Source organism: Melospiza georgiana, chromosome 5, assembly GCF_028018845.1.
Source record: "Melospiza georgiana isolate bMelGeo1 chromosome 5, bMelGeo1.pri, whole genome shotgun sequence".
Lineage (NCBI taxonomy): Eukaryota > Metazoa > Chordata > Aves > Passeriformes > Passerellidae > Melospiza > Melospiza georgiana.
The window spans coordinates 53,491,295-53,608,759 of NC_080434.1; the positions used below are offsets into that span (position 1 = coordinate 53,491,295).

At 38.2% G+C, this 117,465-nt stretch overlaps 2 protein-coding genes across 5 annotated transcripts in view; both read right to left on the reverse strand.

The window, feature by feature from the left end:
* Window positions 1–995: 995 nt before the first annotated feature.
* Window positions 996–80,705, reverse strand: RGS12 (regulator of G protein signaling 12). Of its 4 annotated transcripts, XM_058023761.1 has the most exons (17): window positions 78,834–80,705; window positions 64,328–64,447; window positions 44,160–44,181; window positions 35,786–35,955; window positions 32,646–32,738; window positions 31,380–31,523; window positions 27,603–27,782; window positions 26,221–26,374; window positions 24,893–24,969; window positions 22,958–23,158; window positions 22,075–22,148; window positions 19,778–19,904; window positions 18,737–18,833; window positions 17,175–17,239; window positions 16,498–16,651; window positions 13,293–13,904; window positions 996–1,633 (listed from the first exon to the last, which is right to left on the reverse strand). In XM_058023761.1, the coding sequence occupies exons 1-17, from the start codon at window positions 80,688–80,690 to the stop codon at window positions 1,272–1,274; spliced, it is 4,509 nt and encodes a 1,502-aa protein (XP_057879744.1). In that variant the 5' UTR covers window positions 80,691–80,705; the 3' UTR covers window positions 996–1,271. The 4 variants fall into 4 exon arrangements, with proteins under 4 accessions (XP_057879744.1, XP_057879743.1, XP_057879742.1 ...); XM_058023760.1 differs by lacking the exons at window positions 996–1,633; window positions 64,328–64,447; window positions 78,834–80,705 and adding an exon at window positions 54,655–54,753 and having other exon boundaries at window positions 11,757–13,904; XM_058023759.1 differs by lacking the exons at window positions 996–1,633; window positions 64,328–64,447; window positions 78,834–80,705 and adding an exon at window positions 50,034–50,791 and having other exon boundaries at window positions 11,757–13,904.
* An 18,213-nt stretch (window positions 80,706–98,918) lies between these two features.
* Window positions 98,919–117,465, reverse strand: part of MSANTD1 (Myb/SANT DNA binding domain containing 1) — a 20,095-nt gene continuing 1,548 nt past the window's right edge. Inside the window, exons 3-4 of the mRNA XM_058024600.1 lie at window positions 108,549–108,833; window positions 98,919–99,928 (exon numbers count right to left, since the gene is read on the reverse strand). Of these exons, the coding sequence (XP_057880583.1) occupies window positions 99,688–99,928; window positions 108,549–108,833 (526 nt within the window). The 3' untranslated portion in view covers window positions 98,919–99,687. The remainder of the gene's footprint in view (window positions 99,929–108,548; window positions 108,834–117,465) is intronic.

Genomic DNA, 117,465 nt, shown 5'->3' on the forward strand with positions numbered 1-117,465 from the left:
TTTATCCATACTGTATCCCCCTACACTCAACTACTCAGAATATTGGTTATTCTTGGTATGCTTTAGGAGCAGAGAAAGAGGAATTAATCGATATTTACCTTGATGCTTTAAACCTGTGTGGATCTGCAGTCCAGGAGAGATGCAGCATGACTTTTTAATTCTCACAATTATTTCAAACCAGTGACCCCCCAGAAGCCTCTCTATATCCCTCAGTATGATGAGCAGATTTTCAACACTCTCAATTCTTTGTGCACTCTTTTGCATGTCCAGGCTTATAACCTCTCCTGAAGAATTGGTAACACAGGAAAAGGAGCAGGTGGCAAAACCAACACGTTCAGCAGTCTTGAATATCTTTTCCTTTTCAGAACTCCACCTAAGGCTAGAAGAGTAACTGAAATGAAAATAGACAAGAGAGAGAGGCACTGAACCCTTATTGAAAGGGCAATAACCAAATTGCCTTTCCCCAAAGTAAAAAGACACTGAGACCAGAGGTGAGGAGGGACCCAATGAGCATCACACCACTGTGTAATTAGATAAATATCTCTGGTATGGAAACATCACCAGTGTTGGCTATGAAAGCAGCTACTATTCCCAGCACAGGAAATTCACAATTTTGGTTTATTTTGGTTTTTTTTGTTGTTGTTGGATGGGGTAGGGTTTTTTGTTGTTGTGGGTTTTGTTGGTTTGTTGTTGTTTGCTTCTTGCTGCTTGTATAACAATGTCTTATTGCATACAACCAGACAATACATTAGACAAGACTGAATTCCACTTGGACCTCTTCCCAAGTGTTATGAGACAGACAGGAATACATTAAGAAAATATCCAAATCTTTTTTACAGCAGTAACTGATTTTACTTACATTTCAAAAATCTGCTAAAACACAGGGAATACCATTAGAAGATTAAACTGAAATTATCTTAAATAAAATGTTTGGATCGGGGAATTTAAAGTAAGTTTGCCTTGAATAAAGACAAGAAGGGTAGGGTTCAAAATAATTATTTTAATTGCACTGTTCAATGGAATCATCCCAGGGAAAATAATACAGAAATGGAAAAAAAGCAAAACCAAATAGCTCAATACTTTCATTGGAATACTATTTTTTCATTCTAGGACTTCCAACTCATATCAGAAGTGATGGTCTCTAGCCAGCTCTTTGAAGGCAAGTAGATATTGAAAACCACTTACATCTTGCAGAAACATGTCTCTAATACATATCTCCATTGTTGCTGATGCCAAGAAAAATACCAGAAAATTTAATTAAAAGCAGAGATTTAAACAAAAGTAGCTTTGTACTGATTCTCAGTGGCCTTATTCTTCTCACTCTTTACAGTTATCAGAGAGGGAAGGTCTGACGTCCGGTAAACTCCAGTCCTCATCCTCCCTTGGCAAGATCTCAGTTCAGAGATGTAACCTTCAAAGCTGAGGTTCCCTTCAGAATCATCACAGGAACGTGTCCCAGAGTCCTCCAGCTTGACCCCATCCACATCAATTATCCTGTTCACAGGGAGCTCCATTCCAGGGTTCCCTCTCACACCAGGAGGATTAAAGCTTCTGCTGGCCTTGGCTTTGTGAGAGGTCTGCTCATAGGAGTTTCCTGAAGTCCCTTGTGAATCATTTTTCTTTCTGTTTGCACCTAACAGAAGAATTAAAAACAAAAAAAAACACAGAACAAGAGAATTATGTATCTTCTGGTTTTAGCAGTTTTCAATATTGCAGCCTTCTCTGAGGCCCCAAAAGTAGTCAGCTGGGATAGTCATCCACCAAACAGACTTACTGATGGAAATTTAACTAAACACTGGATCTCAAAGATAAATGTGAAATACTAATATGTATCTGTCTCAATGTAGCATTTTTCAGAGTTCTTGAAAATACTCCATTAAAAATAACTAATTAGTATAATTTTGTACATCTCTAGAACAAAAAAATTCTTACAGCAGCAAACCCAAGGGTGGAGGAGAAGAAGGACCTTCCACTGGGGCAGAATGGGAGATGTTCCTTCAGTTGAACTGGTCTTCAAGACCCTGCTGAGATAGTATTTTTATTTGGCTAGGGCTTAATTCTCTAGCAGACTAGTAAGGGATTATTTGAAGTTGCAGGTCACTGTCCTGAACTGCAACAGAGCAGTTATGAGCCACAGGACAAGAATAAAAGAAACAACTTCACAGAATCACAGGTTGGTTCAAGTTGGAAGGAATCCAGTGGGGCATCTGGTCCCACCTGCCTGCTAAAGCAGGATCATCCCAGAGCACATGGCCCAGGATTCTATCCAGATGGTTCTGGAATATCTCCAGTGAGGGAGACCCCACACCCTCTCTGTGCAGTCAGTTCCAGTGCTCAGAACAGTGAAGATGTTCTTCCTTATTCAGGTGGAACTTCCTGTGCATCAATTTCTGCCCATTTCCTTGTGTTCTGTGGCTCAGCACCATTGAGCAGAGCCTGACTCCATCCTCTTCCACCCTCCCTGCAGATACTTATAAACATTCCTGAGGTCTCCTCTCAGTTCAGTTTTTTCTTCTCAAAGCTGACCAGGCTCAGCTCCCCAATTCTTTCCTCCTAAAAGAGATCCTCCAGACCCTTGACCAACTTAGTGGTACTTTGCTGGACCTGCTCTAGGAGTTCCTTGTCCTGAGGAGGCCAGAACTGGACACAGCACTCCAGATGTGTCCCACCAGGGCTGAGCAGAGGGGCAGGATCTCCCCAGACCTGCTGGCATTGCTGGCACCATTGCTCCTCCTAACCCACCCCAGGACCCCATTGGCCCTCTCAGGCACAAGGACACACTGCTGGCCCATGGACACCTTGTGTCCACCAGGCCCCCAGGCCCTTCTCTGCAGAGCTGCCCCCCAGCAGGTCAGCCCCAGCCTGGGCTGCTCCATGGGCTTGGTCCTGCCCAGGAGCAGCACCCTGCATTTGCCCTTGCTGAACTTCAGAAGGTTCCTCTCTGCCCACCTCTCCAGCCTATTGAGGTCCTTCTGAAGAGCTGCACAACCCTCTGAGGTCTGAGGGCTTTAAACACTCAAGGAACACCTGAGTTACATCTAAAATCACAATTGCCAAGATGCAGGCCTATTCACACAAAGTCACCACTATCCCAAGACAGCTGTAGTTCAAACCCTCGAGCTCCCAAAAGCCAGTTTTGTGTTAGGTGTGACCCTACAAAGTACAAGGAGCTTCTGAAAGCAAATGTACAGAAGCTGATTTGCCTGTGTCAACAGCAGCAAGAAGGGAAGGATGAAAGAGCTGATTTCAGGATTCACACCACAGTTAGCAACATGGTTTCTGGAACTGAGGCTCCCCCCATAATGATATAAAGAGGGACAACATTTTCAGATACAGAGAACTGCTTTCATTAGATCCAACTGAGAGCCAAGAAAAAAAAAAAAAAAAAAAAAGAGAAACTTTCAAGGCACAAAAGCAGGCCTAAGTAGGGACTTCAATTTCATATTTAATTCCCTTTTTCCATATATCTTCTTATCCATCTTTTAAAATATACCATCTTATCTGACATTCTTTACCCAAAGCATTCTCAAATTTTGTGCCACAGTACATGCAAGTGCCTGACCAGCATGTTTAGCCACACAAATCCCATGAGACTGGTGTGGTTAAATCCCATAGCTGTCTTTCAAATATTTTATTTGTGTTTATTCCATGAAGTGATTGGTACAGTTTTATGCAAGGAAAAGAAATTTCCATGTATAATCAGCGTAATCAAGAACTTTTTGATATGGAGAATGGAGGAAATGCAAATGAAAAAGACCAAAAAAGCACTTTCACACACTTTCAATCAAATCACTCCAGGGTTTTCTTGAGGCTTAAAGCTTTCTATTTAAGAAAAATAAGTTAAAATCCTCAGTAGTGCAATGCTTAGTGTTTTAGCTGCAGTGAAGCCCACATGAGTAATGTGAGTATTTTGCATCAGTAATGCTTGCTGTGTTTTCAGAGGAATTAGAGCAAATTCCAAACAAATCAGCTGAGCAGAGAGGCAGAAAGCTCCCAGCCCTGCTAGCCCAGCATGACTTCAGCCTACTAAATTGCAGCTAACATTTAATGAGACTGTATTAGACTTTGTGTTTAAATCTCCCTACTGAAACTAAATGTTGCCTTAATTTTAACTGCTGCTTGCCTGGCTGGGCTGCAAAATGCTATTATTCTGTTCTGGAACGTTTATCTTAACATGAGTGTACTGAATTGTTCTCTTGATCTCTTTAATCTACTATTCTACACCCTTTGAGGAAGACCTGTGACTCTCCTTTCAAGTTGCTTTAGAAGAGCTACAAATTGCTGAAATGCCTACTAATGACAAATTCCCACAAATACATGGCATTGACAGAGCATGAGTCACCCAGCTGTCCTAGCACTCAGAACACATCCTCCTATGAAATGTCATGCAAAGGAACATCTTTGATTGAGGTGGAAGGTCTCATATCTGTTGACTTGGACTACGTTGAAACACTTTCCACAGTCAAAAGACACAGCCTGCATTAACAGGGCACAAGAGATGAAAGAGCTGGAAACTCTTTTTGAGGAACACTATGGAAGGTGCAAGTATTGCTGAATTTATTTGGGTGCTAAGCCCTTCTACAGTTAAATATAAGAAATGCCATTAAGTCTTGGAATTATGGTGTCACTGAGTCAGCACATGAAGCAACTGGGTGTGCAAGCTGCCCAATAGGAACACAGCAGAAATAAGGTCAATGTTTGTTCCCAGGCTTCACAAGACATAAGCTCATCTGAACAAGAACATATCCACATTATAGACATATTTTTCCATTAATGTCCTTTTTAGGAGCAATCTCTCTGCAGCATCAAATAAATTACTACTAGAGGCAGGGCAGTAATACAGAACATCTTGTTTAAAATACCAGTTCAAAAGAATGTGGAATTACTAAGGGAGGATACTGTGAAGATGATTTCACTTTTCCTGTCAGGGTAGAAAATATCTTAGCTCATCTTCACCAAATAGGAAGATGATTTCAAGAGTAGCACTACACAGAAAAAAATATTTCAATGTAATTTTTTTCCTCACTTTTTTAAGAAAAATCTTTTATGGAGCAAGGCTATTTAACACAAATAGTAGGCGAGATTTGCCAAACCAGCTTGTGCATAAATGTATAGCACAAGTTTTTAAGTAGACTCAAGACTTGCATGTACTTAGTGGAGCTTTATAATGAGGTTTCCATGCAGCTTGTAACACTCTTACACTGGTCTCCTTCTCATGTTTTCTGAGTAACAAATGCCTGAAGACACTCAGCTGTGCAGGGCACCATCTAAGGCACAGAGGGCCTTCACAGGGAAAACTGCACATATTCTTGACTGAAGTGATGAATACCTCCATGGAACACTCTGCAGATGCTTTGCCATGTATGGAGCGTGTCAGGAATTTTATTACATTCCCAAATCTAATCTCTCAGATGTCCTACCTAACTTCAGTAGAGAAACGAAGACACGGCTGAGGGCAGCAGCCACGCAGGTGAATTTCCAGCCTGTTTCATCCCTATTGGTAATCTCCTCCCTTGCTAAGCATTCCACACAGCTCTTGAGAAATTTTCTTGTGCATCTGATCTTGTTGATATGTTCCAGCTGGTTTAAAGATGGGAAGATGCAGGTCATCCTTTGTCTTTAAACCAGAGATCTGCTGTGTTACAGACTCACAGCCAAATGACTGCTTAGAAGGCTTAACTGCACCCACCTGCATTTTTCCAAAGGTGACTACAATCAGGCACTGTTTTGGCTGATCTCCTGGTTTCTGTTACCAATATTTCTCTTTTTGTGATATTTGGATTTTGTGTATTATTCTCAAGCACTCTAAATTTAATATTGTCATTATGGAGAACTATATTTATAAAGACAAAGGGAAATTTTCTTCTGCATTAAACAATCCTCCAACTTTAAGATCTAAGCAAAAGATCACAAGACACTGTCTTCCAGGTAGTTTAGGAATAAGGGAGCATGTGGCCAAATTCCACACAGCGAATTCCACAAAAAACCTGGAAATTTCAGGAGCAGCATTAACAGCCAAATGTTGATGAGAGGATCATATAACTCTAAGTCTAATGCAGATTCTTGATGATTTAAAGGCCTGCTCACACCACCTTGCAATTATATTGTTTCTATACCATAATCAATAAATGCATTTATCTTCAATGTGCTAAATTTTAGTTACAATTTTCAATAAAATCTCTTTCATGTAAATTGAGTGTTTCACTCATCATTCTACCTTTGCTAAAATCCTACTGTTCTTGTGAAAATCATTAACTATTTAGATGGCTCTAAGTTCTACTGAAAGATAACAAGAATATCCTGCTTTTCATACCATTGATCCCAGGCATTTGACTTCTAATGCCAGAGAGGATCTGATCTCAGTTAAAGGAAATGAGCTCCAGATTAATGATTTTGTACTGACTTAGAGCAGATAAAAATCTGTTTGAAGTATTTCATAAAACTTAGAATATAACTTGTGAAAAGAAGCCTGAAGTTTTCAGGGGCAGCTCCTGGGACTGGAGATTTACAGGCTTGTTGCATCCCCAGATGCAATCAGTCTCCCAGGCAGCTCGGGGTGTGCTGTGACACGGGAGCCTGGGCAGACACTGCTCCAGCCTCTGACTCCATGGAGCCTGCCCCAAGGTGGTGCCACACCGCCTGAGAGAGCATTTTCTTACATGGGACTGAGAAAAGGAGCCCTTTGGTGGTCACTTCTATTTCAGGGTCCTGGAAATACATCAATATAAATAACTTCTCCTTAACATGGACATAATCTGTCAGTCTCACTCTCAGACAGACACCTATCCCTTTCTATCCTAAACTGTTAGGAAATGCTACTTCTACATATTAGCCCTCCCACACATGGATTCTTTTAAGTAGTGGATGAATGACTTCCACACTGGCTGACATACTGTTACTACTGCAGGAATCTTTTTTTTTTTAAAGTTTGTACAGTGATTTATGCTTCTGAAGGGAAAAGGATACTTTACATCAAAGTTTTAGAATACCAGAGGGTAAATTTTCTTTGGCAGTTTCCTTCTTTTTATCTCGTAATTGATACAGCACCAAGGAGAAAGCAGACTTAATAAAAGATTCCTACATACAGTTTATGCTAAATATTTTCAAAGGAAATTTGACTTTATATGCTGAATTTCACTTGCATGATGAAACAGCAACTGCAGCATATGCTCAGTGCCTTGAAATCTGACTCAGTAAAATGAAGGCATCGAGCCAGGAAATGGGTTGTGCTACAAAGCAGCAATACTCTACATTACCAGTTTATTTACTTTTTTCCTGGGAATTTTGTGAGTACATTTGCAGCATTAAGTTTAGAAATGGGCAGATGGAAATTCTTTCATTGCACTCATCTCCAAAGCATTCACAAGAAGAACAAAGCACCAAACATTATTCAGAAGGACAAATTTGAAATATCACCTGGAAGAGGGAGCTCACCAGTGGCATACAGATGCAAAAGAGGGAGCACTGCAATCTGTGTTTGCTGAAGGCAGGGACCCTTCATGTGCACAGCTACAACAGCAGCTGAAGGGAACTGCACACAATGTCATTTAAAATCCAGGAGCACTCCACAAATAAATTTAAAAGTTCTGAATTTTGATCCAGGCAGACATGTGTGCCCTCAATAGCACTGTCCAGTTTGCTCAAACTTTCAATTTCTCCACTGCTAAACCTGAAACATTTTTGACTATTTTCCAAGCAGTAGATATGATAAAACAACTCTGCAGCAGCCTGCACATACTCAGCCCTCAGTGTGATCTTCCAGCATTTATTGTTTTGGTTTTCCATCAGTGGTCGGTAACAGCGGGTTTAATTATTGCAGAGTCCTATGTTGGGAGATAGTGGATTGAATTACTTGAATCCATTTTCATTTAATCTGCCATTCATTAGGTTATTTTTCAATTATGAATGTCTAAAATGTGGTTTCACTGGGCTACTGGGTACATTTCACCAATAATTCAGCAAAGTCCATTTCATCATCCAAATGCTGCCATGGGTTGAATAGATCTGGGTTTGGCCCACATGCATTTGGTTCAAAGGGCAGCTGCCATTTTTCTAACATTTCATCCAGTCAGTGATAAAATTTGCAATTCTTTCTAAAATGTTTATCCTGTTGCTTGATCAAAATAAGTTTACATTTCAAATAATCATCCCCCAAGGTCTTCCTTGCTCCCCATTTGTCTACTCTAAACTCCCCTTCTCCTCAGTTTGTTGTGGATCACAGTCATGTACTACATGTAATTCTCTCATTGAATCATGCTCTGATTAAAAGAGGATTAACACATCCCAGCCTTAGTATTTCTGGATTCTCATGGGTACTTCTTTATATTGATCCAGAATCCAATTATCTTCTATAAATTTACACAGAACCAGTAAAGGATATAAGTTACCACATGAAAACAGCCTTTGTTAAAAATAATGATTTAAATTACTCTTACATCTTTTACCTCATAATCACCCCCTCTTCTTGATTTTTTAATTTATGTTTTCATTCATGTGGTTATCCTGATTTACATAGGGAACACCACTGGACTGTCTCTAAAATATGCCACATGAATTAAGAGATTATATAAAATATTAGTTACATAAGTATCGTATCATTTATTACAGAAAAAAAGTTTATTTTCAAATTTTGAAGATAGAAATGTGATTTCTTTTAATGACCTCTTAATCTCAACTACCACAAACTTTTTTCCACTTGGAATTCATTACCATTAGAATTGAAACATTTAGTAGCCAAAAAAAGCAAAAGTCACAGAAATACCACTGATCTCTGCTCTAATTATCTGATCTCTATTCTTCAGCTGTGGGGTACTGCATCCTTTTTGTGAATAATAAAAAAAGATCAGCTGGGGATTTTTTGGGGGGCTTTTGGAATCATAGCCTATACCAGACTATGAGAGACTATTCTGCATTTTATTTCTGCATCATTTATCTTTCACAACAAAAACATCCTAGCACTGGTACTAACTATTCCATTTTTGAAAGGTTTCTTTCCAAAAGGAAAGTAAGCAAGTTTATTTCGAGGATACAAATCTATTTCAGAAAAACAGCAGTTTCTTTTAAAAAAAGCTATATAACTTTAAACTAAATTAATTCTTTAACTTCCATAGACATTCCACTATGCAATATTACAGAGAGTTTGCCATGCTTTTATTTCCCCTAGCTGGCTTTCTATCTTAACCAATGGCACCACAGGCTTGCTAAAAGATGGTTTTGAATAAACTTTTCAGTTGCAGTGCTGGATCCAGTCTATACATCTCCTTAAAAAAAAAAAGACCTTCATACTTGGCAGACAATTCCACTGACTGTAACTCTAGTGTCCTTTTGAGAATGATTCTCATTCTAGCTGAAAAAAAAATGCCCCAAAAAGAACGGGTGTCTTTTTTTAAGAGAAAGAAGAACAATTTGATGGACTCAAACCTCCAGTCTGTGCACTTCAGTCTGGATTGCTGCAAACTGTCCTATCTAGGTTGAAATGGTATTTAGTGAAACAGCCCAGTTGCTATCATGACAAAATGCCCACCTACTTTGTAGTAGAGGCAAAAGCCATCATGAACAACTCAGACCTGTGGAATATTGCAAATAAACAATTCAGTGCAAGGCCTGAGGCTTAACACAGCTCTTGAGGAGTCTACAGGTTTGGGAGGCTGCCTTTCCCCATGGGTAACACAAGTGTCCAGCCTCTTGGGAAAAACTGGGCAATGTTCAAAGTACCCAGACTATACCAGGCAATTAAAAAAAGAAATAAAACAAAATAAAAGCCAAGGGGATTCAATCAGCGTTTTGACACTTTCAAAAATGAATGCATCACTTCAAGCCAATCACACCGCACAGTAATTATTTCTTCCACAGATGGGACCACCATTATATGCAGAAACATGAAAGAATGTCTTCAGATTCCAGCAACCTCTGGTTTTTAAAGTGGGAAATTTGCCAGAACTAGCAGGCTTATTCAAAATAAAGACATTTTCTCTTGATGAGTAACGCAACTAGAAAGAGTAATGATTCTTGTGTTGCTAATTTATTTGCTATTTACTTCATAGCTAAGTATTAATACATTATAAAAACATTTCAATTATTTCAGAAAGTTAAGAACTGAGCTTGAAAATGTGTTCTCAATAGCTCTGAGTGATGCAAACCTTATTTTGCTGACTTCCATTGTTCATATTTTCCTTTCTAGATCATCAAGTGAAAAAACCCCAAGTGTTACCCATTGGAGGGATAGACATTGGCCTGGCTTTGCTACACCAGCAAATTGCCCCCTGCAGAACATGAGGGACCCTTCACTCCTCCCAGTCCTTTTCCCAGCATTTATAAGCCCAAAATGTGCAGGGTAAGCACACACGTCATTTGTCTTTAGGCCTATTTGGAACCAAGACCAGAGACCTCTGCAAATTATGAAGTCATTATTTGTCTTTATATCCCAACATTTTAATTGAATAAACCAATCAGAAATGCAATTTCCATTGATGGGGGTTATGAATGAACAACCATTAAAGCACTTAAAAAAGCAACCATTATTAATGATTTAGTCCTTTGAGATTTCAATTCTTGACTGGAGAGAGTTTCCAGAAGTCTTTATTATAATTATGTACATCATCAAACAGCCTTTCCATGCAAACTCCAGTCATGAAAATAGAAAAGTTTTGATTCACCCCACATTTTTTCCATAAAATCACCGTTCTTTTATAGAATACAGTTCCCATTAAATAGTAGTGCGTGAGGAGTGTAGAATGCAGCTAATATATGCAATAAGATTGTAGCAAAAAAGGAAGGTTTTCTATATATTTTTTAAAAAATTTTGTTATATCTAAAAAAAAATCTGGTTTGTCAGAAAGCGAAAAGAAATTTAGATTTTCAGTTTTGCAAAATTAGTTAGATTACTTACTCATGGGTGACTATGACAAAATAATAAGGTGCAATCACCACTGGAAGTATAGAACACTAGTTGAAATACATGCTAATTAAAATTCATTTTAAAAAAATTAAATATGAATGGTATTACTTATTTGTTGTGAAAAAGTCTGAATCATTTTAGAAGGGGAACTGCACAGGACTTTCAACTGCTTTATTTTTTTTCTTGGAGGCCCACAAATATGTGAGAACACAGTGACTTTTGGAAAAACTGGATTTTCATTCCCCAGAACACAATGAGACCTAGTTAACAGCACGACACGCCTCTCTGCAGAATTATTCTTTTTTAATTAGACTTCACAGTGCTGTTATGTAGGACCCATCTCAAAGAGTGAAAAGAGTAGTGTGGTCTCCAGCACCCAACCAACCCCTCATTTCTTACCCAAGTCTACCAAATAAAGAGGTGGTTACTTTGGTTATTCCACATCAAACAAGCTGAGATCTCCAGCTCACTTCTTAAAGACCAGGGAAGAGTTGCTTTAGTTTAAAATAAGAAGGAAAGTAATGAATATAAAGTTTAGCCCAAGAACCCAAAGACAGAAGAAATTCTCCTTTCAGGAGTTCCTGTTATGACTAATTCCAAAGAAATCTCCTGTCTTATCTGCCTTCTGGAGCACATGCCAATGCTATGGATTTCACATGTGATCCATCAGCATCTCAAGACAGCATTTGCCCTTGGATGTCTAAATTATTAATAAATCTAATGTTTGTCAGCTTTGCCTCAGGGTAATTGCTTGTTCATGTCTATTTATCTGTTTGTCATAAGAAGGTAATTTCAATCAGAATTCTTAATCCGGGACTGAAAGATTTTTTAAAATAATGAATAAAATGAAAGCTTAAAACCAGTTTGCGTAACTAGAGCTAGAATTTATTACTCCTGAGAGAACAAGGATACAAAATACATGTGAAAACTACACAAAGATTTCTACAAAGTAAAAAGTAGAAAGTGGGAAAAGGGAAAGCTACAGCTCAGTGGTTACACAGAAACTTATGGCATGCATTAAAATATTGTAAATTCATGAAGTTTTTTTTAAGTGCAAATGGTTTTTTTTAAACAGTTCTCACTGAAAAATATGCAAATTGATACCTATGTTGTACACTTGACATATTATCAGAAAGACACCAACACAAATCTATGCATATATACATCAACATGTCTGAAGTACATTTTGTGGTTCTGTTATTCATAGGCACTGGTTACAAGTCCGTCTAATACTCAGTTTCAGAAATTAAGTGGTAGCGCTAATAGAACATTTCTCAGATACTACTAATAAAGGAATTGGCTTTTAAAATGCCAAGAGGATGAAATAATTTGCATTGCCATTTATAAGCATCCAACAACCAAAGAAGTATTTACAAATCATCAACCATACAGATAAAGAACAGTATCAAATACTCTGTGTAAAAAGATAAATAATTAAAATGTATATTCCCACATCACAAAGAAATGTGATCATACAAATATGGCACCATATGTTTGTGAAACATCAAAAATAAATGTAGCACATAGATACCTCTTCTTATATTTTACATTAAAATGCACAGTACAATGACTGTAAATGTCAATGTCATGACACCCATTGTCTTCAAAATCCTGTTTCTGGTAACAGCAATTATTAGTAGAGTCCATGTTTATAAAGAAATTCCATACTTCAGCCTTGGGCTAATATTGCTCTGTGATATTGCTAGACCATGAAACTTACTTCCTAAAAAAAGTTACATATTTTCTTTAAAATTGTCTATTAGAAAGCTACTTGATATGTGAATATTCTGGGAGAAAGTGTGATAGATGCAATCTATTTCTCTGTGTAGCAAAGTGTGGGTTAAAAAAAATAACATTTTTATTTTTGTCACAAATATCAAATTTATTAGTGAAATATATCCTAAGTTGAGGCTTATCCATTTAAAATTTTAATCATAAACAATACTGCAATTTTCAATAATTAGGGGTTTTGTTAAAGTACTTAAACTTCCAAATCCTAATCATGTATCTCATTATGAGAAATGGATCAGAAAATCTGGAACACAACAGTGCTATGGAGCTCAAAATGCTGATATCCTGTTTTGTACTCTGAGGGTGAATGAGATAATTACAGCATGTGGATGTATTTCAAAGGTTTGTCTGCATGTGGCCACTTATGGTTACATGCCAAATCCAAACAAAAGTACATTGTTAAAGGCAACCAGAAGTATAACAGTTAGAACAGACTAAGGCAATTAAAATCTTTTTTCCTACTTTTTTTGGTTAAAAAAAAAAATAAAAATTAAGGTGCAGAGAGAATTTTCTTTGCTGCGTTAATGGGTGCCAAATACTGATTAACAGTGCCAAGGAAAAGTAGTTTTACACAAAAGGAAAAACTATTAAAATCTAGAAATACCTGAATTGGATCTTTGAAATCCAGATTTTTCCTGATTACCTGCAAAAGGAGTTGGGGGCGGATAGTTGGCTTCCGTGAGTTTACTGATGTCTGACAGTGGCGTTGGTGGTGGCGGTGGTAGCAAAGTGCTGTTAGGGCTGCTAATATCTCCTTCAGCCACAAGAGTCAAGTCTGCCACATTCTCATCATCTACCATCTGAATGCCTTCAGCCTGCAGCTCTCTGGACTGCCTTTTCCACACTGCGGCATTGCTCTCCTGGGCGTGCGGAATCGGAGACAACGGAGGGCTGAAAGGGACACTGAAAGTCTTCTGGCTGTGGAGCGCTGCCAAAGCAGACTTATGTTTGTTTTCTGAGTAACCCACTTTCTTTACTGAATTTTCATTAGAGTTTTGCAGGGACTCCTGTTTTCCACTGGGTGATGTACATCCATCACTGCCATCGCTTTTCGAAACTCGCTTGCCTTTAGAACCTGCGGGTGTAGATGAGGATGGTTCTGGTCCAGTGGGTGGTAAACGAAGAAAGTCAGGAAGAATAAGGTCTTCTTTCCTTAGCAGTCCACGTTGGTCATCTGCTCTGTTACTTTGTGCTTTGGATATGAGTTCAAAAAATTCTATTGGGGAAAAACCCAAAATTGACAAGTTTTTGTCAGAAAGTGCAATGCTATTAAAACGTACATTTTCAGCACATTTATTTTCCATGAAGATCTTCAATTCTTTCAATGCTGCCTTGAAATAAGATCCCATGTTAATTAGGAACTTTTTCAATTGCAGCAATGTTCACTAGCATCACTATAATTAAGACCATCAGCATTGCTATTGTAAGAGTTTTGCAGTTTAGAACAGCTGCAATTCACTGAGCCTTGAACACGTCTTCAATTTTACGCAGTTAATAAATCTGTACACACATGCAGGATTTTTTAATTCTTTATACAAAACAAGGCTCTAGTCTTACAGACAATGGGTGCACATTTTTATATTCTGGATGGGTTTTACCCATCTTAACTCAAAAATAGCATGCCATTTGAACATTCAAAGATTCAGAATGTTGCAAACTTCCTCGTTATATTGACTTTCTCTCAGAGTAATTATATTTTATCACAGTTTCAATTCAATTCATGGCATAGTTTTAAACCAGGATGTTATCATCACAGGGTATGATCAGATGATGATTTAAGTAACCCCATTTTATTTGGAGCTGCAATGAATCAGTAGCTTACAGATAGTCAGTAACCATCCAAGGAGCCATTACCAAAAGCGATGGGGCAGCTTTTTAAAGAGGCTTTAACACAATTAGAAGTGATTTTCTGATCATGTCCCTAATGATATCCAATGGTTTAATATGTTTCTATAAATAATACTCATAATAGATCAACACTGTTCTAAAAAGTTTCAAAACTTGGCAACAAGAAACTTATCAACTGTAAGCCAAGAATTATACCACTCCTCAAAAAAGAAGCATTGCAACAATAAACAAACTCTTTGGTACAAAACATAGACATATAAAAATATGTAATTCTTAATATAGGGTCTCTGCATGTCCTAATTTTTCAAGAAGAAAGCACTTTAACTACAGAATATTAAAAGATGCTTTAAAAGGCCATCTCCAACAAATTAAATAAAATTAACAGTTCCAACCCAGCTTATAAATACTGTTTGAAGCAAAAGCCATTAAGGAATAAAGCAACAGAACATTAGTATCATTTTAACTTAGCATAATATGAAGTCGTACACTTGCACTTGTATGACCTTATTCCTAAATCCTCTACTCATACTTGGCAGGCTTTGCAATGTATTCATAAAAATGACTTTTTAACATGCTTTTTCAAATGCTGTAAAATCTGAATGTAGCCAAGATGGAAGCTTCAAAATGCTTCTTATTGCCAAAGTTTTGCAAAATGGCGGTAGGCATATTAAAACATGCAACATTTCTAAGATGTGTCATACAAAAATGTTTCTGAAATTTCAAAGTTCATAGAACAGTTGTTTGTTTTTGCATTAAAAAACAGTCTACAACATTTGGTATGCATTTTTCAAACTTTGACAAATATCACAAAACTCAAAATAAAATGTGAAAGCCTCGAATTCTGAAGTTTTCAAATTATGTTAATGTTTTACTCAGTCCTAGGAAAAAAAATGAAAGTATTAAAATGTGGAAAACAAGTTAACAAAAGAGTAAGAAACAGAAAATAATTTAAAATGCACTAATATATTGTAATAACACTTATATGGAAAAACCATGTATTTTGCAGTAGAAGTTTTAGCCATAGCATTTTTTTTTCAGTTCTAGTCAGTGGGTATTTATTCACAGATGAACATTCAAAGGTAAACATTCATTTGCTGCATAAATGTGCATAACCAGGTTTTGGATATGCATACGGGGTAACTTCAGCAGTAAATTTTAATCTGTGGGTCAAATATGGTCCTTTGAGGTTTGTTTTTCTTCATGGGAAAATACGGAGGAGCGTGTAGGGCTGACAGACAGGTCATCACTTCAGTTCACGTCCTAGGGCACAGGGTGTTATGCCAAAATTTCTAGTGCTACATAATTGTTATTTCTCTTTTGCCCATGGACATCTTTCTATAAGAAAGCAAATTCTCTCATGAGTTTTTTTTCCAATGATATCACCAGAATTATTAGGATGTAAAAAAGGTAAAAATAGGACTCAGGAAATGCAAGATTACCAATAACCTCTTTGCTTATTTCTACTTCCAAACAACTTTTGCTGAATGCAAGTTTTTCTGTTGCCCATCACATCTCCTCCACAATCTGACTGCCCTGCTCTGGCTGTTACAGAGTTCAGCAGAAAACTTACAAAAATTCTTACCTGAGTACATTTGGGTCTACACTACTGTGCAGTGCCTGTCAAACACTTATATAGAGGTGAACAGAAAGCCAAGCTTCTACACAGCTTACAGAGAGTATCAAATGGGATGTTCAACTGCAGTGGAGTAACTAATCCCCTTTTATTTTACAGGAATTAGGTACCCCTCACTTTTGAAAATCCCACTGGACACCTACATCAGTGTTCAGGTATTTTTAAATTTTCAACTTATAAAAACTTGACAATTCAAACACACCAAACAAAAATATAATGGTCATGACTATGATTTTCACAACACAGTATTAAACACGTGGTATCTACACAGACACAAATTTTTTCTAAGACTACTTATGTTAATATGTAAGCTATAAAGTTCACATACCCTCTGCTTCATCCAAATTTATTTTGTGACTTTTTTTTTTCCCAATCTTTGCAATAGAGTCTTCTCTCTTTGACAGCCGGACTTCCCTAGCATTTTTTCCATTTTCGCCTTTCATTTTGATAGAATTAGACTTTCCTAGAGTTCTTCCCTCTCCCTGCATTAGAAGGAAAGTTAAGGTACTACTTACATTCAGGCTCTATCATTGTATACATAATATGGCCTAAAGGAATGAGGAAAGTTATTTTGGAAACACATTTCTGTAACATCACAATAAATGCTTTAGTTTAGTCTTGATTATGGCAAAGAACATTTGCCATAGCAGTTCCCAAAAAAATGTAGAAATAAATATAATATTGTTTACTCTGAAGAATTCACGTGACAGAAATGGCCTTTGAACTACAGAGTAGCTCAGTTTTTTTTAAACACAGATAAGCCAATGAGACACAAAACAACAAACACAACACAGTGAAAGAGTTAACTGATTCATCATGAAAACAAAGTTCTTCACAAATAAATGCTGTTGACAGTGGAAAACTATCAGACAGATAACAGCTATATTCAATCTAGTTACAGAATTTGGCCGATTCAAAATCATGTGTGAATGCAGCCTTTGATACAGAATTCTAGAAGGAAACAGAAGATGATCTAATGGAGAAAAATCGTTGCAGAAGACTTACAGTAGATCCTTGACTTCTTGAAGATACAGTTGCAGTCTGTTTTACTAACACGCCTCTTTGTTTCTCTGTAAACATTGAACATAAATAAGGTAGTCACCTTCTGTAACTACCAATTTATAATTCCCTAAAGAAGCAAGATTTAAGGGACAAGGATGGACACAACAGATTTTTGCTTTAAAATCACTCTAATCAGCACACAGAAAATAGTGAGCACAGTTGATAACCCTGATATCTTTCAGTAAAACCCCACCAGAATATGCCTCTCATCTTCAGATTTTCCTCACACTGCCACTATTTTTAAAGTTAAAGGATGCTGAAGTTTCATTTACGCACTAAATTTTCAGTTGATTTAGAACAAATAATCGTAAAATCTGATCATTCCGTTCACAATTCTCAACAATATAATTTAAAAATGAAAAAGAAAATCAGCAGAAAAGACCATTGAAAGGCCATGTTAAATCTTTTCCATCCTGTTTCACACATCAATTATTTTGTATTTCTGCTGTATGCTCCTTACCATTGTCTAAGTAATCAAAAGCTTCCATCAAATTAAATCTGCCTACAGCAAATTTAGTAACACAGAATCATTGCCCCCTTTCACTGGTACATTGCCACAGAATCACTGCCAGAATGATCCTCTATGATTTAGGCTTTTACAGATGCTGGCAGCACACTGGATTTAGGCTTTACTTGTAATCCTTAACCTAATTATGTGTGAAAGTATTTAGATCGAAACTGTTTTTCAAAATAACAATTGGTTCTGTTGGTTAGGAAAATGACAAATCTGATTCTCCTCAATATATACCTCCATCTTTATAATCCCAGCTCTTCCTTGAAGAGGATCTCTGCTCTAAGTATATTTAATTTAACCATATCTAATTTGGTTTTTGAAAATAAGTGTTTGATATCTCTAAAAAGGTCTCCTAATGAAACCAAACCTTTACTCATAAGGGTACTTACATTAATCTAGAGTGTTAGTTGTGCCAAGAGATTGTCAACTGTTTAGCTGATAAATTTTTATTTTTCCGATTATGTTGCCTAGGGTCATGAGTTTTTATCCTTTTTGGTGTTATTTTCAAAAATCATCACTTAAAACTGGAGAAGTAGGCTCTGGTACTTTCTCATTTTAAGAAGGATATTATGACAGCAGCATATGCAGCTGCTGTACAAACTGCATCTGTTTTCCTTACACAGAATGCTCCTTGCTGAATAATTGCCAAATGCACCGAAGATATTTGGCACCTGATTCGCATTATTATTACTGGGTGCTATGTTCCTAAGTTTGTGGGTGCATCTGTGGCTCAGTGCAAACAAACAATTCAAACATTACTACTGCAAAATTTCTTACAGCAACAGTAAAAGTACCTGCTATCACAGATTACATTAATCTTCAATCTTCAGAAACTGCACTGCTTTTTAGTTAAAAAGAATATATGCTATATGTGATAGATACAAATTTATTCACATTTACCTCACCTTCACAGCAACAGGAAAAACTAACCATAGTCAGGGTTTGTAAAACTGATTTGGAACCACAAACAAAAGCTTTTCTACAAACTTACCTCTACCCTTTGATGGTTCTTTTTCATCTAGAACAACCCGCTGGCCATCCAGATTAGATATAGGGACACCAAGATCAAGGGGCTCCTGCTCACCACTCTAAAGTCGGATCACAGTTTGTATGTAATAGAGAAAAAGCTGTTTTCAGAACAAATTTATGCAGTCTGACATTTTTGAAAGAAAACAAGCAAGGCATTTTTATGCTTCAGAGTAGCTTCAATCTATCCTTCTACCGTTATAAAAACGTTTATTCCAGTGGTGTAAAACTACCTTGATTTCAATGAGTGTAACCCTATTCTGTGAGAAGAATGGAATTTGGGAAAATGATACATGGAGAAAAAAAAAATCATCCAATTTGTGAGTGTGCTCAAATACTCTAGCACCATTAGTGTGTGTATGCTCAGCAAGTCATGTTTTTCAGAGAACACTTTAGATTATTTTTTATTCTGAACTGATTGTATTATTTCATTAGTTTTGTAATTTCATTAAATGAAGTTATCTTTATTCCAACATGCTTTTCAGTTATCTTAAAAACTTGGACTGGTTCAGCCAAGACAGCTTACATACTAGAAATACCACAAAAGTAACTTTACATTCCTAGGTATTTCAGCACAAAAGAAAGGAGAACATGCCAGCCAAGAGTTCAGTAGTAGAGAAGTTGAATCAGTCTGCTTTAACAAAATATTTCTGCAAGGGGATTTGTGGCAACTTTCATGATTCCCAGGACAATGGAACAAAAGCTTTAATCCAACCAACTTTCCCTGGCTAATAATGGGAGTTGAGCTCTGGAAGAAGCAAAGTTCAGGCTTGCTTATTTTGGATGTTGGGTTTATTATGAAGAGAATATAAAACAGATGTAGACTAAATATTTGAGGTAACTACTACTAAGCATAATGGTTATAATTACAATGCATTTTATCTCAAAATGTAGCTGTAGATATTTAAATGCCTAATTCTCAGGAGAGGAATCATTCCAGGGACTATCATATGATCTTCTACAGACAGAAAATATTGCTGCTTGAATTACATCAAAGAATACTTACTAGTCTTGCCACAAGTTCATTAAGATTTAAACCATATTTTGCAACAACAGGCCTTAAGACCTCTGTTACTGGTTTGGTGGGTTTTGCCTTCAGACCAACTGACCGGTTGATAGGAACAAGATCCAGCCTGCAACACAGCAATTGCAACATCAAGTGTGAAATACTCCAGTAAATAAAGTGAACAGAAATATGTCAAATCAAATCTACCACATAGTTGTAACAATTTACAGCTAGTAGCTAGCTGGAACTGCAGTAGCATGAATGTATGTTAACTGAAGCAACAACGAATCTATTATTTTATTTTTATTTCTTTATTATTATATTTAATTTATTATTACTTCTATTTAACATAAATAAAAATTCTACTGTTTTGCTTGCCAGAACTGAGTGAAGGCCTGAAGCAGTCTATTTCAGACCAAGAAAAAGCATTCCACAGCACTTCCATATTTACAGGGAGATTTCTCTGACCAGTTTGGTCCAGGAGTCCTTCCCAAGTGACTCCATGCCTCAACTATAGATTTGGATGCAGGAAAAATATTTCTTCTCAGTTCCACAAGACAGACACACAACTTGTTATGCAATTACATGAGATGGATTTGGACAAATATTTTAATTTTTAAGCAGACTAACACTGTGGAATTCCAGTGCTACTTCTTTGGGTTGGTGCCACCATACGATGAAATATCGGCATAAGAGAAACTTATACACCAAAGGTGTAAAAGTAATTATCTTAGAATTTACAGGCTAAAGACAGTTCTTTTCAGAGCATATTTTACAATTTTGCATTATTAAAACAGTAAAAGAATAATTAAATACAATTTTTTTTTTTACAAAATTAAACCCAAACAACTTTCATTAGCATCTATGTCCCTGCACAGAACTGTGCCCAGCTTTGATTTGGTTTTGGCTTATTTTTTTTTTTTAATGCTCTTCATCTATGCCCTGAATCCTCCATAAACCTCATTTAACTGCAATGGTACTATAGTATGAAATCAAGGACAAGCTTATTACTAACAAAACAATCAGAAGAAATGTACATCATCATCAGATATTATTATCTCACAAAAATTAAACACAAGATGTTAAAGTCATGTTGACTTTTCTCTTTCACAAGAAGCCGGAATAACTGAAACTTTGTCTTTTATATTTTCTTTGAATTCAACAGTTACTAAATTGAAATTTTCAATTTTAGTCATTAGCTGGTAATTGATACAAAAGTGGCAAACACTGAGGTAACTAAGTATACCCACATAGTATTTCTCCTTTGTCTGAAAATGTTCCAAATATTTGACTATATTTGCTTACATAGTATCTACCCAGAGAATGGAATAATGCAGAACATTTCTACATTTTAATTAACACACAAATAACATATGGTACTGCCTACTTCAAGTTCCTTTTTAACTTGGAGACTCAACAAGCTCACACCTAATAAAAGACTGCTCAATCTCAATCTAAAAATTGAATATGCCATGCAGTATTTATTAACCTGAAGTACCTTTAAATAGAAACTAGCCTAGCTTCCTAAGGAAAAGTAATATAGAGCCAAAATAAGGAATGCCTCACAAAATAAACTTCATTCACTTCAAAAGTCCACGTCAGTAATGTAGTACATTTTGCTTCAATACTTTTTCCTGAAATAATTATTTCAGGATTTTTCATAGCATTAGTTTGGATTCATTTTGGAAAAAATTACAAATGTTACTTTGAAAAAAACACATGCTACCAAATATATTACATAAAACTAAATGTATAATGTACTGCATTATATTATATCCATACTCATAATTTAACATTGACTTTAAGATTCAGGGTTCATCAGAGGATTTTTATTTATACAATTAGTCTTACTGTAATTTTCCAGGTGGGCAAATATATACAGATAAAACTGAATGGGAACAGGTCATCAATAAATACATCCATTTAGTTTAAGGCTAGGAGACTTACAGTTCAATTTCTGTATCTTTCTTGTGCTACTCCAACCTACTAAACATGTCTTTCTGATGTGGAAGGTCCCTCTGGACCCACAGATATGTCCAATGCTTTCAGAGCTGCCTCAGCTTGAGCATTTTGACAATAAATATCACAATAATATTTAAATGTCCCTAAACTGGAACACTGGCATCAAAATCTCACTTGTATCCTAAGAGCAATCCAGGAAGCCCCCTCCTGCAGCTGCACAGCCTCCTCTTTCACTGCACAGGGAACTGGCAATATCTCCTTTATTGCACTTACAAAAAGCAAACTGGGAAGCAGGGAGGGAAAGGCCAGAGGAAGGCTTTATTTTTGACTCTTACCTAAATAAAGTGCGTTTTTCCAAGCGCAGGTCCCGAGACTCCAGGATGCTGCTGTCCTGGTGCAACACCAGGGGCTGCAGAACATGTCAGGGATAAAAGAACAGAGAGCAAATTAATTCTAAACTATGTAAAAAAGAGCAGCTGTGTTGTTAAATTTTTTTTAAGGTAACTCGGAATATTATTAATATAGGCTGCACTCATTCCAGTGACTGCTCCTTTACAATATGGAACATGATTAAAGCATGTTTTCTTTTGGCTAGGTGTGAAACAATGACCAAAATTCAATTTCCACTGGAGTCAGCAGGTGTTCAGGAACTTGGTTGTTAAAATAAACCTAGATTCTTCAACTTATATAAATAACACAGAATAATGCATTAGAAAATACAGCCAGCTAACAGTCCTTAAAAGCTTTAAAAGCCCATAACTATGAACATTCATTGATTTTTGTCATTGCAATCATCTAGATAGATCAAAAGCATGAATTTAAGAGAATAAATACTTCATGTCCACAACTTCCCTTTGAATTGGAGAACATTTCTGTTGACTAAGAGCCATCTCACACACACTGCATCATCCCCACAGATTGCTGTCTTGGAAATTTTCCTCAATATTAAAACCTGTACCTCATTTCTACCATTAATGCATCTCATTCATCTTTGAGCAACTGAATGTCACTATGTTTTAGGGCTTTAATGCAGTAGCATCTACTACCAGACATTTGCTTTCTTCATGGATAATTCAATTCTCCTTCAATTAACCAGCACTGCCAATGTAACGCTATGGGCAGAACCAGGACATGTGTGTCAGTATGGAGAGAACAGAATTCCTTATCTGTGAAATGGGGAGGAAAACACCTCCAAAAAAGCCCAGGAATATGCAGTACCTTATCACCTCCAACGAGGAACAGGTCCACTGCAGCTATGTTGATGCCATGTTTCTCACAGACCCCAGCGAGCACCTCCTTGATGGAGAACCCTGACTTCACAGCCATTTTGCTGGATGAGCCATCCGGAAGGTTTACACAGCAGTACTTGGGGGATTTGTCTTTATCTGGCACAAATGCAGGCAATCTTGAGGTTTCAGACTTGAAAGGAAAAAAAAAAAGGTCAGTGACCAATGGGAAAATGAGGACTATATTGGAGTATAAACTATTGGAGCCCACCCAGATCAAACCGAGCCAACAACCATAGTTTCTACCTTGCGCTAGAAATCCTTCCAAATACCACAAATATTAGATACATTTAAATCTCGGGGAAAAAAATTTAGATAAAGATCATAAATCTAAAACACAAATCTGAATTTATTTCAAGAACAGGTGAAGTTTTACACAGCAAGTGTGTAAAACAGTTATAAGACTTACTAAAGAACTCCTAAGTAAAAATTATAAAAGTAAATTAAATCTCATTAAGCATCCAAATAGTTAAATGTCTGTGCTCAATAATGTCCTGCTGATGTAAAAATTACCATTGGCACCCTATGAATCAACATTTAAGTGAAGAGGAATGCCTTCAAACATCAGGTTGCTCAATCTTTCTTCACAAAATTTCCTCTTCTTTCAACATAATACAAATTCTATGCACAAATACACCACAGAGAAATTAAAATTTTAAAATTATTTGCTTCATGACCATTAATTGTTTTTATTAAAGGGAATTAGAACTACAATGCTACGGACTAGGCACTAACCTTTATTCTAGAGTAACAGCAGAATAGCAACACTACCACTAAATGTCAAAAGTATCTTTGAAAATTTAACAAAAAGCTCACTTATAACTTAAAAGGACACTAAAAAATACTGGGTTTGACAGCCTTTTAGGGTACTCATCATGCTTTTTCTCTCTTCTTTAACATGGTGCTTCTCATTCAAATCACAGTAACTTTCTGATAGAAATCATGTGGGAGTGGGAAAGAAATGAGGGGTTGTTGCTTTAGGGAGCCTTTGCATTTTCTATTTTTTATGACAAGACTTTTTTGCAACAGAAATAAACATGACTTCACCATGCTTGTTTCCCTGATCAATATTTTTAGCATAGATAAATTTACACAGTTATTAGTTGATGGTTAATTACACATAATCTATTCTATCAGAGAGACACCAACAGCACAAAAAAACTAAAATTTCCTTTTTTTAGAGTCTTCCTCCATATCAACATAGATAAATAAAGTATTACATCTATGTTTTATTAATACTGTTTTAAATTTGCACCTCATTAGTTTTACACTGTGAAGGCAAAACTTGATGGTTAGAAATCACAGTGTCTTCACTTGTTAATTTCTTAGCATGACAAAGTGTGCACAACAAACCTCTCAGGATTTTAGGACCAAATTAAGTCATAATGACAAAAACACACAGCTTTAAAGAAAACAGAGAAGAAGCAAGACGGACACTGGCACAACAAAAATCAACCTAATGCAACTTGCATCCCCCTTACTGCAGAGGCCAAGAAGAGGAAAAGCTTTAACTTGTGGCTGTTTAAAACAGATTCTCATCCTTGCTGGTAGAACAAACTAGTTTTAAAGAGCTACAGTCTTTAAAAGGGAAACTTTATTCTGTAGTTCACTGGTGCCTGATGTTAAGACAGACAAGATGCAAAGCATATCCAAGGACAGCATAAGAAATAATATATGAACACAACCTCTCTTGCATTTCTAACACTCTGAAATTGCCTGATATTACATCTTGTGCTGCAGCTGCATCACTTGAAACCCCTTTCCCAAGGCATTACATCAAACAAGCTACATCACACCACTTAGAAAATCAGTATTTCACTGTTTCATCTGCTCCCCCAGTAGCCCATGAGCAAGAGGCAGCCATTACCAGGTCGAGACTTGCAGTGGATGACATGGAGCCTTGAGATTCCCGTCTGTAGGACAATCCATTGGACTGAAAAGAATCTGTTTGTGCAAAAAACCAGCAATCAGTAAAGAGGCTGATTTCATTATTTATGCTAATACAGACAACTAGTTCAAATATCAGCTTGTTGGGTCACAAATTTTTCCTTTTTTCATTAAAAGGAAAGAAACCATCAAATCTTCATACTGTGCACAGAAGCATGGAAACCAAAGTAACTTTTGATCAAGTGCTTCTTGGTTATGTAACCCCTGAATAAAGTCATTTGTTTTACATCAAAAAAGGGGAAAAATATTTTTAAAATAATATTAGTTTTGTTAACTAGATGTAACATGATTTCAATATTTCATCTTAAAATAATTATTCTTCCTCTTCAGATACTCTCAAGGCAGATAAATACTTTTAAAAGTGCAAGTATGGTATTAGAACACTAAAATCTAAGACAATTACTAGTCACTTTCAGAAGGAAATGTCCATGATCACAGCAAATGCCACTGATGTCTTTTCACATATGAATATACTAAGAACACCCAAATTATCCATATGACCAAAGGTATCTTGTGGGTCTGGGAATTTATCAGAAGCAAAAACTGCATTATCAAATATGGACCAAACTTGGGGCTTTGCTGGAATTTTTTCATCATTTTTAATTCAACAGCATAATTTACTGCAAAACTTTCATCTCCTCTAGAGGCCATGAACAGGTGTTTTCATAAGGGAACTCTTCCTTAAACTCTCAAATACAATTAAGTAACAAAACAGCAGGTTACAAGGGCTTTCACACCTCTGAGTCTCCTTTCTCATTTTAGTCAGGGAGGGTGAAAACAGATGGTGACTGTTCAAAAGTGAACATACCTGTGTGTTACTGATAAAAGAAAGAAAAGTAGGATAACACAGATGGAGGAATTTTTAAATAGCTGTAACTACAGCACTATTTGCTGTACTGATCCTGGACTTTTCTGTAAAGATTTGAAATTATCTTTCTGTAAAAATAGCAGCTCTCTGCTTGAAAAGGCAATTACCAGCACACAGAAAGGCAGAATGTTCCAAAACGTTAAAAAAAAAGTCTTGTGGAAGTCAGTAAAAACAAATTTAAATATTGTCATATTTTTATCTATTTACTTGTACATCTTCTACAAAACTGCAACAATACTAGCCACACTCTGGCCTTCTGACTTGACAGCTCCTTTCCTCTGTCACTCCCATGAATGCACTTAGATAGCAACTAATCATGGTGAGATTAGTCATATCTATTGCTGAAACAACTTTGAAACAAAGCAGAATGTGATACTCACCGTTTGGATAATCACCATTTTCTCTTCTCTTCTGTGATTTTCCCAAACTCTTGCTTCTTGACCATGAGAAGAATGTTCCCCTCTTTTTCTTCTCAGTGTCCTCCTCTCCTGACTCTTCATTTAAAGATCTTCCAGACTTTGACTTACCACTTAGCTATCACCAAAACACAATTAAATCACTGGTTTGATCACAGGCGTGAGTATATTGTCTAAAATAAACCTCCCCACACTTCTTCCCAAAACAAGAGTGTGATGGCCAGGTTAGCTGCCTTCTTTACCCCACGCACAAGTGTCTGTGCCAGCATTCCTCTCAGCAGCAATCAAAAAAAAAAACAAAACCAAAAAAACCTCACCAGTGGCAACAGAAAGAAATACAGAGATGGAAATGTGCTGCTTGGTAGGGAGTACAAAACAGTAGCTGGAAATGAGCCATGGAGAGCTCCAGCAAATATGAAAGAACTGTCCCCAGCTCACCAGTAATGCCTAAGTTAATGTGGAAAGGCCATTTGCCTTGCTTTTAAAACACTGAATTTCACTTTGGTATTTTTCCTGGGCTAGGCTTGAACATGAACAGCTTTCAAAGACAATGACAAAGTACTGTTTAACATTTACAAGTATAATCAAGTATTTATTAGAGTTGAAGAATACAAATGTCAGGAATGTTTGATATTAAACTAAACTTGCTTTTAACAAGCTAGTATTCTTGTTAGATTATTAGAATATTCCTTGAAATGCTACTTTTTAAAGGTTCCTAGTCATAAGAATACATAATGGCAGATGGGGTAATCTGTAGTGATTGACATGAAAAATGAGAAGTTATAATTTACCCATACAGTTATGTAATGCCATGGTGGTATTATCTACAAGAAGAAAAAATAAACCCTAAATAATGTCAAGGGATCAGTCAGTAAGACTACTGGTCTAATTTTTAAGCAACTGTACTTATTTAACACAGAATTATCTTAGTTTAGTAGGAGCTAAGAAATTAAAAACTACCCTTTGCCAAAATGAGCTAGTTTAGGTTAAGCCTTCTCCAAAACTTCTGATAAAATGTCTCTTCTCAGCAAAGGTTAAATTATCACATCTTAATTCCCATATTCAACCAAAATAAGCTTCTGAACTGGTATATTAACAAAATAAAACTTACTTTTTATTTGTACACATACAGTTAAATAATAATGAAGATTTTAAATTATATTCAGCAATTCAATATCTAGAAAACTGATTCAAAGTATATTCCTGAGTACATAAAATTTTGAAATTGTATTTGCCAACACCTCTAACCACACATTTTATTTTATAGGTTATCTTTGATTTTCCAAAGAACGTGAAAAACATTATTTAAAACCACAGTTTTGTGATAACAACAATGCACAAGTCACCTTTTTTGGTGTGGACATGTTGGACTTGTCTGAACTGACGCTGTGTTTGGAGGTGGGGCTGCTGGGAACACGCTGAGGATCAGGAAGAGGACGTCCTTCCACTTCAGCTAAGATGCACTCTTGGTAGAGGGGGGACTTGAGGAAGCGAGTATAGCTATCAAACTTCATCAGGTTAAATATCTGAAATTAAACCACAATGGATAAAGGGTACATACATTCCAGTAGCACATCAAGAAAATGAAGCTGCTTTGCAATAGGAAGCTCCCATAACATTTAGGATATCAGGCTGTAAGCAGCATAGGTATGACACTGTTTAGACCTGGCTAAATCCACTGCACCCATTTTAAAGTGAAATATAACTTGATTTATTCCCTTATTACAGGTTCAGAAAAAAAGTTATGATTTGTGCAAACTGCAAGCTGAGATGATGTAGAGTCTTGACAACACTTTCCTTTTTTACTGTGTTGATGCCATTCTGTGCGGAGCATGTAGCAATCTGGCCATTTAAAACATTTTGAAGGTTATTACACTGGCACTGTATGTGACAGCATTAAATTATGCAGGTATGTTTTAAGGTAGCTGTGAACAAGAAAAGTTTATGTTCTAAAACACAGAAATATGATATAATCACAATATGCAATAATACACAATTATACAAGACACACAATGTTAATTGCTGATGTGAGGAGAAGTTGAGAGTCCTTTGCATCATATAAAATGTTCACAGAGTCATAGAATCATTTAAGCTGGAAAAGACCTCTAAGATCATCACATCATTAACCCAGAACTGACAAGTGTTAGCAGTAAACTACAGTCCTGTATCCATTGATAAGGAAAAAACCCATCAGTATCTGTGGGCAAATCAATAATCAAGGTGCTGTAGATCTCAAAAGAGAACAGTTTACATTAAATGATCAACATTTATCTTTAACCACAGAAGAAGAAAGCAGCTCTATACCAGGCCTGGAGCAAATATTTGAGGCTGATTTAACCAAAGGTAAATTTAAGAAAGTGAAAAAGAGCTTTTTCTTAAATGCTAAATAATGTTTAAAGTTTTTGTTCCATTTTTGCAAATTTAAACAAAGCTAATTTTATGAAAGTGAAAACAAGCTTTTTTTTTAAATGCTAGATAAGGTTTAAAGGTTTTGTTCCATTTTTGCAAATTTGCTGTTTTAAGTGAATCCATACTTTTAGCTCTATATCTTCTCCCATGATTCAGTTCATCTGAAAAAACAGTATGAATGGCTACTTCTTTGGACATGACAAATTCCCCACAAGCCAAGGAAGGTAGGAACCATGAGCAGGTTTCCCAAGAGTGTAAAGGAAAGTCCATCACTGAGACTGAGTGGCCCATTTGCAGATGGAAACCATGCTTCAGACTGTGCAGACACACCCTCCCCAACAGGCTTTAGCCCAAAACCTATCCTGTAAACAGCAAGACAGAGCAGAGAGAACTTGATCCTGCAGAGTCACAGAAACCCAACTCAAACTGAATGCCAACTTCCATGTTTTTTACTTTCCCCTCTGTATATTCCCCTTCCTGCTTAGCTGCTGCCTTTTAATGCACTGTTTTCCACATGGTAAGCTATGGAAAAATACTTCTGTATATGCCAGCTTTGACAGTCTGCAAATTAAACATACTTAAAACAGCAAAAAAATTACAACCTTCTAACTTTGCAGGACAGAGCCATGAGAGGGTAACTAACTTACCTTGAGCTGATTATCATCTGCCCCATGTTTCTAGCCCACACTACATCTATGATTTCCTATATTTAGAATTATTATCATATTTACATATCTTAATGATTTCTGCTTATTGCGAAAAGGCTAGCAGATGCTAGTTCTTGTACTTACAAATGAGAAACATATATTTTAAAAGCATAATTTGAAATTTTCAGATAAACAAGAGCAGAAAAACTTACATCCATTATCAAATCTTCATGAAGTACATGCTATGTTATTCTTATTTTAATATGTTCAAGTGCCCTGCACTGTCCTCCATCCAGAAACACTGAAAATGCTTGTTCTTATTCAATTTACAAAAAGGAAAAACATCCTAACTAGGTACTTTGGCTGCATCCACACTGCCATTACAACCTCTAACAACAAGATCATGGACAAGTTTGTCAGGACATGGACAGAAAGCAACTTCCAGGGGTATTCCCAACAGACAGTGCTTGAAAGAGAATGGCCTGAAAGTGTTTCCAAGGCACTTTCCCACACACTTCTGCCACTCCTCTGCAGCCTTACAGCAACACTCCCCATTCCCCAGCACCACACTCATTCAACAACCACCACAGAGCAGCACCCACTCTGTGGTCAGTGCTCAAATCTAAAAAATCTTGTGAAAGACCACAAATGCAGAGCTTTCACTTTATTAAGGTTGTGTCACCACCATGAGCTCAACTTTGTGGGTGTGTTGCAGTAACTACACAACCCACAGCTGTGTGTTATCACACGGTGCCATCCACCAAGACCACAAGCTGGCCTGCAGAAGCGCTCCCTGAAAGCAAGGAATGAAGGGCCACCAAGCAGCTGATTGCCCAGCCCTGTTCCCAGGCAGGCAGCACACCCCAGCACCTCAGCCAGGCTCCAAGGCCATGTCCTGCAGCAGAAGGAGCTCTCATCCTGCCTCACTTCATTTTCCAGAGAAAGGACTGGGTCTGACTGAGGGGTCTCACTGAGGCACTGACGATTTGAGATAAGAGGTCAGGTACAGAGAGGCCTTGTGGCTGGGACTGGGCGCACAGCAGCACTTCCCATGAGCATTTTCTCCCCCATTATGAGCCCTCCTACCAAGGATACTGCATTTTCAAAGGGACAAAACCTGCATCAACCCTGTCACCTGACTCATCAGGACACTCTTTACTCCACCAAAAAAAAAAAAAAAAAGGGAGAGGATAAGGAGGAATTCAGGCACAGTCTCCACAACACCAGGATGACAAATGCATGAAAAAATGTCTGGGAATGTGGTGACTGGTAATTCCCACAGAAGGCTCAGGCTTGGGAGGTGCAGAAGGAGTATCTGTAGAGCTGGGATCTACCAGAGCAGCAGCCAGACCTACCTTCTATCTGCACTCTGCAGGAGGGTGACACTATGCCCTGCTGCTCAGATTGCCCAAAAGCACATGGTCTGAGATTGTGTCCCAAGACTGTGACCTGGATCATTAATGCCATGGCCTTGATTCCAAAACTATGATATCAAAACTACTTCTACTAATAAACTGGTAGGGTGGAAAAGTTACCAAAGAGATGACATAGGAAAAAAAAACCTAGAAACTTGAATTCTACAGGAAACGTGAAGCGTATCCTGTTGTTGCATAACTGTTCTGATTATCAATAATTTAAAATACATCCACTTCAGAGGTCTTCAGACTCCAACAGTTTTAAAATCTCTTTGCCTGACAGTAGTATTAAAGCCTAAGAGAAGAACTCCCTAAATACAACATTTTAAAAACCAAAACCAGACAATATTTCTGTACTCAACTCTCCACTAAAGAAAAGAAAAGCAGCTATATGCAAACATTCTATGCAATAGTGCTGCAACACATGGAATTATTTACTTGCACTTAACCCTCATTTCAATAATAGTATTTTTCAGATTATTTTTTAGTTAAGTGAAAATCTTCTCTCCACATAACAGAAAAACAGCCAAGCAGCCTTTTTTCTATTCTTCTAACAGAGTCTAAAATATACAGCATGTAAAACTATTTTTATAGATTATAAAGGAAAAGATAACAGACATAAACATAGAGCATTCATGGTTACTATGGTTACCTGAAGTTGCTGTTCCTTGAACATATCTGGATGGGGAGAATTGAGAATATCATCTGCCAGCTGTGCCTGGCTGTCAATATTAACTGGGGTTGTAGCTTTGCTACACAAGAACTTACTGAAGATCTCCCGAGCCCTGTAAGAAAGCTACAGAAAAGAAATGCTAAATGTATGTTGGTTTTAAAACCATAATTTTAGCTAGGCATTTCTTACACTGATACATTCCACCCAAAAATAGATAGCCACTCCTGAATCTTTTATATATGTATTTTTCATATATCAGTTTTTGTGAGTTTTAAGCACATAAATAGGGTTTTTTTCTTTATGATTACAAATATTCATCAAATATGTCTTGAACAGTAGTTGTCCTCCAAATAAAAATAAAAATAATCAAGCAGTGAAGCACAGCAAGTATTTTTGTAAAAGAAGAGTAGATTTTTTTAGATTTTTAGACCTTTTACATAACAGTTACTATTTAAATACATCCTCTAAGATTAAATTTCTAGAAGTAAGAAAAAGGTAAGTATATATATGAATATTTACAGTCAAAACCACTTATTTTTAACTTGTTTATATGAAACACCCACATCATGAAAATAATGAAAAACCCACCAAGCTGAGCCCACAGCCCTTAAGGGTGGTGTTCAGAAAATACTTTGTTTGAAGACAGAAAAAAGTAGAAGAAAAAATCCTCATTAGTAGACAAAAGAACTAAGAGGGACTTGGAAGGCGAAACTGTTTCCACCACATAAACCTGACCAGGTTTGGCTGTGGTGTAGACAGAAGTGTTGCCAACCTGCATAAAGTTCAAAATTCACCCAAACTGCCTGACCAATGTAGGATTCCCTCAAAAGGATGAGATGGAGATTCTCATAATTTGTGAACAAACATGAGAGCCCTGCCCTCGGAGCAGCAGATAATTAAGTTATTTAGAAACACAGTCTTGGCTGGTGGAGGCAGTTTAGCTCAAAGAGTACAAGAGGCCTCTCCCTGACATGGACAATTAACTTGCTCTGCACTTCCATGCACTGGGCTACCACTGCTGGCCATTTGCAACATCCAGGATACTTTAACTCATTCTCACAGAGCTACCTCTGCACTTTGCTGCAGTTTGAACATATCCAACATCTTAAGCTTAGGTCATCCCACCCTATTTTAGTGATGTCACAGTACACAGACCAAGCACAGCTCCATTCATTTCAATAATCTTGAAGGAGTAATAATTTTTGAAGAAGCAACACAAGGTATTGAAATACAACACTAACTTACCTCTTTTTTATCATGTGCAGGTACATGGTTAAAATATTCACAGGCCTGCCAAAATAAAATATTTTCTTCGCTAAATTCTTTCCGTAGAAATTCCTAGGGGAAAAAATAAGCAAATAAATAAATATCTCAAAGAAAAGTTACTTGTCAGCTTAAAAAACATATATATAATGCTTGGAAAGTTTGCATAAATGTAAGTTTTCAATCAGTCTCACAATCCAGTTTTTTCCTAAAGTAAAAATCAATACATGTCCAATACATACCTGGTGCTCCCCTCTTTCTCCTGTCTTTTTTAATGTATACATATAGAAGAATACATCAAATTACAATCAAATCATTTGCAAGTACAAAATTTGAAATGTCATGCTAAGTAGTGCTTAAACTGATGAATACACTTTAAATAAAAATTTAAATAGTTCATATACTAGATTTAAAAGTGGCACTGTAAATGTCTTTAATTGCAGTTCTACCAATATAACAGAGTAGATGTTTATCAAGAAGTGCCCATAACCAATCCTGGATTCATTACAGTGTATTTTTTTATCACATGGCAACTATAAAAAAAAAATCTATCACTGTTCACTGTGTTTGACGTGGCCACATTGTTTCTCTTTGGAAAATACTCACTGAGAGGAAAATAAAATATCTCCCAGTACAACACAGAATACTCAGGACCTTGATATTACAGAATTCTAAAGTCCAAATGAACACTGGCACTGATTCAGCTGGAAAACCCTACAATTACAAACTGTCTCATATTGAAATCTGTATAATTCAATATTCTCTCAGCATCTTTAAAAGAATTTTAACCATCAGGGGAAAAAATATTTAAAAAAACAACTTGATCCACCACAACCTTCACTCAGTCATCACATGGGTGTCAGTGAAGCTTCCTTATCATACAAAGTAGCCTCAGAAAGCTGTGTAAGAAGAATCTACACAGAAGTAAACTTAAGTTTATTTGTGCTTTTCAGATTTACATAACAGTTTAGGGAGTCCAGCTGTAAGAAAGCAATTGAGATAAACTACAATACAGGGAATCTAAATGCCCAAGCAAGCTCTGAATTTAAAGTTCTTCGGATACATAAGCTGAGACACCAAATGCATAAAAGACAATCCTGAGAGCAGCCAGGGGAACCTTTCTGCACATTACATGCAATTACATATCTAAAGAGAACCAAATGAGTGAGCAAGAAGAGCAAGAACCAGAACACAAGTGCCTACTTCCCCCTTGGCACACTCCCTGTGACCCCAGAGTCCATCCCCCCTTGCTTCCTCGTGGCCACAGGGCTTGGGCACAGCTGTCCAACATCTCAGCCTCTCCAGGAGGGCTGAGGGGTGCCCCAGCTGGAACACCAGGCAGCAAGGCAGGTGCCACCCATGGCTGGGAAGCTGCAGAGGCTGCCCTGAACCCCTTGTGGGGGCACTTGCAAACAGCTCTCACCTCCTGGCTGACTGCTCCAAGCAGCAGCTACTATGCAAAGTGTGACTATTTGCAAAACATGCAAAATCTATCCACCTGAGAAAGCAATTCCTGCTCTGTGACAAAGCTGTCCTCGGGAAAGGCAGATGCTGGATCCCACATGCACCAAGACACTTGCTGTGGAACCCTAAATTAAATGCTGGTGCCTCAGTGTTCATGGATACTGGCAGCAATCTGTAACTGCACAGGGTTATGGCAACCAGGTTAACAGATCTAAGCAATGGCTCTGGACATCTCCTGGGCCTCAAGAAAATGGTGGTGCACACAATAAACTTCAACATTCCCTAATTGTTTTTTAAAGTTGGTATTTCTTTAAGACTTGAAATGTTGCAATATTCATTTTTAAAAGTTCTAATTAGAAAAAAATGTGAGCAAAAAGTAAAACTTCCAGAATATCTGAGGTTGGCTTTTGGTGAAATGATGTGTACCTTTAACCTTTTAATCTGAACATTTATTAAAATTATATGAGCTACTTTTTACATTTATAATGTAAGTTTTGAAGTATCATAGCAGCCAAAGAATTTAATGCAGCAATTTCCTAAGTGTACACAAGTTTACCAGAGGTTTACAAGTAATTAGAACCAAGTCAACTGAACTTTCAGTAGGAGCCCCATGAACTGCATCATTTTTTAGATAGACTCCAACATTAGATCAGAACTGTAATTTTTTTTTCCAGTCTGACAAGAAATCTCAGTATGAAAGCAGAAATGCTATTAACTCTCAGACTACTCTGCTAAAATAAGGAACACAATATCCAGGATGTATTATTTTGCTTTCCTCTTCTCTGTTTCCACAAATAGATGTTCACTGTTAATGTGGGTTTTGGGTTCCCCCACCAGTTAACATGGAAGTTCGCTTATTGACCATTGTGATCTCTTAATACTTTTATATCAAGCAAAAGAGTCTTTCTGAGTTACTGCAGATTTCAATAATCTACCTTTCCTGTACCAGATGTTTCTTTATATTCCTAATGTGAAAATTACTTGGGCAGCACAAACTGTCCCTGTGCAACACACTCAGAATCAGAAACACACTACAGTGCAACAAAGCAAAAGTTTGTACCCTCAGCTTCCTTGCAAAATAGAGATGATGGTATTTACTACCTCATAAATGTGCTGTGCAGAACATTTTTTATGTATTGTGAAGTATTTATGCTTTGGAAATACTCAGCATTACTCCTTCAAGTTGCGGTTTTAACTACCATAACTACTTCCAAAAAGTATTTCTAAAAACTTTTCACAGGAAAATAAACCACTCTATCATTGAAAACACCTTCTATGTGGCTTCCAATGTTTCAGGAGATAGATGTAAAAAACAACCCAAAAGTACTTCCTTCTTCTTGTACAAAGGCTACAGAGAGGGGAAAAAAAGCATTTTACAAATGGGGAAGCATTCTAGAAGTTCCCAGACAGCGCCAAATATAGCAGAAGTTTCAGGTGAAAATGGAAGCTATGCAGAGATGCATGGCAATCTGAATATTACTATTACTCAACTGTGAACCTGTGTAAACTCAGAAAGATGCTCAGGTACCAACAGAGCACAAATGAACTCCCGTCTCTTGCCCTGTGCAAGGAGAGTGTCAATAAAAAAAATATACAGGAAAATTACAGCAGCAGTATCAGGTATTTTGGAAAGCCTCTCACTGTCCCTCAAAACTCACCGAAAAATATTTAACACCAACAGAGTCCTGCAGAAGCCTCTCAAAGGACACGGCCCAGCTGGCAACCCTCCGCTCGCGCAGGCGCCGGCAGCTCTGCACGCTGGGGAGGCTGGCATTGCTGCTGAGGCTGTTCTCGCTGATGCAGTCCTTCAACTCAGTGCTGTTCAGCTCTGCAGTAAAGGAAATCACAGCTGTCAATAAAGTACTATTATACATGTACTATTATTAAGTACTATTATATATATATATTATATAAATTATACTGGTACTCTTCAGGATTGTTTATTTGGTTTATCACACCTCCTGCTCAAACTCGCAGTGGTTCAGACTTCTAATTATCCCTCTCTATTTTTATTAAGAGCACCTGCATAGGAAAAAAAACCACCCCAAACACCTCTCAAATTTCTTCTTTTCTACTGCAAAGAAAACTGAATGAGTGTCTTAACAGCAGTCCCTTGACAGAAGCAGAAGGGACAGGTCTAAAACAAAATCTTTTTTCTTGTTCCACAAAAAAAATATGTTTTCTTCGTTATATTTCTTGCACTATAGACTGCACTCCTTCAGAAGGTTATCCAAGGAAAGTTGACCTTCGAGCACCCACTATTCATCGGAATGTGGGCAAAAACCTATGAGGTGAAAGGGGGCAGCAAAATTTCATATACACTTCAATTGGCAGACAAGCAATCTGTGAAATTTTGCATGGAAATACAAGATTCCCATTCATACTGAGAATTTAGGAGAGAAGTCAATTGTGGAAAAGAACATTAGGAAAATTAGATAGTAAGGGATGCCTTCCTTATCCACAGGAAGTAAGAGACACCTAGCAATAGATCCTCCATTTATTACGGTTTCTGATAAAAACAGGGATCCCTTCCAGACTTCAGCCAACATACTGGAATAATCTAGAGACCCCAAGATGAGAATTTAACAGATCCTTTAGATTTCGAAAACACAGAAGTGATTTTTCATTCTGAGAAACAAATTAACAAGACCCCATGGAGAATTCAGAGAAACACAAAAAACTCCTAGTGTAGCAGACTAAAAACCCCAAGTATTAACTCCAGATCATCTTTGTCATGTCAGTAATCAAAATAGGCACACAAAAAAATGTCAAAGTGACCATTTGTTCACAGAAGTAGAAAGGGGAAAGAAATGGCTGCTCTAAGAGAGGGAACTGCTTACAGCAGGGCTCTATTCACAGATTCATCATTTACTTCTTGCATACCCTTTTACAGGATCGTCCCTCCACCCCCCAGTGTACACAAATGTAAAACTGGTAATGCTGAACTCACAGCTGCACACTTTATAGAGGAGATGTGAGGTTTAACTCATTGTGGAGACACAACTAAAGCCTGGTCTGATCTCCCTGCTTCAAAGCAGGACAGGTTGCACACAGAGAGATGTCAAACTGAATGAGATTCTTTGATGAAGGGATGAAAAAATCACAGACATTCAATTTTTTGAAAAACTTGTAGTAACAGATGTAAGAAAATAAAACCCTCAAATTAAATAGATGGTATATTCAGCAGTTTTATGCCAATGGAAAAGCAAGTATGCAGCTCACTAGAAATGCAATCTCTTGGAAAAAACTGAATTCACAACCAGTCAGAAATGGACTGTGCTTCATGGGGATATTTTTATGATTTTCCTCAGGTAATCATTTAGACTAACTAAAGCAATGAGTAATTTCACCAAAAAGACCCCGGGTACTTTATACGCTCTCCCAAGGTCTCCTTTTATGTTAGAAGTATTTGAAGGCACTCTGCATTTCCAAACTTCATGTTACAAAACATTACTGTTCCTCCCTGGATGTAAGAGCTCTGAAAAAATGCACCATTCAAAAACAGTTACAAGCATTGGGAAAAGTGATAAAGATAGTTGTAAAGATATGAAAAAAATTTTAAGAGCAAAAAACTTCATTTTTAAACATATTCTTAGCTCAGAAATATTCACTGAGATGTAACAGTTAACTACTCTGAGTTTCTGTAAGCAAAACTATTTTTTAAGACAAAAATAAAACAAGACAAAGAAACAAAATTAGATGAGGGAAAAACAAAATGTAACTTTGTATTTTCAATAATGATAATCTTTAAGGACACTAGTAACAAATCAGGTATATAAATAATTATGATTGCCCAATCATATTAATCAAGGCTAATTACAAACAGTCAGCAAATAATGACAAATTTTCTTATACAAATATTTATTCACTTTTTCCTTTAAGACATGTGAAAGAGCATAACCAAGTCAACTGTTAACTTCATTAGAGACTATCTGTCACCAGAGTGAAACTATTGTGAAAGAAGTTAATGTGATTCTGAAGAGGATGATATCTAACTTTATTATCTGTAGTATTTTGCTTTAGCTCCACAGGTGCATGTGCTCTATTTTACAGTCCAGGATACAAATAGACACCCGCTTCTTGATAGATCTGGAACAGTTTCAGACACTGCCTCACTCCTGGAGGGTTCAATCCCCAGCGATGAAAATTTCCTTCTTCCTTTCAGGCAAAGTCAGAAAGGCAAACTCATCCCACATACCAAGCCCCTGAAACCTCCTTGGCTGACAGAGAGGAATTAGGGAGCAGCCACACCAAGAGCTCAGCTCTGGATGCTGGAGTCACAGTGCCTCGGGAGTCGGGAGGGATTGGGAAGTGGCAGGCACAGCCATCATCAGGCAGTCAGCATCACCTCCCTCCCATGGCAGGCGTTCAATTTCCCCATGGCAGCCGGGAAACCCAACTGCAATTACAGCCTCCAGTGTTTACACCATGGGGAACTGCTAACTACCTTTAATTGCTACCAGCTGCCTGCTCTCTCCAGCTCCTCAGAGTTACACTCCTCTAAACTGCACCGGGTTCTCCCTCCTCTGATACACTCCCAGCTCTGGAGATCCCATGAAAACAAACGATCCAAAATGAGACTATTTCCAACAACCAAAGAGCTACTAGCACAGGTCCTCCAATATGTTAACATAGCATTAAGGGATTACTCATTCCCAGTAAACTGTCTGTGTTCCGGTAGATTTAATTTAGGTAATTCAGACTTTTTTCAAAAATAACTATTTAATTTATACTTAACCCTGGCACAGCTTTGGTTTCCCTTAATGAAAAAATGCAGTCGGTTTGCTTTTAAAATCTGTAGAGTTTTCTGCTGTGGTACTCATCAAGCTGAAAACAATACAGAAAAGGTTGTTTGCCAAAACAGGCTTGGTTATTCTAGTCAACACCCAGATCATCAGTTGCAATTAAAAGAGTCACAGCCTAGTGCAGATACACCATTGAGAACTGGAGAAAAAGAAAGTCAGATAGAAGGAAAAACACATCCCTGATTCTACCATAAGTACCGAATTTATCCGAATCACACCTAAATGAAGACTGTATAAGGCATAATTCCTGCTCCACTCCCCTTGCAGAGGAATGTTTCCAATGAAAGACTCCAGCATCAGGTTTCCTGACCCTCACAGCTCATGCATTCCTAGGTACATGCAGCCCACCTTGGAAAGCAAGAATGGAGAAACTTTCCAACCCAGCCACATATTTCATCTAATGAGCCCTCTGTGATGGTCATCAGAGGAAACACAGAGCCCTGACTCCCACCCTCACATGCTCTCACCACAGGGCTGTTGTGCAAAGTGGACTCCTCCTCCTCTCCCTTGAAAATATTTTAAAAAATAAAAGGAGCAGTTGGGAAACTCAGGATGCCAGAGGATTTTAATGTGAAAAATCCCAGCTCTGCATGGACAACATGAACTGCAGCAGTGCTGGGAAGTTTCCAAATGCCTGCCTTCCTTTGTCATCACTGCTGGAAGCACCGACTTATCCTGTATTACCTGTAAAAGGAGGCTCCTTGATCAAACATTTCAAATCCCAGGGACCTAACTTCATTTTTGTTCTGCTTGACAGCAACCATACCTACTGAGGAAAAACTACTTTGAATTCAAACTCATTCAGTTTAATTTATTATCTTTTGGAAATACAGAGCTGACACAAAATGCTATCTAAAAAATCTCAAAATACAATGTTTTGCACATTTTGTGGTTACACATTCCATGGAGGGTCTTGGTTTTATTTATTTTACAAAAACAGCATTATGTAAGAAAATACAGGCATTTAATCAACTAAGTCTTGAAAGCATTCAGGATAGGATGGTTTCAGAAGTTTTGATTTAGATAATATAAAGCCATAAGCCTGAATACAATAAATGAAGGTTATTTTGTATGCATTTGTATGTATTTTTCAGCCTACAAATACTTTTTTTTTTTTATTGTGAGATGCTAAGCACATTCCTCACAATCATAGGAACGCACACAAATCATACAATCACTAAATACTTTACCTGGATAAAGCTGGTAAGAACCACTGTGGTGCCACTTAATGAAACACTTCAAGCCCTTCACTGAAAGCCATCCTTCTGAATCCATACCAGGTTCAGCCGCAACGTCCCGGAACCCATTGGGCGCAGGTTAGCCTGACTGCACAGCACATTGTTTGCTCCTCTGCAATTCTGGGATGAGGGAAGCTAGCAAAGTTCCTCACAGCAACTCCTGGGAGCTTCTATTCTGAACAAGTTGATTCCTTACCCTCGCTGCTTCAAGCAGAGGGAAGCAATAGTATACTTAACACAAAGCATTATAAAATGCTACATAAATAATTTAAAGGAAAGACCTTTTGCCACTGCTGCTAAAGGAACTTGAATTATTTATGCTACAGTGGAACACAGCTACAGTGAGCATGCACCACCAGCAGAACTGACAAATAAGTCATATACCTGTTAGAGGAAACAATCCATCTGTAGTTATAGTGCAAAAAGCATAAACAGTGTTTTGCTTTATTTTGCACTTCATTGCTAATTTTTTGCCTTACCTTCTTCAGTTACTTTTTAAAACACAGTTTTACATTATTTATTACTGCAAACATCAGATTCCTTTTGGAAAGGTCTTTAGGAACACTTTTCCTTACGAAAATTCTTTCCAAGTGATGAACACTAAAAGCAAAAAGCAGCAGAAACTACAGCAAAGTACTATCTTAGGAAGAAATGTGTGCATATAGTATCTGTTAGGCTGAAGTATTTCAGCTTTGTGGAACTGATCTCTGCAGGGAACAGCAGGTGAGAACTGACTCAGACATTCTCGCTAGCTCAGATACCTCACCACCTCTGTCTGGGACATGAATGATGATGGTACTTCTGTTATAGATCCTTTGACCTTAAGGTTTTTCCTTTCTAAAGTGCCTTCCAGGTATAAATAGCAAAGTCAGTCATTAGCAGGGGCCTATTGATCATCCCTGTGACAATTCAGATGGCACAGTACTCAGAACATCAGGCACAGCCTGCGTGCTGTGTACACACTCCCACAGTCAGCACACAGGGACAGCTCCTGAGGTGGGAAATAAGAGAAACCTGCTAATTACAGGTCACTGTAGTAACATCAAATGGCTCCTGCTACCCCTAGAGCAGATTAGTTGATCTACAGCAGTAATCTTGCATTTAAGCATTATTGCAGTTTGCATTCCGATTGTCTGCGATTCATTACACAAATCAATTACAGTTAAGAGCTGCCACTGGTCAGCACATCTGGAAACAACACTAATTTACACATCAGCTATCTTGCAATGCCCAAGTGCAGAGTTTTGGCTGATAAGAACATCCCAGCCTTGCACAAGCTGGGATGCAAAATATAAAATAAACACAAAGGGCTAGATGGTTTCCAGGGCCAGGCTCTAACACAATAAAAGCCATATGACATAAAACTTCATTGACTTTGGAAGGAAAATGTACAAAGAACTGTTGTGCCTCCCACCATACTGAAGGGATTTATATAAACACATAATTGCTTTTTACACATTAATTTTCTTCCCAAACTAAAGCTTAACAATAGTATTTATAGTATCTAGGTACATGTACAAATAATAATATTAATTAATAATACCAAGCAGAAGAGGAGAGACCTTAGAGCACCTTTCATCACCTACAGGGGGTACAAGAGAGCTGGAGAGAGACTTCTGACAAGAGCAGACAAAGAGCTTTAAACTGAAAGAAGGTAGATTTAGATTAGATATTAGAAATTTTTCACTCTGACAGTGATGATAACACTGGAACAGGCTGCCCAGGGAAACTGTACATGTACCACCCCTGGAAGTGTCAAGGGCAGGTTGGATGGCAGCAGGGCTGGAACAAGTTGACCTTTACAGTCCCTTCCAACCCAAATCATTCTGTGATTCTGTGATGACAGAGATTTAGTCTAGGAAGGGAAGCATGCAGCACTGTACCAATGGTTATGGCGAAAATTTCTCTAAACTAAACATACCCTAAAATGTCTAAGTCTGTGGATCTATTTCTGTACTAGTGAGATTAAGGAAAACTGAAAAAATGTCTGTGCTGCTCCATCCTCAATGAAAGTAAATGCTAGAAAATATAATTCACAGCTGAATCACAACTTTTTACTCAATGCAGCTAAAGATGAATTAGGAATTCATTTAATTTCACTTTTTCTGGTTACAGTCTCTCTGGTTCCTATTTTTCCAACCCGCTATCTGGGTATTTAAGCATGGATTCAATATTATTCAATGGATTTGATATTATTCCCTATAGTTCAACTACCACTTTTTGCACAAATTATACTCCTTCTTAAATAGTATTTAACAATGAAGAGAGAGTTCATGTTAAATTCTGAACTAGCTAAAAAAACAGGGAATACAACTCAGCAGAAAATAGCACAAAATTTCTTGGCTGTTTTTTCACCTCTGTGACTTTACATGGCCCTTAAATTTCATGAGTTAAAAAAACTGTATAGAATTAATTGTGATAACAGCTACCTAAAGATTTGGAATTAGACACAAATCATATTGGAAGAACTGAAAATAATTGGAATTTTTAAAATAAATTTTCAACTGGCAGGATAATTATTGTATGAGTACTATCACAGAGATTCCCAAGTCTGGATAGGCAACAAAATAACTTTCAACAACACAGAACAAGACTCCTTGTGGAAACAAGACACAAGTACATTGCATTTTACCTAAAAAAAGATCAGTCAAATTTTTGGTCCTCAACAGCTACATACAAAATAAGAAAGTCTGTGGTCTGCTTTGATTTTTATGTCAAGAAGGTAACACGTGGGGAGAAAAAAACCCATATTTTTCCCAGAAAAACACAGGCTATGTTTTAGAAATAGAAAGCAGAATAAGCACTATTATTTTCTGTTTTGCTATTTTATCACTTTGTGGACAAGACAGATACAACACAGAGTCTACTTCTCATCCAGACAGAAGTACAGTAAAGCATCAGACTGTGTCAGCAGTAGAGAAGGAGAATACCTGACCAAGTCAGCCACTGGAAAATGGCTCCAGCAAAAGGACCAAAACAGCAATGTTTTCCTGAAATGCAGTTTTAGTCTTGCAAGGAATCATAAATTAGGATATGAAGAAGTTTTGTAAATAGTATTGCTAATTTTCATTTACATTTGCATGTAATAAAAAAAAAATATCTGTAGCATTCCAAATATCTTTTCCATTTCACTGCACTGATTATACAACACATCTTGTTGCCTTTTGCCCTTTTTATTTAATAAATTTGTCTTGTAATGTTGTCAAAGTACAGCAAACACAAAAATACATGAGTTTTTCTGCAGGATCAAGTGAACCAACTCCTGCCAGAGAAGACAAGGAGAAAAGCCATCTCCTTTATACCCTCCACTATACAAATTCCTTTATTCCATTAAGGAACCTTTTTTAAACTGTTTCAATTAACTTCAAAGCTTCAGAGAAATCATTTTCTAATGTTTAACAAAGAGTGGACATCCTTTAAAACATTAAAGGCATGTTAAAATCAAAACAAACCAGCTTTGTGCAATAAAGATGAGTTTACTTAGAATATTCCAGAAGTGCAAAAGCTCCATGCTGGGATTTTACAAATATCAAATTACTTACCCCCTTCTCAAAAAGGATCACACTTAACAAAGTTCAACCTCAGCAAATGCACCAACAGAGCTTACAACTTAGAAGCTACAGTACCTCTTTAAAAGCAAACAAGGTATGTTAAGGACAATAAAACAGAAAATGAAATTTTATCTACCATCCAATTACACAGAAGTCTATCAGCTCTGCCTCTATTATTACGAATGAAGAAGCCTAGTTATAATAAAAATGTGTACATATAAATGTACCAAAAAAATATTATGCAAATAAACCAGTGAAAGTATGTGAACCCAAGCCTGCAGTATTTTCTCTGGCACAGTTCCTAAAGCAGCCACAGAGTTCTGCACCACCTTGGACTTACATCTTGTAATATATCACATAATTTACCACATATTACGTTGCTTAATGTGGAAAAGTGATTATTTTTCATTATAAACATAAAAACAAGCTTCAGCTTACCTCCATCAGAAACAGTTGCTGACTGCAATAAAAAAGAAAAAAAAGAAAAGTGTTACTGAAGTTTCATGGCAAGTATCAGAAATCTCTGAGATTCATTTAGCATTTGCAGTGTTAGCTACTTTTCTAATCTTATTAATAAGTGATAATATTAGAGAGGTAAATCTAAAGAAGCCAGCTGTTATTTCTGACAGCTTTTTTATCTTCAGCATGAAATTCATCCCTTTAAACCACTATTGTCCAAGGACTTGATCCCACCAATATTCACTGGAAGAAGCATTTCCTACTGTGGTAATTACACTGCTCCCAAAAGTTGCTCTTAGAGGGGCAGAGACAATCAGTTGGTACTTGTGACAAGGAAGATACCTAAAACTGACCTGCAAAGACTGGAAAACAATATGAATTAAATTTTTAATTTGCTGTGGTATTTGGAAATATGTGGCATTAAAATGAAAATTCAGTGTTTTGTCAGTCAGGTGACTGAAAACTTTCCCTGTCAGTCACTTCTGACTGTCACAGAACCAAAAGGATGTTCAGGGTGCTTGCAATAAGCTAGAACTTAACTTGGAATAAGTAAGAACTCCTCACCACCTCTACCTATTGTACATCAGATTTTCCAGTACAATTAGTATTCTAGTGAAATGTTGAAGTTTATGTGCTTATCTACCCTAAACTTCCCAACTTTCATCATAAATGGCCTCAAGGCATCTGATACCTCATTAAATCCAAGTACTGACCATTTCCCAATTAGGTACTCCAATGCTTGGATTCAGCTTCAGCTGAGTGAAGTCTGGAGGACAAATGATTTTTAAGATTTAAGTTTGCATTGATTTTTTAATGACTAATAGAAAGCATTTTTATTTTAGTTTGGCCAATCTTTTCTTGGTCATTGAAAGCGTCCTTGAACCTTTAGAAAACCTTCTAAATATTTAAAAAATACTCTCTTCACTTGTACTGCTCATTAAAAAGCCCTACAGTATCTAAAACTTCTTCAAGGTCAGAAACACACACAAGAAGAAAAGCACAAATATAAACACAACTCAAGCTAACAGCTACCTCTCCATAGTTTGTATTTTTCAGCCTTGGCAATAAACACTCCCACTCTTCTTCAAAATCCACAAAAACCTTTAGTAATATCTTCTCCTTTCTTTCTCTCTTTCACTGCAGGCTCTCACCCTGCTGTTAACACTCTCTGAAGAACTTGTTACCAAGTGGAGTGGCCTCACCATTCCCATCACCAGGAGAGGATCTGAGCTATTCTGGGACTTTCAAAGTCTAAACTAACCTCTATTGGCATCATTCCCCTGGTGCTAGCTCAGATAAACACAAATACGCTTCTCATGAAAATGATTTTTTAAATGAAAAAAAGGAAAAAAAATTAAAAAGAAAAAATTGAAAAAATGGAAATAAATTTAAAAATAACTAAAAATGCTTCTGGATCTGTGAAGAATAATAATACAACAAAAAGTATCTCCAAGCATCTCCCTTTAGTAGCTTTGTTTCAGGTATCAAAAATATGGTTCTGGTTACAATCCTTCAGTGGGGCTTAGGACATCTTTTCTACTTCTATTTTGCACATAAGCCTAGTGATCATGTTATAAATTCAGAAGCCATAATTTAATTAATGTTGGTAATTTAGAAAATTTAATTTGCATTACTGAAATCTGGTTTATAAATGTGATTGCTTTTAATTTCTCAGCACAGCACTGTACAGTACAGTTAATGAATAAACAACTTCAATGTCATTTCTAAAAGCACAAAGAAAATGATGACTCAAAGTAAAGTAATAGTATCAGTTTACACATTAGACAGAAAAAAAACCCAAAATCCTTTCAAAATATCTATATTTTAGGAATGTTCATATACTTTGTTAGCTTTCATTAACCTAATTTCAAACACTAAGTAAAATTCTTCATGGTTTTGAAAGGTACGAAGCAAAATTATTAGGATTTTCATGACAACAGAAAGAATATTCATAATACTTCTGTCAAAAACTGGGAAGTTAACAATTATAAAAAATAATGTTCAAGAGAAAATGGTGCAATTACATAGAAAAGCTCAATCACGAATGGACACTGAGAGTTTTATCTCAATCCATTTAGCATAAGTTAATGCAGTGAACTTTTGACACACCACAGGTTGGTTTTGCTTGTTTATTTTAAATGCCTTGTTACATTACATATACCAGCATCTTAAAATCTCTCCAAGCAGGGCCTTAGTAATTTTTATGTCAGACCATTTTAGAAAAGCACCTATAGGATGAATATATTTTGCATTACAGAGTCAGTAAATATACCTATCGTGTTCCAGGCATCATCCGTTTATTTCTATAGATCACAGAATAAAATATATCTTGAGAACATTTCCTTCAATTCATCTGTCTAACTAAATCCACCTAATTCAATAAAGCCTAGAAACTAAAGCTTGTAATTACTGTGCAAGAATTCACAGTAATATGTTCAAACTACGTTTGTGAGTACTCAGAAATCTCAGTTTAAACCTGTCAGAAACTGCATGCAGTCCACATTCAGACAAAGAAGTTTCTCTTCTAAACTGTTCAGCTGAAACTTGTCTAGATTTGTCTTTGAAAGGTATAAGTTGCAAGACCAGATTTTTTTAAATACTATGATGATCTCATTTTAAAAATACAGTTTATGTTGGGGGCTTTTTTTCATTCTTCAGCACTCACGTTTCCCACCACTGGAGGCTCTTCAGGACAAAATTTGATGTGCTACACAAAAAAGTTTGATTATTTGATGAAATGTAACACTGCACACATATTAAGAACCACCTATTGAAAAACATATGTATGAGAAGGCTATAAAATTTAATTACTCCTGTAGGCAGCCATTTCTGAAAGAGGAGGAAGGGCAGGGCATGACTCTGTGCCAGTCAGGGCTAATGTCAGGATTTTTTTAAAAGTATTTAAGCATTTAATTAAAATGCCAGAACATATATGTTCTGAATGTACCTATGAGCTAGCATCAAGAGATAAAATCTAATTGTATGAAACCATCAAATCTTTCACAACCAGATAAGAACTGAAATTGGTTCTTCCAGTTACCCCAGTTACCAAATTGGTTTAGGAAGAAGCCCATGATATATGCCAGCAATCTGATGGCAAAAAATTACCAAAATTTAACAAAATCTAATTTAGGAAAGCTAAAATGCCTTCCAGTATATCCCTTAATGGGAACTCTGCTTGCTCATCTAGCTGGATTAGCAGCTGAATTTTACAGACACACACCCCACAAAGTTGGGGGATGCAACTCTGCTCCAGGGACTTCAGGGCAGGATCTGAGAGGGAAGCTCAGTGGCAGGGCCAGCAAGCTGAAGAGTGGCTTCCCAGTTACCATTCGGCATAAAAGATGCTCTAGGTCTCTCTAAACTGGCAAATGCTGCAGCATATATTTGATAGCACAAAGTTCTGAATAAGAGAAAACATGTTACATTTTCCTTTGCATCATCTCTCTTGGCTAGGTGGAAAAACCAGAAGGGCCTGAGAGCTTTTGATGTTGTGTTCAGGATCTGCTAGCAACAAATCTAAAATAGTTTAAGCTTACAGTAATTATCAGGGAGAAAACTACTTTGTGTGAGTGCCTAATTTTTCTCCCAGAACAGAAGCAGACAACATAGTACCCTGCACCAACAACACGGTACAAAGGGAGAGAGGGCATAGAAGAGAATAATTCATAAGGCTGAAAGTTCATAAGGTTGGAACAGGCTGTATCTTTTAGCTGTCATGGCCTATAACCTGCTAGATGTGTGCACCCCCACATGAAGCTTGTCTGCTGACATCTTTAGGTGACAGAAACTCTTATCCACTTAGTTCCATCTTAAATGTTCCATTTTACATGGATCAGGTCCCAGAGAAGTGACTTGGTACTGTCCAATTCTGCCATAACAACATCCTGCAGAAACCAAAAAATACCCCACCTATAGCCCAGAGATTATATTGAGCACATGAATCCATGTGCACAACTACTCAGGCAACAGAATACAAAAATTTCCTTCTTCTCCACCTCAAGATTTGTTACTCAAATCGAAGTCATGCTCAAATACTGGAGTAGAACAAAGGGAAAGAGGGGGATACTGAGGGGTGACACATACTGGGAATGCCAGGCCTTAGCAATAAAATGGAGCAACATGAAATCATCTGTGCCATTACAGTGGGGGTGAGTGCCTTCCTGAGCCAAGAAACATCTCTGCTTCCCACTCCTCCTGAGACACACAGGGTGAAATCTGTAAGGAGAGTGAAGATGTTATTTCTCTCTCCTATTCTAACAATGACAGAATCACAGACTAAACAGAAATATCTATTCTTTTCCTCAGCATCCAGAAAGATTTGGAATAAAAGGGATTAAAAATGAGCTCTCTGTTGCCTTTCCAAAGCACACTTTCTTGCAATGCAGGCATCGCTTGCTGCATCCAAAGAATTCTCTGAGTGCTGCCAGGATCTGTTACTTACCCAGCACAACATCACTTCACACACTTTTTTATAAAGTCTCTGTAAATAAGCCTTCCAGGTTAGAACAGCACACCTAGCTCCACCAATCTTCTATACTAATTTTCTCATATGATTTCAGTATAGAGGATAATGCTAGGAAGTCTGCTGGGATCTGAAGATTTTCAGGCTGAATACAAAGAGCCAACTTTGAACCATTCTGTCACTTATCTCAGGGAAAGCCTATCACTCAGCTCACCATCTGCTTGCATCTAGCTTTGTTCAAAGTACTTCTTAAAAAAACTGAATCAACTTCTCCTTTTGCCAATGTATGAATTATAAGCAGATCCCCAGGTGTTCAGTCACATCACTCCAGGATTTACATGAGATATATGTATTTTCAGATATATTACAGCATCAACATAGTTCATGTCATGAACTCCAGTGGACTCTCGATGGGGAGGGAGATCGTGCCTCAAAATATGGTATATACAATTCTAACATTTTAAATAAAAAAATAAAGCCACATTACTCATCAACTATTGCCAGTTTTTCTTTCTAATAAAAAATCTCAAATGCACTTCTCACCTAAAAAGTAGCATAACATTACAGGCTTTTTATCCCCATTTCATAATGTTATTGCAATTAATGTAATGATTTAGAATTCTTTGAGAAGAGTGCCCCTTCAGAATGCCACTTAAAGGAGGACTATTACACAATTTCACTTTACAATTCTCTACCACCAAATTGCATTTATAACAGTTAACACAAAAGCATTCTATATGTAAGAGTTCTGAAGAAAAACATACTGTACAACTACTGTAGAATAACTTTACTGAATACATTCCATATAATTTTGTCAAATATTTGAATCTATAAAAACAATATATGAAGAATAAATGATGTGACATTTGGAATTCCTTTAAGAAATAAATGTTCAACTTTTTACCCCAAACAAAACCAATCTTATCACTTATAAACACAGCACCGTAAGTGCCAAATCCATCCCTAAAGTTATTTTTATAAAGATATATACAAAATATATACAGCCTTACCTAAAGATACAATATTGATATAATGGTACAGAAAGTATATACAAAATATATTGCACATAATTAAATAATAGGCACATATTATACACATACTGGGATTTTAGCTTTATACATACTGTGCATAGTTCATAAATACAAAGGAAAATCTCAGTGTTAGTTGGTATAACAATATTACTTTTCTCTTAGAATAAAGCCCAATGTTTGCATTTACGAAGGAATTTTAACTCAAATACTTTAAAGTAAAAAAGCTTAAAGGATAAGCAAAAAGCATTCTGAAGCTGATCCCATTCTTCTCTAATTTCTTGCCAATAACAATAGCTTATTCTAATTTCTCACTACAACAATGCCTTGCTTTAGCTAAATATAATTCACATCACTTACCCGCTCCTCATAAGAAACAGCAGTTATTTTTCCTAGCAGCACTCTTCCTAAATTCATCTTCACTTAATATGGAAAAAGCATTTCCTTAACACGTTGGCTTCTCAAAGATTAAACTCAAAAATTCAGCGCTGTTCCATGCCTGTACATGCCAGTAAAGTTTAAAGGCATTTCGTATGAAGTTCTATTTTACTCCCTTTATGTTACCAATAGCAACAGGCCAATGCAGGAAGCTGTGGTTCGTCAGGGATTCAGATTAGATCTCAATTATCTCTCACCAGAAAAGCTCGATCATTTTATATAAATCATGCTGATTGTATTTGAGAACGTTTCCTATAACAAATCAGGAAAATAAAACGACGCTGAACCCTATGGTAGTCCTGTATTCAATAAAACAGATTTCCAAGACAGTCTCCAAAAAAACACTAGTTAATCACCCTAACATTAGTTAGAGAAACATTTACATAGTAAATCACTATTTTTAGAGGTTTACATAATGCAAGCCAGAACAAAATAGGACCTCAAATAGTCCATTCTGCTAAACTTTTCAGTGCTTAACACTGCACATAAAAATCTGCTGTACAAGGAGACTTGGCACATTTCATTAAACCTAGGAGTAGCCTCTTGTCACTAAAGACAAAATTCTTCTTGCAGAAACCAACTTCTATTCTGCCCTTCCTCCCTCAGGACCTGAACCTGTGCTCAGCTGATGTCAAGAGAGTTCTGTGCACAGAGCCTGAGGAACAGAGAGCAAAAGAGGCTCCTTGTAATGAAAGAGGGAAGTGCAATTCACTTGCCTGTGACAGCGGTGTCTTCAAGAGACTCTATATGGAAAGTACAGCATTTCAGGAAGTTTGCTGCTGTCCACAACACTGACAGTACCTAAATCATTCACTGCTGTTATTTTTAAAGCAATCAGAACACAATTTTCTGCTAAAAATAAACCCCAGAATGGCAATCCGGGAGAGATTATTGGGCATTTTTACGCCAGTGGGATGTCCTTAAGCCCGAGGTGGACGTGCATTTAGGAAAGAGGAACTTTCTCCCTTGTTCAGTACAGCATGTGGAACCCCCCACAGCCATGCAGCTCCCAGGTTGAGCCCCTAATACAGAAACCACCCTGTGAAAAAGGCAAATGCTACTTGGAACTTACAAAGAGAGAAAATGAGAAAGAGAAGAGCCTTTACTCAATATTTCATGGTGAGACTGACTTGCTACATCCAATATGTAAAAGCTTGCACATCTTTTCATTTTGCACTTAGGATGAAGAGACTTGGTTAACAGAAAAACTTAATCTTCTCCATTTAATTTAGAGTGATCAGGGAAGAAATTTAATTTCCTTGCAGATGAAGCCTATTCTAACTAGAATTTTAGAGACATAAGCCAATTGCTGTGACGGAAAGTTAATTTTTTTGATTGATTACTTGTTTGAATAGGCACACCACTGCACTTTGGAATGCTCCTCCAAGCATTTAATACCATGACAAATGCAATGGAAACAAATGGGTGGGTAGACAGGAAGAAATGTCTTTTAAAAACTACAAATTACACCTCCATTATTCTAGGATTTCAGAAGCAAGTGCCCTATGGTTCTTGCACAGAACAGTTTTACTGTGTGTGGAAAAGTATTAAAAATGTGCAACTTCATAAAGAAAAAATGCCAGAGCTGCTTAAATACTGCATTTTGTTTGACACTAAACCAAGTGGGATGCAAAATATATTTTCATTGTCAATACTTTAATCAAATAGCAACAATATTACAAATAATCGGGTGCATAATAATCACAATCAGAAGTGCTTGAAGAACTTTCCTGTGAACATCCCTTTGGGGTAACACAAAATAGGACTTTTATCAATAGCACTTACACTTAGTACCCAAGCTAAATCCTCTAGGAATCATCTGGAAAGACCAAAAGTACTTGTACAATTTTAACAGGAGAAAACGTTACCCACAAGAAGGAATAAGAGGAAACTGACCCCTCAAGCAACAGTGGGATGCAGCTGCAAGACCAGCAGCTCACTGGAGCCACTGCAGTGAACATTGCTGGGAACACTGTGGGTGGGCAATGTTTTACACATTCTAGGCACTGTAAACCTCATAATCCCTTCCTTTAAACAGACATGACAAATTGTTGATTTTGTTTCACTGAACTAAGCATTACATTACACATCCCCATTTTTTCCATACAGCAGCTCTACCAACACTGAAAAATAAGCTCTAGCAATTAGGCAGCAGCACTTAATGATCATGGCTATGAAGTGTCATGTGGCACTGAAAGCCCTTTAAAAAATTCATATCCCTCTACATTTTCACAGCTTATTTCAGCAGCTACAGATATAAAATCTTCTGATTTTGAGTAGCATATTTGTAAATTGGGCAGGCAACTCAGAGGTCAAAGGTCAAAAGCAGAAGGAGTGCTAATTTGCAAAGCTATTAATGGGAAGTGTTAAAATATGGTACAACAGCTTTAAAAGCCTTATTCAGCTCCACCAAAGACGACATTTGTAAACCCACATCCATCTGCTTAGGAGCTAAACTGTGGGAAGGGGGAGCGACCCCAGATAAGGTTGATCTGTTTTTCTCTCCTACCCTCCCTCCACTTCCTGCTCATATTTGCTTTTGTACATTTGTTTTCAGAGCAGAAAAAGCTGAAGAGAAAGACCGAATGACAGGGAGCCTGGATAAGTTTTAACTTGTCAGAAGATTAATGGGATTTATTATATCCCTGACTCCTAAAAGAAGAAAATAGGCACAAAAACCACCAGGCAACTAGAAAGAGGCAATCCCCTGGACCAGCTTCTCATCACACAGAGTACTAAATTAAATGAGACATTGGCAGAATGAACCACCAAAGATCTTAAATCTCATCAAGTATTGATTTTTTTAATGTCATATTAAAGTAACAACTACTTGCATGACAGCCACATTTTAAGAATATGATTTAGCTCACTGATCCCAGTTACTGAAATAAAAAGCAGAAGCATCAAAAAGCCTACACTTAAATTAAGAAAACTCCGCCATAAAATAAAATGTTTTTTCCCCTAATTCTCCAAATTTTCTGTAACATGTCTAAATATATTTTTGTCAACGATTTGCCAGCTACTCAACAATAAACAGATCCCATATGTGCTACTGATGAGAAGAGGAAAGATTCTCTCATTTACAGCATTGTGGATTCCCTCTATGAATTTTGAAATAAGAGCCCTTCCTATTCCAATGCAATATTAACAAAAATATTTTGAAGCTGAACTAGCTGGAACTTGCTGGTGTATAAATAAGTGAAGTACAAGCTGCCTTGTCAGACACTGAGACTTCCCCCACAGCAAATCCTGCAAAGCAAAGGGAATGATGCAAACCACTGCTCCAGTGCCCTCTGCTGTCTGCCACACTGCTCACACTCCCGTGCACGTTCTCAAGTACTAAGTTCAAGGTTTGCCATCCAGAAATCCACTCTAAAAAAAAAATCTGGTTCTATGATCCATATTTCAAAGTTTGAAAAATAATTCTCCAGGACTGCTAAATGAAAATTTTAAAAATATACTTTTGCAAAAATGTTTGTGAACAATTCCTGGGTTTATTTTCCCCTTCTGTTAATCAACATTTTAAGACAACTGAATTCTGTCCAATAATAAAAACATGCAGAAACAGCCTCACTTGCACATCCAAATGAAAGGTAACTTGCAGTCCAACAGAAAACTAAATTTAAACTGCATATTAAAGAGGATATGATTAAGTGACAGATCACTGAAACACATTTAGTCACTTCTGAATTTCCTACTACTGACGTAGCCCAAAAAAAAATAATAGATTTTGAGGAAATCGATGTAAAAGTTAGAATGAAAATTACTATATTATAAGTAAATAATGCATATAATATTTTGCCCATGCTTTGCAATTATTTATTTCCCTCCTGATTTTAAAATATGAAAATTTTGCTGCCATACTTTTAGCATTTAAGACAATTTTATACTGAGATATATAGACAGAAAAAATAAGACTATAATGTCAAAATTTGATAACACAGTTAGTATATTTACTTGCAAAATAAATGTTTTCTGAGCAACAACAAGCCAAAACTGATCTAAGTCTCTACACCTCAGAAATTTTGTATTCTATAAATACCTTTCATTTATTTTCAGTTATTCTAATAACTCACACCATCTGGATTCTGTTTTATTGGATAAAATTCCAGATGGAAGAAGAAAAATCCCTTTAGCTGCAGAACTTATAAAAAAGCAGTGTAACAATTACAAGGTAACATATCTGTAAAGACATTTTTGCTTTACGGAAACACGTGCAAGAATAATAAAAATTAACTGAAAGATTTATAAAAAAACTTACAGAAATATCAGTTTATCTACTACACTCACTTTAAAAACAATACAATGCAAAAGAATTTTAAACATGGCTAGAAAAATGGTGTATTCTTAATTTTATAACAGCTTATATAGAAAGTCAACTTAAATACTTATACTTACGAACTTTGTCTCTTTAAAACCTCATTGAATCCTGAGAAGCATAATTTATCATATTTCACTGCAAGATTTCTTAGCTCGGAAGGCTACTCATTAAACCATATTCCTGTTTTCTGCTCGCTTTAGACAAACAAAACTTTATACTTACAGACACTTGACTATCAGTAAAAGTTTTCTCCATGTATAAATGGTTTAATATCTCATTGTTAAGAAACAGCCCCTTCAACTTTATTATTACGCTCTTTCTGAACACATATTTACTTCTTCCAGAGTCCAGTAAAAAAATGAGGCTTCTCTGCCTGCTGCCCTATCAACACCTCTCCCATTCTCCTCCCTCCCCAGCACATTCCCCGCCCTCAGTACTGGTTCTGTATCTTCTCATCAAAAGGAACAGGCAGCTTTCAAAATGGTGTTTAGGCAGGTCCTGCGTAACAATAAAGCTTCTGTAAAGACAACAGCCCCGCTGAGGAATCTGCTAATGTAAAATGCATTCAATGAGGGCCAACAGGACTCTGTCCTAAAGGTTTGTCCAAACTTGTTTCAGCATTGAGTCAACATCGCTTTCTCATCCAAAGTATTCCCTTTTTTAATACATTCCCCTTTGATGAGCATATTACCTGAATCAACAGAGTCACCAATCTCTACTAAAAATAATTAAAATGTAATCTAAAAATACTTTAAAAAATACACTGTTAAAACATGTAAGACTCACAGCAAACTTCTTGCAGTTTCTGGCATGTAGGTACATGTCTTGGAGTGATTACAATCACATGTATGCAGATTGTGCAATCTATCTCATCCTACCACAACTCTCCGTGTTCTTGTGAGTAAGCAGAGCATTGGCATTTACGAGGATCATGTTCCAAGTGTAACATACTCTCATAATTTTCAATACCACACCTACTCTCAAGACAGACCTGCAATATCTGTGCATTTTCTGAAAAAAAATTCATGCACTTTCTGCCCAAAAATAATCCTTAAACATTATCCTTCAGCAGTTCCTTTGTCCAGAGGGAAGTTGCGGATGGGTTTTTTGCTGTATATTTTAAGTTTTAGAAGTACTAGTGAAATGTTTTATGATTTAATAGTGAATAAGAAATACTAGTAAGTAAATAAAAAGCTTCTAGTAAAAGTTCTAGCTGACTCCTTTTTGTTTCTGTAGTTTCACTGTACAGATAAATGCCTGAGGACAGTGAAAATTAGGTGATACAAACTCCTACCCAAAATCCCAACAGTTTAAGTATGAGAGAATCAGAAACAATTTGCAGATGCTATCAATATGTGCTGTACCTATTCTGTGATTATGCTCTAGAAAAACCAATCCAGTTCACTCAGTAAAGCCTTAAAAACATCAACCAGGTCTCATCATAGAGCAAAAACCCCTCCTTGGTTATTATTTTGTCATGTCAAAAGACACACCAGGTAACAGGAAGAGCAGCGAGGGAGGGCAGGGACGGCGGCGCCAAACCAGTCAGGCAGTTCCTCATTCCCACTCGGCCCAGGAGCTGCCTGGACAATCTCAGCAGCAGCAGCAGCAGCAGCAGCAGCTCTGGGCAGGGCAGTGGCCAGAGCCACCCCCACAGCACTGCAGCACAAATGGGAATGCTCCCAGTGCCCAGGGCAGGCACCAGCACCAGCACCAGCACCAGCAGGTGCTGCAGCCCTGCACAACAACCTCCCAGCAAGGGAAAGGCAGCACAGCTCCTGTGCCAAGAGAACACCGCAGTCCTACAGGCAGGGAAAGGCACTGCCCACCTTCACATCTCTGCACACAATCAGGTCAGAACATGGGTTTATCAAAGCCAGGATTATGTTTCCAGTAGTGGCCACACATGGAAGTCTACCAACAAGCAGCACAGGGCAGCATATCAGACACTTCCCTGATGACATTCTCGCAGACTCCAGGTATTTTTAGTTCAAGAGATTTCCTCAGCCTGGTATGGCTTGTCTCCTTAATAACCCCCAGTGGCTCTCTTTTCCAAATACTTGTCCACTTTCCCTCCAGGACATGCAAATTTCTTGCATCCACAGCACTCAGTGGTGAGGCATCCCACAGACCAGCTCACCTCCCACGTGAACAGTCGTGTTCTCCTGTTTGTTTCACTCCTGGCTCCAGCTATCTTTAATTAATGGTGTCGACTTCTTGTCCCGAAGGAGAGATGAGCAATCAATCCCAACTACTTTTCCTATGCCACCCATGATTTTCCACTCTTCCTTACACTTTTCTAAATCTTTTCTTCTCTTAATACATCAGAACATTTTAAAATAAAGAGACCAGGTATGGAAAAACAAACCACAGTTGTATGCAATGGAATCATCTATTCCTTCTGTAATAATGTGTAATACAGGATTTTGCTTCATTGCTACTGTACTGAGCTGTTGTTTACATGCAACTCTCCCTTATAACTCAAAGACCTCACTTCTGAGAAGAAACAGTCTGCTGAGAAACATATATATCATTTGTTATATGAAGCTGGAGCGATTTTGCCTCATTTGTTTTACTTTACATTTATCTGCATACATTTTCATCTGCCATTTTGTTGCCCAGTCATTCAGACTTATAAAAGCAGCCTGGTCTCATCTTCAGAGACTGCTCTCATCCTCATTACCTGGAATAACATCACCTCACTGCTCACCTTCTTGGGAGGAGCCTTAAAAGATGCCCTGGAATCAACAAATGTAATATAAGAAACTGCAGTAAGGATCAACCTTAAGCAGCAAATAGTTCTGCATTTCAGAATCAGTGCAGTAAACAGTAGCACTATTCTGCCTTAATGTCACATGCCTCAGACCCAGAAGAGGGAACAGTTTCAGTTCAAAGAGAGTAAGCCACATTTTTGAAGAACGCTAGGTTGGGGAGAAAGACACGCCAACCTAACAAGAGCTCCATTTGTGTGAGCATTGACAGTTCTGTCACTACTCAAGGAAACCAGAACCAAAATAACAGAGCCAAAGCCAAATCCCAGTATCTTACACTGCTGAGCTAAGGAATGCAACCCCTCTGTAGCTGCAGGTGGTTACTTGAACTCGCTCATCCTGTCTGATCCTTGTAGTTCCACAAACTGCAGAGGTATTTACAGCCTGTGAATTCACCTGTGTCCCCTTAAACACACATCTTGAGAATGGCAGTACTGGATACTACAAGAAAATTAATTTATACAGAATACAAGTCTATCTCTAGTGCCTGAAAGCACGTATTGTGTCTCTGGCTCTGTGGCAGAAATGGGCTTGTGCTGGAGAGCCAAGCCTGGAGGCAATAAGGCTGGGACAGCACTTGTGGTATTTTCTGTGACCCCTGTGGAAGGGAGGAATGATGAATCTGACTCCATGTTCTTAAAAGGCTAATTTATTATTCTATGATCTATATTATATAAAAGAATACTATACAAAACTATACTAAAGAATAGAGAAAGGATACCTACAGAAGGCTAGAAGATACTAAAGAAAAACTCGTGACTCTCTCCAGAGTCCTGACCGTGATTGGTCATTAAGCGAAAAACAATTCACATGTTGCATAAACAATCTCCAACCCCATTCCAAAGCAGCAAAACACAGGAGAAGCAAATAAGATAATATTGTTTTCCTTTTTCTCTGAGGCTTCTCAGCTTCCCAGGAGAAAAATCCTGGGCAAAGGGATTTTTCAGCAAATATGACAGTGACAAGCACTTGAGTGGCAGGGTCAGACAATCTACTGATTGCCTCCTCAAGAAGAAATTTCTCTGTACTGTCCCAACTGCCTTTGCACAGATGGGGACCTCATTCCCTAAGGAATCCATCCTAGGCAACACTGTTGGTTTCTTCTCAAGCACCACAGCATGGGGTGAGCACTGCTGCAATGAGCACTGCCCTTATGCACCTCACAAAAAACACAGAGATGAGATCCAGCTCTCAGCACATTCTCTGGCTATTCTGCTTCTTACATGCAAATTTAAATGGCAAATTTCTCCAGAATCTGAAGTAAAGAAAATAACACAAAAGCAGGAGAAAACAGTAAACAGTAACATTATTGAAGGATGATCATTTCACGAATTGAAGTAACAGAAAATTAATCCCATTATTCTCAGTGTCTGGGGAAAAAAAACCCCACAGTTTAACATTCTGGACTATATAGAGAAATAAGTACCTCAAATTCACAATTAAGAGGTTGCACACAACTGTGTTGATCTGTTGACCAACCCATCTTTGTCAGATACTACAAAACAGTGTCAGGAGCACAACTTTCCATGAAAAAGTCTATAAATGTAAACTTAAGAGCAGATAGTGAAAATCTTTTTAAAATTATGGTATAGTATAAAATACCACAAAAACTTAACAGTAATGCTAGACCACAATCTGTGAAGAAAAATAAAATGTATACTACTAGCATGATGTTTCCTTCCTTAAAGAGATTTAAATAAACTACCTGATAAGATCCCACATACCAAAGTAAAAGCCTGAGTATGGTCCTCTGGGGAGTCTGAAATTCTAAATAGAGCAGTCTAGAGAAGCAAATGTGAAACCAAATGGTGCTGGACAGCATGGCAGCCCAGACAGTGCAATCCCCATGTCCTGGCAGTGTTTCACTGAGCAGCACAGCTGTGTGGCCACTATGCAGCCCAGCAGGTGAACAGCTCCAGCCAGGACTGCTCAGCACAGGGCCTGAACAAAGCAGAGGAATGCCTGGCACAAACCACTGGACGTTTTCAAAGTCTCACTGATCAGCTCCATGAGCACATCAGTAATTCAAGGTAAAACCATCAATGTGTAATGCCATGACTGAGTTGCACTGTTTACAGCCAGACATCATGGCCAGCAGGAGGGTCTGGGCCAGTATAGCGAGGGAGTCTGAAATCACTAAGCACACCTCTCACTGCTCCAGGAGCAGTGCAAAGGGAGAAGAGAAACAAGAACATCATCTGTGGGCACAGATCCATGAAGCTTCCAACACAGCAGCCTCAGGGGCTGCTCAGTGTCAGCACTCAGACTGCAGAGTGCCCACACATGAGACTGGATTAAACCTTTAGGAACTCATTATCAGCATGCTGAAAATACAATACTGCCTTTTACATACAAGAATGGAGATTTTCTCATGTGTGCACTGCTATTTCACAATTGGCATTTCCTCCCCCTTCCATGAAAGCTGACAGCAAAACCGCCAATTGATTGGTTGTATCTTAGGTAAAAATTTGGACAAAATATTGCCAAAGATGCCGTTCTTAAAGGGGGTACACAGTATAACATATTTTTAACCAAGAGGTAAAATTAAACTATACATTCTTTTCAAATTTTGAATTCACTGTGAAAAGCTGGGAATGAAGAGGTCTCTTGATTTAAAACATATACTTGCCATAGTGGTGGCATTGTGGCCATGGTGATGATTTAAGAACATCAATAAATCAACCTCTGCAGGAAGAGTTAATACTTTCTATTAGATCATATGAGAGAGTGGGAAAAGTTTGGGGCATGTTTAGATCTTCTTGTCTGATTTTCATAGTATACCTAGTAGGTCTAATATAAGCTATTATCTCCCTGTGTAAGCTTTGTCTGATTATTTAAATCAGTCAAACAAAAACAGGTACCCACTTAAAAACTCCTTATTAAGTCAAATGAGCATTTAGGGGGAGTTTTGCCACCCACAGATGCCAAAGCTAATATCCAGCAGAGACATGTCATCCATTAGTATAAAATCTCATACCAAAGAGATGTGCTGTATGCTTTCAAATAGCAGATGAAATGCAAAAAGTAGTTGATTCAGTAGAATTAACAAAACAGAAAAAAAATCAAGCATTATTATCTATAATAACACCTAATAATACTACATTATTAATGGTTATAATTAAGATGGAACATTCTAACAAAAGCCTTCACACTGATTTTTAAAAGGAATACATGATATATTCCAACTTTGAAAACATTACTAAACTCTAGAAATTTGATACAACAAATGTTGTTTATAATATAAAACATAGCTTTAAGCTTTCCTAAACAGGATGAGAACAAGAAGAAAAGCTGCAGCCATCTTTTCTTGTCCTGATACTTAGTTCAAAGAATTAAATAATCTTTAATTTTAAAAATATCTCTGCATTAAATGATCAATTAACAATACTTACAGAATTTGACACTTGTTTCCCTAAGAGATTATGTCTCTCATTATACTACTCTGCCCTATTTTTAACCACAGAGAAATGCAAAAAGTACAAGTACCAAAATTATTTTCAGGAAAAAACAGCTTTGAATGTTCTTCTTGGTGAGGAGGAACCTAAATTTTTTGACTTCAAGAAAATACTGCAAGGTTCCCCCATTTTTACAGACTTCAACAAAAATTAAAAGATGAGTGGAATGGCTACAGCTGAAAGTGTTACCAAAACTGGTGATGAATAGAAGAATTACAATTACTGTGCTTAAGGTAAATTTTTACATAGGTAGTGTTCTACTGTCTGCAGTCTCACAGAGACACCTTTAACTTGTTTATAAATTTATAAACATCTTTTCCAGAACAGAATTGTGCAAGAGGATGAGAGTAGTGGCATTTATCTACAGGAAAGAAAAGTGGGAAGAAAGACAGGATCACACCCTCTCATTAAGCCAAATATTAAATAATCATAAGGTACTTTTAGCTTAAGTTACACCTTGAAAATATGAATCAGCAAATATGCTAAAAAGTAAAATTGGTACAAATCACAGAATGTTAACATGGTTTTTAATAGACACTTCTTCATAACAACAAATTGTTCACATAGAAAAATTGATTGCTAGATAAAAGATAAATCTGTTCTTAACAAAACCAGGTTTCTTGTAATTTAATAAAGAAAATTTTCTAAATACATTTCTTGTGAAAACAACATAACTAGGGCACATACTAGACATGCTCATTTTCTGAATTCAGTTCCAATTTAAAGACTAATTAATCATAATCAGACCTGCTGTGAACAAGCACAATTTCCACAGTTCAGAAATAAAATTGTGCATTTTCTGTTTTGTGAGACTTTCTCCCTATCACAATTATAGCACAAATGCACCATTAATTTTCCCCTCTCGTCCCATCTTGATCCCTGCATTTTTAAAAAAATCTTGTATACAGTTTCTATCAGTAAAAACAGCACCAAGATGTTAATCCTACAAATTTGTCTGGTTTTTTCTATGTATAATACAGCTTCTGCAGTTAAGAGGAAAATATTTAAGGAGGGGCAACTATACCATTAATTCTAATCTTACAAGAATTCTGTCTGTGCACATATAGCCAGAAGTAATCTAACAAGTTAAAAGAAAAAGTGACATTTTCTCATGAAATCATGTTTTATTTATTAAAATATCTATGAATACACTGTATTCTTTGACAAATACTTTAAAAAAATAAATAAATAACAAATTTCAAAGAAATCACGCCACCTTATGGCAGCAGTCAGCAACACTGACAGCTGCTGTTTCACACACTGCTCATACTTCAACAAAAAATCCAAACACAGCCTTTTTAGACCTGTAAGCAATGAACAGTGTTAAATGCCCATAAAAGAAACTCCATGGAACCTACTTACACTGCTCAGTTTAGAAGATTAATTTGGATGTCAGCAGGAATCAAACCCATAAAGCTCAGAGAAGTATACTAACTTCCAAATTTCATGTTTGGATTATTACCTAATCCAGTCTGCCAAGACAACTGAAAAGAACACAAAAGCAAGCAAGCAGCCTATACAATACACTCATGGTCATTATTCCAAAGGTGGAGTCTCTAAGAATTTCCTGCTATTGTTATTTCCTCTTCCACCACCCCTAAATAGACGGCCTGAAATAAACTAAACATGTACTAACAACATTATGTTCTACCCCACATAGTGTAAGAGTACTTGGGACAAGTGCTGAAGCAGCAGTGTTGAAGTTTGAACCAAAATTAAAACACCCCAACATTATTTTATTTTGACATACAAAGCTTTTCAAACTCTTCTCTGGATTGCTGTTTCCCCTGGTGGCTGGGATATCTGAGATATCATTCTCTTACAGCATGCAGAGCAAAAGAAAGATTTCAAAGTGCAAAGAAGTAGCTGGACAGAGAACAGTGCACACCCACACAGCTACATGCAGTAAGGGCATTCATCCAAATACAGATTTGAATTCAGACCATTCCTTTGTCCAGTTCATCGTGTGACCTAGAATGAAATTTTCCCCTTCCAAAGTAACTCAGTAATGATGAGAACATTGGGACACAGATTGACCCAATCCCTCCTGTTGGTGCTACTCCATTTACTGTAATGAATACCAGCTAGAATATGAGGGGAAAAAAGTGACTTTTTAGGCCAGTAACTATCATATCTTTCTGAAATTAATGGAAAGTCCCAACTGCCTGTTTTAATGAATATTTACACAATGTGTAACAGCTCCAACAACAGAAATTAAATTTTATTTTTGATGTTTAAAACACTCAAAACATGAGATGTGCAAAAAACCTGCATGAAATTTTGATCTGTTAGACTGTGGAAAGAGGAAAGAACCACGTTTTTCCTGTTGCATGTGAATTGCTAGCACTAGATTCTTTGGTATTCTGAGAGAATTCACTCTTACTGCAATCAGAAATTCTGTCTAAACTGGATATATGTAACAGCAAACTTTTTCAAATTAGAAGTATCACCATTTTCTGATTAAGAAAGATGTAGCTGGATGGTTCCCAAACACTTTTATCCAGAAGTTCTTGTTGTGTTTAAGTTATGCAGTTACTGTATTTAAGTTATGAGTGCAAAGAAATCCCGTATTTTCTATAACTAGAAAAAAAGCAAGACACTTAAAAGGTTCTAAAAGGTTCAGTGAATATAGACCACCATGAAAAACAGAAAAATAGAAAAACATCTGAGAAATAGGTAATTACAGTTCCTACCTGCATTCCCTAAGCATGCCAGAAGCTCCTCCATACATTCTGCTCCCTAAACATCCCCTGCACTGAGCTCCCTTCTCCTTCAGTTCAGAGTGAAATGCTGTTCTTCCTACATTTTCCCACAGCAGAAAACTCAGAGTGTCTCCTTCTTCCCTCCTCCCATCTCAAATGCTGTTCAAACACCTCCTTCCCATTTGGAGGGCTCAGTGTGCCACACTCCCTCCCTTGCTGAGGTGGTGCAGAATGCAATGCATGGCTCCTGTGCCAAGAGCTCTGCACAGATTTTTGTTTCTCCCCAGTCACCAGCCTTCCCCCAAGTAAGCAAGGTAAAGGGCAAGGGAAGAATCTCTGCATTCACCTTCACATCACTGCGGCTCAGGTTTTCCTGAGGAGGCACACTAGGAGTGAAGATATAATGAAGCCATATTCCTACAGGAGAACAGGAGGATGGCTTTTCATTCCTTGTTTTCTCCAAAGCTAGTATGGTTTTGAGAGCCAGACATCAGCTGATGCTAAACCAGATGTAAAAGAGCATAATATTACTCTTAAAAGGACCCAAAATCACCAAGTTGATTAGGAATTCCCTTTTGTCAACTGCTGTCAAAATTCATCAGCTGAACAAAAACCAGAATATGATGAACATTTGATTTTTCTATATATCATGATACATTAATTTCTGAGACATTATGAACATTTTGATCAACAAAAGTGCGTTGTTTGGATTTACACAGGACCAACTATGATATGAAAAATAAAGTCAGAATTTCCCACAGAAAGAATGGCCATGATGTAGCCTATTAAAGAAATATTGAAAAAAGTTGATACCTGAAATCTGTATTCCCCTCACAAAAATGTCATATGATAGCAAATAACTTTATTAAACTAATACATTATTAACTTTCTTTCAGCAATTATCAGCATTATCTATACTATAAGTTCTCTAAGACTCACTTCTAAATTTTAATTGAAAGTTAATTACCTCGAGGTCATCCAGTGAGCGAGTAATGCTAAATCGCTTCGATCTTCCAAATGATCTTCGAGCAGAGGAACGTGGAGGAGGAGCCTGATTTAATCCCATTGAATGTCCAAATTTTGCACCCTAAAAAAAACAGAAAATATATATTAATTTATTTCTTTAATATGTATTTTCCTTTTAGAAAATATATATTAATTTATTTCTTTTTAGTACATTGCTGATCATAGTGAAATCTGAATTGTAAGGAAATGTGACAGGACCACAATTTCAAAACAAGCTGGTCATTTGCCATGCCCCTGTAAAATCAAATACTAAAATTCATTATATTTGACTTTTCCAGTCTCAAGTCAAATATCTTAAACATTCCACATTAATTTACTGTATTAACATGAGTCATCAGTTAGGTTGCTAAAATGCACACGAGACGTCAATAATAAATGCAAGATGATCCTGGCTCTTTCCTGTCTTAACTGAAAAACATTTAATTACAAAATATTTGTGTTTTCTATAGGAAATTACCATCCTAGAAATCATCTCACCCAGCTTCTCTTGAAATGTTTCCCCACATTTTTAAAAATCTTATTTTCACTACTCTTTTTTTAAAAGCCTTGCTACTGCAAAGTCCAACTTTTGAAATCACAACAGTACAAAATTGCAGGAACTTCTGTTCTGAGGAAAGCAACTCCCTCACTTGGATGTTCCATTACTAGAACTGGTGCTGCAATAATTAAATCTGCTTTCTCTCATGTCTATAATCATACTCTTTCTCCCTAAAAAGTTACCAGATGTCTGTTAAGCTACTCAGCATATACATATCAAGTTTATTCCAAATGGCAAAGTGTAAGCTTGAACCTAAAATTAGGCACAGTTGGTGAGTGGTGCTAAGCAGATGTACATAAACTCACTACATTACAAAACCTTGTGATTATGTGCCTGAAATTTTGGATTCCTTTCACTGTTACATTCAATGTGGGGAAAATTCCTCCCTGTCTACTGATGCTTTCTTGCTTTAGAAAATAAAAGACTTTAAATCAGAGCAAATTCCCTTCTGTTTCATGTCAGCATCTTTCTTCATTACAGTAAGCTTAAAAATATATTTACTAGTACTTTTATAATTGCTCTGCATTTGGCAGATTTGTAATATTTAACAAATTTTCTATTTGTGTTCATTTCTTCCTTTGGGCAAGTTTCTGTGCTCCGAGTTCTGAAATATTTTGGTCCCCCTTTGATCATTGATTGGGAAGTCTATACACATCACATTAATCAAAAGAACAAGCACAAATTTCACATCCTCACAGCCTCATGCCAACAACCACTCATACAAAGCAGAGAAGAGCATCCAGAGCATTGTACAGCCTCAGAGATGTCTGCCTGTTTGCTAATTCCCATGGAGACATCACTGTTTCACAGCAACTGGGCTCTGGCCATCACCAGTGCTCCCAACATGTTTATGAGCTCAAAGAATTGTCAAGACAAAACTTTGCTGGATCCAAAGTATGCAGCAGGGTTCATCCCCTCAACAAGCTTGAGAGATCAACTTCATTCAGTACTAAAAGTGATCCCTTTTTCTATGAAATCTCTTTCCCTCCCAATTTTCTATTTACTAAGGGTTTGGTTTGGTTGGTTTTTTTTATTGGCTGAGAAGTAAATTGGGCAGGTTCTGCCACAGCAACCTGGAAATCTAGCAGCTGGATATTAGCTTCCAAGGTTTTAAGAGAGCATTTACATGTGCAGTATAAACAAGCTTAGGTGGCTTTTGCTAAATGATCAAATAAATGTGAAGAGAAGAAAATTGCTCTCTGTAAATGTTAACAAGCAACGCCCAGTGGAATGAGGACAGTTCCTGTCTTTTTGAGCATCTTTTTGAGCAACTTTTAAAATCATCTGCTCATCCAGGCAGGTGCTGCTGAGGTGGTTCACACCTGCCTCATCCCCTACAGCCACACCAGCCCTTCCTGTGTGGATGGAAAGCTTACACCTAATCTGTGCCACACAGTGAACTTCACCCCAACCCCTGACTAAATTCTGCTGTATCCATTACTGCTGCTGCACTGCTGATCAAAACATCAACAAGGCTCCTCCTGCATAAATTTTTCTGTTAGAACAACATGAGTGTACATCTACATCTACTCAATTTCACCGCTAGTCAAGTGTGATCACACTAGTTCTGTGATTTTTTAATTTTTTTTCATTTTTAATCTGAAAATTAGTGATAAAACTATCAGACTACCAACAACTCAGCAAATTAATGGCATCATTAATTGGTACTTGGAAACTAATGAAACAGTTACATGGTACGGATGCTTAATGGTCTTTGATGTGTTTCTTAAAAAGTAGATGGATGCTCTGAGAGAACTTCAGCTTTCATTGAAAATGAAAGGGTGAAAGGAAAAAAATGGAAAAACTATCAGTAGCAGACATATCTATTCAGAATAACAAATACACTTTAACTATTCATTCTGTTTCATCCCCAAAAAAGAATATAAATTGTCCAGTATTTATTTAAATATAGACACTGCCATATATGATGCTGGGAGATTAAGAACATGCACTCAAAAATGTTTTGAAACATTAACACTACAAACTGAAGGAACAGGAACCAACTGCCTAAAGATAAATCTAATTAAATTCCACTGAGAAGCAGATTCTAGATAAGATTAATTACCACCAGATGTCCCATTTTGGAAATAAATGCTGCTTACCTATTTGTGGTCAGAAGCATAACAAAGAGAAAGAGACAGAGCAAAAAAAAACAACTTGTAAATTGTGTGGTATTAGAAAAGAGAGAGTAAATTAGTATCCAATCAATTTTTTTATGAATGGTTTTTTTATATTGTTATGCAAAACTGACTACTGAGCCCTGGGTGGAACAGTAAAGATAACAACAGGTTAAGAAAAAAAGAGACCCTGGGAATAAAACAATGCTTAAGCAATGATTACAAAATAGAAAAATGCACTGAGCTAACTATTTCCCCAACCCCTCTGGATAAGAACTGCAATTAAGAAAATATTTTCAACTGACAAAAAACTCTTCCTTGCTCTCAAAAATCAAATTAATCATCTAGGAAATTAAGGAGGGCGTTACTAAAAAACCAAAAAAGACTGCAATTCACAAGTATTTAATTTCCTGGGAAGTCTCCCTTTTCATCTTTTCTTGACTCTATTCCAGACATTCAGACTATGAAGGCTGACCTCCTTCTCCAGATCAGTTAAAAAAATGGCTGTGCATACACACATGCACACAAAGAAGGAAAGAATCACGTATCTTAAGCAAACAGCACCTTTTTGGCAAATGTTTTTCATGGGACTGTGAAGAGCTGGAAATAAAAGCATCCATGACTTGAACAGAAAACAGCCACTGAAACTTCTAGAATGTACTAATCAGCACAGCTAAAGAAATCCACTGTATTTGAGCACACAGAGATTGTTAGTGCAATGACTGATATTAATGTCATTTCTGCAGTCTGCTAGACATAAAGAAATCTTTGTACTTCTAAAAGCCTTTATTACACTATTAAACAGATATTAAAACCCACTAAATTATTCACAACCATTTCAGAACAATACATGTATGACCAAAAACATGGCCAGTTTGGAGCAACCTGGTCCAGTGAAAGGTGTCCCTGGCTGTGGCATGGGGCTTGGAACAAGATGATCTTAAGGTCCCTCCCAACCCAAACCACTCTATGAAAATGCTGCTACATTCTCTGTTACCTGCCAAGCTAAAACACTGACATTTGCTGCATGAACATTAGGCTGCAGGGTTGTTTGGGTTTTTTTTAACAGAGATTGACTATGAGCCCTAGAACTGTTTATTATGCTACCTTAAATATTCTCTTCCAAAAACAGTGTTGCTAAATCTGTGAAACTCTAAATATATCTAAATAGTCAAGAAAACCTAAGAAATTCTATCAGAGAACAGAATTAGAAACTGAAGTTCACCTGACATTTTACAAAGTGCCTTCACCTTAGAACTTTCAGAAATCCAGAAGCCAACCAAAAAGCACAGAAATTTGTGAAAACAAGTTGATCAGTGAAAAGCCTGTGCTACAGCAATACATCCTCTCCTATTTGCAATGCAGATACTTGCCACTCTGCCACTACTATCTATCATGGTGAAAGTATAAAAGAACATATCTCTAAAAGCCTTTACCCTGTTATCATTTGGCAGATGGAGAGGAAAAACAACAAGGGATTAAAGGAATTAAGGTACTGATGCTCTAAAAAAATACATTCCTTTTTCTACTCTTATAAAAAAGTAAAAACTAGAATGGATTGAAATATCTGTAAAATGTACAATCATAAGAAAATAAGGACAATTAAATGGTGTCTGAGTCCTTTAGTTTTTTCTAATAAATTACTAGATTACCCTTTTTTTTAGGAAAACAGGAAATGGCAAGTGCAAATATGACAAGGAGAGCACTGAAAACAGGTCACCAGAGGAGGACTGATATAGCAGCATTTTGTGAAGTGTCTAAGTGAGAATGGTTTCTTTCTGAGAACAAGAATGGTGTACAAGAAAAGTACAAATGAAAAGGCAGAAAACATTGTCCTTCATTTATTAGCAAGGCAGAGGGAGTGAAGAAGGATGTGACTCGTGTGACTGCAGACAGACGGACAGAAAGAATAAAAAGGTTCCAATATAAGATGATTTGCACAATTATTATCTATAATATCTAATTATTTAAAGATAGAACAAAAAAAGGATAGGCTCTTAAAAGTATTTTTAACAGATAAACAAGTTAGGCAGCAGTTCCATATAAGATTTTTGGCAGCTTAAGGGTTTTGCATGCACCCCTGACCTCTCCTCACAAATTCAGCAGGCTGTGCCCTCATCTCCACTAACAGTAAACTAGAGTTTACAAGATTAAATAATCCTGTTCCCAAGGCAGATCCACAGACAGTCATGCCAGCATAACTCATGATATTCACTGCCAACTCTGGCCTGAGCACCACAGGAACTCTTTCAAGCTGGAACTACCAAAGAAATGCAACGTGAAACTATGACAGCCAGTATGTGGCTGTAACCTGGAGCCTGAGTGCACAGAAGAAAGTTGATGAAACTTGATCAATTATTCAGAACACAAAGAAACCAAACCCCTTCAGAAAACATCTTCAATTAGCTTAAAGGAATTACCAGCTATAGCACAAGCTGTGCTGTGCTCCTTCATCTCCCAGCAAATGCATTTATCCAGTATTATAACTTTGCAACAAATGCACGAACCTGAAATTTCCATTTTGTGCTAAATAATCTTTGTGCCTCTCTGCAGTTATTGTCAGGGTATCACTAATAGATTTCCTCTCCTCTGGTACCAGTTCTAAAGCTGGAGGTGCAGGAAGGGTTAGCAAGGGAGGAGACAGGCAGCTACTGGAGTACAAGGGACTCAGGAAGGGGGGAATTTTTGTTAGGAGTTCTGGCATCCCTGACAACAAAAAAATACAGTGAGCTGGCAGCAGGAATCCAGAAAGGGGAGAAAAGGAGAAAGAAAAACTGTGAGGCTTTAGGCCAGCTTCCAGCAAATTTACAGCTTTTCATGGAAAACACATTATGGTCTGTGATCGTGAGAGGAAACTAAATTTAAGTTTAGGAAACTAAAAGGGACTAAATCTGATGGGACAGAGGGTTTGCCTGCTCAGTGGAAGAGAGGCAAGAAGGAAAGGTAAAATATAAGAAGGGAAGCTAATCAAAAATGTGTAAAAAGCCTGATCATCTACATTTATATAACTATGCTTTCAAAACTGTTTCACAACAAAAAGTTAATCTCACAAGATTGAGCAAAATAGTTATAAAAGTTTAAATTATTAAAAAAACATAAGAAAGTAATTTAATGTGATGAAGAAAGTTCTAGGAGCTCTAAGACAAAAGCATCATTACCAGTGTGCACTAATTTTCATAGAAAATGTTTTTCCTCCAGTTCAGGTAGAATAAGTACACTACCCTATGTCCTGGCCATTTAAGAGAATACAAAGGACCATGCACATGCTAGAATGGTCACACAGAACTGCTTGCCTCAATTTAAGGAGCTCAACAGAATTTGGTATGTTCTATGTGTCACAGAACTTAATCATACTAACTATAAAATCACCAAATTTTAATGTGTCCTATTTCCAGCTCTTGAAGCTTTTAAAAACTCCCACTGTTTTTAGGTTTGATTCTGTGACTTTGTGTGGTGAAGTGCATAACACTTTGGAGCCCAGATACACTGACCATATAATTTGAAACTTCTATGGATATTCAAAATTTACTGAATTTAATCCTGGCTGTTGAGCCCCTCAGCAGAAGGTCAGTCTGGACTGGCAGTTCATCTTTATAAAGAATGGAGGTTTAAGACTTCAGAAAGAAAGTTCCTGATTTAGACCTTTCTGAAAAGGGATGGGAAACAGGGATGCACACAAAATTGCAAAAATTAATGAAAGGATCACAGAAAAAAAAAAAAAGCAGCTGATATAAATATTATTCCTCCATCTATAGTAGTCTCCAATGCTGATCTGGACTGTGTGGCTTTGTGCTCCTCTCCTGTCCATTCCCATCCTCAGCATCCACTCCCCTGAGTGTCCTTCTGGAGCAGAGCAGGTCCTGACCCCCCTTTGCCCCTCATGTGCCAGCACCACGTGCCCCCCACCCAAACTGACACTGAAACTCAGAGTTCTGTAAAAGGAGGGTCTGACAACAGGAGAGACTGAAATATGGGAGATGCTGGGTAAGGATTTCTTGTGTTCTGAAAGAGATAAAGGAATCTGGGGGGAGCTGGGAACAGAGCTGGCTGTGACTTCATCCCCTGAGCTCTCCAGGAAGCAACAAGTGGTGAGCACAGGGCTCCAGGTGTGTCTGTGCTCACACACAGGGCTCCAGGTGTGTCTGTGCTCACACACACAGAGCTCCAGGTGTGTCTGTGCTCACACAGAGGGCTCCAGGTGTGTCTGTGCTCACACACAGGGCTCCAGGTGTGTCTGTGCTCACACACACAGAGCTCCAGGTGTGTCTGTGCTCACAGAGAGGGCTCCAGGTGTGTCTGTGCTCACACACAGGGCTCCAGGAGTGTCTGTGCTGACACAGAGGGCTCCAGGTGTGTCTGTGCTCACACACAGAGCTCCAGGTGTGTCTGTGCTCACAGAGAGAGCTCCAGGTGTGTCTGTGCTGACAGAGAGGGCTCCAGGTGTGTCTGTGCTCACAGAGAGGGCTCCAGGTGTGTCTGTGCTCACAGAGAGAGCTCCAGGTGTGTCTGTGCTCACACACAGGGCTCCAGGTGTGTCTGTGCTCACACACAGAGCTCCAGGTGTGTCTGTGCTCACACAGAGAGCTCCAGGTGCTATGGACAAAGCCAGAATGAAGGGACACCCTTCAGGCTGCCCTGCACTTGTGTCACCATCATGGAGGGACAGCACCTCACAAAACCCAGTTAGATGACAAAGGGTTAATTAAATGGGTCTATCATCATTCAAACTTTAGTGTCAGCTTTTCTGCAGGCTTTAATTACACTCTAATTACCTTTTTTGTTGTTGTTGTTGTTGGGGTACACCAGGACGACAAAGAATTCCAATGCTACATTCTCCAGTGCTGATCAACAGATTTGACGACTTTTAAGAATACTTCTTTGCTGCTCAGATGATAATAACACATTTCACTCCCTTCTAATCATTACAGTGGCATTTTAAATCCCAGTTTGGCCCATGATACAATGAAGAATGTTGCAAGATTTCAAATAAGATCTATAGGGACTCCAGGAAGACACAGAAAAGAGACTGTCCTGACATGAACATCCAAGTAAATGAAATTGAATGCTTGTCTCCTGTACTAAGGATATTAGGCATAAAACATTGACCCATCTACACTTCCGTACCATCCTCATCCCTTTTCAAGAAAGAAAAAAAAAAAAAACCACAAAAAAAAAACCAAAAAAAAAAAAAAAAAAAAAAAAAAAAAAAAAAACCACAAATGTCGATGTTATTTATGCATATGAAAAAGTAAGATCATTTTCTCAGTAAAACTAGATAAAAGTATCTTCAATAAGTTGGAAGTTGGTAGTTGGAAATTGCAGAAGCACAGAAAGACCTTACTATACTAGGGGAAAATGTGAAGAAAAATACACAAAAAGGACATAACAACTAGTTTCAAATCATCTTGAACATTAGGTAGCCATTAGCTGGGAGCATTAATTCAGTATAGCCAAATAATCATTAACAATCAAAACTCTGACCAGGAATCATCATAAAAGAAAAAAAAAATTAAAGATCAAACAAACAAGAAATAAGCCGTATGAATACATCGTCTGTCCACACATTTTTAAAACCGCTTATAACTCTGGTAACCCATCTCAAAAATAAAATTACAGCAACCAATTATATTAAAATTATGAAAAAGCTTTTGGAAAGGATAAGACTGAGCTGACTTCTGATTGGAAAGTAAGGAATTGATGATTAAGGTTTAAAACAAAAATGATATCACTAAGAGAAAGTAGAGAGAAAGACTGCTAGTATTTCTCAGGATAAATATTAGCAGGTATGAAATGAAACTACACAGAAAGTACAATTATGTGGTGTTTTCTTTCCACACTAATTAAACTGCAGAATATATAAGTCAAGTGATACCAGGAATGCCAAAAGTACAAGTTCACATAAGTTTTAGCAATTCCATATTTATATTTATTAATTAAAGATCTTTATTCTATATGGCCCTATTTCTTGTCTAGTCAAAAACTGGTATTTTACAACTCTTTGTCTCCTCTAAATCTTCTCAACTGCAAGGAATTCAGATCCTTCTTAGTACAGACAATAACTTAATAATTTCCCATCTCAAAGCTTCTATGTTTAAAACATAAATATTAAGCCATTTTTCATTATTTCAATTCATTCTGTGCTAAATATTTTTTTACATGCATTTTTTACAAATTATTTTTTATTTCTAGTATATAAATTTGAAATGAGGACATTTCACAAAAGTCAGCATCGCTCTGATATTTACTGTCCAGATTTGTATCTAATTTCTTTTTCAAAGAAACACAGCCAGCATTATTTGGGTTTTTTATACACTTTGAAGATCCTAGAACCATTTTAAAAATCATTTTAGAATATTACAATTCATATGAAAAGGCAGCATGGAATTACTAAATATTTAATTCTTTTTCATTTTCTCTAAGCAAAAAGCAGAGGACCTATTTCCTACAGATGCCTCTTTGCAGATTAATTCACATGAGCACATTCTCAGATCTAGCTTGCTGTTTGGGATTTTTCTTGAGTTCTCTTTAAGGTATAGAGGTAGATCTCAAATCCAAAAGTTAACATTAAATTGTACTGCATAAGAATAGCAATCCAGCTGCCATTAATTCTGCTTCAAAAACAGCTGTGGTGGAACAATTTAAGCTAGTGAGCAAACAGAATTCTAAAGGAAAGAGAAAAAAACATGTAATTATACAACAAAAAAACAAATATGGGAACCACAAAGCTTTGCCAACATTGTCTCTGCATCTAAAATATCTGCTTTGCAGTCAGTTCACCAACCAGTTACCAACAGTAAAAAACTGCAACTCTTGGATCTGAAGCAAATTACAGATTTTCATCACCAAAAAGAAAAATAATTTTTAACTTGAACAGCATATCTTTTTCAGTAACACTTGCTTTGGAAACAAAGACAACTCTAAAGTATTTACAGTTAAACTTCTGAACAGAGCAGAGGAATAAAAATAGTTGCCCATGAACTAGATTAGCAGGGAAAGATGCCTTAGTGAACTCCATAGTACACCTTGCCTATCTTCTCTCTTCTACATTTTAACAATATTTTCAGGAGCTGAAATTATGAAGGTTACCAAGCAGTTGAAATATTTTGTACATATATGTATCAACTTTAAAAAACCCCACACATCTGCAATACTATTGTCCAATGAGTCTCATGAAATAAGATTTTCTATTTTGTCTTCTTTTAAGATCTGCAAATAGGATCCAACTACAAATTGACATTTTTCATCAGCACAAACAATAATGTGATCGAGAGAGAAGTATAATAAGTGTGAAACAGTAAAGGATTTCTAAAAGCCAATACCCAAAATTTTAAAAAGCTTTTTAATTACATTTCAATAGATTTGTCATATTCACTTGGAATAAACCTAGGACCCAAATGCCAGTTATCAGGCTCGGGTTGTAAAACCTCTTTTGATCTCAATGTTATACTCACTGCCACACTATTAAAACAGACTTTCTTTTTTTAAAAAGAGAATGGTGAGAGGTCAATGCCTAGGATTCTGTCCTTATGGAGAGAGAACTCAAGGACTAAACTGACTGTTCTAAGGCTTTCCAGTGGAAAAGGGAGTATTTTCCCAGTAGAACTTAATTTAAAACAGTAATGGGTAGACATATTTTTGGCCAGGCACTAGCCTGAAAACAGAGAGTGAGGGTTGAACAAAATCAAACATATTTATATTAATTTAGTCTAGAGGGAAAGGAATGCTTCCCTGCTCAGCAATTTCTCAAGTCCCCTGCCAATTCCAACATCCCCTGATGTTTTCAGATTGCTTATGGTGCTTTGCACTTGTGTCACCCAAAAATCATGCACACAGCGAGTAGGTGAGTGACTGGAACTTAGTGGGATGCTAAAGAAGGTGCAAAGAGCAATGCAACAGCAAAGGCAGGACAGTGCAGCTGGAATTGCAAACAAAAAAGCAGGAACTATTCCATTTCAATTTAAACCATAACCAGGCTGCTCATGTTGTCTCACAGACCTCAGCAGAGCATACCCAACCCCTACCCAGCATCAATCTTAGAGCAATTTAGAAGCTCATTGTCACCAGAAATCTTCCTCAATTGTTCTCAGATTAAAAGACACCTTGCCTTCCATGATTTGCCTTTTCAGCAACATCATCAGGCCTCTCCTTGCTTGTTTTCATCTAAGACCTACAGAAGACATGGATGCCACCAAAAAATTCTCATTAGAATATTGATGGTCTCATTTCTTCAACAGAAATTCTCCTTGTCTAATTTCTTCAACAGAAATCTGTTCACATGACACTTTCAAGAAACGTGAAGTTCAGTACAGGGAACAATATGAGAGGTGCACAGGGCCAGAGATATCTTCTGGTAGGTCTCAGTCAAAAGAGGTGGACTAGAACCAAATATCCCTGGTTTAGTTCTTCTCTTGCCATGCACAAAAATCTTTTTAAAAGGTTTTAGAAAAAAAACTAAATACAGCAATTGCGAAAGCATGTGTTCAGTAACTTGGCAATAATTCATAATTACATTTTAAAGAAAACAAGAAACCTCATGGTGTCCACTAACAACAAAATTAGGCATTTTAAACTATTTTCTACGATTCACACTTATATTGAATTTTAAAACACCATATAGAGAAAATTAGTATTTTAAAAGTGGGTTTGACAATTATCATAAAATTAATCACAATTCTAGTCTGTGAGCTGAAAACACCATCACTGGAGGGGAAACACAGCTCAAAGAATGTGCTTACTTGCTTGCAACAGAGGTCTGAAATGCCATATCTATTCCTACTCACAAGAAGCACTTCCCAGGCTCAGTTTTGAGAGTGCAATTTTAAATAGATATGTTCACTTACACTTTCTCACATCTGCTCTTGCGTGCTGTACAATTCACAAATGTTTTGTAAGTGCAGCCATAAAATCTGGAAGCAGTTTATGCCCATCTTACCCCCCACTAGCATTGTACAGTACAGCATATTTTTCAGAATTACATGCTGTGGTCATCACTGTTTATGTGCACAGCAGCTCTGCTAGAGCAGAATTGCATCCAGGAATTCATGTGTGATGAAAATTCTGAAGAAGACAGTGTTTCATATGGAATCAGAGTGCATCACAAGCACCTCTACCTCTGCTAACCTTTTCTCCCTCTAGCAGCTTCTACATTCCCTGTCATAGGATGTTTTACCTTCAGTATTGATGTAAAAGACAAAAGCAATTAAAGTGCTGTTCTGCCAAATGAAGACAGCATTTAGACTCAGCCACCAGGTTGTAAAAATATTAATGTAATCCTATGAGGCCACTTTATACACTTTATTCTGTGACTGGAATGAGTCTGAGCAAGCTATGTAAAATAAATCCTTACCACTTAAAAAGGTCACAGGAAGTTGAGAACATGTAATTTTCTGGAACACAGGAGCTAACCCACCTGAATAATGGTTTGGAATGGGCAGTTTCACCTCATCCCTTGACACAAAATAATAAAAAATCTGAATTTCTCTCTTATGAAAATGAACGAGGGCTCTAAGATGCAAATACAGATTTTCCCTATTTCTTCAGCACCTGAAGAACAGAGGTATGATAATCAGTAATAACATCCTCTGATCATTTACATGAGAGATTTAAGATGAGAACATTGTACAACTTCATCTCTGTGAATTACTCCAAATATTCTTTATGAGCTTTTCTCATCAGTTTCAACAGCCTTCAATAATACTGAAAAATAAAATTAAAATGCAAAAGAGGGTCTGTAACTTTAATGAAGAGATTAAATGCTAAAGCCGTGTAGGAACATTTTAAATGTGTCTTGCAAACAAATTTGTCATTAATCAAAGAACAGAATGCCTATTTTATTATCAGATAGACTCAAAAGGGAAGATTGACATACTTAGTGTTGGCTTATGATGATCTGAATGATACAGTAGGTGAAATATTACTACTCTTTAGCCAAATGTAGAGCATCTTTCATCTCAAAGTGTAAAATTTGCTATGAGATTTTAATTAGTATAATCTTGACTTCCATGAAATAAGTGTTTCTGAAAAACATCTAATCCATATTACTGTAGTGGACAACACTGCAGACACAAACTTATTACAGAGACCCTGAGGGAATTTCAGCAGCATCCAATGCAACACTTGGGACCAACATCCACCATGCACCTGCACCAGGCGCTGAACATAAAGAGGACTTTTCCTTGGTCCACCAGCAAAGACTTCAGGGCAGCAGATAGAATTAAGTCTTAAGTGGTTTGGGTGGGCAGTGTTTACAAATTTAATGTTTCTGTTTAGCTGTTTAGCTTTTGATTCACACTTTTTGAAAGTGTGAATCACATTGAATTTAAGAACACTTGAAATTTAATTTTATTGTGGCTCCGGAAAACATCGCTGCCTGTAGCAGCATTTACCTTAACAATACACTAGTGTATAACTATTATACATACTAATTTATTTCTTTTTCTTTTCAGCACAAAAAGCATACAATAGAACATAGACAAAAGCTGCTTGCTTTACAATGCAGGAAAAGCAATAAAAAATATCCTCTCTTTCCACACCAAACTCAAAATGCTCTTAAATTCTGCAACCTAATCCCCAGAAAGGTTTTGTTTCTTACAGTATGAAACAACTAATGAACCTCCACTGTCATCCACTTGATCAGTGGTTGTATATTTTTAATGAAGTGAGGAAAAAACCACATTTTTTTTCAAAACGGATTTGGATAGCATAATGGACATCTGAAACAATAATACCAGCAATACACAAAACTTTCACATACAGTCTTTTTTATGCTTTTTGTGCTGAAAATAAAAACAAACAAACTAGCAGATGTAATAGTTATACACTGGTGTATTGTTAAGGTGAACACTAAGCCTGGAATGACAAAGTTTCCCGAAGGCTAATTTGGAGTATAAGATTCTGTATTTCCCTGGAGTCAGCAAACATTTCAGATACAGAACTGCTGCTGATCCTTTCAGTATCAGAACAATGGCCTCCACTTTACCAGAATTCTAGTTATCAACAACAGACTCCCCTGAGATTAGCTCCCTCGACAGCAAAATGTGTGTGTCACAAAGGGTATGTAATCATCCTGAATACTCTTCCCACACCTTGTTTTGTTTTTTAACTCTCCTCATTTTGTCTAACAGTAGACAAAACAAGAAGAAACAGTAATTTGGAATAAAATTTGAATTAGAGGCTTGCTGGCAGAATGTTAGATTTGTGACCTACCACTACTCATTTTTTATGTTGGTTTTTAATGCTACTTGTATTGAGAGGTTTGCTGGAGTGAAGTTTGTAATGAAACAGTCTTATTCACTTAAAAGTATATAATCCAGGTTTCTGACTAATGATTAGACTACATCTCTATAAAAATAGATGGCAGTAAAATAACAACATTTGCAAGCCAGCCTTCTACAAAAAGGAACCAGACTAAAGATGCAGACTCTTTCCATTCTTTTGCAGCTGAAGGTCAGAAGAAACTGAAGTTGCTAAAATGTCATGTCTCCTTTTCATTTCAGTGCCACTGAGACATTTGGAAACAATGAAGAGGCAAGAAGAAAAGTGAGAAAGCCCTAACAGACAGCACTTCCAGCAGAAGTACAATTCCAGAGCTGCACTCAATTAAAGAGGAATATGAAACGCCTCTGCAGACGAGAGCGGAAGGTATTATTTTCTTCATCTGAAATTTTGTAAATTATATAATACACCTTTCAATTTTAATATGCAAATATTACTGTGCAAAAGTACCATAGGCAGATGGGTTTGGGTGTGGGGTTTTTTGATACTGTTAAGAACCAACACCAGCATGTTCTTACCTTTTTATCTTCTTTAGATTTCCTGATACTGTGTGGAGGGCCAAATTTGTTCTGAATGCAGAACATCTTCTTGGACCATTCACTTTTGTGAGATTTTAGCTGTGGCTGACCAAAGCTGCCATCGACCCTGTACCTGTCAGCTGGAATCTTACTCATTGGGGGAGGCAGGGTGCCGCAGTTCACACTGGACCAGCCATCTGTGGAGTCTGTGTAGGACTCCTGGTCGCTGGCATTGCCATGCTGCCACTCCTGCAAAACGTGCACAGGCAGCCACCTCTGATTGCCCAGCCCTGCAGCGTTTTTCTTGGACGGGGGCACTGAATTTCGGGAGGAAACCAATGGAACTTCAATACGAGCAGAAGGGCTCAAGTGCTTGCTAACATTTTGGGACTTATCGTTCTGAACTACTTCCAAAGGGATGTTTCCCTCCTGCTCATGACAGAAGCCATTCCAATGGGAAGCAGGCTGATTTTGTCCCCTTCCTACTGGATTCTCCCATATGCTGCTAGGAATGTGTTTACTTGGATTGGTCCCCAAATCAACCACCAGAACTCTATTATTCTTTTCTTCTTGGTTGAAATTTCCAATCCCACTGTCACTGTTACTGCTGGTACTATTATTCTGATGAGCATCTGCATCACCATCGAGGAAAGCCCTTGCACGCATTCCCTCTATCAGCTCCCCCATATCCCTGTACAGGACAGAAATAAACTGCAGGACAGGGAGAGAGGATGTTGGAAACTCCAGACAGCCATTGGTATCTGGATCTGCTGTACATTCCAGTCCAAAACGTCTTGCTATACCCTGGTGAATTTTATGATGAAATAATTCAGGATCCACCATAAAAACATGGCAAGATGTCCTCAGGACCCCTTCATCTTCCTGAGCCAAGCTTGCATCATCATTTGTCTGCATTGTAACTAGGCCAAAGAATCTTCTATCATCCGGGCAAACAGCACTGAATGCCAGTTTCTCTGCAGGATATTCTGCCACAACACCTGATTTGTCACTGCAGAGCTGAATACAGTCATGCATTATCTTCATCATCACCAGGGAATGGATTTTCTGCTCTGCCCGCAGACGTCTCATGCACCCACGAATGGCCTGCAAACTCTCTGTTTCCAAATTTGCAGTTGTTGAAGGAAGTTCAATGGAGCCTAAGTAACCTACAATCATGGCAACATTCAAAATGCTTGCATCTAACCCAAAGTCTTCTGCACTCTCCAGTCCGATTCTAAAAACTGAATCATCATTCAGAACTTTGGCTATTTCTTCCTTTGACAGTATATTTGGATTGCTTACATTTTCATTGCCAGTTTCAAATTTCATAGCAGCAGAAACTGGAAATGATCTTTGTTTTGGTGCAGAATTATCTGAGTTTCCAGCACAAAGAGCAGGATTCTCAAAAATCATGTTGAAAATGCCACCAGACTGCATTTCTTCGACAACTTTCTCAGCTCTGTTTATACCCAGAGCTTTAGAGTCAGGTTTGGGTTTCAGCCACCCCTTCCCATCATAAAAACCAACTTCTTCATCGCTTGAACATGAATCCATATGACTCATCCCTTCAGCAATGACCATGTGCAGGACTCCAGAACATTTCCCTATAAGTTTCACTACATCTTCATGAGAGGCTTTTTTCACATTGATTTCATTAACTGCAAATATCTGGTCTCCTGCTTTAAGTCCAACATAATCTGCAGGGCTTCCTTTCATCACACAACTAAGAACACAAGGGGCTTGTCCCGAAAGGGTAAAGCCATAACCTGCTCTTCCTCGAGCAACTTCCACGCTTCTTATCCGTGGAGGAGCGTGCATGTTGAGGCGATGTTTGACCGTCTCTCCTGGTCTGTACATTTTGGACTTTTTTTTTTTTTTTCCTAAAATAGGAAAACTTTTATTTAGTCCAGTTTTTTGTCATGTTTCAAGAGTATCACTCCATCTGATGAAGATCTAAAGAAAGAAAGAAAGAAAGGACATTTTAATTCTCATCATATTTCCGGTCTTTTAGCACCAAGTATTCCTTTTACTGTTGAGAAAAAATTGCTAGTGAACTAACCAAAAACTATTGCCAGAGAATTAACAAAACACTCAGAACAGTTTGAAAAGAACAGGTACCACGGTGTTCATTTTAGTGATAAGAAAGGAGTTGCAAATGTAAAGAAAGTGGCTGTCCAAGATGACAACGTGACAGAATGGCAAAGAACAGGATCCAAGTCTTTTGATGTACAGTCAGTGTTTTTTATACTAAGCATGTTATGTCTTCCCCCAACTCCCCCCCATTGCTTATTATTCAATTTCCTTCTGGCTCACTGCATCATTATACTACCACTGCATTTTACAGCATAGAGAAAATCCTTATTTAAGCTCATACATCTTTTCCCAGCAAAACAAAAATGAGAGCTCACGCTCATCTACTCAGCTGTACCTCACCCCCTTTACACAGCATACAGAAACAGGTACCACATGTATCATGTAAAAGGGATTAATTACCCCTAAAGTTGCCTGTATCTCTCCACTGACTGTAAAGACAGCTCAAAATAAGTATCTGACCAACTTCCTTACATACATTTCACTTACATATGCAATGACAAGTGGGCATTCAGTCATGTATCAGACCAAAGGGATCCAAGATCAGATTTACTGTTACACCCATCAATTAATCTACTCAAAACAATTTGTCAGATAGCTAACACTGTAAAAATGCATTTCAGACCATCATTCCAACACTCATATGTTTTACTTTAGCTTAAACATTCAAAAATAAAAGAAAAAAAAAGGAGTGAAAAAGACACATGCTGCCAGCATTAATCTAGACATGACTTTGCAATTAACATATAACAGCTTTGTATGAACAGCAAGAAGTAGAATATTTCACTACATTTTAGTGTCAGCACTGAAGTCTGGATGTCTTGTTCTAAATATACTTGAGCAAATTCCATTGTTTTAGAGAGGTTTCCCCCACTAAGCAGGTTAAAATGCATGAAAATGACTAATACAAATAAAAGAAATGACAACTTGTTCAACTTTTGAAACTATCTCCTTGTTGCACTATATGAATTCTCATTTCCAGGGTCTGGAGGATGACTGACAGAAAAACCCATGGGACTACAGCTACATGAAACTGCAATAAACTCCATCTGAGCAAGTGAGAACTAATCTGACAGTAATTACTCTGAGTTGGTCCACAGGCTTATCCTTAACTCAGTCACATTGTAACATACTTAAAGTGTATAACATACTTGAAAGCAAGTATCTTGCATATTTGGGCAAAATGCAGGCAACATTTTAGATAAATACATTCACAGAAAGATATAAATACACATCCCCTCAGAGGCAACACATTTCTTTATCATATCTAAAGTGGTAAATTAGTGGCGTCCCACTCACTACTTGCATGGTCAAAATGACCAAGAAATCCTACTGACATTGCTCTCAGCTACAGAAAAAATAAAAAACCCACACTCAGAATGTGATTAGATCCACAGCACACTACTTTCACAGTATTTCTGCCTGGCTTAGAACAAACAAGGCAATTACTTCACAAGTTTTACCAATTAAAAACCAAACCAAAACTTAAATACAATTTAGAATTATAGTCTTAATTACTTATCTACATTTGAACTCCTTGATTACCAAATTTAAGAAACCACTACTGTTTCTCAAATATTGTGCTAGATACTCAACTGAAGGATGTAATTCCACAGGACCCTTCCAAACCTAAAATAGGACAGATTTCAAGATACCAGAAGAGATCCAGCTGGCCTTACTTTTTGAGGTTTAGTTTTTTGGATTTTTTTAACAAAGGGACATCAGGGTTTTATGTCTCCATGGTGCAGCTGTGACTATTCAGTGTAGAATGATTTTTGCAAATTGTTTTAATATAGCAATTATCCAGCTTCATTAACAATACTTTTCCTATAATTTGAGACAAAAAAACCCCACTCTGGCTTTAAGAAGTAATGAAACTTCACACCTAACCTTTAAATGGAAATCATAACATAAGAAGTGCTTTGCAAACATTTTACCAAACTTAACTCTTACATTGCTGTAAGAAAGCCCCATCAATTGGCATCCTGTCTCATATCTTAAATGTTGTTTGACCCTTTCCTGATGGAGCTAAACTTGGGAATCAAGAGGTCACTGTGCATTCAGCTATCTCTAATTAGGTCTATTACTTTTTGAGAATAGCCATTAAATATTTCAAAATACAGTTCTCAAAAAAAATAAAAATAGAACTAACAAATGCCCAACGGTAAATAAAAACCTTCTATCTAGGAGCATGAATACATACATGTTCCAATTTGCCTTATAGTGAATATTTCTGTTTTCAGCTGTCTGGAGAATAGCCTAATGTGACCCCTGGGTACCCTCTGAATCTGTGCTGTTAACCTGGTCACCACAAAGCCCAATAGTATCCGGCACCTAAAACTGTGCTACTAGCTTCCAAGAGCAAAGGAAACCATTAAGAGAGTATGAGATTATAAATAATCTCCTTTTAAAAATATAATAAAAAACAGTTGTTACTAGAAAACTTGAGATTCAATATATAACGTTGAAGTGGTTGATAAGAAAAACAGGTTTTTTACAGCTAATCTATACAGCTCTCCAATCTATAAAAAATTATCTTAAATGCCACTATAAAAACACACAATGAAAATAGAGTTAGGCTGCTCTTGGGAAGAGGCAAACCCCAACATTGTCTTACATCACAATTCTGCATTTGCTAAGAGAGGTTTTCCTTTCAACTCTGTTCACAAGTCAATTTACCCATTTTCCTTCCTAACCTATGACCCTTACACATCAAGCATTTATTGTAGTGATAACCACTGATAATGAAATGTCATTCAAAAATTTGACAAAACAGCAGGCTGCTAACATGTTACTTTCCTCTAATACTGATGTTCCAGATATATGAAGACTTTCAGCTATTAATATATTTGTGAAATTTTGTAGGTGCAAAATTAGGAACTAATTCAACATTAAAGGGTTTTTGCTATTAATGTGTCTAGAATCTAAAAAACCAAAAAAAAAAATACCAACCAAAGACAAACTGTATTGCTTCACTAGATCACCTCTTCCCTCCCTCAGTACCTGAATATTACTGTGCAATTTTTATGCTAATTACACCCAGGACAAACAACATCTCATTAAATTTATCTAGGAAACTTCAAGACGAAGGACAAATATATCTCTTCTGCAAGAACCCTCAGCATTCCAAGTATGTTTTACTGCAATAATGGCATGACAGGCAAATAGAACAATTATGAAAATAATGTTTTCCCTAAGCAGAGATTAGTTGATTGTCAAACTGTTAACAGACTAGTTCAAAACTAAATTATCAAGTTATCTGATTGCTAACTTTTCTCCTAATTTCTTTGCAGACTTGAAACCTGGAGCTGAAGAGATATGGCACAGAAGTGGCACAAACTTCCACAATTCCAAAATAAACTTGTCTGAATATTTTTTTCCTGTAATAAATTATAAAACATATAGCATATCCAGTGAAACAAAAACACCAATTCACTTGCACTGATATAACGCTTTGTAGCTTTATAACTACAAAATATTACACAGAACATTTCTGGCAAAATCACTAATATGTGCACATTAAGAGTTGTTCAGGTATCTGAAATAACATAATTTGTCCATACACATCAGCTTTGACACAGAACTGCAAAACAAAACAAAGCATTCAAGATTTCAGCATTCTGGTCTACCATTTGGATCAATTCTTTGTGGGGTATAATACAGCAAAAATACCAGTTACAGTTGAAATGTACTGCATCCCACAAACACTGCATTTCTGTATGGTACGCTGCTACATATCCATGTTAGCTTTTCATGTCATTTTCAAACCCTCTGCTCCAAAGAAAATAACAATGATTTGCTTACTTCCAAGGGAGAGAGGTGGTTTGTTTCCTGCTCCTGCTCTTGTTATCTCATAGCAACAAAGAGAACAGAAACAGGAGGCACGTTCCTGCTGCAGCCCATGTTAAACTGTAACTGAGCAGCGCAGAGGGCATGGGGCAGCCCCTGGAGATCAGGAGTACATGACTGACCACCACCAGTTCCCAAAAAGCCTCTGGAAATGGGCTGCTGCTCAGCACTGCAGGATCCATGTTAATGTGCAGAGACACTGTCTGGCTTCATTCTGTCTGGCTTTATTTTGTTTGTCATAGTAGGACTGCAAGAGAATAAAGTATGCAAACTGGAAGTGCACAGAGGAGAGAGACTGTTCCCTCGTCTCTCACACAGGTCTTGAAGTAATGCAAAAGACTCTTCAGCATGGGTGCCAGTTGTTGAGGCAGAGCTGATGCCAAGTCCCTACAAAGCTCAAATGAAGCTGTCACATTTGAATTCCACTAACTATTCAAATGTGGTACGTGTTTATAGACAAGTTACACAAGAAATGTAACAGCACAACCTGTAGAAGACAGCTACCAGTTGTTTGAAAACTTGGGCAGGACAATGTTTTAATAAAAAAATCTCATCAGCATTCCACAATTGGCAAGAGAGACCATTATGTTTCCTTTAGGTGTATCTAGTGCGATAATTCAAAAAATACTGACTGCAGTTAGTAACAGCAGGCTGAAAAGTAGTTGTTAATAAAAACTCTTCTCCCACTGCAGACGGTGTACGAAGTGTAAGGAACACAAACAGGACATTCGCTGTTTTGTCTGACAAGACTCATGTGAGCAAGGACACAGTTTCCTAAAGCTATTGTACAGACAGTCATGCGCCTACAACTCAGACTAATTTATCTGCCGTATTCAAGAAGGTGGAAAGGTTTTGTTCGCAGTTAGGCATTTTCCCCGCTGCTTTTCTTGCAAATTCGTTCCAGAACTGCTGGGACGCCGCTCAGAGGGGCGGCACTAGGGGCGGCAGCAGCGACCCCCGGGCGGGACGGGGACACCGGGACGGGCCCGGCGGGCTCTGCACAGCCGCTCGCACGGCCCCGCCGCCGCTGCCCCGCTCCCGGGACGCTCCCGGCGCTGCCCTCGGCGGGTGCGGGGCCGTCCCGCGGGCACCGGCGGGGACCCGGGGGGCGGCGGGTGCGGAGCAGCGCCCCGCGGGGTTACCCATTAACTGCCCGGCTCCCGGGCAGCCGCTTCCCGGGGGGTGGAGCTGCGGGGAGGGGAGAAGCGGCACCTGAGCCCGCAGGGACGATTTGAAAAATCAAGCGGTAAAAGACGGGAGGGCACGGAGCACCCGCGCCCCCCCCGCCGCGGGCGGACCCGCCGCCCCCTCCGCGCTGCGCTCCGGGGGTCGCGGGCAGCGCCGCAGCCCGAGGGGCGCGCACAGGGGCGGCCAAGGCTCCCGGCTGCCCCCTGCCTCCCCTCGGCCCCCGCCGCCGTGCTCCCCTCCCCCCGTCCCCCCTCCCGCCGTCCATCTGCCGTCCCCGCTCCTCCCGCCGCATCCCAGCGGGGTCCCGGGCCGGGCGCTCGGCGGCGAAGGGGATGGGAGAGCCGGGCGGGCTGCGGTGGGCGCTGCCCCGCTCAGACCCACTCACCTCTGTCCCCCGGGACTCCGGCTACTCCGCCGAGGCAGCGGCTGTCCCGGTCACCGGGGAGACGGCGCCGGGCTCGGCCGCACGGCGCTGCGGCGACTGGCTGTCCGGCGCTGTCAGTCACCGCGCTCGCCCGGCGGGGTGGCGGTCGGGTTCCCGGACAGAGAAAGGGGAGAGACAATGCCCCGCGCCGGAGGACTACAGCTCCCGGCGTGCTTTGCGAGCGGCCCGCTCGCTCCGGCCGTGGGGAGCTGGGCGCGCGGGGCATGACGGGGCGCGTAGTTCGCTGGCCTCCCCGAGCCGCCTCGCCTCGCCCTGGGCTCCGGCGGGGCAGGCAGTGCGCAGGCGCGGGCTAGCGGCGGCCGTTCGAACGGGGCCGGGAGCGGGAGCCGGGCTCAGGCTCGCACCCGCACCGCGGGCGCGGCGGACCCGAGACAGAGCGCAGCCCGGGCTCCGGACCGTGTGAGGGGAGGGACCGACAGCCCGCGGCTCGGAGCGCAGGTGGGGCTGGGAGCCGCCTCAGACAGGTGTGCCGCGCCTTTGAAGGGCGGGAATAAAGCGAGACGGAGCACGGGGTGAGGGAGCGGCGGGCACTGCCTGCGCCGGCAGCCTGAGGTGGAGCGGGCACTGAGGGGCCACTAACGCCTAAAGGACAAAGGTGTGTGCCAAGGGGCAGCTTCACCGCCCGGTGGAGCTGGGCACAGGCAGCAGGTGCTCAAAATACACCGGGGACAGCTCTTATTTTAAATAGGAGAAATAGGAAGAGGGGTGGAAAAAAGTTAACATCAGTTAAGAAACTCGTAAAGAATATAAGAGTCAGAGAAAGGGTAGAATTAACCAAATCTCTTTGACTTTCCCACAGAACCTGAAAGCATTTTGTGATCTTAGCAGAAGAATGTAATCTTTAATTGTTAACATGTACTTGTAGCAATCCTTTGTATGTGGGGTATTTAATTTTTTTTTCTCTGTGCACAGGAAACCTGACACTGAACTTACCTGGCACAAGTTCAAGGAGAATTCTTACCTTTTTCTGGGGATTTTTGGTTTTTTCCCCAGTCTCCAGAGCTGTATATCTATCCCACAGCCATTATGTCTGTAAGATAGCATCTAAATTGTAATACTGTGGCTTAATGGTTTAACTTCAGTCATTTGTCTAATTTTTACCCAGTCTAGGAAATTGTTTCTTAATAATTCCATCCTGAGCTGAAGTGCTTACAGGATACCAGAGTCTTCAGGAAAAACAAAAACACAGGGCAAAGGAAAAAGCTCTTTGGAAAAACAGAGGATCCTGCTCCTCTACTCTGGCCTTCACCTTCTCATTCTGCTGGTTTTTTTCTTTGTCAATCCATCCCAAGGAGGTTTCTACCAATCTGAGACATTTCAGATCGACCTAGATACCAGTTTTTTTATCTCTCTTATCCAGTTTTATGCGAAAAGCTTCTGAAAAGAAAAAAATAACCAAATAAAATAAGCATTACGTCTTTTTCTCATCCTCACAGAAGATATCCTGGCAGATCAGTGTAACAAATTTCCAAACTTCTTCAAATGTACTGTGTCTCATATAAGTAATTATTAAGTCCTTAGGAAGGCTAAAAATTCAAAACTCAAGGAAGAAAGTTGAGTGTTGACTTTAAACCTCACAGTTGATTCTTTCAGGTGAGGTACAGTAATTTTTAAAAATACTGCAGTGATTTAAGTTGGCCCAAAGAAGCTATAATTCTTTATCCTTTTGGCTGGGAAGATGTCACAGGTAGAGAATTGTGTTCCACAAATCCAAGGTGTTGGTTTGGGTTGCCATCCCTTAAGAGCCCAGTTATTTCCAGCTGCCACAGGAGGTTGTCGAGACTTCATATCTTTTGCCACTGTCTCTGTTGCTGTGTTACCCCAACAGATCTAGGACTGGCTTGCACAACCTCCTTGCCTATAGAATGGGAAATTGATCAATGTATTTCAGTCTGACCTTGTAAACAGCTGAAGAAACTGAAGGAAATCTTTTGGAAAGTGACAAGTGGAATGGTAAGTATCCCACAGAGGTAACTGCAGGTCTCCCACTGAATCTTTATGGAGCTGATACACAGGTATCAGCTAAAAAATAAGTTCTTTAACAATGACTTTGCTCCCAGCTGTGTATTAACTGGCCAAGCTAACTACACTGTATATGACACACAGTCTTCCCTGCTGTTCAGAACAAAATCAAGCTAGGAAAGTTGGAATCACATTTGTAAACTGAACAAGCATTTGACACTGATCATGTACATTTTTATTATTTTAAACAGCTTGAAAACATTAATGATAAAAGTGATATTTATGTGAGGATTTTTCTGTATGTCTAAAAACCTTCCATTCCTTTAACTAAGGTAATTAAACAATGGTAATTAAAACCACAGACTTTGTGTCAGATGCTGGACCATGTTTATTTTCTGCCTTCTCATCTGGTGCTTGTGACAGCAATGATCACAGTCCATTACAGGATGCATTGTAAACCTCTCCAGAGGAAGCCTGACAGGCTGTTTGGTGACAGCCACCCCTGGTGTGATTGAGATGTCTCTATGCCCAACATTAAGCTACTTAGCTTCATAAGCCAAAGCTTTTCCAGCCCCAAAGCCACAAATCCTTATCACTTTGTTTCACACTTTCTTGCTTTATTGTCTCCAACAGTGGTGAAAACAGTAAGTTACAGCTGAGACCTTGTGTGGATTTTTGAGGGGCCGTTAATCACCTTGTTCCAGATTATAACATGAAGTCTTAATCACCATTTCCAAAAGCACTGAAGCAAAGCACCAAATTCGTTCTGGATGAGTTGGATTTTTCTGACTGCAAGCAGGGTGTGTGAGCACACCTGTGGGCATGTCAGCCCTCGCTCTCACTTCTTCCTTCCTGGGCATGACTTAAATAGGAAATTCTGCTGTGGTACAAAACAACCTTCTGTGAGGCCAGACTAATTACATGCTCCCGTGCTATTACAAAGTGCAAACAATTCTGTTAATTATCACAAATACAACAGGTTCAGGTATTTGGAAGGGGTAATCTGACACTGACATGGAGCAATTAGTTTAGAGTTAGCAGATTCTGATGGCACATTTTAGCATCCCTCCTCTTCGAAGCAAAATAAACCAAAGCAAAGATCATGTTTTGTACATGTACATTTGAGGACTGTATGAACACACAGCCATCAAGATCTACCTTGGCCTACTAGTTCATCTAACTTTTCCTTTTATTTTGAATGTAGTTTTCTTCCTGGTATGAGACACTCCTGGCAGGGGGAAATGGAAGAAAATATTTTTGTATAAATGCATTTTGGTTTGGATGATGGTGTTTCCCATCCATGCATGCTGATGTACAAAAACAATTACAGGGAGCTGTGAAATAGTAGAAATAAAGGGGGATGGATACTGCTCCTGTTGAATCTTGACTGGCCAATAGAGGACGTGTCCTCCCAAATTCTGTTTAATGTTAAAAGAATTGATCCTTGTGCATCTACTTGGCTTTGTACTTGTGTCCTTACCTACTATGATACTTAATTAAACATTAAAATATAGCTAAATAGATTTTGTGTGGAAAGGTTCTTTTGTGCATTTAAATATATGAATGGTGCCCCTGGCAAAATTGAAGGTTCAAATGGTAAACTGTCTGGAACAATTTTTTCTGTGTGAAAATAGGCACAGCCAGGCCCTGGTCCTGACAGTGCCTTTGGAAAGCACCACAATATAAATATAATTTTTAATAGCCTAAGAAAATTAATTCCCCTACAATAGAATGTGCTTTATTTATTTTCCCAAATTCACTAACAGAGTTCAAATGAAACATTTTGCTGTAGTCAACAACTGAAAGCACAGAGTAGTGCTCACTGATGTCAATTTTTCTTTCCTTAAGTATAGCTACATGTTGTTAAAGGTGATGTCATGTTAAACCTGCAGTGCTGATGAGCAACCCTAATATATAGAGCCAAAACATCTGCTAAAATATCGACTTCAAGGACACAAGCACACTTACTGCACTTCTGTCAAGAGCTGGAAACCCAAGAATTGAGTTTGGCCTTACTTGTTATCAGTGAAAGCACAGAAACTTCTACACCACTATTTCTTGTGGGCAAAGAGTTTATACCCAAAATTCCTCAGTTCCTGATAAATGCCTTGCTGAGTCTAAATGAGTGTACATTTTTTATTTCGGAATGTGTCATAGACACCTTCTAATATTGTTAAAACACATACACCAAAATGTAAAAAAAAATCTGATGTTTTTTTTTTTCTTTAAAGGGATTGTTGGTTTTGTTTGTTTATTTGATCTTTAAGCCTTGAAGCTTTAATGTTTTAATTCAAAATTGCCTAATTAACCTGGCTTTGTGGCTCCATTAAAGCTGTGTCTCTTGTCCCTTTGAGCTCATGTAAGCTGAGTGTCTTCAGTTCCATTGGGCGTAAAAATGTGCATCATCCAGCAGCTGAATTCACATGTTCTGAAGAACTACTGTGTATTTTTGGTTCTGTGAGGGAAAGGGATGTCTCAGGGAGTTATTCCTCGTGGTTCTAAGTACCATGCAAAAAAAGTCATTTTTGTCTTATTCTGCAATACTCACAGAGGAAGCAAGCTCTATCCTGGCACCTAAACAGCAAGTTAAATTGGGATCATGCATGATATCCCTGCAGTGTTCTGCTCCTGTCTCCCTCTTTTTCTCTTTGTTGCCATTTCCAGTGTGACTCGCAGGTTCGTGCACCATGCAAGGGTGATACATCAGGGCTCTGCTGGCTGAGGTATCACTAAGCACATGTCCTGATGATGAGGGACAAATGCCAGTCTAAAAATGCCCTTCATATCCCTAACCTCAGGAAAAACATGCTGAGAGTTCTCCATATTGATATATGGCTACAGGAAAAGAAACTGAGGGAAAATAAGAGCCTGAGGCACTGCAGAGGAGACACAAGTAATAGAGAAATCAACTTTGCATGTTCCTATTTAACATAATTCCTCTGACAAAGGACCCTGGCTATAGAAGAAACTGTGTAGCATTAAAGTGAGGAGAAGGGATCCTCTACTCTCAGCAGTTAATCCAAGAATCATTTTACCTTGCTCTAGTCAGTATGTGGCAAAGTTAAGTCCAAACATTTTTCCATTTCCTCATCTAAGCTTTTTACCTCCAAACTTTGGAGAGGACAGAAAGTCCTGTTGGACCAAGTTCAGTCTGTCTGTATGATACCTGCCAGAGATACAGCTGTGCTTGTGGTAATCTCTTCTCCTGAAGTTCAGCTGACAAGGCATGGCATGGCATGGCATGGCTGCAGTGCCACAAAGGTGGTTTTGGTACAAACAGCAGCCATTCCTAACAACACAGAATGACAGGATTCTGCCCTGGCACTCAAATCTGCTTTAGCTCAGACTGACTTCCACCACCACATCTTCCCCCACCTCATAACTAGATTCTGAATGGTTTTTAAATGAATTTAGAAGATACTTGTTTATTCCAGGTAAAACCCATCATGATTAACTTCAGCAATTAAAACTTATATAAAATGCACTGAGATGTACTTACCTAAAAGAGGATTTTTTTTTGTGCTCCACCGAAACTTTAGTTTCATCTAAGAATAGACTTGCAGTTATTCTAAATGACCTTCTGAAATGAAAGTTCATTTGTTAAGAGTCATTTTGGCCTTGACAGCATGTGTGGAATTCTTCTGACTACCTTCAACATGGCTTCTTAAGTTCCTCTCAGAACTAGGTTAAGGTCTTGCCTCCTATTAAAATTTCAGTTCCATGGTAAGAGTTGAATGCTGATGGATTATTTATTTCAACCTGTGCCAGCCTACTTCCTCTTTCTACTCCTTAAGTATATAACTGTGACTTGCGTGAACCAGGTGACCCAGGCAGTTCCTGCTGAAGTCCTGGTGATCATGGCTGGTCTTCTATAAGCATTTTCACATTCTTTCCCTTATAACTGGCATCCCCCAAGTTATTGCCTAGCATAACATCCTAATTTCATCTGAAAGAGAAAATTAGCCTATGCTTTTTTTCATAAGATACATCTTTCTTAATAGTGGACTTAAACCACATACCTTACACGTCAAAAGTAATTCCATTTCGTTTGGAGTGGGCAAGCCAAGATCAGAAGAATTTGCTGTGTCTCCAGCCAAGAGATTCAGAGGCACAGCTGTAGCTGGTTCCTGGTGTCTCAGCTGAAGGTGTTGGTGCCTTCTGCAAGCAAACCACAGTGCCTGTGGGATGTTGCATGGAGGTCATTGCATGAATGAACACATCCAGGCAATCTTACAGAAGGAAAGTCTGCTTAAGAATAAAGTTCTCCAACATACAGTATGCCTTTTTTAACCAGCTTCCTAAAATAAGGCCATGGATTGTTTTCATGAGAATGCACATACCAAATCACAAGAACTTGGCAGCAAGGAGACACAAAACAAGTGCATCATTTCTGGTATAATCTGTATTAGGCCATTTCAACTGTGGTGAAATTCGGTTTCATTATTTACTGAGTGTTAACCAATGTGAGCAAGCTCTAAATATGCTTAAATCATTGAATAGATGAGCTGTAGATTTAAGCCCTGGGTGGACAGTTAGTTTTGTTAAAGATTTAACACTGGTGTATTTCATTTAGTGAAGTTGTAAGTTAAGTTAAATGAAAAGGAAAGACAGAAAATCTTATTCATGTAAGTTTAAAGAAAGCATAGGCATTATAGTTAACATAAGTTCATGTGGGCAAGGTTTTATGCATTCATAAAACAGACTGCATTTGATCTGATTATATTGAATTAAAGATAAATTATAGTTAAACCTCTAGGGAGAAGAATGAGGATCCTGGAGAGTTTTTAAAGTAATTTTAATTAATTTTTAAAATATGTTTACTTTTCAGTTTGTAGAAAATTGATATTCCTATAGCTTCCCTCAGTGAAACAAGCCTTCCTCAAGCTGTGATAAGTGCTTCTCAACATTTCAGCCTGTTGGAAATTTTATACCTTTAAATGGTATGCACCTATTCTTTTTTTTTCTTGCAATGCATAGCAATCCAGAGCTTATTCCTAAGGTAACAGCTTGCAGTCAAGAAATTTAGCTCTGAGCTCAGCTGAGACAGATTCCCTGGGAGGCTTCCATGGAAGATGAAGGAGCTTGTGAGTGCTGTCAGTTTTTCAAGGACACTCCTGGAAGTACAAAACCAGTTCATGCTCTCTAAGGGTAAGGAAAGTAGGTGGAATAAGAGACTCCCTTGGCTTAAATGTGAGCTTTTGGGTCTGTTGAAAACCAGAAGAGAAGCATACCAGAGATGGAAACCCATGGAGAGCTACAAGGGCATTGCCAGGGTGGGCAGATGCAGTTAGAAAAGCAAAAGCTCAGCTCAAATTGAAATTGGCCAGAGGTCAAAAACACAAAAAAAGGTTCTTCAGGTACATGAACAACAAAGAGAAGGAAATACTGACCACTGTTCAGCAGCAGAGGTGAACTGGTCACCTACAGTGCTGAAAAGGCAGGGATTCCCAACACATTCTTCACCTCTGTTTTCACCTTGGGAACAGGTCCTGGGATCAAAAATCCAGGATTATGAAACACCAACAGACTGTCAGTGAAAGAAGAGCTTGTCTGTGAACTATCACAGGAGCCTGACCTCTACAAATTGATGGGTCCTGACGTTACACATCCAAGGGTTTTAACAGAGCTGTTTGATGTCATTCCAAGGATGCTCTCCATAATCTTGGAGAAGTTGTGGATATCAGGGAACGTCCTAGAAAACTGGAAGAAGGCTAATGTCAGCCCATCTACAAGAAGGGCCTAAAGGAGGATCCAGGAAGTTACAGGCCTGTGAGTTTTACTCCATTCCCTGGGAAAGTTGGAGAACAAATTTTCCTGGGGGCTCTCACATGTCAAATGAAGCACATGATTGGGAAAAGCCAGCAGGGATTCACCAAAGGCAAGTCACGCTTGACAAACCTGATCACCTTCTGACAACACAAGGCCCTGCTCAGCTGATGTGGGGTGAGCAATGGACATTGTCTCCAAGGCTTTCAATGAGTCTTCCCAGAGACTTCTCCTAAAGTACTGACTGGATGCATTAGGATCTGGACTGGTCCATGCAGTGGATGGGGAACTGGCTAGCCAGACACAGCTAGAGGGTGGTGGCAAATAAATAACTCCTTTTCAAACTGGCAGCCTGGGACAAGTGGGGTCCCCCAGGGATGGAAATTGGGCTCACATCTGTTTAATATCTTCATAATTGATCTGGATGGGATCAAGTGTATCCTGATGAAGTTTGCTGATAATACCAAGCTGAGGGGGAAAGTGGACACTTTGGGAGGGAGAGCCACCCTGCAGGAGGACCTGGAGAGACTGGAATAGAGGGCTGCCAAGAACCATATGAAGTTCACAGAATACACTGAATCATGAGGTTGGAAGAGACCTTTAAGATCATCGAGTCCAACCCAGCCCTAACACCTCAACTAAACCGTGGCACCAAGTGCCACATCCAGTCTTTTTTTAAACACATCCAGGGATGGTGACTCCACCACCTCACCAGGCAGATCATCCCAGAACTTTATGACTCTTTCAGTGAAAAAGGTTTTCCTAATATCCAAGCTATATTTTCCTTGGCACACAGGTTGCACAAGGACAAGATTTTGCACCTGGGAAAATACAATCCAGGAGTGCAGCACAGGTGGGGATCTGTGTCTGGCTGGGTACCAGCTCTGTGGTGAGGGACCTGAGGGTCCTGGTAGACAGCAAGCTCAGTATGAGTGACCAGGGTGCTGCTGCTGCAGCAGAGAAAGCCAAGAAAGGCTGAACAGGGTCCCTTCAACTTGGTACTATGTGATGCTAGGATCAAACTGAGATCTTACAGCCTAATTACCGGTAGTAATTAGTCAGCCCTACATAACTGGATGCCATTCATTGTGGATGACTGGTCTGCTTTTTAAAGAACATAGCTGAAATTATTCATCCTTATTAGAAATGTTGTTCAATAAATACTTTAAAATAAGCTGCAACAGAATGAAAAATTTTCAGCCAGAAGAAATATGCATAGGAAGAAAATTTCGCACCCAAAATGGCAAAGTATTTCAAATGTTTCTGTTAAAACATTAAAAAAGATCAACACAAAAGTTTAATGATGTAGTCTCAAGCTTGCAGACACAGGAAGCATGCTACCATAAAATCAGGGGAAATAGATTAGCAATCTAGAGACCAGATGGTTACTATTTACTTGCTGACATAACACCACCAAATGTTCCTAAATTTCTTTTTTAAATTTGTCTTTCACATTACATTATCAGCATAGGAACTGATCTTGCAAACATAAAGATTTCAATATATTTATTCATTTGGGAAGTCCCATTGACTTTAGAACAGGAGACTGTTCACAGAACCAGGCTGTCAACTTGGGGTAAGTCTACAGAGTTGTAAACTATTTGCCCACACCGATTTGGGCAGGCAGGCTGTGAAAAAACTAAAATAAAATCTTGTATACATCTTATTGTTCTGGTTTTTTTCTTTGCAAGAGAGAGCAGTTTATGGAGAATATGATAAAAGATATTCCCCATCCATAAACTCCTGGTCTGGTGGATAACTGTTAAACTTGTCAGGGCCTGAAATAAACTGAAGTCTTAAAATGCTTCTCCAGTTTGAAGTCAAGGAGTAAAAATATGTTTTTAAAAATTTACAAACATTTTTACCCAGCAAATTTTTAATACCAGTGTGAGAAAATGTTGCTTAATAATTACAGGATCCTCCTACAAATTACTTAACCTCTCTCCTCTGTGAAAAATATCCTTGATTCCAAGTGTTTGCTCAGTGCCTTATTTTTCTCTGGAGGGAAAAACTGTCACTCCTTGATCTACACTGTTTGTGACTTATTTAAGTTACCTCTAGGGGCTCTCTATTCAAAACATACAGAATTTCTCTAGTATTAGCTTTCCATACTCGAAGTTTTCTCATTTAGCTGTATGTTTTTTCCTTCATTTTCACTTTCTAAAGTGTTGTGTTCCCTCATCTCTGTCATTACAGGTTTTTTTTGGAGGCATTTACATTGCCCTTTTGTCCAACATACTTTTCCCATCTTTCATCAAAATCTGCTTCTCAGTTGCTTGCATGTTTCTCAATGTCTCATTTTCTCATCTGCCTCCTCAGGTTCCTTTTCCTTTATGGTCACATCACTTACAAAGTCACCTGCCTCCAGGCAGTGTATTTCCTCCCCTATTTAATTTTTTCCATTTGCACCATCTTTGTGTGTACATGTAATACAAGCACTTCATTTGGTGAAAGTGATATCAAACCGAGTTGGCCCTGTTACTGCCCTGAAAATAAGAAATTTGTTTTCCTATGCTACAGTTTCTTTGTTGATCACACCTCTAGAAGCCATGAGGGAGTTCCTTTAATGTCATAGTTAAAATTATAAACTTGGGTAACTGCTCATGTGCTCCCCTTGAATACTTATTATACTCAGCTCCTTACTTTTACAGACACAGAAGCAGTGTCTGTCTCTGTTTTGCAAAACCAGGAATTCTACCAAGAATTTTAATCCTAGGCAGGTCTTTCAAGTTATCATTTGTCTGAATATCACAAACATTCAAATATCTGTACCTGCAGCTAACTGTCCCATACAGATGAGAAAGCTGTGACTACCTTAAACAAAAAAAAAAAAAAAGAAATCCCTGCAAAAAACACTCAACCTGTTTTTTCAAGTAAACCTCCAGTCTCTACAGAAACAAAAGGAATAGCAGCAAAAGGAAACTATGGGTAGGAGGGGAATTTTCAATTTGTCAAAAAGCATTAGAAAAGTTCTGTCATACATAAAACTTCTAATATTTGTCTAAAGCTTTGTTGTGTTCACTCTCTAGGCAAAAGCAGGGCTAGAACACAGGTAATCTGCATAGATGGGATAAAAACCTTTTGTTAAAGAGATGATGATTTAAACCTTGAACTTCTAAATATAACTACTAGAAGTGATGTTTTATATAGAAAAAAAAATCTCAGAACCACCAGAAAACACCATTTTCTTTAAAGCAGTTATGTAAGACAATGTTTGGAGTCTCATCTGGAATGCTCTGTGTCATTCTGGGCACTCACCTTTAAAATGGATGAACTCAAAAGAGCAAAATTAGCAAAACAGTCATCAAAATCCTACCTTATAAATGAGGATTATAAATCAGAAGAAGGGTCGCATGGGGCATGACCTCTAGCTCTCAAGAGTAAATAGTATATAAAGCAACAAAATTAGTGTTGATACAAGAAAAAATTGGTATAAATTAATCAGGAATAATCCTAGAAGCATCCTAGAATCTTACAATAATAGTAATCTTCATTTACCTGTTTGTAATGCAGGTCTTCATATAATTTTGGAGACAAAACACCTAATTCATTTTAAGAAACAGGTTCACACATTTACAAAAGGGGTTATATGACATGGTTCCTCGTGGTAGCAAGCAAGGAATCAGATTTTCTCCATGCTTGTGTTCCTACAGATCTGGAGCTGTAATAACAGGAAGGAGGGGGCTACCTACTCTGCAGTACAAGGTTCAGCTGTGCTGCCATTGTTACTGCTCATTAATTGGATTTAATTGCTATATGATTTAAGTAGATAGTTAGAGTAAATACTATTAATTCCTGTGGAGTCAGGGGAGAATTTCTTTATCTCTTGCTGTAAACAAGTTAAAGCGTCAGGAGGCACTGAACATGTAGCTTACCTGAATGCATGACAGATCTACATTTGAAAGGTGTAAAACGATCTTTGCAGAATCAGAAAAGAAACTTGGCACTTTTCCAATCATGCAATCGCTGTAGTAAAGGTGGGGTGAGGGATAGTTACTTTGTTTATATTTCAGCAGCCACCATTTTCTCCAAGTTCAGTCTTCTACTACATTTGCCTTATCCTGTTATCGTTAATTAAAATCAGCAGGAATGGGCCACATTTAGATATTTAATAACTTTTAATCTTCATACCTGGAGGTCTTTCTAAGAAATATTTCTACATATTATTAATTTGCTTGGTGAGTATAACCTTCATCCTGTTCAGCAAGCATAATTAGAGATTAATTTGTTGTGTCAGGGATTTAAAATTTTTTAGCTCACCTTTAGGCAACAACATATTAAATTGTATAGGAGAATGCAAACACTTTCAAAGACAAAGTTTTAAGAGGGGACATTATTCAATAGTGAAAATGGAAAATGGCCTGAGTTCCTTGTACTAATTCTTTAGTTTCTATATTGGAATCCAACCTTTGCCAACACAGTAAAACAGGCAGAAATATGGGGTTTTTTTAAGAACATAAAAGAAAAGGCATATAGGAAATTCTGCCGGCCAATTTTCGAATTTAAGTGAAAGATTATTTAAATGTCACGTTTCATGGAGGAGCCATCCCGAGCTGGTGCTGCATCTCGGCTCCCTGGGTACCATCCTCCGTGCCTGCGGCTCCCTCGTGTGGTGCATCCCTGTCCATCTGGGCACCAGCCCCGCGGATCTTCACCCTGCCAGCAGTGACTGTGAACCTCTCACTGTGCTCATCATTCCCAGTCTCTTTGCTGTCCCAAAGCACCCTATCTGCCCAGCAATAAGCAGTAAGTTTCTTCTTTTTCTTTATTTCATTTGATAGACATTATATATATGTATATACACACAGTACAATACTTTTCTTTTGTGATAGAGAATAAATGAAAGTTTTCATTGCTGGTTGTTCGTTAAGTCAACAGATTCCAGTTAATAATGAAAAAAATTCAAATGTTTAATATCAAAAGCAACTTCAAGTATCTTCTATACATTTTAGTATTCAGTATATAGGAAGGTGGTTTGGGGTGCTTGTTTTTATATCAAAAATTGTATTTGAATAGACTATTTTTACCCTCATACTTTAGAGTACTATTCATATCAGGCATGGAGTTTAAAATTATGTATGTCATGGTCCCAACTAGCTCTTCACAAGAACCATAGGTCACATACAATCAGGCATACGTTTCAAAACAGGGTTTAATCATCAGCAAAGTCAAGGTGCAATAACCATGTTTAGAAATGCACTGTTTCATTCTCCTAAAACAGATTAAGCTGCAGTCCTTGATGTGAAGCAATATACAACACCACTGTTTGCAAAACAATACCTGACTTAGGCATAAATAGTACTTCAGTTCCCCGAGCTATTTATCCCTTAACCTTTCTGTATAAAAATAATTCAGCTTAGGCATATATTGCACTAATTTTATCATACTGGATAGCTCTCACCCTGCATTATGTTTTCTTTGCTGAACTAGGATTACACTAGGGTTTTAATTTCCATGGAAAACCTGGGACTAGGGCAACAGACACACATATGGTGTGCAATAAATGGTAATCTATAATAGCAATAGTTATCTCAGAGGCATTCACAAAGGAAACTACACATTAGACTTGGAGATCATTTTCTCCAGTAGATTCATCATTCTCTCCTGTAACTGTAAGCTTTGAACTTGAATGATGTTCTGCTGATCCAGGATCCTGCGCACTTCTCTACAGGTTTCTTCCATAGCTCTACTCAACTTCTTTTGTTCTTCCAACATGGCTTCCATTAATTTTAGCTTCTTCTTTTGGAAACTGCAGTTTTGCATTTTTCTTTTCTTAACTGGTCTTTCTTCAGCTCTGAAATGTGAATATTTGTTATAAATTAGAGTCATATTTATAAAAAGAAAGAACCCAAAATTCGATAGCATATTCTTGGCCAAGCTACAACCTAGTCATATTTTTAAACCCCTGTGTTCTCCAGTAAATTCCCTCTCGAATTTGTGCCAAAACATAAGTATTTAATGCATTATTGAATAGTGTTGCAGATTGTTAAAAAAAAAAAAAAAAAAAAGAATTAAAAAAAGGTTTTACATCTCTTTGTTTTTAATAAGAAATTTCTCTGGAGAATACCAGGCTTTTTTTTTTTTTTAATCTTGACATGACTTGCACATTGAATTTATACACTGTACTGGGAGAGACATTTGGCTTATGTGGCCATTGAAACTTCCAATTTTAAAGCCAGAGAAAGTGCTGCATGGTTACATGTGGTGGTATCTTACAGCTTGTTTTTTACAGCACTGCATCAGTAAGGCTGGTCCCACTCCAGAATATGAGCCTCAGAATTTGCCCTTGTGCCAAGACACAGCAGTGGCGCTGACCCTCTTTTTTTTATATTCCACCACAAAACATTGTAAACATGAAAAAAGAGAAGAATACCTGGGGGTTCTGGTTGAGAGTGGCTGACCATGAGCCAGGCGTGCCCAGGTGGCCAAGAAGGCCAATGTCACCCGGCCTGGATCAGCAGTGCTGTGGCCAGCAGGTCCTGGGCAGTGACTATCACCCCGTACTCAGCACTGGTAAGGCCACACCTCCAGTCCTGTGCTCATTTTTAGGCCCTTCATGACAAGAAAAACATTGAGGGGCTGGAGCGTGTCCAGCGAAGGGCAATGGACATCCTCATATGAAATATGCAGAGCTGCCATGTGGAATTTGGGGAACATTTTAAGAATTTCCTCTATGCTTTACCATGCTGGGTTTCTGTTTTGGAAGAGAGATAAACAGGGCAATAAAGACAGTGCTCTCAAGGTGTAAAGGTCATATGGCTGCTCTAACTTGGGGTGACAGAGCCACACAGTCAAAACCAGCCCATGTGGCACACAAGTGAGAGCACACACACAGATCTGGGTCTCTTAACCTGCAGCCTAAGAAGGAACCATGCTAAACTGTGAGAAAGGAAGAAAGGCAAATGTCTAAGTGCGCTACACATCTGAGAAACCTCCAGTTAGAGCTGGATAACTCCTTTCCTAACTTTAAGTGAGAGACCATGTCTTCATTTACACTTTTTGTAACTCCAGACCGGAGTCCCCAACATCAAAGATATCTGATGATGTGTCTTGAAGTCCCTTGACACAAACAGCAATCTCAGTCATGTTCTGCCAAATGCAGTATCCTTTCTAGGTGAAAAGCAATAATGAGATAGTACAGTTGTGACTAGAATGCCATGTCAACATGCTGCAGATTTTAAGACATCCCTGAATAAGGATAACTTGAACTCTTGAGAAATGTGTTTTTATTAATGTGAAGTAGGGTAGTGGGGGTGAGGTCACTCAGCTGTGACAGATTTGTATCATAATTTGATTCATGTTCTTATCCTACTTGACAGGCTTTGTGCAGCAGCCACTGTGACATTCAGATCTGTCAGCAGGAGAGATAAACAATCCTTAGCACCTGAAAGGCTTAATGCAAATATAAGAAAAAGACACAAGCCCCTTGACATTTAAGAGTGCAGTGACCCAAAAAGGGTGAGATACTATCTACTTTGGAAGGTATACAATAATCTCAGCTTTGCGGGTTCTATATAACATATTTGATTTAGGGCATCAAATAAATGTGAATAAAATAAATACATGCTGCTCTGCTCAAACTGTGGGCCTGCTCAAACTGTGAGTCAAGCTTGCTGCAGGTCACTGAAATCATCAGTCTCACAATCCTCTGAGAATGGGTCTTGGATAACACTAAATTCTGTTTATCTCCTTTAACTCTAAGGGCCAGAATTACTTCAAATGTGGTTCTCACAGAGGTCAAGCAAGTGGAAAAGATCCACAGCAGATCTGTTGTCTAAGGACAGCACTGAATCTGTTATTCCAAGTTTCCCATCACTGCAGTAACATTCACAAAGAATGCTTGCTTTCTGATAGGCAGAGCAAGAAACTTTCTGAAATGATGATATTATTTTAGCCTAAGTCATCTTTTGAATTTAAACTTCTCTTCACATAGGATTCAAAAGTTGGAAGCTTGATGAATCTCTGTTCTCTTCACCATACTAGAAAATAGTGTGGTAGAAAAGTGCTAGAATATAGCTGTGGTAAAACCTCTTGTCTTGAAACCAGTACGAGCTCACTCCACAAGAGGGCTTGTGTGTTGCCAACATAAGCACTGGTGAGACTGGTCCTTAATAAGGAATGAGAGAGAAAATCTGAGGCTTGTCAATGGTACTGAGATGCACTGAACATTGTGTGTCTTTCTTGGTAACAGTAGCCACCATTTGGATTTCAATTTACACTGAGACAACAACAACAACAACAACAAAACCATTATAAACCAAGATGGAATGATTTAGATTGAAAGATCTAAAATAAGCCTTATTTTTAAGAGAAAAGAATCTTTGACGTGTTTTCCTAGAGTCTGTAAAGGATTTTATCTGGTTTTCAGTTAAATCCATCAAAGAACTGTAAGACATGAAACCATACATCCAAGACAGCCTTGCACAGCTCCAGAGAGAAAGGAGCAGCAAATTTTTACTGTGTCAGCAGTATCTGCAATCTACTAATAACTAAAAAATACTCACTGAAGAGTGCTGGCTCAGAACTGTGTTTCAGCACAGAGAAGTGCTCCCAAAAGCAATGGCCCAAGGATTCTTCAAGGTCTCCCAAGTACTCCCTACATTTGTTTACAGTAACAAACACAACTTTATAATTAGCCTTCATTGAAAAGAAGTACTTATTTCAGAAATTTTCAGAAAGCCCAAGCTTTGGTGATGGTCCCAATCTCCTTTTCTCTCCACTGACTGATACTGAAAGGGTCACTCACAAGTTCACAGTAAGGAATGGGCACATAAAATCCTCTTCTCTACAGAACTGCTGCTGAAAGGGAGCTCTTGAGAAGGGCCCTACAAAAGAAGGCTCTAAAGAATCTAATTTACAAGCAAAGAGCACTTGCAACATGAAACAATGTAAAATGTCCAGTGATGCCCATCCAGTGATGAGTTATTTGAATACTGAAGTGTTTCCTCAGATTCTCAGCCATCTTTCTTGAGAAGTTCTAGGTGTCCTGGGCAGCATGTCAGAGATCCCTCTCTGTCAGTAATGTTTTATAACAAATTCAAGAGAGCAGCAGGAATATGGGTTCAGCACCAAGTAACCCAAGCAGCACCAGTATCCTCAAAGAGTTCCAGCTAGGAACATGTCTCCTTTGCCAGTGCATGGGCACAAGAATAAGGATCTACTGATGATGGCATCAATCAGTTCCTGATGCCCGTTCTCCATGGTCTGCTCCTGTGCAGCCAACACCTCTGTGACAACATGGGTGCAGCAGATCCTGACAGCACCCACAAGCTGCTGAAGGAGCGCCTCCCTCTTTGCCAAGCCTAGTCTCTGAAGGTAGATTTTGAGGGCAATCTCAGGAAAGAAGGGTCTAGGCAAGTAAGGACCTCAAATACAATCTGCTGGTACTCTTCTGCTGGGCTTCCAGTGCCTATGGCAGAGTATACAAGAGATTGGCATTGGTATTCCTCTGACCACATGAACCAAGTGTGGAAGGGCTCTGGCACTGGGACCATATTCCATCAGAACCTATTTCGCTGCTGTGCTCTAAAACAGGCAGGCAGGGTTCCAAGGAAGCAAACCAAGGGAAAGAAATTGTTCCGTCTCACCTAGGAGACTGAGCAGAAATGATTGTGTGTAATGGACAGGAGGGGGAACAAAGCAAAACCTCCAGATACAATCAGGCAATGTATTAGGCAAGTCTCAAATGCATTTGCTGTCTGCCTACCTAATACCAATTTAATTCATTGTTCAATTAAAATTTCCTTGATTGATTGCTTACACTTATCCAATACAGCTTGTTTCAGGGACATGTGTGAATAATTAATGAAGCAGGAGTTGAATACAAAGAGTTCTCTGTTTATCAAAATGTATTATCTTCACAAAACCCTAGCAACAATTCCTCATTCTGACTACTTCATGGCACACAGGTCTGCAGTACCATCAGTTCTTGGAATTTATGGCTTTTAGCACCTAAAAGCTGTTTCTCACTGGTTTGGGGTTTTTTAGCTTCATATAAATCTGAGCAGACCTCCATAATCCATGTCTTTAGTAAAACAATTAACAATGGTCTGGATATAATCAATATTAATATTAGAGATTATATAAAGATATTCAGAACATAAGGACTGAGGATGAGGCAACCTGGATCTTCTGGTAAACTAGGCTCGTTCAATCATTCAAATGAATTCAGGGATTAATGAGACTCATCCTTGAAGTAAAGCACAGAAAAGAACCACAAATGGCTTGGAGCCTGGGCAAAGCACCTTGCTAGGATAACAAGTCTGCATAATGAGTTGATGCACTGCATAATGCACATAGCCTAAAGCTCAAACTTCTTTGTAGATGATGCCCATTCAGATTTAAATAGCCATAGCATAATTTTAGAAATAGTAAAGTCTTTGCCAAATATGTTGTTTCCCAAATTAGCATCATCACCAAGTTTTAATGCACTTCTTTTAATCCATGTCTTGGCTAGTTAATGTTACCAATTCTTACTTTTTCCTCCTGTGTAAACTTTCTGGATCAAATTAATTCATCTACATTTAAAAATTAAAAAATACCAGACAGTACAATCATGGCACATACAACCACCTTGCCAGAAAGAAAAAAATACTGAAAGGTTCTCCAATATACTGAAAAGAAAGGTAAGCAGAAATAATATCTGAAAGTTTCATTCACTAAATTCACATTAGAAACAAGGGACTGGTTTAAACAAGGGTTTGCTTATCACTAGAAAGAAGGGAAGAGTGAATTCTCCATCTTCTGAATTTATCAGGTCTAGACCAGACATTTAGTATTTCCCAGAGTGAAACAAATCATAGAAACAAAGAAGTGGAGGACAGCAGAGCTCCTGAGTGCAGAAGGGCCCTGCTGAGGGAAGAACCCTCTCCATAACATTTCTGGGCTCCGCATAAAAAATGATCACATTCAAGTGGTATCTAACAAGAAGTCAGACTAAATACCACAGTGCTTTTATTATGGTCCTTTAATCTATGAAAGTAACTCTTTCACCCCCGTTTTCAGTACAATAGAAATGGCAGAACACATGAAGTCTGAAGTACTTTCACACCTGTATAAATATGTTCTGTCATTATTTTACTATGAAAACAAAGACCATAAATTAATCCACAGGGTGAAAAAACACTGTTTTCAATTAGATAAAAAGTCATTTATTGTGGTGTCAGGAATTTGGATTTTAAAAGCTTAAGCTGCAGTATGACTCCACCACGTTGCATTATATTTTATGACCACAATAGAATAATTCTATTATTGTCAGATGTTTGGTACTGTATAACAGTGTCAGAGAAGTGTTAGAACAATACTAAGCAATTACAGGCACCCCTTTAAAGGGATTCCAAATGTTTCCCTCATCTACACACTTGAAACAAAAATTCAAGTTAATTTCATCTCACATTAATTGTATTATCACTAACCAGCAAAATTTGGGTTTTGTAAGGTCTTGAAATCAAAGTTTTTCAAACAGAATGCAAAGAAAACGAGTTTCAACTATTTTTATCTTGACAATATATATGTACTGATTGAAGTACAAAAGTTGACATTTTTTGCTATCATGAAAGCTAAACATTCAATTGAATTTTCTTTTAAGCTATAATTTATATAGCCAAGTAGACTCCTGCTATGTTCAAAGATACTGTGAAAAACACAAGCTGACACTCTAAAGCTGTGTTGGAGAGTTTAAAGGAATAACAGAAAAGTTTTCAGAAGTTTAAGTTATTTAGAGAGAACTACTGTTTGAAAGTTTTTTTCCCTATCAATTGTTGCCATAACATTAGGATTTTTATTACTGAAGAAAAAACCCTGTAATGTCAGTTGTAAAATATACAGCTGCAAAACACATCTGTATTTTCATATAGACATGAGTGTGTGTTTCTCAAAACAGGGAAATTCAGGACCTGAAACATTCTTTTGATTTCAATTCCCAGAATTGTCTTTTGTTCTTTTTTAGAATCTGTTGGATCAATTGCCTGCTGTTCAGAGGCAAAGGCATTGATAAAATAGCCAAGATAGACCCAAATTTTTAATGCTATTCTTTTCTCTCTCATTGGCTGTTTCAAAGTGTTTTTCAAATACAGGATGAGACACTAATTGCTTAAGCTATAAATTGCTTCCTGAGTTCATAATTTTCCATTAGTAAAATAATTAACTTCCTTGTCTAACATGGCAGCTCTAAGTGGTTTTAACCCATGTGGTATCACTAGCAAGGAATGTATTTTCTTCTGGCCAAGAAAGGGTTCCCTACTCTGCTCTCATTCATCTGCCTAAATTAAACAGGTCAAAGCTGGACAAGCTTTTCAAACCCCCTAGTTCTATTGGAATAACACTTTTTCTCCTACCAGACATGAGCCCCATTATCACAAGTGGTTTCTAATGTTTAATCCAATCACGATGCTCACCTGGAATATTACACTGATCTCTCATGTGGCACCTACTGCTCAACTTCTCCTTTTCTTTTAAAACAGGGGAACTATTTTAACTTGTGACCATGTAACTCTTGCTGTTCAGTGATATGCACAATATTCTATTGCCCAAAATTCTTTCACAGTGGAGACTGTGAGACCATGGCTGAATTTCTAAAAGTTATGGAGGTCCTGCCATCCTGAGAGCTGCCCTGTCCTTCCCTGCAGCTTCCAGATCCTCCTTCCTGAGCCATCCAGTACAGCCACTCCTAGCAGGCAGCAGCAGCATTGCAGGGGCTGAGTGGCATTGCCCCCCAGACTTGCAGCCAGCTGAAAGCCAGCCTGTGCCACTAGGGGCTAGATTTAAAAGAGATGCAGTTTCTAAATTCAGCCAAGTTAAAATATTTTTTACTAGAACAGGTTAGGGTATTTCCTTGGATAAAGTTACAAATAAATTAACAAACCAGTGAGCCTGAAGCTGACTAAAATGCATCATAGCCTAAATTTTCCAGAGCTTATAATTTAGTGACTGATTTTAGTGACTTCCATTTTAGCTGTAAATGAAAGCATCTACATGACAGAGTCTACCTGCAAACTGTTGGCACAACAGAATTTGGTTTGGGGTCAATTAACTTGATCTCTGTCAGGAATGTCTATGTTCTGTAGTGAAGCCTGGTGTAGCAACCTCTGTCCTCTCTTATGGTACAAAATCTGTGTTGGCCTGGAGTTGTCCCTAAGCTGAAAAATTTAACATCCAATATTTTTAAAAAGCCTGGTGTTATCAAGTCGTCGAGTGAATAAACTCCACAATGTTTGTGGAAATGTGACCTTCTAATTAAATATTAAATAATGTTATTGTAAATCCAATTGGGAATAAAGTTATTGCATCTGAAATGTGACTGTGGAGTTTGCAAATCCTAAAGTCAAGCAAGTTTGTGTATCAGGAATATCAACTACTTAAAATGGACTAGGATAAAAAAATTATTGCCTGTGAACAAAAAGGTTGCTATAGTTCAAAAGTTATACACCCTGGTAAATATTCATTGCCAAAAAAAAAAAAGTTTTTAAAATTAATCAGTTATTCAAGAACTATATGCTTGAATGATTGAATGAATTTAACTTAGTTTATTCATCCAAGAGTGGGTCTGGAAACAATAATTCCAACTTGCTCAGTTGGTTCTTCTTCCAGCTCAACATCTTTACAGTTGCATGACTGACAGGTAATTTTACTGTTACACTTAAAGCCTCACACACTCATGATAAGGATCTCTAGGATCAACTTTTTTCCTGCCAGAAAACTGTAATCAGCTCTTATTTCACACTACTCTGGGTGGAAAATGAGACCAGTAAAGTCTGAAATGTATATCAAGAGTACAGCCCTGCCTTTTGTTAAAATGTTGCCTTCCAGGAAACTCCAATCATATCAAAAAAAAAAAAAAAAAAAGAAAAAAAAGAATCACATGTTTGCATTCAAACTAGCATCTATGTTGAAAAAAATTACATTCTCAATTGTATTTAAAATGATGCAATGTGCTTTCAAACTGCATGAGCAGCTTTTCAGCGTCCACAGAAGTATTTATTTTGCATCTTTTCACCATTTTAATAATAACTGAAGCCAGGGAAATTTCATAGTCATATCAAAAGCAGAACTAGAGCAAGCCAAAAATCATCTAAGCAGTATGTTATATCTCTGATTGCACCGCAGGACTCTCTTGAACATGCCTGTACTCCTTTTATGAACACTCTCCCTGATGTGAGCCGTGACATGCATGCTGAGTTTTGGCAATAATATACAACTTTTTGCCCAGTTCTCCTACTCCCTCCCAGTCTTTCATAAAGGAATAAAGAAAATGCCCTAATTCAGCAAAGTGACTGAGACTGGGGAACAGATCTCATTTGTGATTTACAGGAAAAATACAAGAGCTGTTAGAGAAAAATGTGTGAGGGTGTTCCCTTTACACAGCAAATTCGGTTCATTCTGCAAAATCCTAAAAAAGAGGGGAAAATAGATGCTACCTCAGCTTGTAAGAAAGCAAGCTTGATGAGCTCTCTGAATGTTCATCTTCAAAGCATTCTTCCCTTCCTTCATATGTAAACTGGTTATATGGCAAGTAGAGGGGTGTAGACTTGGCTGATGGAGACTGCGAGGCCTCTGTCTGAGATGTAGAAGGACCTGGCTGCTGATTTTCATGCATTTTCACATCGCTGTGGTCTGTCACTTTGGATAAGATCCTATCAATGGTTTTGTAGTAAGGCCAGTCAGGTGCCACAGTTTCACTGTCAGTCATGCATTTTAATTTCCTGTAAGAAAAGGCACACAACATTAAAGCTTGTTTTCCTACAAAAAGTACTTTTCATACAGATCTATCTCAAAACATTTGTTCTGGTCACATTTAGGAGTCAAACTGAATGCTTTTAATGAGAATAAAATTAGACACTTTTCTTCTTTAACTTCCAGTGAAGCCTTTCAGGTTCTTTTCCTAGGTTTGACCTGTTATAAAAAGTTGCATGTAACCCCCAAATGAAATTCAATACAGATAAAGAACATTACAACTTCTAATGGAAACAGGATTGTGTTGGTGGTAGGATAATTTTCTTCCCCTTAAAGTATACCCAACTAACCAATTTGACAGCAGTCCCTGACAACTGGACTAAGCAACACACCACAGCCTTTACAGAACTGAGGGCAGCCCTGTGCTTTCATGCTTTGAAGAATGAATATTTATTTTCTATAATGAATACAAGTGGCTATAAATATAATGCATATCCTTTTTCTAATATGGCTTAAAAGCCCTGAAAGGCCTTGGTAAATATCCTTGTAACAACCATGAGATACAGACATCTGTTCATTTGTTACAGAATAAAGATCAGGGTAGGGAAAAGTACAGAGTTTCATTAATTTACCAAAAAAAAAAAACCAAAAAAAAACCCCCACAAACAGAAAAACACCCCTAGAACAGTTAATAATGCATTAGAAACAGCATGCACAAAAACATTACATTGCAGTGGACTATCAACCATATCCCTTTCACGTGTATCTTATGAGATTTATTATTCAGTCCTCAGACAAGTTCACTGCTATCCCAGTAGTTACCCAGTGTTATTTTATTTTCTTTTACTGAGAAATATGAAACTGAGGTATATAGATGTAGTATAGTTCTCAAAGAAATTCCACAGCCCAACTAGAGTCCCAAACTTTCTTTTCATTTGCCTCTCCCAGTTCGGATCTTGTTACTCTAAATCAAAATGCAGGAAGGGAACACAACAGGAAAGGCAAGACCAATGACAAATGCCCCATTTTCATAAACCAGATTTCATTCAAATTAACAAAAAGCTGAACCAAATCTGATTCTCACAGCTAGAGGTTTGCATTTGCAGGTAAAAAAAAAAAAAAACAACAACAACAAAAAACCAAAAACCACTATTCCTGGACACCTGGCTCACCCTTTTTTTCTTAAAGCCTTTCAGGTTTTTCCTCAGAATCCATCCTGCCCACACCAGTCTTGCAAGGGGTAGAATTAAATAACATGTAAACATGAAAACAATGGTGCCAAACTTAAAAGTGAGAACTTGAAGTTCTTCCTTTTAAAAACTGTCAGCCTAGAGTAAGGGGAAATCCACTAGTGAGAAAAGAAGGCAGTAAGATTTGCTTAGATTTTAAAGCCATTTAAGGATTCTTTTCTCCTTGTCCTTGCAATGTCTGATGAGCTTTTCCAGCTATTTAGAAATGCACATCATAGTCCTGCAAAGCAGAGCCTCACAGCCATCCATACTTTTATGCCCTCTATGCATTCAAAATTTTAATTTCATACATATTTCACAACCTACTGCTGCAATTTCATAGTCAGAGAATATCGAGCACAGCCTACAAATACATGCACGCCCATCCAGCACAGAGAGAAAACAGCTAAACACAGGCCTGACAACAACCATCAATTAATATTGATTATTTTTAGTTCAATTGTGGAGGCTGTTTGCATAAAAAACAGATCAATTATGCCACTACAAGCTAGTAGCCAAGCCTACATGCCATATTTGTTTGCCTGTGTTGAAACTCTCAATGTGTTCAAGCTATGAGGTTTAAAACTGAATTGCAATTATGGAGTGCATTCACAGTGGTCAGTCATCCCAGGGGAGAGGTGGCAAAAGCCAGGGGTGACCACATCTCAGCCAGGCCACTGCCAAGTCCAGCAGCTGCATTAAGACTTTGTGGGACATGGTTTGAGCCCTTAGGACTGCAAAACATTGTGTCAAAAAGAGCAGGACAAGCTTAGAGCTGATACTCTGGGAACAGGCTTGTACTGAGCCCAATGTCACCAAGGTCCCCACCAGCAGAGCTGCTGCCCCGCCAGGTCATCCCCTCCTGTTCCAGCATTTGGCCATCCCAGAGGAGGACTTGGCATTTGTCCTTGTTGAGTTTGATGGGATCCCTGTCAGCCCATTCCTCGACCTGCCCAGGTCCCTCGGAGTGCCAGTCCTGCCCTCACAGGTGCAGACTGCAGCCCCAGTTTGGCATCATCTGCAAACCAGTGACCTCCACCTTCACCTTTGGATTGCTGATTTTAAACAGGGCACGTCCCAGTACAAAACACCTGCAGTCCTCCACTGGTAATGAGTCTCTAGGCAGAATACAAACCATTAACAGCTACTCTGTGCCCAGAGATCCAGAGTTTTCCAGCCAGCTGGTAGTCCTTCCCTTGCAGTGTAACATCCCAGCTCAGATGCAAGGATGTTCTCAGAGACTGAGTCAAAAGGGTTTGTACTGTGAACTAGACAATTATTTGCTCTACACTCATCCACAGATCTAGTGCTTTAAAAAAGAAAGCAAGCAGGTCAGTCAGGTGTGATTCAGTGCTGGTAATTCCCAGTCACCAGCAGTCATCACCTTCTCCTTTCCATGACTGGAAATTGCTTCCAAAATTTCTTGTTCATTGATCTCCTAAGGAGTTGAAGGGAAGAACTCTTAATTCTTGTTCCTCCTGCCTTTTTGAAGATTCATCAGCCTTTTTCTGGTCCCTAGAGACTTCCCTCAATCTTCACAAAGTTTCAGAGATGATTCCTGACTCAGTCCTTTCCTAGTGCTGGTATTTCTGATAACTGCTGCAGGCACACCCGACTGGGACATGTGGGCAGTGACGGCTGAAATACAGACACCAACTCCCCTCAGCCTCATTACTGCATCTGCTTTCATTAAATCACCCTGTGGGGATTCTGGGGGCAACCCAGGTATAACTACAGCCTGGGGAAAGAAGAGATTGAGGGCAGTCCCATAGGGAAGGAGTTGGGGGTGCAGGTCACTGAGAGGCTGGACATGAGCTGGCAATGTGCTGGTAGCCCACAAAGCCAAGATTTATCCTGGGCTGCAGCAAAAGCAGCAAGGCCAGCAGGCTGAGGGAGGGGATTCTGCCCCTCTGCTCTCCTGAGACCCCACCTGAAGGGCTACAAAAATACTCAGAGCTGCTCTGCCACGGATACAGGCTGAGAGAGAGAGGATTGCTCAGCCTGGGGAAGAGAAGGCTCTGGGAAGAACTTATAGTAGATTCAGACTAGATATAAGGGAAGAAATTTTAATCAGAGGGGTGAGCCACTGAAACAGGTTGCCCAGGAAGCTGCAGATGCTGCATCCTGGCAGTGTTCAAGGCCAGTTTGGATGGGGCTTTGAGCAATCTGGTTTAGGGAAGCTGTCCCTGCCCATGGGAGGGGTTGGAAAGAGATGGTCTTTAAAGATCCCTTACGAGCTGAGCCATTCTATAATTCAATAGAAGGTTTCCAGGAGTAGATATTTTGCCTGAGTAGGTTGGTGGTTTTATTGCTGTTCGAGCTCAGCTGTGTACCCAGACCCCCTTTTCTTACAGAACTATGACAATTTGGAAGGAAGGCTGTTTATTGTCTACTCACAGAGCTGTAAAGTTGCAGTTATATAAATGCAGGTATTTCTCTGGCTCTAAATGCATTGAATGGATACTAATTCTACTTCTGACTGCTTACTATAGCTCTGAGCTAAATAAAAGGGATCACTACCAGGAGGTAGACAAGAGAACTGTGTTAGCTTAAAAGCAGCACCAGCAGCAATCATCTACCTGTATGGAGTCTGGCTCAAACACACAGAAAAAAAGGATGAAACAGGGAAAGAGATGAGAAGATAAGGGAAAAGGGAGTGTCTGTCAGTCCTTTGGAAGAGAAATAGAAATGCTGCAGGTGGAGGTAAATAGGGAGAACATTGACTCCAATAGTGTTGATGGTTTAGCTTTCTGGTAAAAATAAATAGCTACCTTCATAATACTAATATTGAGTTCCAGGATTTACTGACTTTTAAATATTTTTTTCTACAACTGCCAGAAGTCCAGAAAACCTAGTTAGACAGCTGAGAGCTTTTGCCAGCATTGAGGTAAATGTAACCCCAAAAAAACTGGAGTCTAAAGCAGAGATTAATTTACTGCCCTCGGTCATTAGCATAACTCATCACAGCAACCTTAGCTGCTTCCTAGAGATAGAATTGGGGTTTTGTTTGTTTTAATGAAATATGGGGATGTTAAAAGAAACAGGACAATAGGAAGGCTGGAACGCAATAGTCCAGAAACGAGAGAGCAAGATGAGCCAAACATTAACACTTTGCAATTGGGCACATCACTGCCTGAGGGAGCAGCCATGCAGGAAAAATGAGGTAAGAAACAGAGGTAAGTGAGAAAGTCAGCAGAGCTTGCAAAATAAATTCACACTGAGTTTATCTGGACCTGTTGCTGTTTCATGAGGCTCTATTAAAATCCAGCTGGGAGCAGAGGCAACTGAGAACTCTATCCAAAAACTCAGGGATCGAAGTCAGATTTCCAGTGGACAAATACCCAAAGCATGCCAACTGAGTTAATTTGAAAGGTGATTGCCTGTCTTATTCCAAAGAAGTGAATAAATTAATCGACTTTTGAGATCCCACAGCCAAAATGCTCCACTGAATACACTGAGACAACTGTCGAGTCATTTGTGCTGCCATTGACCTTTTTTCAGACTTTATTCTCTGCACCTATTAATCCACCTTCTTAAAAAAACTGTCACAATATTATGTTCTAAAGAGGTTTTGGTTTTTTTGAAAATCATCATTATTTAGTCTGCAAAAAGCAAGCAATCTATAACTTGCTTCATTTTTTTAGACTTTGCTCAAAGCAGGATTGCTTTTTTGTCATTATTGCAGCATTTGATATTACTACTTGCCTTAAGGAATGGATACAAGATCCATCTCTTGGGGTTTCTAGGAAAAGCTTTCAAAATAAATAATAAATAGCAACTGTTTGTGAACCAATAAATGGTGAGGAAAAGGATGATGAAAGTACAATGCTAAGTTGTGCATCTGCTATAAATTATTGCAATTAAAGACAAAGATAGTAAAGTGTTCAACTTTTTGCAGTAATTTGGCTGCACTCATATTTTATCATTTGCTGTAACAGAGGTCAAAATTTCCAGTTGCATAATGTCATAGAGTATAGCAATGGATTACACAAGCAAAAATGTTTAATTGCTATCATGTACACATGAAAATAAAAAATTAGACTACTCTTTCATTCAAATCATGAGACTGATTCAAATTTACCAATCATTAACATTAATTGACTGCGATTCAAATCAAAGAGCAACAGCTGCATCCTGTTTTCTAGGCTTTGGGGAGGGTGATGTTTTTGAAAATAATAAATTTGCATTCACACAGTTCTTATTTTTAAACATCAGAAGGAATCAGTCAAAACTGTGGACCACTGTGCAAGCTGTGCTTCCTTTTTATAAGTATTGTGTCAGTGGCAACATGAGAACAGCAGTCACAGAGCACTGTGGCACAGTGAGATCAGCACATTAGCAGTGACAGGACAGTGCTTTCTTTGAGAAGGAATAATTGCAGGTTCACATGAGCTGATAGCCCCAAGTAAGCTGCACAACACAAAGAACTGGGCACAGACTCTAAGAGATGCTAAACCTCAAGAGCTGGCACACTAATCTCAGGAAATCTTCTGATGACCAGCACATGTGAAAGATTAACTTTGAATTCCAGGAAGCTTGACTCAGCCCTTCCTTCCAGGATGGATAAATGGGGAGCTTCATGCAGCTCACCACACAGGTATCTTTGAAGCAGAACATTAAAAACCTGGTGGCTGTCTATCCACAGCAGATATTTCAGATTTTACAGCAATCCCTAAAAGCATAACTTTACTCAAATACACCTGCAGAAAGAATTTTCCTTCCACCTATGGCGTTGAGGAGAATTTTCCACCCAGTCAATTTCCACGGTGGATGAAATGGTCCCTTAATACACTGAGACTCCAGTAGGAATTACTTCAGGTCACGGTATATTTTTCCCTGATTAGTTTCCTCCAAATGCACTTGGACTACAGTAATGCAGAGGAATACAGGAATCACTGCCAGCTCAGTCCATTGTCTCACTCTTCTGACAAAGGTCAGTGCTGAATACTTCAAGAATGATTTTGACAGACAGCTTTTGAGGGCACATTCACCCATAAAAACACATGATTATTTTTCCATCAACAGCCAGTAATATCCTGAAATCTGCTGCCTTTCACAACTCTACCTAATTGGAAGATAAACAACATCTGGGTTTTTTATTTAATAAATCTAATCTTTAGTAAAAAATTAGTAATAATAAAACAACCTGCTGATCTCTTGGTGTCAATGATTTCCAGTGGCAATAATTCCACATGCTAATTATGCAGTGCAGTACAGATTTACATGACTTCAGCTAGTTCTGCATTTCTTGCCTTGCACTTCTTATAAATAACTTCTTGTATTATGGCAAAAAAAATCTGCTTTACATTCTGAAAAATAGTGCATATTTGTATGCACCTCTGAAATTCCTTCGGCATTCACAAACTTTTATTTTTACACTTCTCTTAATAAAGAAAGCTTTCCACAGCTCAGACAAACTGCTCTCTAAACATCTTCTCATTCTCTTGTCACCTTGCTAAAATATAGGGCAGAATTAAAGGAGGTAATAATGGGATAAAATAAATTTCTGTTTGTCATTTTAACCCCTGAATAATGTTTTCACCTCAGATGTGGAGGAATGGGATATGAACACCCTAAAATTGCTTATGTGAGAGATGCACACTGAGCTACACCTGAGGTAACTTTACCTGGCAGCACAAATCCCACATAGGATCCAAACACACCCAGAACCAGGGTGAATCCCTGGGGTGGGAGCCCCTTCTGAGCCCCCTGCACTGTGCACACCCATGCAGGCTGCACTTGCTGCAGAAACTGCAATAATTACTGGCCAAGAAACACTCCTGCCCTACTTAGGCATATGTTTGCCTGACTTGGACACCTTCTACTCAATGAATGCCTTGCACTAAGCAGAATAAAGAAAACATTTACTGAACTGCCTCTTAGAATGCCATGGGATCCTCAAACTGGGGAGCACCATTATAAACGTGTTCACTGCTTTCTGTTTCAGAACCCTATATGATTCAGATCATCAATATCTATTTCAACAGATGCCCCAGGATAAGCCACACCAGTGACAGCACTTTCAAAACTGAACTTGGTTAAAAAGACTAGTAGAAATATTCAAGTACTGCTTTTTCCTTTTATGGAAAAAATACACATATATGTATTCATTCATATATATATATATATGTGTGTAGTAATTTGTAGAATGGGGTTTTATGTTCCTTTATGAAATTGTGGCACTTAGGTAAATAATATGATCTGATTAAATATTTTAATGCAGTTTATTTCTGTTAAAGGAGGAGTAGAGGCCACTCCACCCCTGCAGGACTGTTCAGAGTTGCCTAAAGAAGTACAGGATCCTGCAGTGGGTGCAGAAATAAGCTCCTAGGTGCAGAACACCCCTCCTCACTCCTGCTACTGGTGCTACGTTCTCCCATGTCACACTCACTAACCCAGTGTAATCTTAACAATGCATTATCTCAAAATAGAGCATCATCCCACTCTCAGGATCTTCCTCTCCAGTTTGTGCCACAGGGCAGCAATGATGCTCAGAAATGCAGTGATGTAAAGCACCTTCCTCAAGCGTCCTGCAGGCACCCAAACACAAAGTCAAACTCGGCTGCCTCATAGCAAAGCCAGCAGTCGGTGGCCACTCACATCATTTACAGTTTCACCACAACCTTCCCCATCCTTACACACCACCAAAAAGTACCCAGAAAACTAGAAATTGTGAATAACATCTTCTGCTTGCCCCTGTTCTCCATACTACCTCACCCTGACAGCAAAGGCACGTGAACAAAAAATAAGATGCATTTTATATTCCAGAGCACAAAATGAAACAGCTCTGTGACAGCACAAGGCAGTTTTTAACTCTCCTAAATTAGCATCTCAATCAATAAGCAGGGAGCTGCCATGCACTGCAAAATAGAAAAGCAGATTGACAACATGCAACAGAAGCAATCTTAGAAGTTCACAGAAATAGAAGGATATGTCTTAAAAGTGTGGTTTCTCTCACACACACTGTGCATGCATGCGAGTGATTTTATTTCTTCCCTTCCCCCAGTGCAACTTTAAAGTAAAAACATTAATTAGGAAAAAAATGAGACTCTCTGATGGATGACAACACTGTAAATTTAGAACAAAGGCTGACAGAAATAACCTATTCCACTTGGCAATTACGGCACTTAACTATCGTGCAGTGTTGCTGCCACAGACACCTGTGAAATCTCAGTGCCGAGATGCAATTCCCAGCAGGGAGGACTGCAGATTCAGCAGACTAAGCAAAAGCCTGCTAGCCTGCAACTCCCAAATCTGCATCTGAGTGGGAATTGCTGCGTGATGCTGGACAAAAATTTATCTGACTTCCAGCTTTCTCATCTACAGTCTGGGTGAAGGAAACTGGATGGATTACAGCAGGCTTGGTAAAACATTTTGGAGACGTTAGGATTTGCCACAAAACATCAGGTTTAATATTATGGCAAATGATGTT

Bases quoted from the DNA above. Each gene is read 5' to 3' on its own strand.
- RGS12 (XM_058023761.1), bottom strand. From the start codon at position 80,690: ATGTACAGACCAGGAGAGACGGTCAAACATCGCCTCAACATGCACGCT. The intron at 44,182-64,327 runs GTAATTAACTTT...TTTTTATTGCAG, and splicing joins GCTCACTGGATGACCTCGAG to TCAGCAACTGTTTCTGATGG. The intron at 22,149-22,957 runs GTACTGCATATT...CATGTTCTGCAG, and splicing joins TCCTCGTTGGAGGTGATAAG to CCCCTGGTGTTGCACCAGGA.